Consider the following 140909-nt stretch of genomic DNA (forward strand, 5'->3'; position numbering starts at 1 on the left):
AAGGTTTGACTTCATCTAGAAGGGACTTTTTCACTTTCGAAAGAATGGTCAGTCTCAGTTTTGTTAGTTTGGGGCAATCCTCACATTCTGCTTTAAAATCAAAAAGTGGAAGTGATGTTAAGAGAGGAGAGATTTCAGCTAGCTCTGTGATGAAATCCTGTTCAGCACCTTCAGCTATGTCAGTGGTGTGCAAGGGAACACGTGACAGGCTGTTTGCCATGATATTCTGGCTTCCAGGATGATACTCCATGTTGTACTGGAAAAACATCAGTCTAGTTGACCAATGTGCAATCCTCCTGCCAGCTCTGTTCATCTCTTTAGTACTTAGCAGAGTGGTGAGAGCTTGATGATCTGTTCTTAGGGTAAATCGGTGTCCCCATATCTACGTCTTTCATCTTTTAACTGCCCATACTCAGGCGAGGGCCTCTTGTTCTATTGTTGAATATTTCCTCTCAGCTGGAGACAGGGTGCGGGAACCAAAAGCAATGATGCGCTCCATCACGTTGGCAGCTTTGGGTTGTAGATTGCAAGTGCTGGGCTTTTCAGGAGCATTTCTTTCAGCTTATTTAAGCTTTCATTTGCTGCATCGGTCCATTTTAGTTTAGCTACGTTATTTGTTCAAAGTAGCTGTTGCAGTGGCTCTACTACTGTTGCATAGTTTGGTAGAAATTTGCTGAACCATGAAGTTAAGCCTGCACCTTTGGTGCAGAAGCTTCAGAGATGCCAGTCAGCTGGTCTGGGTGAGGGCACAAGCCCTCCTTTGAAATGACATGTCCCAGGAACAGAATATGTTTCTGCCCGAATGAACTTTTACTGGAATTGATCTGCAGACCAACATTGGTTAGACGCTGGAGAACAGCCTGTAGATGTTCATCGTGTTCTTCCTTGGAATGCCCGTACACTATAATGTCATCCAAGTAGTTCTGCACTCCTGGTAGATGTTTCAGAGCTGTGTGCATCATCTTCTCGAAGGCAGAAGGTGCTGAAGCAAGTCACTGCGACTGTCAGGGTGAAGATGCAGTTGATGATAAGCTCAGGTTAAACATTCTGGCTATAGTGTGTAGCACCAGCCAGTTTTGTGGACAAATCCTCCATAAGAGGAAGTGAATGACTGCCCATTATTTCACTTTTATTAGGGTTCTCGCAGATCCATACCAGGTCCTCTTTTTTTTGTATGTAAATTTCCCATCTATATTGTTGATCTTAAGTGCTTTAATCAGGTCAAGCTCCAACAAAGGGGTGGCCTTCCAAAATCTGATTCACATCCAACTCCCTGCATTGATGACATAGTTGAGCACCTTGGGAAGGCAAGATATCTAACAATAATAGACCTCTGCAAGGGTTATTGGCAGGTACCATTGACTGGGCACTCAAAAGAGCTGATTGCTTTCTGGACCCCACAGGACTTGTTCCAGTTTACAGTCGTGCCTTTTGGACTGCATGGTGCCCCAGCAACGTTCCATACACTGATGGATCAGGTACTGTCTGACATATCTGATTTTGCTGCAGTTTACCTTGATGAAATAGTCATGCTATTCCTTTAAGTATTATCTTCTTGGATGGGAGTTCATATTGGAAACGGACCACAAGACTCGTCAATGGATAGAGAAGATGAAGGACACAACTGGAAGGATCACTAAGACGGAGGAGGAAGCAGTGTGTGTGTGTTTTTACTGGGGGTTACTGTAATATATGTTGTAATTGTAAACAACACAAAAATGCTATTTTCACTTCCTCGAACAAAGTTAACAGCGATTAACTACCTTTAAATAATTACCACATATTATCCCCCAATTAGTGGATAATATGTAAATTAAACCTCAACTTCACACATATGAGGAGGCAAGCAATACGTTAGCAAGAGGCGTTTTTCTGTTTGCATTTGTTCTAAAAGTTATTTTCAAACGCCCCTTCCCTGGTGAAAATATTGCTTTTTTGTCGCCTGCTGTAAGAGTGAAACTAAAATGCACACAGGCCAAAACTACAAGAACAGTTTGTAATCATCTACAGGCTGTCGAGAGCTTACTCCCATTTATAATAGTGGTGATCACATTCTTTGGTTTCTCAAGTACATTTAACACAATTCCCCAAGAACAGATGCAGGAAACCTTTGATACCACATGCTGTAACCCTCTATGATACAAAATATCTGCCAGTCCAAGAATCACATCAGTAACTAAACAGTAATTAGTTACTGATTACTTTTTTCAAGTAACTTTACCAACACTGGTTAGTACTAATGTAATTTCATATTTCTGTCAACTGCTGTAACAAAAGAAGTGCTAAATATGATATAAAGTATTTCCCATCTGTTTAATGTAATCAGGGATCTTTTAGAGTCTTTTATGAGATAATGAGTTCAAAACAGACACGGAGAGGTTAAATAAATAAAAACACCCACAAATGATATTATTCTGTTTTACAGTTTTAATAAATTTTGCTCATAGACTTGCTGACAAGAGCATTGGAAAGAAAAACAATATGTACATTTCAGCAGCTGGAATGTTACAAATCTTTACCTCTGGACACTTGTAGTGCTATTAATTACATAAAGTAATGTGCAGACTCTTAATAATCAGTCACACACTACAAATACAGTGCTTGATAATGCTTGTGGCTCAGAGTCCACGATGCCTTTTGGTGTGGGGATTTTGTGCTCTCGCGCGTCCCATGAGTGAATCAGAGTTTCCTTTTTGGGTCGACCAGTTCATTCAGAGCATCCAGGTTCTCCCCCTCTGGAGCTTCAGGCCATGCACTGTGGTCTGGAGACAAACACAAGAATTTAGCTCCTCATACTAAATCTAATATATACTGGGAAGACTACTGTGCAGTTGTGTTAGAGAGCTATACGTACTCGGTATCTCCCACATGGATGTATACAAACTTTGTCCCGCATCGACCTTCAACGTGGCTCCAGAAATGTAGGAAGCAGCAGAAGAGAGCAGGAAACACACTGCAGATGAGACCTGGGCAAAGACGGCAATTCAAAAATTGTTCAGTACAGTTGTGCTTTAGCCTTTCTCCTTCTATTGTATGGCTTCACAACTTCTTTATATCCTAATGCTGTTTATGGAGCACTGTGAGACCTTTGGGGTCTGGGTTCTTTTTTCGTTTTTCAGAATTAGAATTACTCCGACTTATATGTTAAAGTCATTCTGTCTGTAACACATTTTAAGGAGACTTTTTTCTCTAACAAACCTCTTCGGGCACTCCCAGCCTCTTCGAAGGAGTGAATGGAACGGACATCTTGAAAAGATCTGGTCTATTACCTTTATAGTTCTCCATCGCTGTTTTGGAAAAGATTTTACCCTGCAGCCAAACAGAGAGATGAAAATCATGCACATCTTGAAAAACTGAAACAAAACTGATTATGTGCTGAGCTGTACGCACAGGTGCAACAGCGTTGATTCGGACCCCCGAGGCTGCCCACTCGATGGCGAGACTCTTAGTTAAGTTATCCACCGCTGCCCTCGCTGCTCCCGTGTGGCTGTTGGGGAGGAGGAGACACACCACGCAGCAGGCAAATTAATTTTTTTTTTTTTAAACTGTGTGACTTTGCAGATTTGTGTGTGAATAATGAGGGAAACTGTTCTTACGCCGCGTCTGGGAAGCCGTTCCACATATTGGCGATGATGCTGACGATGGCGCCTCCGTGCTCCTTCATCCATGCTGTGTAGACTGGAGGGGAGAACAACAACGGTCACGCTGAGAGACCAAACCACAAACACCAAAGCCTGTGTTATCTGTGCCCGGCTCACCCTCCTTGCAGCAGTGGAAGGTTCCTGTCAGGTTGGTGTCTACCACAGCCTTCCAGCCCTTAGAGGACATGTCTTCTGCAGGGCTTCTGAACTGACCTCCTCCGTTGTTCACCAGAAAGTCTATACGGTCATATCGCTTCAGCACTGATGACACAAGAGCCTTCACCTTCAAATGACAGAAAGACAAAAAGAAAATCAGCCACTTACGCACTGAAACGAGCAGCAGATGCAGAGCTGCTCACCTCCTCCTCGCTGCGGATGTTACAGGGCACAGCAGTGACACTTGCAGGACTGGAGGGAGGGATTTTCTGTCTCATCTCCCGAGCTGCTGCCTCCAGCCTGTCTGCCTTTCTGCTGGAGATCACCACACTGCAGCCTGAAGACCAACAAGTGAGCCACGAAAAACAATTACAGCACTTTCCGAAATAAAGCTTCGAGTCAATTTACTGTGAAACAACACTGAAAGCCACCAGATGTTTGGTGTTTCCAGCTGTTAGCGAACACTCACAGCCACACTTTCAGTGTCCCTGCGCGCACTTGACCGAGGGACTGGTGCGACTCTTACAGACTTGTTTGTATCTGTGTCGAAGTTCACTTGCTGTCACTCAGCTGCTCCTCACTTCAGACTCTTTGCGCTACAACAACTATTAGAACTCACTCACCCAGCTCCAGCAGCTCCGCAGAGATAGCTTTACCGATCCCGGTGCCTCCACCCGTCACTATTGCAACTTTATGGTTGAACAAGCCCGGTCGGAAAACACTGGAAGCCCCCATCCTTGTTGCGTGGTACCGCTGAGGAAGGCCGAGGGAGTCAGAATTTGTGATGCGGCATAAAGGAGCAAAGCAACTCAAATCGGCTCTCCGTGAACTCTACTGGTTCCAGTCCTTCAGCCTGGATGTAATAGCACTGTTGACTACTGTGGTCCATGTTTTAGTAATGCTGACCGCAAAGTGTATGAAGCTGTGCTTCCGTAAAGTGAGACGAAAGTGGAAGCGTGAATAGGGACAGTTTTTTTACTGGAATTACTGTGATGTTGTAATTGTAACAAACACAAAAATGCTGACATTGACGATTTTCACTTCCTCGGACAAAGTTAACAGCGATTAACTACCTTTAAATAGTTAATTAACATTATCACTGCATTACCTGCCTGGTTAAAATCACCGACCAATTAGTGGATAATATGTCAATCAAACCTCAACTTCACACATACAAGGAGGCAAACATTACGTCAGCAAGAGGCGTTTTTCTGTTTGCATTTGCTCTAACATTTATTTTCAAACGCCCCTTCCCTGTCGCCTGCTGTAAGAGCGAAACTAAAACGCACACAGGTCAAAACTGCGAGAACAGTTTGTAATCATCTACATGCTGTCGAGAGCTTACTCCCATTTATAATAATGGGGATCACATTCTTTGGTTTCTCACGTGCAATTTACACAATTCACCAAGAACAGATGCAGGAAACCTTTGATACCACATGCTGTAACCTTCTATAATACAACATATCTGCCAGGCAGAGAATCCCTTTCCACATATTATCATTATTAGTACTAATGTCATTTCATATTCCTGTCAACTGCTGTAACAAAAGAAGTGCTAAATATGATATAAAGTATTTCCCATCTGTTTAATATATAGTTAGACATCTTTTTAAGACTCTTTTATGAGATAATGAGTTCAAAACAGACGCGAAGAGGTTAAATAAAACAAATAAAAAATACAAGTGATATTGTTCTGTTTTACAGTTTTATTAAATTTTGTTCAAAGACTTACTGACAAGAGCATTGGAAAGAAAAACGATATGTACATTTCAGCAGCTGGAATGTTACAAATCTTTACCTCTGGACACTTGTAGTGCTATTAATTACATACAATTATGTGCAGATTCTCAATAATCAGTCACACACTACAAATACAGACTTTCTAACCAGGCCAGCACGGTGTGCTTAACAGTGTTTGTGGCTCAGAGTCCACAATGCTTTTTGGCGTGGGGATTTTGTGCTCTCGCCCGTCCCATGAGTGAATCAGAGTTTGCTTTTTGGGTCGACCAGTTCATTCAGAGCATCCAGGTTCTCCCCCTCTGGAGCTTCAGGCCATGCACTGTGGTCTGGAGACAAACACGAGAATTTAGCTCCTCGTACTAAATCTACTGTGAAGACTACAGTGCAGTTGTGTTAGAGAGCTATGTCTGTGAAGGTTCTCAGTCATCCAGGTCATCGTAGTCAAAGGAGCTTGCAAAGAAAAGCGTCTGGACTTCTTTAAGTTACTTGAAGACGTTTCACCTCTCATCCGAGAAGCTTCTTCAGTTCTAAGGTCAAATGGTGGAGAGTCCCAGATATAAACCTAGTGGGAGTAACCCCCCACAGAGGGACAAAAGGACCCCCTGATGATCCTCTAATCGCCCGAGCCAAGGTGTGAAAATGGGTGTGGGTCCCAATCAGCCAGAATTTCGGGTGTGTTCATTGTCAACATTGTCATCCCCTATGTAGCCGGTGTATCAGAAAAACTCAGGAGAGTTTTCTCCAAGCATGACATCCCAGTGCATTTCAGACCCAGCAACACGCTCAGACAAAAACTGGTTCACCCGAAAGACAAAACTCCAAAACACAAACTTAACAATGTGGTGTATGCTGTACAGTGCAGCGAGGAATACCCAGACCTCTACATTGGAGAGACCAAACAGCCACTTCACAAGCGCATGGCACAACATAGAAGAGCCACCTCCACAGGACAAGACTCAGCAGTCCATCTGCATCTTAAGGATAAAGGACACTCTTTCGAGGATGCCAGTGTTCACATAGAGGACAGAGAGGACAGATGGTTTGAAAGAGGAGTGAAAGAAGCCATCTATGTCCACTGTGAGCGACCATCTTTGAACAGAGGCGGGGGTTTATGACACCAACTCTCTGCCATCTATAATCCAGTTTTGAGATCCCTTCCCAGACGCCTTAACACCCACTCACATCCTGGGCCATCTGGCCTCAGGAATTTGCATGATAAGGTGGGGCCAGGTTTCACAATGAACACACCCGAAACTCTGGCTGATTGGGACCCACGCCCAGTTTCACACCTTGGCTCAGGCGATTAGAGGATCATCAGGGGGTCCTGTGTGGCTGTCGGGGAGGAGGAGACACACCATGCAGCAGGCAAATTAATTTATTTTTTTTTAAACTGTGTGACTTTGCAGATTTGTGTGTGAATAATGAGGGAAACTGTTCTTACGCCGCGTCTGGGAAGCCGTTCCACCTGTTGGCGATGATGCTGACGATGGCGCCTCCGTGCTCCTTCATCCATGCTTTGTAGACTGGAGGGGAGAACAATGACAGTCACGCTGAGAGACCAAACCACAAACACCAAAGCCTGTGTTGTTTCTGGGCCCCGCTGAGGAAAACCGAGGGAGCGTAGCACCAACAGCGCCCTCTTCTGGATCTCTTCCGGTAGCTTTTTGCTTTATCTCTGTAACCTTTGAAAATACTGCAGACCAAATACCACTTTCCTTCACTTCCATTGCGGAAGCTGCCCCATCCACATCCCACCTCACTACTGTGCATTGTTATTATCCTTTTTTTTATTTTTTTGCTCTCTTCTACAGTGTGTATTTTGTCTCTGTCCCCCTCCCCTCACCCCCACAATCAGTCTCAGCAGATGGCTGCGCCTCCCTGAGCCTGGTTCTGCCAGAGGTTGCTTCCTGTTAAAAGGGAGTTCTTCCTTCCCACTGTTGTCACGTGCTTGCTCAGAGGGGGTCATCGGATTGCTGAGGATTTCTCTGTTATTCTCTCTGAAGTCCAGGGTCTTCATCCGACCCTGGACTTCAACAAGGGCCCCAGTCTATGAACTAGCCCCACAGCCCACAACATGTTGAAGTCTTCACCAAATTTGACAGTGGGTAGCAGGTGTTTTTCTTGGAATGTGGCGTTTCCTCTGCCATGTAAAGTGCTTTTTGTTATGACCAAAACACTCTATTATTTCATCAGTCCAAAGCTCTTTCTTCCTAAATGAATCTATCTTTTATTTTGACAGCAAATGCGCACCTCAGGACCATTTATGTACAGCCCTGGTTATAATTTCCTGTGCATTTCAAACCTTGTTCTTTCTGATTTATTTATTTTTAAATATTTAAAGTAACATGGCTGCTATGAGGCCAGCTAGGATCCCTGTGGACCTGGACCTACAAATGATCCAGGACGGATGGGATGAAGAGCCCATCAGCACTGACTCAGAATCTGACATCTAAGATATAGAGGACCCAGACTATTGCCCCCCCCCCCCCCACTGAACAAGGCCAGTCTTCTGATGAGTCTTCTGAGGAGGAAATGGATATTGAGTCTAACAGAATGAGCCCCTCTTACTGCTCTAGCCACAATATTCTGAATTAGTCGGCCAGGGCTTGCACCTGGGTTTAGTACTTTCTCCCCAGTAAATGCATGGAAGATGTTCATGTCTGATAATTTAATAGAAGAGGTGCTGACATGCACAAACATAGAGGCACAAAGAGTAGCCACAGACAGGGGAAAAGAGTGGAAAGATGTAATCAAACATCCTGGCGTTCATTTGATTGACCATTCTTGCAGGAAGTGAGAAGAACTGGGATGTACCAGTCGGTGTGTTTTTTGGGAGTCCTCTGCATAACCCATTTACAAGGCCACTATGTCAATTCAAAGATTTAAAGATATTTGCCCTCTCTTGCACATTGATGACAAGAGGACCAGAGCCTACCAACTGAAAACAAACCACATGGCAGCTTTCTGCTACATATGGGGCGTGTTCCTGGTTAACTGCAGGCAGAATTTCATCCTCAGTGATTGTGTTACAGTGGATGAACAACTTGTGCCTTTCAGAGGGAAGACCCAGCTTCTGCAGTATATGCAGAGCAAGCATACAAAAGTGATACAAAAACTGCAATTTCTTAAAATTAATGAAAAAATAAATAAAAATGTCACAAACATGTTTTATGAGGAATACCTGGAATATGAAAATATTACAACTCTTCGTTTTAAAGATTTTGAAGAATAACAGAGTTTATAGCAAAATGCATTGTTTCTATTTGGGGTCATTTTTGACCCCACTCGTGGAAGAGTGTAGGTATTGGTAGGTTGTGCATCCAAAGGTTAAATACCTTTTCTTATGATTGGACACATCTGTATTTAAAGTTCAAGACTTAACAAGCTAATTTTGTTGTGTACCCAATTCTTTGCACAGCAGGTTTTTACATTAAATTTCATACAAGTAAATACTGCTTCACTAAAAATCTTTTTCTGGAAAACACAGCAGTACTCAGATATTCCTAGAAAATAAAAGACATACCAATGTCATCTTTTTTGGTGAAAACAGAGTGAATTATTATGATGCTGAGAGGGGTTACCAAATGTTTTCGTGTGAGTGTAAATGCTATTTAATTCATTTAAATAAATGTTTCTGAGCTCCATGGAACAGGTTGGATCAGTGTTAGATTTTAGTTTTTTCCCCTTCCAGCCCAAAAAGGTTAGATTATTTTGGTTTATATTTACTGTTCATCATCTTATCAACAAATTTGTGTATATTTTCAACCTAACCATTTGATTCATTAAAACTATTTTTTCCATTTTTCTCACCAAAGTGGTCCTAATGCATGTCCCACAGCGATGGAGCAGTCAGCAATGTTGACTTGTTGCAATAAAGCTTAAACCAGTTTGGCTGGGCTCTTTCTGCGTGGAGTTCACAGGTTGCATGTTTTCTCTCACAGCACCAAGACATACAAGGTTAACTGATATCATTCTAAAGCAATTGTACAAGGATGGATAAATTGACATCCTGCCTAGTAATCAAAGGTGTACGGGTGTAACACATGTATTTGCAGCTGTTACAGATAGATTAGTTATAATTTCACATCAATGTTTCCTTTAACTTTGCAGAGACATTCCCACGTGATGCTTCACTGAAACCAAAATGTTACCCATAGATCTCAAAGACCCCCTGTGGTTTCTCATTTTACCCCCCACCCAAAAAGACCTGCTGTTTCAGAGGGTTTAGAGATAACCTGAACTCCACCGAAGTATCCTCAATGAAGGGCTACTGAAGAGTCTTCTTGCAGGTTACAACCCTCGCACTTTCTATTTTACAGCTGCACAGTAAACAAACGTACAAAGACACAAACTCCGCTCCAGACTGTTTTATTTTTGGATGTTGAGGACATGTCCAGCTCGGTTAAATGATAGAAAACAAAGTCCCAAATCCACCAGCTATCATGGTCGCTGGTTTACTGGTCCTTCAACTCCTTCAGCCTCCTGATAGCGGACTTGACTGTGACAGCAGATGTTGTGCTGCAAGAGAAGTTGGGGGGGTGCAAAGACAATTATTAGCTTCTACAAACACAACATTCTCAATGTTTTTGAAGGACGGACACGTTGCTCTGTAGTGAGAACCACTTTGGTTTTTGTGAACTCGCCAAGACCAAGAACATTCACTTTTCTTTGAAGCCTTTTAGCATCAACGGAGAAACAAGCATTTCCACTTAAGTTATTGGTTTGTTACTTATTAGACTGAATGCAGTGTTGCTGTAATTCATTTTTATTTTTTAAACTTGCTGCTATCTATCCAGCCTCTGCCTTTCCTACCTGCTGGTTTCTCTCCAGGTTACTACTGTGCCAGTTCTTGATATTAGTAAGCTCCTTCTCTAGAGAAAACCTTGGCCAACAGCCTGATGCACTCAAGCACAAAATTCTTGGACTCAAGTTGTTAACAAGTCTTCCTCCTGCTATCTGGAATCTAAGGAAACCATGTGGAGAACTGGTTCATGTGCCACAGTCGAGCAAAACACCTACCATCACCAGCAGCAGGCCAAGATACGTAGAGCTGGAGTATCAGAAGCTCACCGGAGAGGGAGCTGGTTATATAGCTACATCACATTTGTCATGCACCATATAAATGCAAACTGCATGTAAGAAAGTGTGTGCACAGCACAAAGCTGGACACATACCCTTTAAATGATCACTCAGGCTGAGTAGATTGAATTTCAAAGTTTAATTAGGTCTCTAAGATGACTGGATACTTTTTTCAAAGTAATGTAGTGAGTGATATGAATGTTCACTGAGTCAACTCTGGCTTATTTATTTTAGATGGACACAATTATTTACACCTGATGACCATTAAAGGCTTTAACACATCACACAGGTGTTCTGAGTGTGGAGGGGCACAATCAATGCAGGTGGAGGGTGAGCAGAAAACAAACAAAGAATCCTGCTTTCGCCGTGGGCACACTGTCACCCAAGTTAGAAAAACTTAATGATGAGAAGAAAAAAAAAAAAAGACAAACAGCTGAGGGAATTTTTGAACCCCTTTTCTAATCATAACTTCAGCTTCTGCAGCAGTCGAATGACAGAATTAGACCAAAGAGGGAAAGTAACCTACTTGTAAGTCCAGGCACCTCCAGCCACTGTCTTTCTACAGGACCCACAGTGCCAGATTCCAACAGCCCTCCTCTTCATCTTGGTCTGTAAATACAAATTTGCATAGTGAGAACACAAAAGTGGAAACTCAACTTATCTGGACACATCCTTGAGCACTACAATTATGTAATGTAAGCAGCGTAGTCTGCAGAAAGCATTTCTAACACTGACCAGGTCTTTGCTACTGTACATTATGTGGGTGGTCTCCACTGTTGTCCTTACCTTTCCGCAGAAAGAGCAGGTGTACTTAGCATGCTGGGAGATTTCAATTTTCTTCACCATCTTCCTCAGCGACGCGCCATAACGCGTGCCATATTTACCAACGATCCCCACCTTCTTGGTGCGCTTGGCCTGTGGATAACATGAACACACAGTGAGAAAATACAGTAACCATGGGATTTTGTGGTTTAAAACTACAAGCAAATGGCTTCAGCATTCTGCCGTTACTACTACAGGAAGAAGTGTCGGGAGAAGCGCCCAGGGTGGCCCCAGAAAGCGGAAAAAAAAAACTACTTCTGACTATAATCCTGCAAAATCTGAGCAACAAGGGTGAAGAAGCTGCTGTGACCATTAGCCAGCCAACATAAGCTTCCTTTCAGCAGGTTAGCCAAAATGCTAACTAAAGTCAACTGAGCAGTTCTCGTTTAACTGTATCAAACGACCACTTTTTGGTGGGGCATTACACATTTCAGTTCGGACTTATTTAATTGTGGACGCTCAAAAGACCGGGACTTAAGGAGCTAGTGTCACTAGCCTGCCCGGTACTTGGAGCTCACACAGTTTAGCAATGGTGGCCGCCATTTCTGTCTCAATGGAGAATGAAAACATCGTTTTTACTGCTGATCCAATCCCAAAACGGACATAAATGAAGGCTAGGTATGGCAAAAAAGGTCAACACGAAACCTCCTAATAAGCGATTATATCATTTATAGCAGTGAAACTGTAAGATTGACAAGGATTAGGGTCGGAACAAGCTCTGCTCACCATCGTTTCAGTGGGAGACGTAGGTCCAAAGAGGGATTGCTTAACGCGCAGGCGCGATTTACTCAGTCCGTTCACGCTGCATTCTGGGACTTTGAGTTTTCGTAAAACGCAGACATTGTACAAAAACGTAAAAGTTCGCTTACGATAATATATATAAATATATTTTTTAGCTCTGGTATTATAGCTAAATTAGAATTTTTGATAAAACAGCGTAATCTACGGAAAACTATAAATAAAAGATATTAACCCGTTACCATGGACGCTTAAGCTGATATGCGCATGCGTATTAATGTGGCGTACGACAACATCCCTGCGGCTGCGAGTTGAAGTCTTTGGTCAATTAGCTTGTCACGATGTGGCTTTTGTTGTTTGTGAATATTTAGCCCATTGAAAATATTATTAATTTAAAAGGAAGTTAAATGTTTTGCTATGAAGCTAACACGGAAACTGGTTCTTGCTAAGGCGAAGGCCTCCGACTTGGAGAGCGTGAAAAAACTGAACTGCTGGTAAGTGCATCCATTTTGGCATACCAGTAATTTTGTTGCCCTTTTAGTGATCATTGACGTGAACAGGTACCATTTGTGTTGTGTCTCCTATCTGTGGTAACGTTAGGTTACATCTTATTTTTGCAGGGGATGCAACTTGACTGATGTGAGTAGCAAACTTGGATGTCATGTTTACTCTGACAATTAATTTAGTGTTCATACTTAATGAAAGTTGCATGGATTCATGTGTCTTCTAAGATTTCTATCTTCGCTCAGATGCCAAACATTGAAGTGTTGACACTGAGGTAGGTCCCTTTGCCACACACATAAAATCATTTCACAGTCACAAATGCACAGACTCATTTGGGACGACCCAGTAACACCAGGCTATGATTCTCTTTCATCTGTCTGCAGTGTCAACAGCATCTTGTCTCTCTCTCCTCTGGCTGGCTGTCTGTCTCTGAGTGAACTCTACCTGAGAAGGAACATGATCCCCTCGCTCTCTGAGCTCTCTCACCTGAGACCGTTAACTCGTCTCAGAGTGCTCTGGCTAGCTGAGAACCCCTGCTGTGGAACCGATGCCACCCAGTATCGCCTCACAGTGCTTCGCTGCCTCCCTCGTCTCCAGAAACTCGATAACCAAGGTGACTGTGTGATGTTTTGGGGCCACACTACCGTCTGCTTACCTCGACTGTTTAAGCACTTTATTAGCAGCCACTCATCTTCCTCATGAAAAAGTTGAGGTTGAAAATCAGTGTCAGATCTAGGAAGTTGAATTGAAGTCTGACTCTTACTGTAGCTATTCTTCAATGTTTCCTGTGTACAGTAGTGACAGATGATGAAATTTCACTGGCTCTCATGGAAGGTGAAGAGGTCACAACACCCCCAGGTAGTATCCAGAACCAGCATACAACCAACGGACTTCAGGATGCAGAGACAGAGAACGACCCTCTAAACTACAACATGGAGGAGACAAAGTAGGTCTTGTGGCCTGAAACAACTTATAGTTTGCAGAAAATGCGAAAACTGAAGTAAAATTAACAGAAGAAAATATTTCTGTTAACTTTTGTTTCTAGCAAAATCAGAGAAGAGCTGGGAATGAAGCCACTTTCCAGAGACAAGTTCTCTTCCCTTTCCTCTCCATCAACCAGAGAAAGCAAAACAATCAAAAAGGTAGCTCCTCTCATCACCGTGTCCCTTAAAATTTTTGTGGGCCTGGACTCTACTAAAGTAGCTTTGTATGACTCACAGTTCAAACAAACGCTCCTCTGTCTTGGGCTGTAGCTTGGTGCCGCCTTTCAGTTCACAGAATGTCTGAAACGAGCTGCCTTGCCAGCTTTCTTTTGATTGGCCACCCCTCATGATCAAACGTTCAAGCATAGAAAGTATATAAAAGATGTGTGTAACCGCCTCAGTTGTTTTCGGGACTCTGTATTTTGGAGCCTCCACTTTAGCTCTATGGCGATCTAGACTTTTCCACCATTTGGTTGGCATTATCAGCTGATGCTAGCAGCAGCATTTATAAGCTGTACATGTGTATCTCACAAAAACACATAACAAAAAATGAGCATTCAGTAACAGACTAAGGAAACTGTGCAATTTACTGTGCTAGCTATATCTTCACAGCAGACCATATCATTTTTTCAGACAGTTTATTCAATTATGGCAACAACTGACCAATACAATAGAAATGTAGAGTTTAGTGTCCCAAACTAGCAAAGTTGAAGTCTAACCAACCGAGTCCACGTCACTAACTTAAGGCCAAATGCAAATGGGTGAGTTACTGTTGGGTACTAGATTAGTCAATACTGCCATAACAGTACTACTGTGCCTTTTTTTTTTTTTTTTTTTTTTTTGGCCTTTGGAGCATATTACCCTCCTAAGACCTGAACTCTTCCACGGCATGCATTTTTAACTTCTCTTTGATATTTGGGCTGATTGGGACACGATGAATATAAAAACAAAAAATTACCAGATTTTTTTTTTTTACCTAATTTTTGTTTCTAAGTGAAATGAGAGCCACATATGAGGATATTTAAAAATATACGTTTAAAATTGATAGAACAGTAGCAGTATAATGTCCTCGTAAGTGGATATCAGGCCCTTGTAGAGCAAAATTGAGTAGTTTGGTCTAAATAACCCAAAATGTGACGCCAGGTCCGAGGAGGTTAATGGTATTATCTAAGAAATAATGACCTGGTGCATAGTTGCATAGCACTAATTAGCAGTTATGTGTTTCTTTGTGGTGCACTCATACTGTTTATGGATCCAGTTTGCTAACCAAGCTTGGTAGCATTAGATGATAACTTGGCACTCCATCCTGTTAGTGGAATACTATCACTTAGAGTAGTATGAAGATGAGCTTTAAGGTTATAGGACTGCATGCCCTATGCAGATGATTACTTGAAACTGACCTTGCCTAATATTAGCATCCAGCACTGCAGGTGTGTATATAGGACAGATGATGTGGAAAAGCATAATAGAGCCAATAGATCTATTTATATTGTGAAATTCATTCAAACCTGGAATGTTTGGTTTGTAATCTGCCAGCTAACAATAAAACTTGTGTTTTCAGTCGCACGCTCTTGATGCAGTTTTGCTGCTGCTGAAAGATTTGGATGAAGAGGAGCTTCATGTTGTACACACCGCCACACAGAACAGACTTCAGATGTACACACTGGACTCAGAAAGGCTTACAAAGACACAGCAAACACAGAAAACAGCTGAAATCCAACATTGATACGTTTCACAGCATGCGCTCAGGGCTAACCCCATCCTTCCACATTTAACACTAAGCTCAGGTTCATAAAAGGTGCCCACTTTGTCCCATTAACATCTGCCTGCAATATGCATGGCATGACACTACTTCAGTTCCAGCTTTCACATGTGGACTCATCAGTTCCCCTGCTGTCTTTTTATAGCTGCATGCCTTATTGCTTTGTAAGAACAAAAGATTGTATGTTTTGCTAAATGTAAATCTATTTCTGTAAAGAAAATAAACAGCAATGCATTAACTTTAAATGTTTTTATTTACATAGATGTTGGCTGTATACGTGAATGTCAGAGGTGCAAAAAATACATTTAATCTATAATTTAAACTGTTCAGAACCCTGGGGCTCACATCTTATTCCAATGTAACTGTGCTGCTGCACATCTGCGGGAAGAGATGATTCATAAGTCTGAAGTCTCGTCCACTCAGTCACCCTCTTCGTTCTCCAGGAAATCCATCAGTGTGCTTGCATCCACAGCAACAATCAGGTACTCTACTCCATCTGCTCCCTGAAGCAAAGCAAATAAATGTGATAAGCCCCAGGTACTGCAGACACTTAATGAATGAGAGTTGGGGAATTCTAAAGTGGAAGTCCACCTTGCGTGTCCGTATCAGTTTGTGGTCTCTGAACTCTGTCAGCTGAGTCCTCAGCGTGAGGTCAGAGTTCACCAAGAATGCCTCTCGACATCGCTGGTAGAAATCCTGGAATGACAATCCTGCACAGAGGACAAACTGTGATTACAAACTGCGCTAGAAAACGGGGACATAAAAGCCGAATGTGAATGCGCACCTGCGTATGAAGGATTATCTTTGTTTTCCAGCTGGAACTTGACCAGCAGTTTAAAGATTCCTCTGCAAAAAGAAAAACAAGCAGTTGAGTTTTCCCCCCCCAACAGCTCTGTACATAATGAGAGAGGTCAGACTCAAACAGAATTTAGAACAGAAATGAGTGAATAAAGTCACAGCAAAGACAATGGTTGTCCAAAAGAAACAATATCATTCTCAACAACAAACAACCATATTCCCTATGAGTATATACTTACTATTTTTCTTGGCTTCAGTGTCCTGGTAGAAAAACACTTGCTGTGTTGTCACTCTTGAAATAAAAGTTTCATAAACTCTTTGAAAAGCTACAAGTTTTGAAGCACTTCTCACAATAAGATTTGACTGTCGAGTCTGTACATGCAGTTTTTTGAAACTGGTCTGGGCCCATCTAAGACCACAGGTGAAAACACCTGTTGACCTTCTGCAGTTTGCACACAGACCAAATCTGGGAGTGGATGAATGATTGCAATCATCTATATTTACTCGCAACTAGATAATAACAGCTGCGTGGTGAAGATAACCTTTTTTTGATTTCTCAAGTGCCTTTAATATGTTTCAGCCACTGCTACTCAGAGACAAGCTACAGGAAATGTCAGGAAACACGTTCATCTCATCCCAGCCTGTGACTGCTGACCGAGGCTTTGGTTCAATCATCTTTGCAGAATTGCTGTAATTCAGTCAGGTAATTTCACAGCATCTGTATCGGATTCATGTCAGTCTTCATTTTGTTTTTCTGAAGCCATTCAGATGTGGACTTGCTGGTGTGTTTTGGATCATTATCCTGCTGCAGATCCCAAGTGCTCTTCAGCTTGAGGTCATGAAAAGATGGCCGGACATTCTCCTTCAGTATGTTTTGGTACACAGCAGAATTTATGGTTCCATTTACCACAGCAAGTCTTTCAGGTCCTGAGGCAGCAAAACAGCCCCAGAGGATCACACTTCCACCACCATATTTTACTGTTGGTATGATTTTCCTTTTCTGATATGTTGTGTTACTTTTACACCAGATGTAATGGAACACACACCTTCCAGAAAAGTTAAACTTTTGTCTTTTCAGTCCACAGAGTATTTTTCCAAAAGTCTTGGGGATCATCTGGGAAAACTGAAACAAGCCTTTACGTTCCTTTTATTCAGCAGAGGTTTTCGTCTTGGAGCTCTGCCATGCAGCCCATTTTTGCCCAGTCTCTTCCTTATGGTGGAGTCATGAACACTGACCTAACCTGAGGCAAGTGAGGCCTGCAGTTCTTTGGATGTTGTTCTGGGATCTTTTGTGACCTCTTGGATGCGGTGCTCTTGGGGTAATTTTGGTAGGCCGGCCACTCCTGGGAGGGTTCACCACTGTTCCATGTTTTTTTGCCATTTGTGGATAACAGCTCTCACTGTGGTTCGCTGGAGTCCCACAGGTCCCACCTCTTCCAGACAGAGATCTGAATTATTTCATTTCTCATTTGTTCCTGAATTTCCTTGGATTGTGGCGTGATGACTGGCTTTTGAGGATCTTCTAGTCTGCTCCACATTGTCAGGAAGGTCCTATTTAAGTGGGTTTGGATTTTTCCCCTTAATAAAGAAAACCTTTATTTTGAAAGTGCATTTTGTATTTACCTGTTTTATCTTTGTCTAATATTTAAATTTGTTTTATGATCTGAAAACTTTAAGTGGGACAAACATATAAATAGGAAACTAGGAAGAGGGCAAACACTTTTTACACCACTGTATTAGTGATGGGCAGGAGTGCAAAACACTATTGGATGACTTTGTGGAGTGGACTAGGAGGAATCACAAGGAAGCTAATATGCGAGCTAACATTTCTCATCTGATGTCATATTTAGATCCTAGTATTTCAATAACTCATTAAGCTCCTCCCATGGCTCTCTCCTTGTTCATTTAGACAGAAGATTAAAAACAACTACCCAGTAGGTCTTTGGAGTTACCTTGCATTGGGTGTTAAGCTGCGAAGCACATGTGTGAGGGAGGACAGAGCCAGAGCGCCAGTCTGCTGCACCAGGAGGGAGTTTTCATACGATGTCTCCTCCGAGTAGTGCTGGAACGTCACACATTCCCACCACAGCCAGTTAAACTGGCTCTGCTTCAACTGGTCCCACACTGAAAACAAGCAGGATGTATTCAGGATAGATTTCGACAGAATTACCACCTCAGTGCAGACTATTATGAACACCCACCCAGTGGAGCATTGATGTGGTCTAAAGAAGCCACCATGTGCAAGTTTGGCAGGGATGCCAGCTGCCCCAGTGCACTCTGGGTCTTCTCTCCTCGCAGCGTGGGTCCGTCTATATTATGGATGAGCAGGTACACGTGCAGATCTGGGCCTGTGAGGACATCGGTGTAAAACATGCGGTACAACCACACATGCTTGGGATGCACAGGAGTTTGATGGGCTTACTGTCTTTTAAGGTCTGGGAGATAAACTGGATCTGGTCCGAGGGGGTTCGGAAAGTTCCCTGGTGATCCAGAACCTCACACGTCAGCGCGTTTAATATCTGTGAGAATTTAATTTTCATGATCAGGGATATTTATTTTATTATGCAATTTATGCAAAATATTTTCGTGTGTGTGTGTGTGTATACTGACTGATTTAAGAGTAATGGAAGGGAAAAATCCATTAACCACAAGGTGAATTTCTTGCGACAGATGAGACTCCCTGAAGTCTTCCAGCAGAGCTTTTTTGCTTCCCAGACCATAGACCAGCACGCTGAATCCCAGCCTACACACAGACCGGCACAGACACTTTGTACTGCTCTTAAAACACCAGAAAATGCACACAACTACGTTGCAACCTCACTTACTGTAACTGTAACATCCATTTGCTAAAGTGGATTCTGTGTTTGTCGTGCAGCTGCTGGATCTCTTTTGAGTAGCAGGATTGTTTTCCCTCCAGAAGTCGGACCAACGTTTCCTACAAAAACAAAAATAAAGATAAATTCACACTAAATCTATTAGGAAAGCAGCTCATTTACAATGTTTCAAAATGCAGTTAAAAACAAACCCTGTCAAGTTTAGGGGTGTTTAAACGCTCCAGAGTTCGGTCTGACGTCAACACTTTCGAGCTGCCGTGAGCTTCGAAGTACTCCTCAACCATACTGGGCTGGTTCTGAGGTTCAGGCGTGCTCTTGCTCTTCTTGGCAGGAGTCTTGTAGAGAGCTGCTGATAAACCTTTACTGGGTGTTCTCGGGGTGGTCACGTTCTCTTTATCCTCTTTCTTTCCTTTCTGCTCTTCCTCCAGCCCATCTTCATCCTCCTCCTCACCCGAGTCAGAGGGTGAAAGCTCGCTGTCGCTGTCTGACCGCAAGCTTGGAGCTAAAAAAACAAACAAACAAACAAAACATTTAGATTAGAGGAAAGGTGAAATTTCACTTAGAATGAATTGAATTATTCCCAGTCAGACTCACTTGCTATTCTCTTCCTGAGCCTGTGTGGTGTTGTAGAGACAAACTGGACCTTTTTGCTCTGCCATTAAGTAAAAATAAAATAAAATTCTTAAGTTGGCACCAGAGGTTGCTGGCTTTGGACTTTAAGAAGTTTAAAGGTTTCTATGGTCTCACCTTCTGTGGTGTTCTGCTTTCGCCTCTAAGGTCTGAAATAGAAGAAAAGAAAATACTTAACTGTGAGAAAATGAGCAGAAAGATGAATATACGGAAAAGATGATGAACGTTTATTGTACTCACTCCGCCCCGTTCGACTGGGGGTTGAGGGTTCAAAGTTTGGGGTCGCGCTGAAGCTCACGCTTTTTCCAGGAGTCCGAGCCAGCTCACTTGCTGTTTATGAAAAATGTGCAACACAAAATGAGCATATACGATGTCTAAAGAAAGAACTGGAAGGAGATGTATAATATGCAAATGTTTTCCGATCTATGTGAGAAGACAATGGAGGCTCTCACCGGTTTGGGCCATGCTGTGGCTGCGTTTGACTTTCTGAAAGGTAAAGATGGAGGATCCAGCCACTCTTGACAAGCCATCTTCATCTTCTGTAAATCCAAGAGAAAACTGGTCATTTTAAAATGAATTTAAACAAGAAAGAAAGAAAAAGCCTCAGATATTTTCATGCATTTATACGAAGCTAAAAATTTCACAGTATTATGAATGTTCAAATTTCCCACCAAAAATTATATGCCTATATGCCAGTATTGATAAGCATATAATATGTCAATATCAGCAATATAGTCCATCTTACAAACACACTTAATGTGTGCAATGGAGTGAAACTGAGGTGTACAGAAAGTCTCCTGCCATAATCATAAGTACCTCTGTGACAGGAATATTTTTTACAAGGCTTTTGTAGGGATTTGAGCTAACTATATGCAGTCTCTGTCACTAAGTTGAATTTCAGCTGGTGAACCAGCACTTGCTAAATTCCACATTTGTACTTTGCCTGACTGTGTAGATGTAGAAAATCGGGCAACGTCTGTCTGCATTTTTCCAAACGTATTTGGGTAAATCTACAAAGAGCAGTAAAGAGCTGAGTCAGCAGCATCGTCAGCTGATCACGGTCTGTCTGCAAAGAAAACAAACCTCCCGGTGAAGAAAGTCATTACCCCTGCTCAGCACTCACCTTCTGCGTTATCTGTTCCTAAAGCTTGGACATAATCCTGCTCATCGTGGACTCCATTTTCATCTCCATCATGTTCCGCATCCTCTCTGCATCCCCGTCGTCCAGCCGGGCTCTTAAACTTTACCATCTTCTGAACGGACCCGGCGATGCTCTGCGCACCTTATGGAGGTACGCACAGTACAGAAAGCAGAGTCAGAGAGACACAGAAGTGCTCGTAAACTAACATTTCTACAGTAGCAGAGCATCTATACCCTCCTGCTTGTCCACGATGTGCTCCAGGACATCGCCATCCCCGATGAACTTCACCTCCAGCACACTCATGACTAAAGATAACAACGACAACCAGCACGACTTTAGTTAGTTGCTCGTAACACTACAACATATAATTTGCTTTTCAGAGGTGTAGATGCTAACGCAGGTTTTCAGTCAGTGCGTTTCTATTCACGAACAGTGAAGGGCGGCCATTCTTCTCAAACAGCGAGAAGCAGCCCTGCTTCAACCAGCGGCCACACGCCGAAAGTCCAAATAAAAACAGAAACGCGTCTAAAGCGACACAACTTACTGTACAGCGTCAGTACCGCCACATGAAAATGTAAACACAACTTTCACACAGTGACAGCAAGGCAGTGTGCTGCTGGGACAAGTTTCCGCGCCATCCCGCTGAAGTTTTTAAACCACGTGACAAGTGAAAGGTCATTCAGTGGCCAACTGGAACGCTGCTTCCAGCTAAAACCACATTTCCCAAAATGCACTTCGAACATCAGCTCAGTCTGTGCGGCTAAAACCCTACAGGGGAAGGGTTTTTACCGACTGATTAATTATTATATTTTCAATAAGTAATGTAGGTTACTATTAATGCGAATGATGTATTTTCTGTAATATTTAAAAAAAACATTTATCACCAAGATATTTTTTGCGTGTCCGTTCAAACGCTGGCACTTATTTATTCATAGATTACAGAAAAATAGAAGATTAAAGGGGACCAAGAAAATCTTTATTTTGATAGAAAAAATAAATCACAAAAGTTTGCAGTTGTATATAAAGGGTCATTCATAAACATTTATTAGCATTGGTATTAACAGCTGATAGCACAAGTGATATGACTTTCTATTAAGTCATCACTAGCTAGGTCTCCTTGCAGACAGTGAAAAACAGGTGCAGAACACAAAAATTAATTTTAAAGACATAACATTAGTGCAACATGGTTTCTGTTACAGTATGAAACTTCTGAAGCCCACAGTGAGAATATTTTCATTAATTATATGTTTTACCATCAAGATGGCACATCTCACTAACAAAGAAGGAATCGCTGTATGTGTTTCTAATGTGTAAATTATTTGGAATGAGTCTCTATATATCTCACTTGTCCCAAAGAGACAAGAAGGGGGAGACATCGTCCAGCTCTTCACCACCCGCGAGTGGGCGTCCACTTCCCTACCAGACGACCCTTGGAGTGTACATGGTACACAGGATGCATCACTGCTGTTGCACATGACTGCAGAAAAAAAGACATTGTCTGACAACAGGAAAATGTACAATAAAACTGATGTGTCAATAAGATGTACTATAAATCATTCAGTACTAACATGGTAGGGAATCAGTGTGAGCAGAGAGCCCAGGGGGTATTTGCTGTAGTCCAGTTGTCCTGAGATGGGCTCCACTCGTCCATGCTCCTGGGTCATAGACAACAACCTGGAGGGACACGGCAGTCACATTTAACATTGGTACTGAGAGTAAAAGAGAAAAAAGATACTAAAATAGACTGAGATTTTTTTCCCCAGAGCATTACTTGAGGTTTGGATGCCCCTCGATCACAGCGTATCCAGTGGGAAGTTTTCCAGCTCCGTCCAAACTGAGAGAGACAAGCAAGAGTAGGTGAAAGGTTAAGTTACATGGTTGTTCCAAAACAGAGCTTACACTGATGATAGCAGGGATGAGTAAAACAAAAAACAGAACTTAGGGGATAGGTATTAGCTCCCATTGAATGAAGTTGAACCCACCTGATTCCAGCCCATCCACAGTCAATCAGGAGCTGGTTCCTGTGTGGACAGTGACCAATGACTCTTGTGAGAACCCTCACAGCCACGTCCTCCATACAGCATGAGCCAATCATAGACTGCTGCACATCTGCATGCCACAAACATGCATTTAAAAGAAATTGTAATTTAAAGGCCCTTTTGAAAAATATATTTTAAGAGTGACATGTCTCCCGACTATTCCTCAGCTCAAAATACCAATAAGGTCATTTATCCTGCCATACCTATAGACTGTTTAATAAACCTCTGCTCCAAACAGGCCGTTTCAGCGCCTGTAGCTTTAAACATTGTCGGGTCCCGAAGTCAACTAGAAACATGTCGGGCAAGTAGACAAAACTACGAGGCAGCTATGTGTCATGACCTTAAGAGGACAGTACTGTCGGGGACTGTTTTTATAGGGCAAAGGGCTCTTTTGATTCTACGCTTCCCATCTGATGTGAAGTCAAAGGGCGTGGTCTTTGTCATGTTTACTGAGTCACGCTGGGAATATTGAATATACACAACAAATAACGAAAAAGTGGATTTTACACGTCACCTTTAAACTAGGAAACAGTGGGTCTATGTGTACACACCATAGAAGACGTAGTTTCCTGGGTGGACCTCGCTCAGCTGCGCCATGTCTTTGACTGGATGGCTACAGGAAGGGGTGGAGCCAATGCTGGACTTACAGATGATGCCAACAGCCCTCAGTCTGACACAAAAAAAATCCCAAAACACACAAACAAAAAACCAGTTGAAAGTTAATGCAGAATTATTCTCCCAGATGGCTCCAAAAGAGAGTCAGTCACACCCATGTGAAAATGCTTAAATTTAGAGCAGAAACATGTTTACAGTCTGGTGCAAAACATGGGATACATCATTTTTAGATATGATGTATGATTTTTTTGTTGCTTCTGGAAACAAAGCTGCATGACTCAATACAAGAAACCTGTGGGCTGTGAAACCAAAACAAAGATGTTAAAACAGCTTATAAAAACTAATTTTCAAGAGTATGAGCAACAGCTGTTATGTCGTGTGCGTTCTTAAATAGCCAGTGAGATAAAATTATTGATTAGAGCAGCTTTAATGAGTCAGTGTATTTTTTTTAAGCTTTCAGCTTACTTTTCCATGAACTGCAGAGTCAGTTTGGTGGTTTCCTGGGCAACAGCCTGTATTTGCTCAACTCCTGTGCAGTAATAGGTATTCCCACAGTGGGCGTACACTCCTGTAAGTTCCACGCCCTCCGTCTTAGCGATGGCTTCAGCCAGTTTGAGCGCTCCTGGCTCCGAGTGCAGGACGCCAGCTATGACAAAGAGCCGACACATGATCAATCCTCGTGTTAACAGAGAAGTGAAGTGTAGCTCAGGCACTTATGATTAAATCTATCGTGGTTTCCCTGCACGTTTACCTCTCCCATTGCCACAGTCGAGTTTGAGCCAGGCGTGCCACTGCCGGCCATCTTTCAGGGGTCTTTTTCGGAGCTGCTCCAAAGCATCAGGATGGTCCAATAAAATCTGGAAGAGATCCAGTCTCTCTGACAGGGCTGCACAACGCTCTACCTAAAGACACACAGAGACATACATTAAAAATGGCACAGAGAGCACAGCTGGGACATTAACAACTAACAAATATAAAAGTGATGAGAAATTATGTCAAAGTAATGGCATAGAACTGGAGCTATTTTACATGCAAGTGCTATGGCGATATACATGTATCATATATTTACATATATGTATTGTTTCTAGTGATAATATTACTAAATATGATTCATACATTTTCAGCAGGCTCAGTTATTAATAATCTATTTTTTCCATTTCTAATGTTTTACAGCTTTTATGATTTCACAGAATATAAAACAAGGACACATTTAAAGTGTGAGCTGAGAGAACCTTATCAAAGGGAATAGAGTAGGCATAGAGGATGTCATCAAATCCATGGTCAGCATAGAAACAGGCCTCTGCCAGGGTGGAAACCACTATGCACCTCTGTGATCCACCCGTCATAATGTCAGCACACTCACTAGACACACACAGAGACCTCATCAGAATCCTGTATACGCAGCAAGTCTGTAAGCATGTGCTGTGTGCGTGTCTATGCATGAGCGTATGAATCCATACAGGGTTTTGTGGGTCTTCATGTGTGGACGAAGCTGGACTCCCAGTTTCTGGCAGCGCTCGATCATCCTCTGGGCATTCCTCTTCGCTTTGTCCACGTCCACCACAAAAGCAGGAGTACACAGGGCTGAGAGAGGATCTCCCTCCATACTGGCAGCACTGGAGTGCACACACACACACACACACACACACACACACACACACACACACACACACACACACACACACACACACACACACACAAAGCACTTCAGATATTTCCCATGCAATTAAATTCTATTGCATGATTGGCTCAACCAGCATATTTCAATAGTTATATTTATAAGTATCTGCTATACATGCACGAATCAGCAAGTAAACTTCATCACACTTGGGTGTAGTTTTGCAACGTCTCTGATTATGTAACGCAGCGCACTTTGAACTTTGACAACACTAACTTAAACTTAAACACTAACTTTACAAATGCACTGCAACTCATCAAATCGTATGTGATCCAATTCACTCTTTAAGCAGTTTTTTATTCCTCCTCTTTTTGGTACTATAAAGACCTTCCGATAATATTATCGTGCATCATAACGATAGATAAATTAAAATCATACTGCTTTCGAATCTGCATAATAGCGTTTGTGAAACAGTGAGGGAACCACCAGCACATTAACAAGCATCGGAAACAACAACAATAACAACAAAAAATGCAGAAAAATGCAGCACAAACCACAGCTTACCTTTTCAAAACAGCGAATTTGTTTTTTCTATGGAAGTTCCGATCACATTACTACGGTGTCCTCGAGGAGTCAAAAATAATGAAAAAAGTACAATCAGGGAGAACCTTTTGCAAATCATAAAATAAATCATAGAAAAAAAAACTAATATAGAAGCATAGTAGCATATAATACAGTAGCAGGAACAGAGCAGGAGGGAAATAGAGAGATAGCGAGCCAGGGACAACAACAAGAGACAACATCGTCACGTTAGAAAGGTATAGTCATCATCCACAACTATTTTCAGTTGCGGATGAAAAAGGATTCAGAAAGTTTATCCATGCAGTGAATCCCATGTTTGCGATTCCAAGCAGGAAAACACTCTCCCAGAAATCATCCCAGACCTATATGACAGAGAATGTGTATCTTCTTCTTGTTTTGCATATTTTAATTTATGTTTTATTGTGCTGTGGTTTGCAGTGTTTTGTGTTGTTTCACTTGAAAATTTATTTAAAAGGAAAAAGCAGAACATTTAAAAGGTTAAAAGTTGAAATGTAATTTTTTTTTTTTGTATTTTATAATTTATTTATTAGATTTTATGTGGAGTGAATAAATAAAAGTATACTTACGGTGGCCCCTAGAGACAAAGCACTTACAAACTCCAAAACACAATGGAAATGCTCCAGGATCATAGTGGCTACACAAGACAGGAAGTACTAACGACCAGATTTGGTGTGGTAGTAACAGGTAAATGGACTTTTTTTTAAAATCATTTGAATATATATGAGTGTTTGTGTATAAATACACAAACAATACACATATGTTTCAATTGTGTAATTTAAGGTAGCTCTGTTTTGAAAGTTCAGTTAATGCAAGCAATGTGTTTTGGAGTCTAAGGTCTGTTAATGGCTGCATCAAAGCATTTTTTTGTTTTTGATGCAAGCTACCCAGAGTCATGCGCCCAGCTTGGGAATTCCTTCACACTGTCATCTATCCCAGGAACAGATGAATCCCAGGAAATGAACCAAATATGATCAAATGAATGAGGGCTCATTTAGCTGTGATGGAAGTGTAAAATGTTGCTCATAAAGGTGCATGAAATGATCTTAGAGGGAGATTCCCTCTTGCCACTTTTCCAAAGTGTTGATGTATGAGATAATCATCAATTCATCAGTTTTTTAAAGTTAAGATTTTTTTAAATGTGATTTAAACCCACACCAAATAGCTTTAAAATCCTTTGTTTAAAGTTAGAATGTGAAGCGACCCCCCCACCCCCCACCACTGCGTTGTTATCGGATTTCCATGATGGCTGGTGAGCTATGCTAATTTAAATGGCACACGGCTATCAGAATGGTCACGTGTCTGTCTTATTAACGAACATTACAGGTGATCACGCGCGGTGAGTTACAGCCAGCAAGGAGTCAGGCAGTTTTTGTGTGCATGTCTGTGCACGTGGACATTTTTATAGCTTTGTTTTGTCTTCACAGAGTCGTTTTCTCATTCATCCAGCGCACCACTCACCCTTTTTATTTATTTATTTATTTATTTATTTATTTATTTATTTATTTATTTATTTATTCTTTAGCTTTTTTAAATGCTGATGGAAATAAAGCATTTGCCAGTTTCCCACAACTGCTTTTACTTTGAAAGCTGGGCCCAGAAGTATTATTTTATCCTGCAGTAATCCACAGGTCACATCGCTGCTTGGTGCCAGAATAATTATGCCGATGCACTAACCAAAAATGAAACTCAATGCTTTACAATCCCGTTGCCTCCAGATATGAAAACAGCCCTTTAGGGTTAAATATTCAAATCTCAGACACGGATTCCCTGTCAGAATAAATATTTCAAGCTTTCTGTTAACCTGTCACCAAATTTACATTTTGAACATTTGATTTTCAGTATGATTGTTCAAATCTATAGATTTTGCATCTCTATCATAGATAGCTTGGCCAATAAAGGCCTGAAACTGTTCCCCAAGTGACTCCCCCCCCCCCCCCCCCAAAAAAAAAAAAACAACAACAACAACAACAAAAAAGCAGCACAGAGAAACCTGCAGCACTTTTGGCAGTAATAACTTGAAGCAATGATGTTCTGTATGATTTTATTGCTGTTTCACATCACTGTGGAGGAATTTTGGTCCACTCTTCTTTACAATGTTGCTTCAGTTTATTGAAGTTTGGGGGTATTTGTTTATGCACATCTCTCTTAAGGTCGCACCAACGGATTTCCATCAGGTTAAGGTCTGAACTTTGTCATTGCATTGAGCTTCTGGAATACTCTTCCCCTGTCAGTGAGGGAAAGTGCAAGTCTCCCTATCTTTAAGAGTCACTTAAAAGGGTGGCTGAGGCACACGCAAACATGTGATCATGTTTAATCATGCTTTATGTTGGACGTGAAAAAGAGTTAGTGTATTACAAAAAGGGAAACAACTATTAGTGTAATGGGTCAGTGCAATATCAGGACAGTCAGGGCATGTGTGGGGTTTGTGCAATATAACTGATGTGTTTCCGTTATTGTTATCTGTATTGTCCTCTGTTTTCCACTCTTCTTGTCATTGTTTGTTCTAATTTAATGTGATCACTGTTTTTGTCCTGTTATTGTTGTCTCTGTATGTTTTTACTAATTTGTGTGTAACACCAACCTGCCAGAGGGTCTGCAGATGGAAATTAGCCCAAGGCTATAATCTGTATTAAACTGATGAGAAGCTGTGTTCACCCCAGAAAGCTCCCAGAAATTTGGGCAAATGTCTGCTGTGAAATTTTTAGCCAAACCAAATTGCAGGTCAGTTTCAAGCTGAAAATTATGCAAGTAGTCCAAACCGTTCCTGAGATGCAGAAATGTTTTCACATACACAAAATTCAACGATTGTGCCTCCAAACAAATTACACTTACAAATGCTTGTACCACAAACGATGAAAACAGGAACTGCAAAGTTGAGACTGAAAAGTGTTACACTTAAAGTGATAATGTGACAGCTAGCCATTCAGCTGACTCATTGGTGACTGTAATAAATGCAGGTTTCATTATAGAAGAATATCGAGGAGAAGACAGATGGCAGGGAGTCAGAAACGGGGGATGAAAGTGCAAGATGTTGAGGACAACTTATGAGCCCAGGCGTCAGGTGTGAACAACAACAATAACTGGGCTGTATTTAGGTGTAGAGATCACATGACCATCAAAGAGCAGTGTAAGAATGGGAGAAGATTAACAGGGGAGCAGAAAAAGAGGTTTATGGACACAAACTGGGAGAGGTGGCACGCTCAGCACATTAGACATTTCTCAGGAGGGTTGAGGACCCTTTTGTGTGAGCGAGGCTTGGGTCCCAGGCGGGGCTCCTGGTTCTTCAGGGATGTGTCATCAGGAAATGAGGAAGGCGTGGGCTCAGGCTCTGAGGGTGCCGAGACAGCAGCGGCAGTGGCAGCGGTTGGCTCTTCCTTGGCTGGTGCATCGGCTAGGGGTGCTGTTTGTCTTTTGCCACAGGCTGGCTGGCTTTGGCTTCGTGAACTTGAGGAACTGAAACAAACACGCTGACACGTGATGTCAAATTGGACACAGCCATCGTGACCTCATCCCCTGGTTATTGCACTCTGTGTTGTGTGTAGTGTGACGGACACCACCATGTTGATTTTTTGGACCCAGAGGTGATCATAATTAGGTGGACCAACCAGCAACATATTTGGGCCTGCAGGCACTGCACCTGCCCAAAGTCAAGTCCAAGCCTACAAAAGATACAAAGTCCAAGCCTAAATGGAGAGACGCAGTTACTGTCCCTCCATTTAGGAGGGACAATCAGCCAAGTACTGATTGTAATGTGTGCTCATTGAGGATAATTCTATTGTCTTCTATTGGAATTACACCACTGCACCAAGGGTCATAGATGGGCTGCTAAAAAGTAGTCCTTTATGGGAGGGTTGCAACAGGATCGGCTTCTGATGTAAAAACTTTGAAAGCCCTTTGTAACTATAAGAAACAGCCCAAACTACATTATTGGTAAAAAGGCATTACACTGTTATTGTGACAGCCATTCTACTGTTACAGTTGCTAACCAACTGCAAATATGAAAAACAAAAGAAATGGAAGAAATAATTAAGCTACTCCTAAAAACTCTTATCATACATGGTCAGTCTATTTGCATCAAGTCAAGGCTCGGGAAAGCGAAACCATTCAATACCTTTCAAAAAGATCTGACTACCTCTACTAAAATGTAAACATTGTCCCAAAAGAATAAAAAATCTGATAATGTCCATACTTCTGCTAACCCTTCTTATACACCCCTCTCTTTGGTGTCTATAGGATATGGATGTAAATGTTGCTGGTGTGGTCTATACATTTAATTTTTTAAATCCACATGGTTGCTAGAGAAGCTGACCCTGTCTTTTAATGTCACCTGCTCTGGGTGAATGGGGGAAAAAATACAACCCGCTGTTAGTTACGGAGAGTTATGAGCATGAAAGCTTCCTGTTCTGCAGAGTGTCAGTCTGGCTAAGCAGTTTGTTTGTGAGTCAAAGCTGTCCTTCTTTTATACAGGCCTTTATAATTAAAATACATAAAGAAAAATACACAGCAAATGAGCAAAATATATTTTCCTTTACAATATAAAGAACTAGTTTATTGCTTTGAATCATTATCCAGCAGTTCCAGCAGGAGGCAAGCTGACTAACAGTTACTGCGTAAAACCGAGGAAAGTCACTGGTGTCAAAGAAATTACAAACAGGCTGGCAGACACAACAGACAGTGCTGGGATCATAATATCAGGCTTTATTTGGACGTCAGGTTTACAGATTTGGTTCATTTAGGCTTGCGTGTTAATCAGTGTGCAATTATCTACTGAATATGCGTTTGTGTGTGTAATTTGTGTTTGAAACATGTCTACATGTTTTTATGCCCTGATCAATCTACATTTACAGCATAACATGAAGTAAAAAACACATTCAATACCAAATAAAATGGCTTTGTCCTTGTTTTTCTACTTTAGCACCTTTTAAGTAAATACTGACTTCCTGGAAAAAAGGACTGTGTGTGTGCACACGTCTGTGAGAGAGGGAGGAAAAATGTGTTTCGGCAAACCAAAAATTAATACAAAATAAAGCCTACTGATAAAGTGGTACACATTCAGAAATCACGTACCTCTCCTTTGGGAGGTCTTTGGCTGAAAATATAGATTTGAGATTAAAAGAACAACTGATACAAATGATACTGCATGTCTTTGTGTGTGTGTGTGTGTGTGTGTGTGTGTGTGTGTGTGTGTGTGTGTGTGTGTGTGTGTGTGTGTGTTGGTCCTGCATAGACTGCTTTTGCTTTTGGTAAATTAATTTTCTCCCATAATGACAGGATATGTAGCCCCCTCAGTGCCTTCCATCCAGTAATGATAGTGACCACAGAGGTGTGGTCTGTGAGGGTGTGTTTACATGTACGCTGAAGGAGCTGGTCCTTCTTTCCTCCCATGAATTCTCGTTCTAGCTTTACAGTTCCTTTCTAGCATATCCAGCGGATGAAGCGCTCAAAGAAGGCCGGCTTGTTCAGCATGGCGTAATCGTCTCCCCTAAAGATGGCTGACGTGTCTCCGAGCGCCACCTTCTTTAGCACCTCCTCATCAGTGTCGCTTCCCATGGCGATCACCGTGGGAACGCCTTCCGCTCTCTTCATGGCGCTCACACCTTCATCCAGCTGCTCTCTGGCTGTGATGCCATCAGTGATGAACACGAAGGCCACCTCAGCGTTGCGGCGTGACAAGCGACTGTTGCCCTACAAACACAACATAAAACAAATAATAAAGTCGCGTATCATTTGAGCATTTTTTGCTCCATACTTGCGACATTAGTGATGCCAGAAGATTGTCAGTCAATCAGTGAAAACTCCAGGGAGTCAAAAAGACAACCACTAGGACTGCAAAAAAAAACAACACACCAAAATGCCAAAAACTGCAGTACCTCGTCTGGCCACATGAGGCAGGCTCTAAAAGTGAGTCAATCCCCACAGACTCCCTTGTTAAAATGCTGAGCTTTACAACAGAGTTAACAATGCTACAACTGAGTAAAAAACAGTTTTGATCTCTCAAGCTGACTTCACTGACTTCATCCTTCAAAGTCTCTGTGTTTAGGTTAATTTTTAAGTAACACAACAATTTAGACATTAAGCACCTTCAGCCATTTACAGTTAGAAGTGGGTGTTGGCTAGAACACAAGCTGCGTGTCACCTCAAACAGCTGGAGGGAGTGGTCTGGACTTCTCAAATTAAAAAAAAATAAGATGTGTATATTTGTTATACCTTAAACACCAGATTGTTGACAGCAGAGATGATAGCGCTGCCCAAAGCAGAGGAAGAATCCATGTAGGTGATGCCTGCTAGTGAATCGGAGATCACTGTGAGGTTATGCGTCAGTGCGAACTCCACCCTCTGCTCCGAGGGGCTGCCGTACTGTAACAAAGCCAGGCGGGAATTCCTATCGTCATTTTCGCCGGTAGCCAGGACGAGACGGCGAGCCACATTCTCAATGAACTCTTTGGCCCTGCGGTGGTTCTCCAGCCCCATCCTCTCAGAACCATCCAGGAGGAACACCATATCCACTGGCCGCTGAACACAAGCAGCCACAGCAGGCTCTGGAACAGACACACATACATACATAGCAGGGTGTTCGGTGAGCTACAGCTGGAAAACAGATGCTCAAGAGTCAAAGCCCGCAACAACAACAAAAATATATATACACATATTAACAACAACATGCTGTAATTCCATGCATGCCAGCTGCAGTCCGGCTCTTTCAGTATTTCTTTGAGTAGCCTTCCCAGATTCTGACCGGCCTTGTCAATAAAGCACTGTTTTAGTTTGCTCGTTGAGTTTATTCTCTTTAGACATTAAAATAAAAATAATATATGAATGTATCCCATTTTACAGGAAACAAAATGAACAACGTGAACAATGTTCACATCAGCAAGTTGCAGTCACAGAGCTAAAACAATAACATGACATTGGATTGAAGCCACTCTGTGGTCCTTTTCTTCAAGTCATCCTACTTTGCAAGCCAAGCCACATGCAAAAAAAATCCCCCCGAAAAACATGCACCAGTCAAGGGCACATCATACAATAGTTCCCTCACAGTCGGTGCCAATTCATTTAACCAAACATTAACATACACCATCCTCTGACTCACATACAGTATGCTGTGAATTGTGTAAAACCAGATATTTTCCACATGCAACAGCCTTTCACCGACGTGATTCATTCACAGGGGAAAAAAACATAAAGGCTGTAACCATGGATACGTGCAAAACAGCAAAAAAAAACCTGTCATCGGAGTGATTCACAGTGAAAATGAGGCTCCATCAACTGTAACCGAATAACAAGAACGGCCCTGTAGACAAATCTGCCTCCAACAAATGCATGACATTCATTTTCCATTTCAATTGAAAATGTTTTGAAATACGTGATCTGTACATATTACTAACAGACATACTCAGGATTACTGTGCTATATCCATAAATGTTTATGTTTATATTTATATTCTGAGGCCAGAAGGGATCATGAATCCACATTTTGACTGAAGTCAATTCACACAAAGGGTTCTCTGAAAGCTTAGTAAAAGACCAGCTTCATATCATGCAGTTCAGCCCAGGTGTATATTTCACCTGCATAGTTTAAACAATAAAACAATGCCCACAGTTTGAATAAATTCTATTCTTTGTCCAGCAGTAAGCTTATTAGTCAATGGCATCCATAATGGCGAGGTAGCATGGTTAGCATATTAGCATTAGCAAAGTCCTATGGCTTTCGTTGGGTCCCCCATAATGTCCCCATAGACATATTTGAAGGAGTTGATAAACAGCTGGGTCCACTGCTGCCTGTCCGCTCCTTGGGCGAGTTTGGCTCTCTGGGCTGTGTACGCCATGGTCGCCACACCAATCCCATACTGTTGCTCGCTCAGGCCGTTCAGCAGGCTGGTCACACCCTCCAAAGAGGTGGGGACCAATGAGGGGCTGCCTTCCTCGGCTAGTGGCTTCCAAGGGGGTGGGGCTTGCCCCACAGAGATGCCCCCTCCTGCAACGAGTGGGCGGAATAACATTGTGGGCGTGGTCCCACAAACACGAGGCACCAACAGAGCCAACTGAGATGTCGGAGGTACACTGAGTTGCTTGAAAATTCTTAGATTGAGCCAAAAAATGTAATCGCACCAATACAAAGGAGGTGTAATGATCTCTACTGACCTACTGCTCGCACGGTTTAACAAATTGCAACCAAATCCTAATGCAGTCTAACGGGGCAGTATGCTTCAAAAAGAAGGCAAATCTATTGGTATTTAAGTTGTAAATGGCCACCACTGAAGTGAAATGCAGGGCGATTTGTATAAATAGGTAAAAGTACCTCGATGGAAGAACTTTCAATAAGGCAAAACAAAAAGTAACTTAATTTGAAGCATAGTATAAATGTTATAGGAATAAATGAAGCTATAACAGGACACTTAGACTTATACAAAAAATCCTACCTGATTTACAAGGCAGATCAGGGCACACGATGAAAGGATCTAAAACAAAGATAGCGAATATGTCAAACCATGAAGAACAAAACAAGATGGTTAGTCCACTACATGCTGCACATAATGAATATTTCTGTGTATTTACCTGGGCAGAGCACGGTCTCGATCTTGTCAATGAACTCCTCTGCCACTAGGTCTGCAAAGCGTCTCATTCCCATTACTTTACCATCCCTCTGGCAGGCGATGCTCTTCAGACTCTCATTCTCCTCGATCTGCTCAAACATGTCTCCGATACCAATGGCGCTCACGTCAACGTTGGGATCTCTACTCACATGCATTGGTTCACACAAACACAATCGATGAGATAAAAATGATCCTTTTCACAAAAAATGAATCTCAAACCACAGCCCCAGTAGCACCTGCAGAGGTAGGTGAGCAAATTGTCGTCATCTCTGGGGTCAAAGCGTCCGTCGGTGATGACGACGACAGTGACGTTGGCTTTCGCTCTGCGGCTGTCCCTGATCAGGTTGTCGTAGGCGTACTTCAGAGCAGACGGCGTGAACGTACCTCCTGCGATCCACTCCAAACGCTTTACTGCATCCTGAGCGATGGAGACGACAGTATGAGAGTTTGCCGCGTATTATGTCACATCACCACCATTATTTTTACAAAGGCGCTTCATGTCTGACTACGGCCTTGTTCTATAAAAACAATTATGGTAATATGTGCTGAGGTGAAATTATAGGCTGTAATGACACCCAATGGTTTGTTGAATCCCTTTTTTTTGTCATTTACTGCCTTGGTTTTTTTGAAATGAAACAAGCAAAAGGATGGATGTCGGTAAGAAACTAAGCATTTTACCTTAATTATAGTTATAGAGGTTACAGTAGCTTGCAGATCAGAAAGGCACTATCCCTAAATTATACCCTGTTTTATTATCTTTTTCATTCTTAGTGGAACCATAAATTACAAAATGAACACTCTGTATTATTAAATAGGACTTAAAACTAGCACATGGGACCATGAATTTGACAGTGAAGTGATTTTCAAGGCTATGAGTCAATAGATAAGTGGATACATTTTCCCATAAACTTTCATAGAGACAGATTTGTTTTTGCAACCAGATGAGTCGCCCCCGTCTGGCCATTAGAAAGAATGCAGGTTTAAGGTACTGCTGTGTTGACATCACTGTTCAGATTCAGAAGTTATTTCCATTTTTTTCAGACACACCCTAATGTAATAAAATAGGATAAAGTTTGCACTGACCACATTCAAGTTCAAATTTAAACTTGTTTACCAAATGTAATCAGCAATTGTAACAAACAATATTTTGAGAGAAGCTGGATTACACTTCTTACATTCTTTCTAATGCCAAGCAGGGGGCAGATCGTCTAAGCCTCAATTGTGAAGAGGTCTGGGAAAATCACTCTGCTTTTTTAAAATTTGATTCATGATGTCTGGAAAACACTTTCTTAACTAGTTTAAAATCTCAGTGCTAAGTTTCAAATCTTCCATCCAACGTGTTGTTGGGTTTGTTGATTAAAGCTCTAATGAAAATGAAATAAATGAGGCATATCTCTGGGCGTGGTAGCCTTCTAACTTGCAAATTGCTTCAGTATTAACTTGAAATCCAAGATCTGAGTATGATCCATCCCTGGCCTGGGACATGTGCTTTTAAAAAACTGAAATAGCACTGGCTAAAATGTAAAACTGAAAGCTTTAAAATGAGAGCCCCCAAGTCAATGGGTGACATCACAGTGGCTGATCAACCTGTTATATGCAGTGTATCATCGTTTTTATTCTTTTCTGATTTGTTTATAATAAGAAAAACATCATATGTGGCCAGACACTTGCTTTATGATGGTGAATTCCATCTTCTGCAGCTCAGACACTACTAAGCAACGTACTGAGAGGAACATGTGCAGACTGATCAGCCTAGTTCATTAAAAAAAAACATCTGGTGTAAAGAACAATCTCCTCTCTACTCTAAAAATAAACTGACACATGTGTTTGTGTCCGTCTGTGTGAGACCTTGAAAGCAGCCAATGAATCAATCTTGGGGTCGTTGAGCCGGATGGCCTGGAAGGTTCCACTGTGACTGTACTGAACCACTCCCACCCTAGTGCCTGGAAACAAGCGTGGCTATCTTATTAACAGGTGTAATTGGGAGTTATCTTGTAAAAATGTGAACTTAAAGCCTGACAGCTGTATCTACCTGTGTCTGACAGAGGGTCTTTGGCAAATGATCCCAGTCTGCTGATGGTGTTGATGACAAAGTTCTTCTCCAGGGTGAAGTTGGTGAGACCCACGGACTCTGAGCTGTCGATAACAAACACGATGTCCAGCGGTCCGCAACGTTTCTCACAGTCTAGAGATGAAAACGCAGCACGCTGTGAAGGTCTGACAATCTGACAGAGCACTTTGATGTCATGAATGTTTAGAGAGAGGCAAACAAACTCACCACAGCAGCCACACGTCTCTCTGATGTAGTTCATGACGTCACATTCCTGCAGGAAAAGACAGGAAACATCATTAAATCATCATCATGTGTTTGTGCTGACATAATAAAAGTGTAGTTGGTTGCAATATTCTCACAGTGAGGCCGGGATCCCCCTCAGGGCCAGGATCTCCCTGCAAAAAGACAATGCGAAATATCACACTGCGAATGCAACTACATTATGGATCTGTCTGTTTGTTTTTTGTGTACTCACATCACGCCCAGCTTCTCCTTTTGGGCCTCTTGATCCAGGTTCACCCTGGGACCCTGGCTCGCCCTGTTGGAAGGAAATAAATCACACAGCTTTCCTTTGAGCGAAAGAGAAACTTCAAACTTCATCCGAGGTGCTACTTACTGGTTGTCCTGGAGTTCCTTTAAGTCCAGGTTCACCCTTTTGACCACAGTCACCTCTGGTGCCACGAGGTCCACGCTTACCCTTGTCTCCTCTGTCACCCTGCGTATTATCGGGGAAAATTTCATCACCTGGCCATGTCAGGCAGAAACTATAAGCAGTGTTAACGCATTGATTCTAAGTTACCGGTTCTCCTCTTGATCCCGTATAGCTAAAGCCAGCTCTTCCATTGTCTCCCTGAGTAGCGATAAAACAAAGAGTTAAAACAAGGAACTGCAGCTATGAAGACAGCTACCACAGAAACAAACGTGGAGAGTCTAACCTTTGGTCCGAGGTTTCCAGGCTCTCCTCTAGGTCCAGCATCACCAGGGTCACCTCTGCTGCCCTAAAATACAAGCAGAGTAAATGGAGAGTGGATTAACATATATGTCTTTAAGGGACTTTTAAATATAGTTCTCAAATGTGACTTTTAACCCACGGTTCTTCCTTTCTCTCCTGGTGGGCCTGCTGGTCCCCTAGGTCCTGGCAAGCCAACATCACCCTGTTCAGAACAAAGAAAAGTGCACATGTAACAAACTCAAGTAGATTAAAGAGCTCAAGACTGTATAGTGTTCAATGACAATGAATCAATGAATGTGACACCGCAGTTCATATTACCTTTGCCCCATCGCTTCCTGTTTCACCGGGAAGGCCCCTCTGGCCCTCAGGCCCACTTTCACCCTGAAACACAGTAAAAAACGCCCTTCAGCCTCCCAGTGGTGGAATAATAAAACCGATTTAAGAGACAAATCATTTGAGGATATGCGAATAATTCATCACGTAGGTGATGTAAAAGTTACAAAAGGTCCCAAAAGTTAGTGGGACCTCAGACGATAAGACCAACCACAGCGCTGTCCTGGATGATTTAGTAGATGTCAGTGTGACATGTAAAAAATATTTACAAAAAAGTCTTGTAAAAATCTTGGAGCCTTTACTGACTGATTGGACTGTCATTTCTGAGGAAACTCTTTTTTCTTAGTCTATCCTTTTCCTTGTTGGCGCAGGTCAGATGCTTATTTGTAAGCAAAAAAACCTCTCAGTTAAGTTGTTGACTGGTCTAAAAGGCTGATTGGTGAGCCACAGCTGAGGCCAGACAGTTCCAGCGGTCGGCTGCTTCGATCTTACTTTGACCACTCGCATCCTTTGCATACTGACTTTGAGTTTCTTCCTTCTTGATGAAGGCTGGCAGTGTTCAAAGTACAAAACAGCATTCATTTCTTTTGCTTATCTGTTGTTTTGTGTTTTGCATGTGTATGTTGATGAGTTGCTCACCTACTGTAGACCAAACCACCTGAACCTGACATTTACGATTTGTGTCAGTGTGTACATAAAGACATACCTTCTCTCCCTTAGTGCCTGGAGGCCCTTGTGAACCCTTTGGACCATAGTCTCCTCTTCTACCCTACAAACAAAAAAAGGCATGGCAGCTGTGATGCCACATAAAGACAAAGCTCGCAGGAGAACGACTGTTGGCAAATGAAATAGGTGTTCTCACCTTCTCGCCTTGAACACCCGGGACTCCAGAGGTTCCCTAAAAACACACAACACAGCAATCAGCGCCTTGAAGCAGGTGAATGAGTGTGACTTTGTTATTTATGTGGGGATGCATCTTACAGTGTTTCCTTTCGCTCCAGGAATACCAGGTGATCCAGGACTTCCCCTCTCTCCCTGCAGATGAAACACCAGAGTTTAGTCTATCACCTCCAACACTGATCATACTAATGTGACTTCCATGCTGCTATTCTGTCTGTTTGCTGGTACAGAATTTACCTTTGGTCCACCATCTCCGTCTGGGCCAGGCGGACCAGATCTTCCAGGGCGCCCAGGATCTCCCTAAAGACAATTAAGCAGACTTTCATCACCTCTTGAACAAATTATAGATTTTTTAATTTTATTATTTTTACAGCAGGAGCGACCATCTACCTTGTCTCCATCAGATCCGGGAGGACCACGTTCACCGACATCTCCAGGGTGACCGTCAGGACCCTGCAAACCATCAAAAAACAGACCATAAATAGATAGCATGTAATAATAGTTTTGAATAGTAATCAGTGACGTGACATACCCTGTCGCCTGAGTCTCCTTTGCAGCCTGGAGCGCCGATTCGCCCAATTTTACCCTAAAGACAACGACAAATACATCAGAAAAGCATCCCATGATCAAAAACTGGGAGCGTCATTTCAAAATAAGAGCATTTAAGGAAAGACTGCTTGAGTCCTACCTTCTGCCCATCTGTCCCGTTGCGTCCTGGGATGCCAGCCACACCCTAATGAGAACAAAGAGGAAACAGTTAGATGAGAAAAGCAAATCACCTTCCAGCATTAATGATTATTTAGAGATGACGTTAGATTAGACATACCTTTTTCCCCTGAGTTCCAATCTCTCCCTGTAGTCAGACAAAAGTCAGTAGTCATTTTATGTATAAGAAACACAGACGTTACTTTCATTCATTTTCAAACATCTCCATAGCCCATTCATAATTGAAAAAATCCAAAAGCCACACCTTCTCGCCTTTTAGACCTGGTTCTCCCTACAAAGAAAACCATGTGTCATTATAAAGCCTAAATCAATGTTAAGAGTTGCACTGATGAAGATGATGGGTAGGCGAAAGTGTGGCTTCTTACTTTGATACCGGGCTGACCGATTGGACCTTCGATACCGGGGTCTCCTGGGCGACCTCTTTCTCCTTTTATTCCTGGCTCGCCATTGTCTCCTTTAGCTCCCTGCAGTCATCGAGTTCAGACGAGAAAACATTTGTGAGGATCAAAGTCACATAGGTGAAAGTGCTCTAAGCATGAGTGTTTGTGTGTGTGTTAAACTCACTTTTTGTCCCCTGTGGCCTTTTGGACCAGGAGGCCCTTTTGTCTCCAGACAGGACACATTGTAACACTGCGGTTCACAAGACACAAGGAGAGACAGTCAGTGAAGATAAAGGAAGGCAGCTCATAAACTGATCCTCTTCTGATTCTCAGGTGTGTCTTACCTCTACATATGCCAGATGTTTCTGTGAAGACAAAGGACACAAAACGTTAGCAGTAGCTGTCAGTAGCTGTGACTGTTTATGCGTGTGTGTTTGGAAGTTACCATTGTCTTGATGATTCGATCAATAGTTGGGGTATCTATCGTGACTCTGTTCTGGCTGAAGTTCACAGCTGCATATTCATTCCTGTAGAGGGACACTGGAGAGCTGGCGATGTCCCTCAGCCCAGTCTCCTCTATGTTATTCGATGCTGCCACAGCAAAGATATGGATGCCCTTGTCACGAGCCTCCTCTGCTGCCACCTTAATACCCCCACACGGGTTTCCAGTCACATGACCATCAGTGATGACAACAGCAAATCGGAGGGCCCTGGGGTATGAGGGTGAGCTCTGTATCTCCTTTGCCATTTCTCTGAGGGCACAATCGATGTAGGTCCCTTTACCCAAATACCTGATTCCCCTCACACCCTGGAAACATAGAAAATCAGAGGCGTTATCATGAAGGATGAGTTACAAAATTTGTGTTATTTTATGTTATTTACAGCAGAAACATTAAAGGAGAAGCCTGATAGGATGAGGCTTAAAACCTTCCTGTTTTAAATGTTTACAGTTAACGCTGGATCAGGTGACCGTGAATCCTTGCTTAGTTATGCTGCATTCGTCCGAGGCTGCTGGGGGCTTCCCATGATGCACTGAATGCTTCTTCTTCATTCACTTATTTTCCCTCACTATGTGTTTATACACCACTCTGCATTTAATCATTAGTTATTATTATTAGTCGACTCTCTTCTTCCACAATGTGGTTTTTGTCTTGCCTACCTCCCCTCAGCCCCAGACAAGGAGGGCAGACGGCTGTGCTCCCCTGAGCCTGGTACTGCTGGAGATTTCTTCCTGTTAAAAGGGAGTTTTTCCTTCCCAGATGCTTTAGAATAATACAGATTCTCTGTATTATTGTAGGGTCTTTACCTTACAATATAAAGCCCAATGAGGTAACAGTTGTTTTGATTTGGTGCTAATACATAAAATGAACTTGAGCTGAATTGATCCGTCTCTGTGCCAATTAGGCCAGCTGGCTATTGGACAAAAAGTGAACAGGTGTATTTGAAAGACTAAAGGTTTTTGAGATGTGCGTCACTCACTGTGATGAAATCATTCTTGGATGCAAACCGACTGAAAACACTTTGTGTCTGGGAGAAGTGCAGTCCACCGATTTTCCAGGTGATCCGCACGACACCCCTGAGCTCTTCATCATCCAAACGCTGTGCGAACTGCTCCGTGAATATCTACAGCATCAACAACATTACACAACACGGCTGTTACTTTTACTAAATCCAACAATAGGGATCGTTTTAAGCCACAGAGTTGTAAATAAATGAGCAACCTTGATACTCTCCACAAGTGCTCCAGGAGGCGGCTCCTGCAGGGCAATAGTCTCCGACGTGTCTATGGTGAAATACACGTCTATGGGACATTCGTTTTTTTCTAGAAGGGAAAAGATGAGAACACAAAAACACAAACTTAAACCTTCCTTCCTGTTACATCACAGAGTACTTGAATCAGACAAATGTTCCATGTTGTGTTAGTGAAACTGTGGCTGTTCAGTTTTGTCGTGCTCACTGCTGCAATCGGTTTTCTCGGCACGAGTCAGGGCTCCAAAGAGAAGAGCGAACAGGACGAACTCTAACCCCACCATCTTCTTCTTCTCCTGTCACGGCACATTGAAACACACTTTTCAGTTATTGCAGTTGGGAAATGAATTCGGCAACTGCAGGATAAAACAGCAAAGAAAGGCAAAGACATGCATGATGAGATTATTAAGATGAAAAAAAGAAATGATGAGAGAATAGCCTTTAATATATAAAACATTATAAAAAACCCTGAAAATGCACGCTTCACTATATGAATTTTTTGTATCTAGAGTGCTTTTTTCCTGCTTAAAACTGAACTTATTTTTTTTTTCATTTTCTTCATCTGACATCAGTGTCAAACAAACACATGCAGGGACTGTTGTACAGTGAACAAAATGGCTGCCGTGCAGTTATGTAAGAGGTTTGAAAGCATCACATGAGTCAAACTTGTTTTGTGTGTGTCCAAAGACAGAAAAGAAAAGAAAAGCTAAAAAATGTAATAACTGTATGACTGTATGACTGTGTCGCTGTAGAAACTTAACCCGCTGCTAAACTACAACCAGATTCCATCAAAGTTCAATGAGAACAACAAAACTTGTGCAGGAGTGAAGTAGTTCAGTTCAAGCTCAAAGCTACGAGGTATTGACCTGATTATATTCTCAAAACAAAAAGCATGAAACCTCAGCCGTGTTCCTGAACATCAGGGTCAGCCTATGGCTGCATCTGGAGACCAGAAAACAGGTTGTTGATTGGATAAAAAGAAAGGCACACATTTTTATCACAAACCAAATTCTTTCAAAGGTCTCACTCTACTGCCATCAACAGGATTTCTCCACTCTCACATAAAGCCAAAGCTGTCACAGCAAGGTTAACTCATTGAGGGCAGGCTCGGTGACCTTATTTGCATCACACACTTTACAGCTTTGACGGGACATGTCTCTGCCATTCAAAACAAATGTACAGAAACCAGTTGCACATTGGGCCTTGTGGGAGCTCTTATGATCTGGGCAGAAGCAAAATGAAAGAAGCTAAGAACTCTATTGCCCATCACTCCATTTAAACTAGGAACTCCAGCTAAAATAATGTCTACAAGAGCACAGTATGAAAAAACGCACACTAACGGCGCAAAACAGGAGAAAACAGCTTCCGTCTGAGAACAAAGAACTTTCAACACAATTTCCAATACTACATGTGTCATTCATATATGTCACTCTACACAGCTCAGCTGTTCTGCCGGTGGAGCTCGTATCTGTGAAACAAAATGATTTTTCCCCCACCAGCGCTGCTGAGTGAGTTTTCATACCGGCCTACATTTTATTTTAATGCTGGAATATCAGCCAGAACCTCGTCAGCGACGCGCTTTTCTGCGGGTCCCTCTAGCGGACAAAAGGCTGTGAGCTGCGCAGGAGTCCTGCAGCTTCTGCAGATGTTCCTACTCCTCTTCCACTGCCCGGGCCACGAGCGAGTGGGAGCTCTCACAGCTTTAGAGCTCAGAGCGGGTGAATATCGTGCAAAAAACCCAAAGAAATATACAATCCACTCTCTGATATTTTTATTTGTTTGTTTAACGTTTGTGAGTTCTCAGAGAAGGTTGACGCTCTGAGAACTCACAAACTTCTCGCCTGAGAGCTAGAGTTCACACAACAGTTTTCGTCGGCTGAGAAAACACCGTCATTTCAGCTCATAGGACTAAATTACAAGACACAGAAGGAGAGAAGAGGGAGACAGGCAGGTTCACGAGAGAGACACGGGGGGAGAGAGCGAGAGCGAAACAGAGAAGCAAAAAGAGTCTGTGCGTAAAAGTGCAGCTTACCCAAACTCTATACAACTTCAGAACTTCGTCAGCAGCTTATCTTTTGATTATCTCCTCATCTCCACAGGGGGGGGGGGAGCCGAGAGAACGAGTGATACAGGAAGAGAGAGTGGGAAATGACACCCTGGATGCGCGTTTGCTTCCCGCAGAAGAACCGTCCGTTCGTCCGCCTGTCCCGGTCCAACCCCAGCTACGAGCTCTTGAGCCCTCCTCCTCCTCCCAGCTCAGCTCAGTGCGCAACGCCGTCCGCTTGGAGGCGCCGTGGCTTCGCTGGAACCCGTGTGTGTGCGCGTGCGTGTACCAAGTGCCTGCCGTGCCAACAGGTGGTCGTTTGCCAGAAAGTGATCGCCAGCGTTTATATGTGCTCTTTAGTTCTAATGTATTTACTTATCCTGATATAAAGTCTGCAGTCAACGTGTATTTATGAAGAACTCATATAAAATAAAGAAATGACCTGATATGGAAATATTCTTATGATTCTGCATTATCATACAAGCTCCGTGTTCTACATCTTTGGCCACTTAAACTAATTAAATTCTCTTTATAGAAGTGTGATGTTATATTTGGGCTGATCAATCTTCTGTCTTGTCATATGAATATTCTTCTGGCTCAAAATGACTTGATATCATTGATGAGAGATATATTTCTGATATGCTGTAAATGACTTGTTGGCCTATAATCTTATAGGCCAACAAGTCATTTACAGCATTCAATTTTTCCCCCCAAGCACCACTAATTTGGGATGCCAAGACTTGTTTCTGTCTTAAACGCCACAGTTTTTTTTTTTATCATTGCCATTCCACAGAACACATGGTGAAAACCTTAGGACACGCTGAGCTTTCAGGTCCTCGAGCTAAAGCATTTAGGAGGTATTCACAGTTGATCTCAGACATGTGGCAGGTCAGAATGAAATAAAACAGGATAAAGAGCAGACTCCCCCCCCTCCATACTCCTAACCCACCGTCTTGCCTGTTCCTGGTGATATGCTTGCAATTAGTAGGCCAAGCTCTGTAGTTTATACCTGGTGTAAACACAGGCAGCCTGTGCATGACTCTGCGCACATGTTTACATATTTTGAGGGACTTAAAGCGAACTATTTACCTACTTGTATGTGTTAACGTAGTGGGAGTTCTCCCCTTTTTTAGGGGATTTACCCTGTCTGTGCACATCTGCACAAACAGTTAGATTTATAGTGTGAATGGAAAGCATGTCTTAATTTATGTTATCATTGCAGATTATGCTGCTGGAGCTGCCTTTGCAGTGAAGACTAACACTGCCACTAATGTGTAATCCAGCGCAGAACACAGGAGGCGCACATGTTTACATATTTTGAGGGACTTAAAGCAAACTATTTACCTACTTGTATGTGTTAACGTAGTGGGAGTTCTCCCCTTTTTTAGGGGATTTACCCTGTTTGTGCACATCTGCACAAACAGTTAGATTTATAGTGTGAATGGAAAGCATGTGTAACCGAGGACAAGGGATGAGTAAACGGGGCAAAGAAATAATTGATCATTTATTTATTACATGAGTTAAACATACAAATTCCCAGTCGTTTCCAGACAGGACTTACAACACATCCTGCTGATATCCCAGCTGCACATGAGACTTACCACACAAACTGTGCGAAATAACACTACAACCCGTCACACCCCGCTTAGTGACACTGCAATCGTGGCACACACTGCAAACAATTCGGGTCTCAGCGCAGCTGGGAATCAGTGCTATGTATGGCCTGTGATCTGAGAGATAAAGGGAAGTGGCACAAACAATTAAAATAAAAAAAAAACAAGAGAGGTTAGTCCGCCCTTACAAAACTTACTCTCAATCAATAACCGCCTCTACGGCTGGACGGACTAACCAAAACAAAATTACAAATCAATCAAAAGAACAAAAAAAAAGGACAGCAGAGACAGCACAGCTGAAAAACAAACAACATTATCAATTAAAATATTACCCAATAAAATAGCAATTTTATAAAACCATTCAAAATCATGAAACTAAAACAAACACTCAATATACCTACAATATTGATCAGTTTCCCTGCACGCAGTCGATCTAGGGCTTGATCAATTCTTCTATTAAAATTCGTGGTCACACTAAAAAAGTCCAATGACACATTAAAAATAGGCACATGCAATAGCAAAAGATCCAAACAAAAATGGCAAAAGTCTCTTACCGACAGTATACCCACTCGCACCTGAGTGAATTAATTGCCTCTGGTTTTTTCCACAGAAGAGCGCTGACTTCACCCCACACACCCACTACCTTTTCACAGCTCTTCAGCCAATCACCTGGCAGAGAGCAACAAACTGCCAGGTGACACTTGTTACACATGTCTTAATTTATGTTATCATTGCAGATTATGCTGCTGGAGCTGCCTTTGCAGTGAAGACTAACACTGCCACTAATGTGTAATCCAGCGCAGAACACAGGAGGCAAATCAGGAACAGAGTTGTACATCCTTTACATGGCAGAGCCAACAATGTGGAAATGAAGCGGTCATGTGGATTAACTCACTGTGGAAGGAAGATGCTGTAAAAAATAAAAATGAAAATCTGGAGTTTTATTTTGAAGCTGTACCAAGGATCAACATAAAATACCTTGTCAAGCTTTAGACGAAGCGACACGAATGAACACGTAACGAATCTGTGAAAGGACATTTTTGAAGACGTTGCTCTTAACTTTACCTCGCTTACAGAGGTGTCTGGAGGTGAGGCAGGAATCAGCATTCTGCCGTGTGGGAAGATGAGAAGAAGTGCTGAGACAGAAAAGAGAATGACGAGGAAGAGAAGGCCAGCTGCTGACCAGAGTTATTACTATGTGAAGCTCTTCTCTCTGGATGGGGAAGGGTTTTTCCTTAAAAAGAGAAGAGTGGAGCAATGTGTGTGTGTGTGTGTGATGGAGAGATGGGGGTGTTCTGGTCTCTCTTAAAACTGGGTGACTCATAGGATAGGAATGACCTTCCTCCCGAATAAGAGTAAACCAGTCTCTGCTTCTCTGTGTCTCTCTGACACACACACACACACATTAATTTTTGTCACATGGACTGAAAGAGAGTTCTGTAGAGGGATTACTGTAGAAGAAAAGTGTCTAGAAAACTATCATACTCAGACACTGCTGCAGCTTATTTTCTCACAGTTCCATGGAAAAGGTCACAAGGAACAATTTATTTGTGCCTGTTGCAAACAACTGCAAATGCACATGAAGGGCAACATGGGCAGGGGGGGAAATAAAAATGTTAAGAGCTGTGCAGTGAAAAAGCAGACAAACATTTTTGCTGTCTGTAATGAGCGCAGAACAAACTGAGTGCAGATATGGGTTATTTGATGTGCTTTAATCTCTGTGATGGTCACTGGGTGTGTGAATGTGAGCCATTCTTTCAAGAGGTTTTCCAGAGCAGTTCTTGATCTGTATATGTATATGTGAACAAATGCCAGGATATTACATATAAACATTACACAAGTTAACATTAACCCCCATTTTTTGCTTCTTTTGGCAGTCTCTCTCTTCATCCAGATGTGCTTTGTCTTTAGACAAAACAGCTGGTAGTTGTTACCTCTTTGCATCTCTCTCTCTCTCTCTCTCTCACACACACACACACACACACACACACACACACACACACATGCTCACACACACGCACACACACACACACACACACACACACACACACACACACACACACACACTTAAATTTCTTCTTCTCTGTTTTTTTCTTTTTTTCATTTCTTTCACCCTCTGAGGAGGTTTAATGCATAACCATTTCCAGAGTTCTAGAGAACTATAATAGACAAACACTTTTTTGCCGCTTTTTTGGACACATCTTGCAAAAACATTTTCTACACTTTCAGCGAATTTCCTTGGAAAAAGTCTGTACTGAGGTCTGAGGGCAGGACAGCACAGAAAGGTCCAGTCCCCTCAGAAAACAGAAGGAGCACGGGAAATTGCAGAAAAGCTGCAGAACAGCCAACACAAGTTATGTGCTTGGCACCACTGTGCAAGTGCATAGCTGCATGCATGCAACAGATTTAAAAGGTGCATGCAAATGTAAATCATGCATGGCAACATGCAACTGGACACACCCATGCATATGCGCATAAAAGAACATGCACACTGGGGAAAGATCTGTGGAACAATCTGATAAGCGCCGTTCGGGCTCAGGTCATTTTGAAATTACTTGGACACAGGAAGTTATGTACCAAACAGTACAGAGATACACACACCCCGAACAGAAGTGAATGTCTGGTGCACACATAAATGCTGCACAGTCAAGATCTGAATAAAAAAATCAGGATCACTGGAGGGGAAAACAGCAGATTTAGTGAGGCAGTCTCAACGAATTTCTCCTGAATTCTGACTAAGGAGATTTAATTTAAAACATGTGTTTCGCATTGAGCAATAGAGAAGAAAATCAAACATTTGTGTCTGTGGATACAGAGTGATGAAGAGGCAAATATTTTAAATAAATCATGGACAGTTTTTGCTAAACGAATTCCTTCTCTTGTCCTTTTCTGCAAAGAGGTCAGCAGTCCTGTATCTTGTCTTGCTAGGGGCATTTCAACAGGCTGATACTTGCCGTCACAATGGGTAGCACTTTGGAAGCTGTACAAGACTACTGGCCTGTTACACTGAGAGATGGAACATTAAGCTGTCTTCAAATAGGAAATGGTGACGTTAGCACTTGGACATTTAGCAGTGTAAAACAGGCTGAAAAATTCTCCTCACTCTTTCCTGATTATCTATCAAAATTATTGTTTTATTTAAAAGAATATTAAATATTGTTGCAAAGAACAGGTAAAAAAAACCCAAACATGTCTACAGCACAGCTAGCAACTCTTGGAGAATTTCCAGAGTTAATGGCAATGCTGCATGCTAATTTGCTAATCTCACAACCACACTTTTATCTAAGTAAAGTTTCACAATATATTTTTTTAGTTTTGTATGAAATGAAGATTAAACTCTTATGCATGAAATTTTTCATGTTCCACCAGGAAGAGGCCTTAGGACACACCGAGGAGATTACATCTCTCAGTTGGCCAGGGAATTCCTCAGTGTTCCCTCAGATAAGCTTGAGAAGGTGAATGGGGAAGGTCTGTACTTGTCTGCTTAGGCTTCTGCCCGGATAAGTGGATGAAAATAGATGGATAGGTAGATGGGTTTGTGTGGATGAAAATCCTTTGCACTCAGTAGTTACTGATACATAACCCATAGATATCACCAAATGCTGGTTCCTCCTTTGAGATGCTCTTCAAGGCCTTTACCATAGTCACCTTCAGTTGTTGTTTGTTTGTGAGTTTCTCTGCATTTGATAAGTGTATTTGGTAATACTGAAGCTTAAAGGAATTTGTTCAATTCTAAACTACCATTCGCTTTAATTTTCTGCCAAAATCTCTGGCGTCTGACGTCAGTTACATGAGTCGCTTACCTTGTCCGTCACTTCCGTCACTTACCTGCTGACATACCCTGACACTTTGACACTCTTGTTTTTGTCTTTCTTTATTCTTTTCCCTTTTTCTCAGTACTCTCCAGACTCTTTTACATGTTTTCTGGCAAAATCGAATCTGGCCTACCTGTTTTCGAGTGAAGCCAGTAGTTTGCGTCTTGTTGCAAACCCTCTGTATTTCCATTCTTATTTTGTCTCATTTTCATTATTGATTGTATAAGATCTCTATCTCCTTGACAGCGTTGTACACTTGGTAGGATGTTATGAAGACATTTTTCTTAACCGTAGAAATAATTCTCTCAGTTGTCTGCAGTTTAGTTGTTTTCTGTCTTCCAGATGTTTTGGTGTTGCTGAGCTGACCAGTACGTTGCCTGTTGATTTTACCACTCCCAAATATTTTTGCTATCTCCCTGATACGTTTATGATGTTTTTTAAGCCCGATGATGGATTTGCCCACTGATATCTCTTTGGCCATCATTGTTACTGAGAATGACATTAATCAGCTATCTGCTTAATTGCTTAATTTACAGTTTTTGCTCGTTGCTTGAACACTATAAACCCATGCTTAGACTAAAGTAACACAACTTGAAGCTTTTGTTACCATACCCCAAACACATGTACCCATACCTTAAACAAAAGTGCTGCTTTGCACTCTGGTTGCAATTATGCAACACACTTACTCCTTTATGCAACACACATGGTCCTGCATGCTACACTCTATTTCATACATAAGACACTTCGTTCAAAAATGAAATTTCAGGGTGCCATTTGGAAAACACATGTATCCAAAATACAAAACACATCGGGTAATTGCAACCACTCAAATATACACCTGAAGGCACTTACTTGCAAAACTGAACACCAATTAGCCAGCCACAAAAAGCCCTCAGTTTAGCCAATTCAAGAACTTTGCAAGCATGGATGGAGGGAGAGCAAGAGGAAGAGGAGGAGGAGGTCAAAGAGGCCATGCACGGACCCATATTTCTGATGATATAAGAGCAACTTTGGTGGACCATGTCATCAACCACGGCCTGACTATGAGGGAAGCTGGGCAGAGAGTCCACCCACATCTAAGCCGCTTCACAGTGGCATCTGTAATAAGAAAATTCCGACTAGAAAACAGGTCTGTCTTCATCTCACTGCCTTCTACTCTACTCAGATGGTTTTCATAGTACTGTTCTACAGTTACCATATCAAGTGTACAGGGTATTTCAGGGTGCTAATGCTCCTTTTGCAGCCAAACAACAGCTGCCCGGACAATGCTATCGAGTTAGCAGGACGCCACACACACCGAGCCGACAGGCTAGCAGATGACTCCGGCAAGACCAGAGGTGGAGGTTTGTGCATTTATATTAACAATGCTTGGTGCATGAACTCCACTACTACTGAGAGTCACTGCTCACCTAATGCGGAGTTTTTAATGGTCAAATGCAGACCTTATTATCTCCCCAGAGAATTCACTTCGATCATACTCACTGCCGTGTATATACCCCCCGACGCTAATGCTAGGTTGGCCATGAAAGAACTTTCTGCAGCCATTAACAAACACCAGAATAAACACCCCGAGGCTGCTTTTATTGTTGCTGGCGACTTCAACCACACCAACTTAAAGACAGTCCTCCCCAGATTCCACCAACATGTCTCCTGCCACACCAGAGGAGACAAGACTTTAGACCATGTGTATTCCAACCTGGCTGGAGCCTACAAAGCCACACCCCTCCCCCACATTGGACAATCGGACCATCTCTCCCTGTTCCTCACACCTCGGTATTCACCACTCATCCAACGTGTGAAACCTGCTGTGAGGACAATTAAAGTGTGGCCAGAGGGGACAGACGCAGTGCTCCAGGACAGATTTAAAAACACAGACTGGAATATGTTCACCCACACAGACCTGGACCAGTACGCCTCATCTGTACTGGATTACATCTCCAAAACCACAGACAGTGTCACCACCCAGAAACGGATCACCATGTACCCCAACCAGAAGCCTTGGATGAACCGGGATGTTCGTCTCCTCCTGAAGGCCCGCAACACTGCCTTTAGGTCAGGAGATGCACACGCCTACAGTACAGCCAGGGCTAATCTAAAGAAGGGCATCAAAAAAGCCAAACACCATTACAAAAAGAAGGTAGAAGAACACTTCTCCAACTCCAACCCCCGACGCATGTGGCAAGGACTCCAGACCATCACAGACTACAGGACCACCAAACCCTCTCCCGCATCCTCTGATGTCTCCTTCCTCAACGAGCTCAACAACTTTTATGCTCGTTTTGAGCGAGGGAACCCCACAACCACAACCAAAGCAGACATGACGCCAGACCACCAACCTATGACTCTCTCCCCCACCGATGTAGGAGCGGTGCTGAGCAGGATCAATGTCCACAAGGCTGCAGGCCCTGATGGCATCCCCGGGCGTGTTCTCAGAGCGTGTTCTGGGGAGCTTGCAGGAGTGCTCACAGACATATTCAATCTGTCCTTGGCCCACGCTGTGGTACCGGCCTGCTTCAAATCCACCTCCATCGTCCCGATACCCAAAAACTCCAACCCATCTTGCCTCAATGATTACCGCCCAGTAGCACTCACCCCCATCATCACTAAGTGCTTAGAGCGACTGGTCCTAGCACACTTCAAATCCTGTCTCCCCCCCACCCTGGACCCCCACCAATTCGCATACCGCCGGAACAGGAGCACAGAGGATGCAGTCTCCATCGCAATGCACTCTGTCCTCTCACACCTGGACAACAACAACACCTACGCCAGAATGCTGTTTATAGACTTCAGTTCAGCATTCAATACAATCCACCCCTCACAACTCATCAGGAAACTGACAGACCTGGGCATCAGTTCCCTCATCTGCAAATGGTTACTGGACTTCCTGACCAACCGCCCCCAACATGTCCGGCTGGATAACCGCTGCTCATCTACCATCACAATGAACACCGGTGTACCACAAGGCTGTGTGATGAGCCCTTTCCTCTACTCCCTCTTCACCCACGACTGCAGACCTGCTGATGGTTCCAACACCATCATTAAGTTTGCAGATGACACCACGGTGATTGGCCTCATCAGTGACAACGATGAGGCCGCCTACAGGGAGGAGGTGGATCGTCTGGCTGAGTGGTGCGACAGAAACAACCTGCTGCTTAACACCGAGAAGACCAAGGAGCTCATCGTGGACTACAGGAGGAATGCTGACCCACATCCACCCATCCACATTAAGGGGACGGCTGTGGAGCGTGTGAGCAGCTTCAAGTTCCTGGGAGTCCACATCTCCGAGGATCTCACCTGGACGACCAACTGCTCCAAGCTGGTCAAGAAGGCTCACCAGCGCCTCTTCTTCTTGAGGACTCTGAGGAAGAACCACCTGTCCTCAGACATCCTGGTGAACTTCTATTGCTGCACCATCGAGAGCATCCTGACCAACTGTATAACAGTCTGGTACGGGAACTGCTCTGCCTCGGACCGGAAGGCGTTGCAGAGGGTCGTGAAAACTGCCCAGCGCATCGCCGGAGCACCACTTCCTGCCATAAAAGACATCTACAGGAAGCGGTGTCTGAAAAGGGCTGGGAAAATCATCAAAGACCCCAGTCACCCATCACATGGACTCTTCACCCTCCTGCCCTCTAGGAGGCGCCACAGGAGCCTCCGGACTAAGACCACCAGGTACCGGAACAGCTTCTTCCCCACAGCTGTCAGACTCCTGAACTCTGCCTCCTGACATCTGACCCACGTTAAACTCATGGACTGAACATACACACACCCACAATGGACAACTGTACCCTCAAACACAATAATAACATGGACTGAACCACCACTCACAACCACTAGCACTTTATATAGCCTCTGTAGAAACTATCTACACCCTCACTTATCTTAACTGCACTAATGTATAGCTCTGTGTAAATAATCATTCTGTACATTCGATAATCTTTAATCCTACAACTGTTTACAACTTGCATAGTTCCCATTTCTGTATAGCTGTATATCCCAGATTCTGTAAAGTTATTTATTTCATATTCTGTATAGTTTTTCATATTTATATCCTGTTCATATCCTGTACATAGCTTGTACTCACTACAGCCTGTACATACTTATAGTTATAGAATATTCACAACATACTTCATACCGTGTACATTATAACATACCATAATAGACCCATTTCTGTAATATACTCACATATCTATATTATTGCTAATATATATTGTAATATATCTATATCACTAAGCACTTCTGGATGGATGCAAACTGCATTTCGTTGCCCTGTACCTGTGCATGTGCAATGACAATAAAGTTGAATTCTATTCTATTCTATTCTATTCTAAAGTGGTAGTTTCTGTGAAACATACCATGATTACTTATATTGAAGTACAGTGTTGTACAGTGGATGATACAGTATATACAGTGAAGTACTGTAAGAAAAATAAGCAAACCGATGACAATATGTGGTTGTATTTCTCTAGAATGACTCGAAGACCTTCTGGGGGAGGACGCCAACGCCTGTTCACACAACGGCAGGAACTTGCTGTTGTGGACCTAGTGAGGGCAGACAATGCCATCCGTCTCCACCAGCTACGACGGAAAATACTTGCAGACAGGCGAGTGTTCAGCAACATAGACCATGTGAGCATCACCACCATCAGACGCATCTTGGGTAAACACAGCATCACCATGAAGCAGCTCTACAGAGTCCCATTCGAGAGGAACAGTGACAGGGTCAAAGGACTTCGAGCTGAATATGTACGGGTACGTGTAACTGTCCCTTACATTTACAATAGAGTATTGGTGAAGTCCAGTAGCAGCTGAATATGTACCATATCAGTACCACATGGATCCATTCTGAGAGCTACACAGGTACCTGTGTGATGGGGTGAGGGTGCTGTATGTGTAGCACTGTAGTACAGTGATATGTTCCCCTTTTTTTCAGAGAATCTTGGCCATGGATGGAGCTGCACAGCCTCATGAATACATTTTCATTGATGAAGCTGGATTCGACCTGAGCAAAACAAGACGACGGGGTCGTAATGTAATTGGCCAAAGGGCAATTGTGCACGTCCCAGGGCAGCGCGGGGGAAACATCACATTATGTGCCGCCATATGCCTTCGAGGGCTTCTGCACCATCATGCAATACTAGGTCCATACAATAGCCAACACATACTCACATTTCTAGATGCTCTCCATGATATAGTTGTACAGAACAGACCAGATCAGCCCAGGTTTGTGGTGATATGGGATCATGTCAGTTTCCATCGGGCTGCTCTGGTCCAGGCCTGGTTCTCCAACCAAAGTCAACTTGAAGTGGTATGCTTGCCCCCTTACTCACCATTTTTAAACCCTATAGAGGAATTTTTTTCGGCTTGGAGATGGCGTGTATATGACCGCCAACTACATGCCTGCATGCCTCTTCTGCAGGCAATGGAACAGGCCTGCGGCGACATTCAGGTGACAGCAATCCATGGATGGTTTTGACATGGAAGAGGATATTTTCCCCGGTGCCCAGCGGGAGAAGACATTGCTTGCGATGTTGATGAGGTCCTGTGGCCAGACCCCAACAGACGGCGGGATCCATGAGCCCACGTATGCACAATTGTCATGATTTTTTGTTTACAGTATAGTGTTTTTTCTATTACTGTATTATGGGGTTTTTTTTGTTTTGGTTTTTTTTGCTTTATCTGAATTCATGGTACTGCAATGTACAATATTGAGTAGGTCTATTTGCTTTTTTGGTTGTTTGCAAATGTGTCTCCTGAAAATATGCCTTCTGAATGAACAATGGAAATCAAAGACTGCAGTGCTTTATATAAAGTAGACTAGTGTGTTCCTCCTGCTCTGTAAGTGTTTGCATATGATGCAAGTATGTGTCATTTTGTCAACAGAGTTACATTTTGACAAAGGAATGTTAGGTTTTGACAGCAGAGTTTAGGTTTTGGGAGTAGAGTTCCAATTTGGTGCAGCTGTGAATGGTATATTTCCCAGTGTTGTGTCATGTTTACTTGTGTTTAGGGTTTTGGCACAATGAGCAAAGTTTTGCAAAATGTGTTCAGGCAACGGGCAAAAACTGTATTATAACCAGGAATAACAAGGAAACAGGCCTCACCTGTTAGTGGGAAAGGGGAAGATTAAAAAGAGAAAAGAGAAATAAGAGCTAAATACAAACTCTCAGAAAGAGAAGACCGCAATTAAAGAGTAAAAAGAGAGGTACGAAAAAGACGTCTAGCAATCTGAGCTTAAAGCAGCATAGCTAAGGGAGGGTTAAAGGTCACCTGATCCAACCCTAACTGTATGTTTTTATAAAAAAAAGAAAAGAAAGAAAGCTCTAAGCCTAATCTTAAAAGTAGTGAGAATTAGGGTTAGTCTTCTGGATCCAAATTGGGAATTGGTTCCACAGGCCTGAAAGCTGCAGGCTCTGCCTCTCATTCTACTTTTAAATATGGCCTGTAACTGGTAATGGTATAGCGCTTTACTAGTCCATAAGGACCCCAAAGCGCTTTACACAGTCAGTCATCCACCCATTCATGCACACATTCACACACTGGTGATGGCAAGCTACATTGTAGCCACAGCCACCCTGGGGCGCACTGACAGAGGCGAGGCTGCCGGACACTGGCGCCACCGGCCACGATCACCCTCCATAGTAAATACCATAGTAACCACAAGTAAGCCAGCAGTCTGACAACAAAGTACTCAGTTAGGATAATAAGGCACTATGGCATCTTTAAGTTATGATGGGGCCTGATTATTCAAGACTTTGTATATGAGAAGGATTTTAAATTTGATTCCCTGATTTAGCAGGGAGCAAATGGTGAGAAACTAATATGGGAGAAATATGCATTTTGGATCAACAGAAGACTTTCCAGGGAACTTTGAAAACAGCCTGACAGTAATGAATCACAGTATTCCTGCCTATGAGTAACAAATAATGTGTATGTGTTAGTCCCCATAGGGAAATTACTCCTCTGCATTTAACCAATTCACCCAGTGAAGCAGTGGGCAGCCACCAATGCAGCGCCCGGGGAGCAGTGTGTAGGGACGGTACCTTGCTCAGGGGTACCTCAGGGTAGCCGTTCAGTGGAGTCAAAACCCCGACCTTCTGATCATGGGGCAACCACTCTACCTACCTGCCCCAAATGGACTAGCTTTTCAAAAATGACTCCAAAATTCCTCACACTGTTAGCAGACATCAGGGTAATGCCATCCAGAGTAGAAACCTGGTTAGAAACCACACTTTCTAAGATTTTTAGGGCTCAGGTACAATAACCTCAATTTGTTGGAGTCTAGGTGAAGAGAAATTCAGTCAGGAAATTCGGTCATTTGTGTACTGAAGACTTGTCTGTAGTTTAACTAATTGCTGGCTTCACAGATAAATATGATTGAGTATCATCTGCATAGCAATGTAAATGTATGCATTGTTTTATAACACTACCTGAGAGATGTAAAAATTCTTTTTTTCTCCTCAGTGTTTTAATCTGAACCAAAGAATTGTCAGTAGAGGTACATGAACATGTGTGAATGGATCTTTGTAAACTACCTTTGCGAGTGTGTGTGTACAGGACAAAAACAATCACACTTAGGTGCAGCAACCTTTATTGAAGGAGCTCTTATGAAACTACTGCGGCTGTGCATCCCCACGGTAAAAATATCTTCTTTAACAAAAAGGGTAGAAGGCTAATACACTGAAACTAGTAGCACCACAGATAACAACAACAGCTCAGTGACTCTGAGCCAATGAAGATAACAACACCTTTGAACTTCCACTTAAGGTGATCTAAAAAGCTGTGTGTATTTTTCTGTGTGTGGGTAGGTGTGAGAAGTGCCATGTTTATTTTCAAGGTTTCCACCATGGCAGATTACAAGGTCACTGAACCAATGTATGCGTGTAAGCGTATGTGTGTGTGAAACTGAGGCTTTTCTGCTCCACAGACAATAAAGAACAGTTTTTTATCATTACTCTATTATTTGAACCAGCGACCATAGCACAGCTGTTTATGGACCAACGCCCCGAGGCTCTGTGTAAAACACACAGATGATGTAACACATGTAAATGATGTCCACACACTGAGAGGGTTCACACATACTCACAGACAGAACCACACAGGTAAGGTCGAGCTGTGGAGTTCTGGTGAAGCAGGCTTTCTACATAAGCCTATCTGATGTCACATCCTGTTTTGGTGATTTAATATAACTTTGACATAATGAACAGTGTGAGTTTTCTCCAATTGTGGACTAAGTTAACACTTAAAGATCATGGAGGTGGAGTTTAAAATAAATCAGTTCACAGCTGTGATTGGTCACTTCATTTTGCGTTACTGTCACACAACAGATCTGACACCACTTGAAAGAGTGGCTAGAGTTATAATGAAAATAAGAAAAAAGAATCCACATTAGACTCTAAACACAATCCTTGAAAGGGCAGGAGGTCCGGTCCTGGAGAGGCAAGTAAGTGCTGTTTCAAAGAGCCTTGTTTAAAGCTGAAGTCAGAGCTGACAGTGATACAGGGATACCTGAGTAGAAATCAGCCTAATGCAGATGAAAGCTAGAAATAGACACGTGCTAATACTGATGGCTCTCCAGGACCGGAGTTACCCATTTATTTGGCACTTTTTTACCCTGAACTTTACCTCCAAGGCAGAAATTTCTAAAAGTGTGAGGTTTAGGTCAAATACCTTCGTTTGGTTATGATCTCAGCGAAGGCACCGGGGTTTGTACACAGCCTAACATGGTCTGCCTTGGAGGATCAAGTTGGGGTAAAAAAAAAAAAAAAGGTTTCTGGGTAATTTTTGAAGAAATTTACATTTTTTCTGCCACACAATCATTAGTCGTTTTGCGACTTTCTTTTCTTTTTTAAACACAGTGTACTGTAAATGAGTGAGACTGAATATTCATTGGACTAAAAATGTAAAGCGTATTAGTCCTGTTGTATGGTGTATCCCCATTCAGGGCATGGACACCCTGCGGGAGACGGTTTGGTAAAAGACCCCACGGAGCAGAGATGGGTAGTCTGGGAGACGGAACAGATGGCGCTGAGCGTATGTGATGTCGGCCAGCCGTCCTCTGCTCACCAGAGTGCGCAGGTTAGCCTCGCTGACCTGGGTGCCAGCTGAGATGACATAGAGCTCAATACCAGCATCCGCCACCTCGCGAACACGCTTCTCCAGGACAGGCTGGGTGACGCCCTGAGACCTGCCGTCAGAGAAGAGCACCAGCTTCTTACTGCCTGCTGATCCATCCCCGCGGGAGGCTAAAGTCCTGATTGCAAACTCCAAGGCCTGGGTCACGCTGGTGCCATCGTTTTGGAAGGTAGCTGCTTTAATTTCCTCAGACAACACCGTCAGATTGTGATTCAGCGGCGCGTCCAAGCGAGCATTCCGACTATACTGGCCCACACCCACTCTAATCTGGGCACCAAGCGACCTGTTTGCGTTCAGGAAGCGATCAGCCAAGTGTTGGGCAAAGGTTTTGCTTATTTCAAAGTTCTTCTGGCCTACGCTGGCCGAGCTGTCCATCATCACCAAAATATCGGTACTTTGAGGAAACTCGACTGCAATATAAGCAGAAATAATACACACAACACATCTGGTCAGAGATTTCCAACACAGGAGAGAGAAACACAGCATTTATTTATGATGTCTTTAACATCCAGATTCTAATTTATTGTTGGTTTGGGGTTTTTTCGACTTTCGTTCACTGAATAACGTGACTGTGTTGAGATGTATTTTTTTCAAACAATCCTTAAAATAATATAGAAAAGGTGAGGCAGAGGCAGAAGTAACTAAAATTAAATTTTAGCCTAAAGCTTAGAGACAGAAACAGAAAAAGGGAATTCGTTCAGAGTTACCTCTAGCCACTAAGCACAAAACATAGAGGTAGGAGGGCTGACTCTGATCTGAACGTCAGAGCTCATGTGGGGTCTGTCACTGAGTCTCCTTCCTTCTGCTTTAAACTGTTCGACCTTTTCTAAGTCTGAGTAACACAAAGAAACTGATAACATGCTTTTATGCCAACAAAGCTGGATAATTGTAATGCCCTGCTAGCTGGTCGACTTAAAATGTGTTACATCAGCAGAAGTTAGATCATTTATTTGGAGATAAGAGAAAGATTATATTGATTCTGAAGTCTATACTGGCTGCCTGTCAGTAGTGAATTCAAAATCATTTTACTTGTTTTTAAACCACCTCGTGGCCTTATTCCAGTATCTATGTCTCACGTGCTGATGGCATATAAAGTATTTCAGGTCTTTTTCTTGTTCCAGTGTGGAGGAAGAAAATGTTTAGAGGCAGCCATGAGGTTTTACCCACATCGCTAAAACAGCAGCAGCACCCAAGAGCAACAGAAGGTTTTTGAAATCTCTAAAAAGAAATTTAAATCAAATCTTTTATGCTGAAAAGATTGGATTTGGGGTTTTCTTACATGTCCTACTGATGTCGCATATTTTTATTTGATTTTTTAAAATAACTTTCTATGTTTTTAACTATATCTTTAACTTTGTATTTTTGTTGCTATTTTATTTGTGATTATTTTTATTTTTACATTTTTAATGTAATATTTTAATATCTATTTTTAAATTGATTTAAGCTTTATTTGACTTACTCTTATCATACCTATAGGCCATTTCAAATTTAGATTTATTTCTTGTCTGCTGCATATTAATTTATTATATAATTTATTTGTTCCTCCTTATTGTCTTTTTGACAGTTGTGAAGCACTTTGACCTGCACTAACCTGCATGAAAGGTGCTATAGAAAAATAGCTTTGAACAACTGATTTCTGAATGAGGGATGTAAGACATTGTCAAACCCAGTAAAATAGTACAAACATAATACAACCCAGTGTAACTGTGTATTGGAAAATAATATCAGACTTACTGGGACATCTGTAGTCTGGGCATTTCTTCTCTGTAACAGAAAGCACAAGATAAGTCAGTTTATTTCCAAATTACTGTTTCCAGCTGGTTAAATAACTGCAAGATCAGATACTGGCGTGTTGTTTTGTTACTACAAAGAAGTCTTTAATGTTTCTCTGTTACCGCAACTGACACAGACGCCTGGATATCGCTGTATATCGTGAATATGGTGTTGCTAAAACAACACTAATAACTAGATAAGGAGTGCATTCATAGGTTATTTAAATATGTGGAGCTGTGCTGTACCTTTACAGATTCTGTCTGTAAGGTTCTGCAGGAAGTTGTCGTCGAGAAGTTCAGCAAAGTTATCCAGCACGAAGGAAAAGCCTGGTTTGGGGTCGCTCTTACACACCACGTCGTCGAGCTGCTCTTGGTTGGGCTCACGGCCTGAGTAGTCCTTTACTCCTAAACCACCAACCTAGAGATGAAGCAGGGACCTTTTAGGGTTGCCTGTACAGGGATGTGATTCAACCTTCTACAGTGTGTGTTTCAAAGTGTGTCACACTTGCCTGGAGGCCTTTACCACAGAGTATGTTGAGGGGGGTCTTGTCTCTGTCGATATCAGAGCGTCCATCAGTGAGAACGAGAACGACTTTGTTCTCTTTCCTCATGACACTGATTGTGTTGCTCAAAGCAAAATCAAGGGCCTCGCCTGTGTACGTGGCCTCAGCTAGCCACTTCATGTCTCTCACTGCCCTACACACACACACACACACACACACACACACACACACACACACACAAAGAAAACGTGCTTAGCATTGAAACATAAGGCAAAATATACAACATGCTGTATTCAAAGGTTCTTTCATTTTATACATTTAAACAGTCATTTCTGTTTCCAGATAAGTAATTACCACTTAGAGTGTATTTAACTTAATAGCGACAGATCTATTTCTGATCAGATCTATAGTGCTGTTTTTTTAGGGTAGAAAAGTCCCTCATTGTCCATTATTGCCATTGTTTGTATTGAGAGCATCATAAAGGCATACAGGGGACGTTACTTTGGACTTCTGACCTGCTCGTCAAACTTTCTAATATTATCTTTAAAAACGCTTTAAAAACGACTTAAATATCCACTGCTTTTGTTTATATTGGCAGAATTTAGGGAATAATCCTGGTATATGGGGATTTGAAATATACTATTATAGTTTGCATCTATTTCTTTCAAGTTGACCCCAAAATGTCTTATAACTTTAAAGAAAATATTATCAAGAGAAAGAGAATGAGCGGCCTTGTTAGTTAGAAATCTAAGTTATACAGGAAACTCTCCATGTTCATGTCCGGTTATTGAAAAATCAATACCTATTATCTATTACCTGCTCCTGCATAATGTTTGTGTTATCAGCGTAAACATCTGCAATGCTACCCTTCTCTCATTTTTTACTGCACTGCAAAATTCTTAAAGTACATTTATAAAGAACAAAGAAAGCCAGAGACTCCTGCCGCACACGTGTGTGAACTCACTGTTTGAATTCGGTGAGGCTTGAGGATAGTCTGACAGCTTCTTGGGCTCTTGATCCACTGTACTGGACAACACTCACTGTGGACTCGTCGACAGCAAACTGGAAAGAAAAAAACCCAAAGCACTGCATGGTGACTGTGTGTTTTGGTCTGTGTGTGTTTTCCTCTGTCAACATTTCTGTGTCCCACCCATCCTGACTAATTGCAACCAAACTGGGAGAGGAGAGTCACTGGAGAGACATAAAAGCATGTTCCAAACCCAAGAGAATATCTTTCATTCACACTTTTCTATTTTGAGGTTTGCTCTCGAGGCGAGCATTTTGTAACATCTCTGAAAAATAGCTTTAGCACCATTCTTGGAATGATTTTAAATAAACAACAAATCCCACAAAGATCAAGCATGTGGCTGACAGATGGTGGTAGAGATTAGGAAAAAGGTGAAGAATATGAAATGCAATGCTGTCAAAACAGAGGATAAATTAAAGGAGGATGTTACCTTTACTTGCTGGTCTTTTATCAGCCTGTCAATGACTGTGATGATAAAGTCTTTGGCAAGAGCAAAGTTTGTAGAACCGATACTCTCTGAGCTGTCCACGATGAACGCCAGGTCCACTGGTGCACACTTACACTCTGGAGACACACACATGAATAATTTCATAAAGGCTAATCGTCAAAGTAGCTACAGACAGTGGAGAACAATATAGGCAATGACTCCAAACTCACCACAACAAGCTGGGGGTGATTAGAAGAGCATGGGGGAAAAAAACCACAAATCAAAGTTAATGAAATGCAGAAATAAATGTATCATGATACAATCTGCTTCGGTTTTCATTAGGGTTAGCCTAGCACTGAGCTAAAGAAGGCCAACTGTTTAAAGTGGCCCTATTATATCAATTTCCTGCACCATATTTGTATTTTAAGACTGTGTAAGCTTTGCTTTGGTTCAGTTTTAGCTGTTCTTTTCTTAAACTAAAAACTTGAAGCTCTCAAAATGCAATAAATGCCATCTTCTATTAAAGCACTAGCTTAAAATACCTGAAATACTCTGTGAAAAAAAGTGAAACAATCCTCAATGTTTACTCCATATTATGACCTAATGAAAGCTGCTGTTACTTTTTCTCTGGGCTGATGATCTAAACTCAAACGCTATTATTACAAGTTTCTGTGCCACACTGCTCTGCATCTGGCTTTCATTTCCAGTTGAAAGGAAACAAAGGAAGCGATATTAGCCTTAACATCTTTCCTGTTGTGAAGAAACGAGAAATGAGCAGGAAAATGCTTGTGGCACCTTCCCAAAGGACTGTGGCTGTGTTTTGAGCACTTCTCTTATGATACTTTTGCTGCATTGATGGGATGAATATACCAAATGGCGCAGCTGGTTATGAACAATGAATAAATCAAAAGGAATCAATGGTTTTGGACTTCAAGTCAACAATGGTAAATATAAAATCCTCTCATGCTAGGCACAAAACCGTCCAATACATCCAACACTTACAACCTCCGAAAGCAAACGTTTGGTCATGACCCTGTTCAAATAGGAAGATGACAACCTGCCAGTTCAATCAGCTCAGCAGTCCATAAGTGACCAGCAACCTCCAACTAAGACCAGTATGTCAGATGTCTGTCCATCATCCAGGTCATGGCAGCCTTAAGAGCTTGTCTTAACTTCTTTAGCTTGTCAAAACGTTTCACCTCTCATCATTCAACAGCACAACCCTCAGGTGTACACTTGTACTTAAAGGACAATGACAATGTTCATATTTTGGACCGAGTAGACAGATGGTTTGTAAAACCAGTAAAGGAGGCCACCTATGTCCATTGCTACATTGTAGCCACTGTCTTGAGATCCCTTCACTGTTGCTTCAACCCCCCACCTCACCTCAAGTGACATCAATAGGTCACATGACAGAGGAGGGCAGGGTCTCACAGTAGTTTCAGTCTTAAACACCGCTGATGGTATTAACCAATAGTCAGTAGCAGGTCAAGTAGCAGAACAACAGCTCTCAGGATCATTTCCAAAGGAGACAACACTCAGTAGACATTAAATACCTGAGACTCTCCACCTTTCGTTTTTAGTGATGAAGAAGCGTCTCTAAGTTCAGTTGTGTTCTTTTTTTCAAGCTCTTAAGAATATTTCAGATGCAGACCTATGATGGCCAGCAGATGTGCATAAACAGATGTTTGTGAACCATGTATAACTGTTTAAACACAAAGTTTATTTGGATTTTTTAAAAAAAGGAATGATGGTAGAGGACTATATTACATCAGTAGATGCTTATTTTGTTAAACACTGTTAGTGGAGCAACATCCATTCATTCATTTTCCAACACTTTTCAGGGTCTGGGACACAGGATCAGCAGTCTAAGCAGAGATTTGGACTGCCTCATCTTTGCAGTAGCCTAAGCAATGATGCGGTGGCAGCACTCTGCACCACTCCTGATGCTACACCAATCCATCTGTCCATTTCCCTGAGATACCTGAGCAGCAACTCCTTTGTGACCTGGAATGAGCACTCTACTCTTTTCCAGCTGAGAACCATGGCCTCAGGCTTGGAAATGCTAATTCTCATTCCTGCTGTTTCACACTGGGCTATAAACTGCAAAAGCAGAGGAGATCCCGAGGCCACAAAACCAGAAACCCTTCTCTGCTTGACAATAACTAAAAATTGCCTATCCATAAAATTTATAACTAAAATCTGTGTGCAACCCTGCTGGTTCTTACCTTTGGCAATGCAAACCAAGCTGTTACTAAGGTTGTATAGGCACAGAATGGCCCATGACAGCAGGGCAGACACTTCATACTACTAAAGCAATCCCAGAGGACACACTGAGGGATATCTTATTATTTTATTGTCTATAAAATACATGCAATATCCTTGAGAAGAAAAGGAGTTGGTCATATGTTCAACAACCAGGATGAAAATCAAATTGTTCCTCGTGGATCTGAGGGTCGACCAATGGACAGACTCTCCCAAAAGCACCCTAACAAAGAACATCCCAGAGAGCTGAGGTTTGCTGATTCTGCTAAAGTTGGACCACAACCTTGTTTTCCCTTCTTAAAAAGAAGAAACATCACCCCAGTTTGATAAACCAGAGGCACTATTGTTGAGTTCCATGCAGCTTTGCGTTGGTGTATCAACCTAGACAGCCCTCCAGTCGAGAAAGTTGCCCAGTCTACATGACACTGAACCCCACTGAAGTCTAGGTTCCTCAATTTTCTTTTTCAGTTTTTCACAAACCTACTTTTTCACAGTAGGTTTCTAAATTCCCCTCTGTATACCATCACCTTATCATGGTGGAGGGGATTAGATCCTATACTGGGATGGGTCTCTCAAGGAAAATTAGTGCTGGATATGGATGTCCAGTTTGACTAATACCCAGTATGGTTTCCTCCTCAGTTACAGTACAATCAGGTTCAAATTGAAAAGGATAAACAGAATAATTCCCTGTTTATCTTAATGTAAAGTCCAAGACTGTTCCAACTGTTCAACATCACTACCCAGACTGCACTGAGACTTTTTAAAAATCAGATTTAAATGGATGACGTTCGTTTTTAATCGAAGAGGCTATACATGTGTTTTTAGTTAGACTTTAAGCCATCCTTTTTTCTGACTGGGTGATCCTGACAACCAGAAGCTTCAAACAGCAGGTCTTCTGTTCTCTTAGTCAGAGCTCTTTGCCTGAGATGACCACATTAGGGAGATCCCCTGTTTATGACATCATACAAACCAAGACTGAAACTGACAATCTGAGGTCTTAACTTTTGGCTCACAGGGATTACTTGTACATATGCTGACCTCATTATCTGAAACATCTGCAATGTTTAACATTCGCACTCACCACTGTAACTGTAATGTATATATATATACATACATATGAATGACAGAGAAAACTTTAACATAAAGAATTTAAATTCTGTGAGTGGGTGTTCAAGAAGGCAAACCGTTAAGTCTTGAACTTACAGCAGAGCTTCATAATGATATCCAGAATTTCACAATCCTGAAGAGAGAGGCAGAGGATACATTACAATATGGCCGCAGACCTACATCACATTACATAATATACAAACACGACACACAGCCAGCTCCCTGACTGCTTTTGAGCCGCTCCAAAGGAGAAGAAAATGAAAACATGACTACGTGATATTTTACTTAGAAGTCAGTGAGCGGCTATGGGGTTTTGTGTTCAGGAAATTGGTTGTGTGGCTTTGGACTGAACATACAGTATCAGTTGCAGATGCAAAACTTGCACAGCCTCAAGGGGGAATTAAGTGTGTTAGCACTCTGGTGCTACGGCTAAATTGAGGGCGAAGGCTCACATTAATTGGATTGCTTCAATTTTTATCTTGATACTCACATCGGCTCCTGGTGGTCCGGGAGGCCCTGGTGGTCCCTGAAAAGGAGATAGGGAGACTTGAGTGATTCATCCTCCTGAAAAATGTCTATGTTTTTTTTGTTTTGTTTTTTCTTTTAAAAATCTGTCCAAAGGTCTATCTGGTCTGGCTTCAAGATGACAGAGGAAAGTTTTTGTGTTTTAGTTGGAATTAAAAAATATGGGGGGCTTCTTTGAAAAAGACGTTACTCCTCTGACTGTACGCAAGGTTCTCACCATGACTGAACCCACAATCCGCGCCCACACATTTCATGCTCGCCACTGTCGTTCTGCAAACATCTGAAACGTCCAAAAGTTCACTGCCACAGAATTTTGGGAGTCGTTTTTTTTTCTTCTCTCGACTGTAGGAAAACCATCTGTTATGTTTTAGCCGACATTAAAGCTCTGTTTAAGGGCACTCGTTTCTGCGTAAAAGACACCAGACTAGCACACACACATTACAGAATGAGAAAGACAGGAAAAGAGAGCGAGGGAGAGAGACAGCCGTTAATTGTAGAGAAGAACAGCACTCGGAGCACATGACGCAAACTTTTCAGTGGTTCCTCTCAGAGAGCGTGCGATCATTTAGATTAATGTCATATTTAGATTAAGCTTTGTTTATATTTTCACATGAAGCAACACCACAAAGTTTAAGGTTTAAGGAAACATAGGAATGATTGTTTTTCCATCTCTTAGCATGTGGTTTGGTGTTGTGGTGTCTGTCTGAAACATGGAAATGGACAGAGTTGAAAGCTGGCTGTGCTCTTGTTAGCTCACTTTCTTAAAGGCCTGCTAAGTCTGTATTTCTTTCCTATTAAGAAGAATTAATGTTTTAATGAATTAACTAATCAAGTGCACAAATAACATTAACAGAAAAAATATGTCAGCATTGCCCATGAATCTATGTTTTACACATTCATACACCACAAACATACGTGCACACTCCATGTCATTCTTACCGGCCTGCCCTCGGGCCCTCTGTGACCTTTGGCCCCTTTTGGTCCTAGAAGCCCTGGTTCGTTATTCTGTCAAAAAAGAGAAAATGAATGGAGATTAAAAGAAAGGGTCACACCTTTGGTTTGTTTTTCTCTTTTGAAATAAATGATTGTAAATCTTTTCAAATTACAGGATGAAAAGCTATTTAAAGAAACTAAGTTGATTTACACACTAATCACAATGAACGTGCAATGCTGTGTGGCAAAGCACTGCTAAACAATAACCACAGCTCATAGTTTTGTCTAAACTGGAAACAGCTGCAGTGGCACACACTTTTTAGATCCAGAGTCCAACTAAAACCTTCATACTGACTTACTGTATAAGTGATTACCTGACTGCAAAACAACCTGATTAGTGTGTGTGTGTTCATTTGTTTACTTTTTTTATGACTCTGTGCTTGACTATGGAAATAAGTAATAAATGTAAAACTTCAGAAGAGTTTTGTCTCCGAGTGTGGTAGTTCATATCATAAAAGTGGAGGAGAAGGAGAAGTGGAGCACCGTCATTTATTTTTGTGTATACAAAGACAATGCATTCCTGCTTGCTCCACACACAGTTTCAGAAATTGTAAGCACGAGTTTGTTGCCTGATCTTGGAGAAATCCACTGAAGTGCTGTGCCATGTCTCATCATGGCCAGCTATCTAACTATGCAGCGGGCTAAAGGAGCCAAAGCCCCTGCAGCTGCTGCACCCTGACACACAGCTGATCGCTGTGAGAGCTACTGTAAACAAATTGATTTAGGACAATGATCACATCGTTGAATTTGAATGTTCCCACAGATACTTTTACACACTTAAAAATTTGAGAATGACGGCAGGCAGCTGAAATGAATTTCACAATAATCCAAAACTGAAAGCAGATACCAAAATAAAAGAAGATTTTAAAAAAAAATCTTTGAAACACACGAGAAGAGCAGAAACTGTTTTAAAGTGGGTGCTTGTGTACTTTAAACAGCTCATTTTGGATAAAAGTGTATTTACTCTCTTTTTTTAAAACGACTTCATAAACAATGTGAATGAAAATATTACAGATCATTAATGGACAAATGTCTGTCCTAGAAACCTTCTGATTGGGAGTGACATGTAAGGCAGGAAGCAGTGTAAGCAAAAGGGACTAGCTCACAGTGTAAAGTCACAACCAGCAGATCTGCACTCCTGCAACACAACCATCTACCTACAGTGGACAGATACAGCGGAGACATGAGGGCTGTTGGGGAGACGGTACTGCCAACCATCTGGCTTTTTCACACACATGCCAACAGACGTGAGCCTTTAATAGGAACACACACGTGTGCACACACACGCACACACACACACATATATCTCAACATACATGTGCACACAATGCATGTGACTCCAATTACTGCTCAACTTCAAATGCTAGGATGTAATGAACATGAACTACATCATCCATAGTTACACAAACAGCCAGACAAATCATAGGCTTGATTTTATGGCGTTATATTTAGCGATCACATCCAGATGCAACTGTTTGTCATACCTTTTGCAGGATATGATCTTAAAAGTATGTTAGCCACAACTTTAAATAGGTGGGAAAGCCACACGCCGTTCACAGCCTTCCACCATCCAACAAAAAGCTTTTTTGTGAACAGCTGAGAATGTGGAAACAAGAAAGTCACTGTCTAGGGAGAAAGACATAAGAAGAAAACAGAAATGCATGCATGCCTCTGAGAATGAGTGGAACATAATAACTTCTTTCTGTTCACTGAGATATACAAAAAATGGCATCTAATTATGTTAACTATGGTTTTTTAGTCTACGATTTTGTCATGGACCGATACAGGGTGCGGTGTGGAAATTAAACCATTGTTAAATGGTACGTCATTTTGGTAACTAACTGGACTTGTTTTCCAAACCTAGATAAGAGAACAGTCACCACTGGACCACTGTCCAAATACAAGGCTGCAGGCAACAACAGGTTAGCTTAGCACCCATTCTGCTAAACTAATTCCTGTGTGTTCAAAGTGGTTTACAATGACAGCATGCACCCACTAGCACTTCTAAAAGCTCATATATATATATATCTTTTGTGCAGAATGCTGATTTATGTACCAGGTCAGCCCTTTTGGCATACCTCAAACAAGTATCATTGGGTTGAGTTAAGCTATAGTCTTCATGCTTTATGCTAAGCTAACCAGATAATTTGGGTTGCCTCATGTATTCATTTAACAGAATATGCCCATTACTCTGCTGTCAGAGTGAATGTATCATGTACATTACTGAAACATTACTACAGTACCAAACAAATTTTAGTAAAATATTGGGTGACTGGGTGAATTGTACGGCATCTTATCCTGCTCTGGCTGCAGTAACATAAAGCTTTGATGAGTGGTAAACTGATCTGGCACTGTAAATCCACAGCTCACAGAGTGTGACTGTTCTGCAGAAAAAGGTCAGGGTGCACCGATGTATGGATAGAAACTTTTAAGCCATGAAACTCGAACCCTGGAAGTGAAATTATTTAAATGTAAACACGGCCAAGTTGAACCAGGGGTTACAGGGGACGGGAATAAGCTCTCTCTCGCTCTCTCTCACACACACACACACACACACACACACACACACACACACACACACACACACACACACTCACACTCTCCAGAAAAAAAGTAATGCAGTCCCCTCATCGTCTCTGCTCACTTCCTGGTAGCCTTGACAACAACATATACACAGCTGCATCAGCTCAAAGCCCTCATCCCCAATGTGTTCAAAAGTACTTAAAGCATTTCCAGCTGCTGAACAGGAGGAAAGTCTACTTCTAGACTACAGAAGAAAAAAAAAATAATGAAAAGCAGAAAAGACAAAAAGTCACTTTGTAGTATGAGACGTGTTAAAAGACGGCAAATGAATAAGGAGATATGAAAATATATCTAAAATAGTAGCCGTGTGACTCATATCCTGTCAGCTCTCTGCGCCAAGAAAGGAAAGGAGGAAAGATAAAATGAGATCAAGAGCGAGTAGCAACTCAAAAAGGGAAAAGAAGTCAGAGTTGGACTTACATCGGGGCCTGGATCTCCGGGCTCGCCATCATCTCCTTTGGGTCCAGGCGTCCCCCTGCCACCCTGATAAATGCACAGCAGATATAAACAGTTACAGGGGAGCACTGGCAAAGACAGATGATTAAATGATAATGATGATAAAAGGGCTAACAAAGCCCATTAATTTTAGCTCAGTTAATCGCTGCCTCTAACAAACGTGCATCCCAACATCTGATCTCAAATTAAAAAAAGAGTGCCCTGATTGCCTATGTAAAAAAAAAAAAGAAGAACCTACCGGCTCACCCGGGTCTCCACGGGGCCCAGGATAACCCTAAAAAATAAAACCACATAAGCATCAAAAATATACATAGTTACAGCGAGAAAGCTGCTCCACACTTGAGATGCCCTAACTACCTACCTGGAAACCATGACAACCTTCTGTGCCATTTCCTGGAGCACCATCCGCTCCCTGAAAATAAGAAAGAGAGACACTTACAGATCCATCTGCACACACACACGACCGGAGTTATGATCGATAGCACACATCTGTCTCCCCCCTTTCTCACTCACCCTCTCTCCCATAGGGCCTCTGTCTCCTGGAGCTCCTTTGATTCCTCTCGGCCCTCTGGGTCCCTGAGAGAAGAAAGGAATGATGAGATTAGAAACACATGAAATGCAACATGAAAACATTTGGATATTGCTGACAGATACTGAGTGTGTGTGTGTCTTTGAGTTAATGTGTGGACCAAGACTGTGAACCAGTTCTATTTCTTGAAATTTCCACCTGAAAAACACCTAAAAAAAACTCTCCCTGATCACATCAGTGGGATCAGACGGAAGTTCAAATTCTAAATCAGGAAGTAAATAGCAGCCTCTCTCGTGATGATTCAGTAAATAATCATGTGATTCAGTGAGCTCTAAAACCAAATTTGATTAATCAGAAAAGAAACACAAACAAAAGTGCAGCATCTGTTTTACTGACAGTAATACTGAGCACTGATCCGTTTTAATAACAGACACCTCAGTCCCATATAAAGGCTTAACAGTAACTATTAGTATCTGCAATCTGTCAGAGATTCTGGCAAGCTGACTGCCTAGATTGTGTGATAACCAGTGTTGGGACTAACGCGTTATTAAGTAACGCGTTACAGTAACTACGTTATTATTGTGGTAACGAGCACGGTAACTAGTTATTATGCCAAAATCAGGAACGCGTTACTCGTTACTGGGATTTAGATAGGGTCGTTACTCGTTACTTCGTGTGGTGGCATCGCGGAGTTTCCACAGATTCAGTAACATTAGCAAGTGGTGGAGGCCCGCAGGTGGATGAAGGAAAAGGGACGCAGAAGGAAAAGAGACCCGAGGCGGCCGCCGGTCCAAGTGTGAACTGAACTTCAGGTAAGAAGTTATGACCTGCAGTCTCTCTGGGTCAGATATAAACCAAGCTTAGGTGGAGTTTATTTTCGTTATTCTGACTTTTTCCGTACTGCGTGCTAGCTAGCATGACGGAGTTTCTACACAGCTGGGTGGTGCTATGAAGTTAATGATGTTGAACCTTATTTTGTTCATAAGTTATTAGAGTTGCCAACCGTCCCGTCTGGTATTCAGAGAAAATATTACGCGTTTCTTATTGAGGTGAAAAGGAACAGTTTGTCCCGTAATTCAGCTACAATGAAAAAGACACAAACCTGGAGTTATTCTGTCTTTGCTGCACAGCTGCCTCTTCTTCTCTCATTCTCCCCCCTCCCTCTCCCGTTTCTACTTCAATCATGAAACTGATCAGTGATCAGCTGATCGGCTTTTCTCTCTTGTTTGTTTATCGCCCACTTTGCGCCGAAAGAGGAAACCAGCGGATGTCGCGCTAAACAACAGCAGCACGTTTAAGCTTGATCAGCTGTTGTTAGAATTTATTTAATATTAATTTCTAGTATCAGCTGATGTTTGCTGGAGCCACAGCTGCAAAAAAAAAGCTGCTGGTCATGATATGTTTTGGTTATCTGGTGAGAGGGAAACATGAAGATGAAACCAGGAGATGTCCTTACTGGATCATCAGAGCTGAGCAGGTGATGGAGAAACAGGTTTACCTTTTAGGTGACATGAATGAGTTGAAGGGAAGTTATGAACTGTTTCTGAGAGACAAATAACCCCAGGATCCTTTTTTAGGTAGCTGACAGCTGGTAACTGTGCAGGTGCGGATCTAGCAAAGTGTGGCCAAGGGGGCATGTAGGGCATTAACAGGGAATGGGGGGCACAAAGAAATACTTTTCTTTCTTATTCTCATTTAAAATGTCTAGCTTTTAAAAAATAATTATCTGAATCTTACAACAAACGATTGATAGATTGATGCATATATACCATCAAAACAGTGTACATCACTGTCACAACAGTGTTTGTTTTCATTCAAAGGCTTTATGATTTTTCCTATAATGGTGGGCCAGTTTCTAGTCAAAATGCCCGGGCCAATTTTCTTTCCCAGTCCAGCCCTGTTTGCAGCTCATCTGCAGTCTGGTGTTACTTACATCTTCCTATTCAGAAGGCAGAATTTCTGAGTTCTGAGTACAATCGAAAGCACCACGACTGCAGTTTTTGTGTTGGATGTAAAAGGCGCACATGACTCTGTGACGTAGGCTAGAATCATGGCAGCAGTCAATGACGGTCCAGGCGTGGGATTTCTCTCGTGGAAATATGCACGTTATCATATCCTTTCTATTGGTAGGTGGCACAGTGCACTTGTGGCAAGTAAGCAAGCTAGAAGACTGGCAAAGTTATGGAAGAAACACATTAACAAGAGAATTCTGAGTAAAACCAAAGTTACTTTCCCTAGTAACTAGTTACTTTGAAAGTAACGAGTAACTTGAAGTAACTGAGTTACTTTTGAGAGAAGTAACTAGTAATGTAACTAAGTTACTATTTTAAAGTAACTTACCCAACACTGGTGATAACGAGCATCAAACCACCAACAGACATGACAAATGAAAACAAAGCTGACTCACAAAATTTTTATGGATTTAAAGCTACATCAGCGGGTTTGTAGCACTTTAGCCTTTGCTATCTGAAAACACAGAGTCAAATCTTTACTATTACTTTGTAAATGACATGAAAGTATGAGACAGTCTCTGTTTGCTTCTAACGTTCGTCAACTTTAAACAAAAAGGCAGACCAAAAAAGTCTCTCATGTAAAATTACAGTTTTAACTTTGGCAGATAAAGGGCAGTTCATTTAGGAGCCTCTCGCTCATGGAGGAACAACAAACTCCCAGAGTCTTCAAACACTCCTGCACTTTCATTATAACCTGTACATTTGTTTTGTTGGACTCACTTCTGATCCGGCTTGGCCTTCATCTCCTCTGTACCCGGGAGGCCCGGGCTTGCCAGCTTCACCCTGGAAAACAACAACATTAATGACAAACTGTTTAAACACTTTTACTGTACATAACAAAAAGGGGGATTTTAAAAAAAATAAAGTTTTAACAGCGTCACTATTTAACAACTACACTTCCCATGAGTCTTTGCCTGAGGAAAAGTTTCTCAATTTACTCAACTCTTCCCATCGCTGTGTCTATGTGAGCAGATAATCGCCCGGAGAGCAGTGAAAAAAGAAATTATGTTCTCTGCATTGTAACATTATTCAGTAGGATGTTGTGAAACAATTAAAAGTCACTGCTAAGATCTGGTAACATCTGGATCAATCTGAAATGCCGTATACGATATTTAGGTTTGGATTTAGGTTTTGGACTTTCAAGCAATAAGACAAACACACCACAGCACTTCTTTATATTCTAGTTAACACACAAAAAATACTGTTAAACACTCCTGTAGAGTAATGCTATGCCGTTATTCCGGTTGTCCGTTATTCCATGTTTTCCATACTAATCATTTCCTTAGTGTTCACTGACAAGGAAAGTAGCACAGTCAGAAGCACAAAAGAGCCATTGAGCGCTCTGACATCACGGAGGTTGCCGCAGCTGATGCTTGTAACGTATTATTATTATTACACTGCCTGGTGCCTTATTAAGAAAAACCATGGTGAGGCTTTGGCTTGAGAGGACGGAGAGAAGAACTGAGTCAGAGGGGAAAGAGTGACTGTTGATGTTCCCAGGAAGAGGAGTAAAATGGAGAATAAGAGGAGGGGAGTTGGGGTTAAAGCAGGGAGGAGTGGGCAGCACTGCGGGGACACAGCCAGGTCTTACTTCTGGAAAACCTGGCCAGTTTATCCCCACTTAACATGAAATATGCACAACTGCTCACATGTGCGCATGCAGCCACTAACATGTTCCTACGAAAGGAAAAAAAGGATAATTCCAGAGAAAGAGCGAGTGGTTTATAGTTGGGGCTGTGCCGTGCTACACCACGCAGCATTGTAAGCAGGGCCGCTAACTGCTCGTGCCTGCTCGAATGCCTGAATGGTTGCTCATATTTAAGTGTTTCTGTCTTACGGGGGCGCCGTTGGGGCCAGTTGTGCCCTCCCTCCCTTGTTCTCCGCGGGGTCCTGGATCCCCCTGGCAAGGAAAAGAACAAATGTATAAATTAGACTAAAGGCATTCAAGACAGTAACAAAAGACAAGGAACGCAGACAGAGCCAGGCTTTAAAAAACAGTCAGCTCAGTGGGAGTACATGAGGAATTACACAAAAACTGTTCTATTAAGGTCAGTGTGGTTACAGTGGACTCACTATACTGTACACGTGCCAAACTGAATTTCCCATGAATTTCTGAGGAGAAAATGCTGAACTGGTGAAGGCCCGTGAGGGACTGGGGTTAAACCTTTTATCAGCACTTACCGGTTCTCCTCTTGGGCCTCGGTTTCCACGGGAACCTTGCTCCCCCTTCTCTCCAGGTAGCCCCTACGAGAGATTTTTGAGACGGTAACGTGCATTTTGGTAGCTGTCACACACAAAAACACCATTTTAAAGTCAATATATTTACTTTCTCGCCCGCAGGTCCATCATTCCCTGGTAATCCCTGAAATGCAAACATAGCAGAAACTTATAGAAGCTACAGTGAAAGTCATGAACTTCATTTTTTTTTTGGTTTTATCCAGCTTTATCACTTACATCTTCGCCGCGCTCTCCTTTGTCCCCGTCAGGACCACGAGGGCCTGGATCACCCTGTCACGACAAACATGGTTAATTCTGTATCAAAGTTCCTGCTTTGTCATCTCTCGTCGTTTCTGTGTTTCTCTGTACGCTGACTCACCTTTGGGCCCAATGGTCCATAGTTTCCAGGTCGTCCTGGTTCGCCGTCCCTCCCGGGATCTCCCTGGAATGAGCACACAGCACCTTAATACAGGGCGTTAAAGGCCACACAAAATTCTAGCACCCAGAACTCCTTCTCTCTTACTTTTTCTCCTTTAATTCCATAAGAGCCAGGGTCTCCCTTTGGTCCATGCTCTCCCTGCGAGCCCTGGAAACACACAACACAGAGACAGTTTCAATGCATGATCAGAAGCAGCTGAGGTAACACTCCATCTTGGAGGCTGCCGTACTTGTAAGCTCATGTATATGTGTGTATGTTTACAGTACAGCTATATGGACTCATCCAAACAGTCTGACAGAAAAGAATGTAAACTAAGCCAAAGATTAAAGAGCACATGGTGTGGTCTGCTGGAGATACCAGGCAGAATTTGTGTTTGGACCAAATAAAAAGAAAGAGAGCGACATTCCTAGGCATGCACACAATAGCTAACGGCTAATCTATAAACAAAGACGCTGAAAACAGCATTGGCTTATCTGAGGGTGTGTTAAAGTGTTCAGGAGTGTAATTAAGACAAAACATAAACTCTGTTTGTCCCAATGTCGACACATCTGATTGCACATTTGCAACTTTTCTAATTAGTGTCATGGATCTCATGATTAGCTCCCATTTGCACTTGGCCATGAGTGTTAATGGTGCTCGATTAAAGGTCATAAAAGGTTCAATGTATATATTTAAACTCACGTCTTGTCCAGGAGAGCCTTTACAGCCAGCAAGTCCAGGGAAACCAGGTTCACCCTAAAGGGGAAAACACACAAAAACATCTAAAAAAACGGATACATCTGAGAGGAGAAAGATGGACGCATCAGATGGCCGGACTTTACTCACCTTGCGTCCGTCGATTCCATCCTTTCCCCTTTGACCTTTGTCTCCCTGAGAAGATGGAACAGATGGAAAGAATAGAAAGAATTAAAGCGAGAGGAAACCATAAGATTCCAGGGCAACCGCCGGTACAACGGCCTCTCTCTCTGAAGACAAGAAGTCAATATTAGCTCACCTTGTAGCCTTTGTGTCCTCTGTCACCCTGCAGAAAACACACAAACACAGAGTCAGTCACTCGAGAATATTAAAGCACAGAACTGAATCTTACTAAAATATATATTTTGGGGGTATCTGACAGTACCTTCCCTCCTCTTGGGCCACGGTCTCCCTAGAAACAGAAACACATACGTCATTATTATTACACAGCATGGGGGATGAGGTGAATGATAAGGTGGGAAAACTGACTGGAGGTCAGCGGTCATGACTAGACAAACATACACATACTCAGAGTTACCAGACTGCCTCCTCTTGAGAAGTCAAACTTAATTTACTTGGAGCAGGATTAATATCCTTCTAGTTTACTTAATAGTGCAGAAAATTTAAAAAACAAATAAATACTTTGCTTCAAAATATCATGAAGGCTCCCTTAGATCCCAGCTCCAATCTATCAGCATGTTTTATTAAGTGCACTGTACCTTCATTCCACTGTAACCGACAGGACCAGGGTCGCCAATCCTGCCCTGTAAGAAAGAAATGGGATAAACGGACAGTTTTTTCAGCAGGTGCACCAAGTGTTGGATGCCACATACTTTTTATGCTTATTATTGGAGGAAGCCACCTACCACATCACCAACATCTCCCTTCTCTCCTGGCATCCCTGGTCTACCTATTTCTCCCTGTAGAGAGAAGGGGAGGATGGAGGTTAGTCAACAAGGTTTAAATGGGACGGTTGGAGATCTGTACATAACTACATCTCTCAATTTTCCCAACAGCTATCCCACCTTAGAGCCAGATTCTCCATCTGGTCCTTTGTCCCCTCCAGGAGCCTGTAGGCAAACAAAAGTTAGCTCCAAAAATATAGTCCAAAGAGAAATCACGCTTGTGACTTATAAAATAAAAAAGGTAGTACTTACAACGCAGTCAAACGAGCAACACTGGAAAAAAAGAACAAAAGATTTTAAAAAATGAAAAGTGTGTCTGTGCGTCTATGGCTGTACAGAAGATTGGATACTTAGTTTTGCTCAAATCTAAGTAAGACATGCTGTTAGGCGGGTGCGATCACACTGGAAATACAAAAAAACCATGTTTTCTGGTGTCACCTGAACCTCTCACATACACAGCGGTAAAAACAAAACAAGCTATTATAGTTTTAATAGTAATCGCAGTAATCTCAATTAGCTTTTGGATGTGGTGGCTGTAGCATCTAGTGTGTGCCCTCAGTGACCTCTCCTAGTTTCCTGTTTAGTGAAGTTGTTTAGTGAAGTTTACATCTCAGTGAAGATTCACTGAGATGTTCACTTGCCTCAAGGACCTTGAGGCAACTGTTGTAAATTGGTGCTGTATAAATAAAACTGAATTGAATTGAAATATGCAGCACAAAAAAAAAAAAAAAAAAAGAGTACAGCAGAGAACCCTGGTTTTTAAATACTGCATTTTGACTCAAAATGAATCAGCAGAGCTCATCAGATACAAATAAGATGTTAGGCTGTTTCTTTAAAAGCACAGTGCTTAATATTTACTCAGCCAAAAATATGTTTGAACAAACAAGAGCTGAACATCGTCACATGTCTGAACGATTTCAGACCTGTGGCACTCACCCCCATTCCCGCCAAATGCCTGGAGAGACTGGTCATTAAACACATCAGAGCTGCTTTTCCACCATCCCTGGACTCGCACCAGTTTGCATACAGGGAGAACCGGTCAACCGAGGATGCGATCGCCACAGTGCTGCACACATTACTGAAGCACTTGGAACATAGGAACACCTATGCACGGCTCCTCTTTGTAGACTACAGCTCGGCTTTTAATACCATCCGGCCATACAAACTCCGTCCCAAACTCCACCAACTGGGACTTAACTCCTCTCTGTGCAACTGGATTGTGGACTTCCTCACTAACCGTAGACAGAGTGTCAGAGTGGGTAAGAACACCTCTTCCACCCTTGTGGTCAACACCGGTGCCCCTCAGGGGTGTGTTCTGAGCCCTCTGCTATACACTCTCTTCACCCATGACTGTATTTCCTCCTGCGCGTCCAATCTCATTGTTAAGTTTGCAGATGACACTACAGTGCTCGGACTTATATCCAACAACGATGAGACAAACTATAGGACAGAGGTGCAACAACTAGAGTCATGGTGCCACGACAATAACTTGGTCTTAAACACCAAAAAGACCAAGGAGATCATTGTAGATTTCCGGAAGAGGGGTCATAACAACCATCTGCCTCTCTTCATTGGCAGTGAGGCGGTGGAGAGGGTGAGCAGTTTTAAATTCTTGGGGGTAACTGTGACCGAGGACCTGTCCTGGGGCAACCATATCACCTCAGTTGTACGGAAGGCCCAACAGCGCCTCTACTACCTGAGGAGACTGCGGAGCGCACACATTCCCAGATCTCTGATGTTGAACTTCTACAACTGTGCCATCAGCAGCGTTCTGACGTATGGATTTCTAGTGTGGTTCCCCAGCTGCACCAAGGCCGATCAGCAAGCACTCCAGCGGGTGGTGAAAGAAGCTGGCAGAATTATTGGAACAAGTCTGCCAGAGATCAGCAATATCTTCCCCACTCGCTGTCTGAGGAGGGTGCACAGTATCCTGCGGGACCAACATCACCCTGCGCGCCACCTTTTCCATCTGCTGCCCTCAGGGAGAAGGTACAGGTCTATACAGGCCAGAACATCCAGACTGGCCAACAGCCTGTATCCACAGGCTGTGAGGCTCCTGAACTCTCTGGCCCCCTCTCACGGACAATAACCATATCCAACTTCTTAATAGCAATGAACTGGTCTGCATTGGTGCATCATATCTTTATTCTCTTCCCCCTCCTGCCCCCCCCCCCCCCCTCTTTCTTAAATAGATAACTATCATATCTGATATCATATCTCACAGTACAATAATATTGAATGGGTTGCATTGTTGTATTTTGTCATGTTTCTCAGGTCTTTGTCTGAATTTCTACGAACATTATTGCTAAGGATTGTCTTATTGCATTGGAGTCACACTGGGTTAAATATGTACACTTGGGTTTTAAGGGGTATTTATTATTTTCTTCTTTTTTTTGGGTTGTATGGAAGCCCCAAACGCAATTTCATTGTTCTTGACAATGACAATAAATAAATAAATACTAAATACATTATTGGTGACATTTTTTTTTCTAGCCAGCCTTCTCAGCCCCAAACATGAGAAAACCCAGGCCGGCTTCTGCAGCAAAGCATGCAACAAGCAGTGAAGTTAACTTTATCTAAATAAAAATAAATAAATAAATAATTGGACATACCACATCCTTTGTTTCATTTGTCTGGAAAGAAGAGATAAACCAGGAGTTAGTTTGAAATCCAAATGTTTCAATGTTCAGAGACGAGAGAGAGAAGAGAAGAGAAGAGAAGAGAAGAGAAGAGACGTACGATCATGTTAATGATGGTTTCAATGGTTGCCATCTTGCTGGTTCTGAGGTCATCTGCAGCAGTGAAGTTCTGTCTGTAGTTGCGGTCTGTGGCAATGAGAGACAGCCTGGCTTCCTGTAAATCAAACACAAACATCTTTATCTACGATCTGGCCACACTAGTATCCGAATGATTAAGATTAACATCTGCCAACATGTTCTTCCTGACATTAGCCGGTAGAGGAAAATTGTGAAATCCACCACGCAGAGATTCCTGGCATAACATGGTATTAAGATTAATGATACTTGTTTTTAACTGACTGAGCTTCTGTGCTTACAACCTGATATAGCCATATTAGAAGTTTCAGCTTTTACTGATATCCAGCAGAGCCTAGAGCTGCCTTAGCTAACACTCTGACCTCATTATCTGAACACTTGAGAAAAAGAGAAAAAGTGGACTACGCTCTTTAGCTTCATATGGCATCAGAAAGCTGAGTTGACCAGATCATCCAAAGAAAAACATCTTCTTAGTATGACATTTCTGTCTTAATGCATTTGCAAACAGGATTTGGTTTATAATCATAAGACTTATCCCTTATATTTCACAATTTAAAAAAACTAGAACAGATGTCTTCATCAGAGATCAAATAACCGTTATCATGTACACATGGCTATGTAAGTATAAACCTATGAAAATAAGACTGAAACTGATTTAAGTATCAAACTCTGAAAACAAAATTAACTTATAATAGCTAATTAGTGAAAATGACACGCCAAACCTTAACTCCCCCAAAATGTATTTGAGCAATGCACGGCTTCATTTGTGCAAAGTTTAATAAATGATCTGTATGTGTGTGTATGCGTTGTACCTCCTGGTCAGGTGAGATGGCGACAGCGAACACTTTGACCCCGTGTAGCTTGGCTTCGTTAGCAGCCTCCTGCACACCTCCACATGGCTCTTTGTAACCAGTAATAGGATGTCCATCAGTCACCACCACCAAATACTTGTTCTCATGGTAATGGGAACCCCTGCAAGCAGGTACACACGTATGCAAACACATTCAGAAATGTTGTCAGCGTCTTTATTATTTCAGGATGAAACTATGCGCGTGCTGTTATTACCCAATGAGCAGCTCAGCGAGGCCCCTCTTGATGGCACAGTCGGTGTACGTGCCCTTGCCGATGTACGCGATGTTGTCGATGGCTGTCTTCAGGGCATTGCGTTCGGTATTCAAGTCACTCAGCTCCTTCACCAGTTTGACTTCGTCACTGTAGTGCAGCGCTCCTGAGTTCCATGTCAGGATGCGGTCACACTGGTGGCGCCTGGATAAGCAATGGTATTAAAATCAAACATGGTACAGACAGGCAGGGGTGGACCAGAACTATGCAGATTCAATCACAGTCATAGTCAGAGGGCTTTCTTTAAGTTTTTCTTTTTCATTCTGCTTCACACTTTCATCCCATTATATTTCATATAAAAGTAATTGGCAGAGTTCTGTCATTTGATTAAAAAAATCTAAGCCCAGGTGTTTAAAAGTTACTCTATGTTACATTTCCCCAACTACAGCCACTGTAAGTAGTGGGTGTGGTGGGTAGGCCAAAAGGACTCTGCACCTGTAGCCACGCCCACAGTGTATCCGAGTATGCTGTACAGTGCTCCTTACTGGTACCTGAACACTTCCTCCAGAACTGAAGGTAATTTGTGTGTGTGTGTGTGTGTGTGTGTGTGTGTGTGTGTGTGTGTGTGTGTGTGTGTGTGTGTGTGTGTGTGTGTGTGTGTGTGTTTCTTACATGTCTTTGAGTTGATCTATGAAGTCCTTGGCGAAATTTTTGATCTGGTCAATATAATAGGAATCCGGTGTCCTTCTGAGGGCAACACTCTCAGATGTATCCAGGACGAAGAACAGGTCAACAGGACACTCTGTTCACAAAGCAGATAATCAGTGACTGTGATCAGCAAATATAATCCCACGATTTAAAAAAAAAAATGAAGAAGAACGAAAAAATGATCCAACTAATGTGATTTCTAGCTGCTTAGATTTCTCTAAACGTGTTAACAATCAGCTTCAACACTGGTGAAACCAGCAGAAGTCATTACTTCAGCACCAGAGGCCTACAGCTCATTATAATGAGCAACATTAGATCATCTCATTGGCTGATCATGTCATACAGGTAGGAAACCTCAGCAGACTATCTGCATCTATAACATGGCTGTTTGCACAAACACCTGTCCTATGACTCCTGTCACCTCGGTGGGGGAGCCGGCCTGAGGTTCTCGGCTACTCTGACATCACATATCAGTCTGCTTTACAGCCAACACCTCACATGACCATTAGGTAAAACGATAGCGGACTAGGATTCTATCATCTTGGTTGTTAGTGCATCAAAATACAGCAAACAAACGACTTCATTGCATTCGACACAATAAACACACTTCAAGTGCAAAAGAATCGCACTAGAACATCTGCTTGGAAAGCACCAGATGTTTTCAGCAAACCTACCAGCAACTCTGCGCCGTTGGTCCTGCTGTTGCGCTCCAGCCATGAAAACGCACAGCAGCGCGAGGAGACTTCTGAGAGTCTCCATGATTAAACTGTGAAAGAACAACTAAACCACGGCACCCAACCCCCGACAAAAAACAACTGCGGCCCCAAGCCCCACACCTCTAAACTGATTTCGTGAAGTTTTGGCGATCCAGAGGTCTGAGGTTTCTCCGAGGCGAAACCCAAGAGCGCGCAGAGGAGGACCAGAGCGCACGGTGAGGGGAGAGGAGGGGGGAGCAGGAGGAGGAGGAGGAGTTTGTAAAGCTTTCTCTAAGGAAGCTGATGAGAAGCAATGTACCAGAGCGCGCACGGACCAGCAGTTTACGCCAATTACCCAGATGTGCACGCTTCCTTAAAAGGGGCCAAACAATAAACTGGTGACTGTCAGCGAGACTTCAGCATTCACAGAGCTGATTCTTTTTATTTTGGCATAAAGAGAAAATGTGGAAACTGGACATTTAGTTTTTCAGTTTCACATCGTTTATAGAGAACGCCCCTTTAATGTTATTTGGTCACTACGCGGCTGCCCCTTCATCAAACTGCCTACATGTCACCCACAAAAATCAAGAAACGCAAACCAGAATAGATGAAGCTGAAATCACTTCATGTTGCTTAATGAAAACCATGTGGCGCACATCTTGGAAGCATTTTGAGCTCTATTCCTGCAGAAATCTGCGGAAGATGGGGTGGGGGTTGGTGGGTGGAGCTTTAACACATCTGGTTCATTTTAAAAGTCCAGACCAACCTGAACATAAAAGCAAGACGAGAAGGGCGTGGGAGCGCGCTGCGGTGGGATGGTGTCTCTTTGGAAGCAGCGCCATCTAGCGCTGGTTGAGGGCTGACCTTGGAAGCTACTTTGGAAAGAGGGGGCGTTCATTTGGCAGGGTGTTGATGGGGGGGGGGGTGGATGCTGCACAGTTGCTGCCGACATGTGTGTGTGTCTGTGTGTGAAGGCATCGAAGGTCTGGCCTGGACTCAGATTTTCCACTGAGATCACCGAGTTAGGGAGAGAAGGAGAGCAAAGAAGGGAGAGGAGGAGGGACTAGGAAGAGAGAGGGGGGGACACATCTGGTTATGATCTGTATTTATTAGCAGGCTCTCATTGTAAATCTGTAGGATTTTTGGCAGATGTGGTGCTCAGCATGAAGCGTGATGCATGCATTTCACAATACGTGCCTTCATCAGGAATACATTATTCCATAGTAAAACTCACAGGAATGCACAAACAGAGCTCTGCTTTAAGCTTTGTTTTTGTGAGTTACACAACCCCCTGGAATTTATGAATCTGACAAGTTGGACTGGAATCTGTTTCATTCACTAGAAGCAAAAGCTTAAGCTATACATGTGAAGAAACAGGAGACGAGAGGCTCGGGGTGCTTCCAGAGAAGACCAATGTTCAAATCAAATCAAATCAAATCACTTTTATTGTCACATCACATGTGCAGGCACACTGGCACAGCACATGCGAGTGAAATTCTTGTGTGCGAGCCCCACAAGCAACAGAGATGTGCAAACACAACAACACAAACGAGCAAAATACAAGAATGGCCAACCTGAAACTAATAAATATATGTACAAAGGGAAACAGTAGGATTTCTTAGTAAGCTAGAAGGAAGGCAGCCAACGCACCTCCAGCCAGAAGATGCTAACATCTTGCAACATTTAAATCATTACGACAGCCAACTTTGGTGGTTGCACCTCCCTGTGAATGGCAGAGAAATGGGTTTGTTTTGAGAGAGAGTAAAACTCAAAGGTTGCTATGGACGAGTGAGCATGGATGAGATGTAACTGGGATGGGGAGTAAGAAAAAAACCTGAAGTTGAAAAAAGACAAACAGAGCTTCTTTTTTTCCCCAAAGGAAAAAAAATCCCATAAAACTCAGCACAGATGGAAGAAATTAATGGTAATGCGTCTCTTACATAATGACACATCATGTTTGCCTGAATTTCAAGTTAAAACACAAAACTGGGAACAAAGTGGTCCGAATCCAGCTGTTTTTTAGCTGGACGCAAAGTAGAGAATTGAATTTAAAAGCTAGATAAAAATGTGGTGATGCTTTTTATGCCGCCTTTAAACACTTCAGAAATGGCGGGACCCCAGTGAGGAAATGAGAAGAAACTGTGCTTTAATCAAACTTCCAAGCTGTGCCAAAGAAAGCAGATAAAGGGGACATGGGCCACAGCTGCAAAGCTGTATTTGTTTTCCTGACAAATAAATAATTTGATGATAGACAGTCATTATATCAGCTCTGCTGGTTAACTAACACGCATCAGTGCATGGCAAACTGCTTAATAGTCACCTACTGCCATCTAGTGAAACTGAAGTCTAATACAGACACCTTTTGTTTTTCTGAGAAAGAAAAAAAACTTAACAGAGATAAGGAGTAACGAAGGGAATTTAATCTGAAATTCACAAACCTTTCAAACCACAGAGAGAATACAAAAGGTGAAAAAAACAAAACAACAAAAAGAAAATGGGCTTTTTAACTTTTACAAACTCACACTTATTTGTCATCCAGCATATTTACAGAGAACATTTTTTCCACCTCTGCAACTTTTACCTCCTTTTCCCAAACTATATCTTCATCCACTTCAGACATACAGCACATGCCCCCCCACCCCAATCATCTCAGTGACAAAATATTCTCTGAACTCCTTTTATCCGTCTCCCCTGATCCATGTGAAGCAGAGCTGGTGTTTGTGTAGACCAGATATAATGCTTAAATGCTCTGGCAGCACCTGAGGTGACACTTCACATGGCACATTCTTAGCTGACTCTTAACATTAGCCAAGAAAGCACTGACAATCCACACAGGACCCGACTCTGCTGCAGCTCTGTTCAGTATTTACTCTAGCTTTTACTGCAAACATTTACTAAACAAATGAGCCTTGCCTTCTGAAAATTACACCCCTCGCATGACAAACTGCAATCTCAAATAATCACATTTGCCCTTTCGGTCTCTGGCATTCCTTTTGACTGCTTCTTATTAGACAACCAATATATATATTAGACATTGTGGTTACTCATGACTTAGGAAAGAGAGGAGAAGCTTCTGTGTGATTACAATTGTAAAAAAAGGCCAATTTAAACCCAAACCGCGCTGCTTATTTTGAAACTGAACCAAGCCGTTTTGGGTCTGACACTAACCAAGGTTTTAAAAAAAATCATGAAACTAAGTTAACAAATACAAAGGGCCAACATGTGAGTCAAATTTCCTGGCTTAAAGTCTTGTGGCTCAGGCCCAGAAGAGGGATGTATGCCCCTGTGCTCTCAAATGTGCAACGTAGCAACAAATCTCTGCTGAACCCTTTATATCTATGCTTTGTCATCCAACTTAACTGTCAGCTTAGCTGCAGGGGGGATTGTGATGTTTAGGAGACAGCGTTGAATCTTATCATCATCAGAGCTGCAGTCTGCCCCGGTCAGTTAATCACGGTAACCTCATCATTTTCACAAGTGTGGTGATCGAGAGCTGGGTCTAACAACTGTCACAACCGACACTAAGAATCAGGATCAATAATCAGAAGTTCAGACAAATATTTATCTCTGTAACTATTAGGGAGGTCTGGAAAAAGTAAGTTCCAACTAACATCTCATTGCATTCACGCATGAGAAACTGATGCACAGAAGAAAAAACAAAACAAAACAAAACAACCAAAGCCAGATGGGAAAAGAGGGAAGAATTTGTTTGTGCTGGTTGGAACAATCTCGAACTAATGGATGAAGAACAGGAGCAGAATCTCCTCGCCTCACTTTCTACAACAGCCAATCGGCATCTTTCCCGTATTGCTTGGTTTAGTTGGTCCATTGAAAGTTTCTTAGATAATGTCAGTTTTCCTTCATGCCTGCTTCAGCTCATGTTTGAGTGGCTTTTCAGGTGCCTCCTCAGGTGGTTCAGACAGGTGTAAGTCTTGGGGCAGATCTGGCAGTGATACGGTCGCACCCCCGAGTGGTTCAGCATGTGCTGCTTCAACACGCTTCCGTCTGAGAAGGCCTTCCCACACTGGGAGCACACGTACGGCCGCTCCCCCGTGTGCACGCGCATGTGAACTGTGACTTTGTGCGCCATTGTGAAACCTTTGCCACAGACCGTGCACTTGAACGGCCTCTCTCCCGTGTGAGTGAGCCTGTGCGTGCGCATCGCCCCCATCTGGGAGAAAGCCTTCCCGCAGTCTGGGCAAACGTGCGGTTTCTCGCCCGTGTGAACCCTGGTGTGACTCCTCAGTCCTCCGGCCGTGGAGAAGCACTGCGAGCAGTGAGTGCACTGGTAGGGCCGCTCTCCCGTGTGAGTGCGCATGTGTTGCTTCAAATCATAGCGGTTTCTGAAGCCGCGGCCACACACCAGGCAGCTCTCCGGTCTGTCGTCGTTGTGGCGGAGCTCGTGATTGGCCAGGCATTTTTCGGAGAGGAAACATTTGCCGCATTCCTGACACTGATACGGTTTCTCGTGGTCGACCCTCTGATGGTACTTGAGCTCGCTGATCCCAGGAAAGGTCTCGTTACAGTATCTACACCTGAAGCGATGGTTGGGGCTGTAGGGGAGCTGATGTTCACTCATCTGATGGTTCCTCAACAGATGAGCCATCTTGAAGGTCTTCCCACAATGAGAGCATTCATATTTCGTCAGCAACTGGACACACTGGTGTCTGACGCGCTCGTGCATGGACCTGAACTGGCACCCACACTTGGTGCAAATGTGGGCGGCGTTTTTACACTTCCTCTTCCTGTGCCCTGACAGGTGAGCCTCGGTGCGGAAGGCTTTTCCACACTGAGAGCATTTGTAAGGCTTCACAGCTGTGTGGAATCTCTGGTGTTCAAGAAACTCAAAGCGATATTTGAAGCTCCTGCCACACAGCGGACAGTTATGGGTGACTCTTCCTCGCTGGTAGACTGCTTTGACGGACCTCTTCCTGGAGGAAAGAGACACTGATGTCCGATGACTCGAGCCACTTTTCCTGTGTTTATCTCCACTCATTAACTTGAGGGTGTCCATTTCACCAACCTCTTCATGCCTTTGTTGGTGTTTGTCCAGACTCTTTGAGGAGATGAAGCTCTTTCCACATTGCTTACACTGATAAGGCTTCTCATGATCAACTTGCTGATGGTACTTCAGGTCACCTATTCCTGAAAAACCAATCCCGCAGTGGCTACACTTGAAAAGGCGGCTTTGAACATGAGTTAGCAGATGTTCCTTCAGGCTGCTGGACTTTGGAAAACTCTTTCCACACTGCCCGCAGTCGTAGTTACGTCCTCGTTTCGGGCAGTGATGTCTGAATTTCTCCAGTGACGTTGGAAAACTGTTCCCGCATTTGATGCAAAGATATGCCGCATTTTTGCATTTCCGCAGCCTGTGTCCAGCAAGCAGAGTGGCTGTTCGGAAAGCCCTCCCGCACTCAGAGCAGTTGTAGGGCTGCAGCCCGCTGTGGACTCTCTGATGTTCAATGAGGACAGAGTGATGCTTGAAGCACTTGTCACACTCGGGGCATTTATGGATTCCTGACTGCTGTCTCCTGCGCGGAGACGAAGTAACATCGGCCCTTTTTGGAGATTCGGGAAAGTCAGCTGAGGTGGAAGGGTTTGTGGACAGCTCTTCGTCAAACATGACAATCTGAGGGACGTCATTATTTTCATCATCACAAGCACTCGGGTGGGAAGCGATGGCTACTTCCAGAGATGGAGGGAGAGACAGCGAGGGGATCAGAAGATCATCTGACTGAAATGGAGCTGCATGAAAAGAAACAGGAAACAAATATTAATATAGTCCCACATCTTGAACTAAAAGAAGATGCACTGACTAGTATATGCATACCAATGCTGCTCTTTGCTAATTTCCCGTGGCACTGTTTACTCTGGAGAAGAAATTTAAGGTCCTCTCCATTGGACACGCACTGCATATACTCCTCTAGGACTGAAGGGGCAGCACTAATCCAGGATGCAGTCTGTGAGACACAGGCACAAAAAAAGCACATTTAAAAGCGCTCCTTTATTTTATCATCTTAAAAAGATCCTCTCTGTACCTGTTTGAAATCTGGTATTGGCAGCAGCTCCTCGAGTCTTGTGAAAAACTCACAAACTAGGGTCTCGAGCGCCGTATCAAAGTCAGGGCCGTACTCCACAGGAAACACATTCTGCCACATGGGAAAAAAAGAAAAAAAAAAAAGATCTGTACTGTCAACATACAACCTCGTCCTTTTACACATGTTATTATAATCACATTTTTAAATGTGATTCAAACATTGTCAGTCCCAACTTTACCTTGAGAAAGTGTTCTCTGCCATCCGTGTCTTCAATGAGGCCTTGCACCAACTTCATAAAGTTTGCCTCTGGTGCTTCAATTACAGGATCATTGGTCTAGATAACCACAGGACAGGTCATAGGTCAACAGCTAATAATTATTTTCATTATTACTGTTGAATTACTTCTTTAAAAAAAATCTATTTGTTTGAACAATCCTGAAAACAGTTATGTTTTCATCATTTTTTGATTTTTACAAATTAGCCATTTATATATTCCAAATTAAAATACGCTAACAGGCTCACCCACCTCCTCGATGCAGGAAGATTGGATTCGGTTAAGGTGGCTCTGAACCGCCTTGAGATCTTCAGGGTGTTCAGAACGCAGCAGTTCAAGAGTTGTCTAGAAGAAGCGTAGTTTATAATATTAACACGTGCCTCGCGTCCTCGTCTCATTTGAATAGCTCCTTTTACACACGTCATGCGATCCAGACATTTCACTTACCCTTGCTCTCAGACCCAGTGAGAGCAGCCTCCCTTCCCTCTTACTCATCAGTTCAGGAACTGCATCTGTTACCATGGACACAAACTCCTCCAGTTTCCCATAGTGCTTTATGTTCCGCTGGCGCACCACTTCCCACATCACAGCAGACATAAGGCGGAGTGGTGGGACCAGGAGAGCCAGCGAGGACAGGGGAACACTGAATTCTTTGGAGAGAAAACAGACTGGGTCAAACAGGCTGTCAGTCAGGTTAATTAAGAACCTGGTACCCCTCTGTGGACCCGAGTTTACATGAGAATATTTAACTTTGAGGCAGAACAGAGATCCCCTTCGTTGTTTCAAAGGCTAGATTAAATGTTATTAATGTAAATAGTTGACCGTGCCTTAAATATGTCAATAGGAAGAAGGTAAATGAGTGGGAGATACTGTTTTTTGTACAATAAAACCACTTGTCAGCACCGTCTGTTCACCATCGCTACTGTCCATCCATGAGCTGCAGAAACACAAGACTACAGCCCGTCCTTAGCCTAAAGCACCAGGTTTGTGTGCATAAATAGGATAAAATTCAGTTGTTTTACACTAAATTAACCACAAAGACAAAGAGACGATGTGAGTTTATTACGGAGGCATGAGCAGGTTAGATGGGTAAACAGCTAGTGGTAGCTTAACGCTAGTTACTTTATTTAAAAGGAATCGCGTTATAAATGCCTGTTAATAGACCGATTTTTTAACCGCATTTGATACACTGAAGCAAGCCTTTTCATGCAAATAAAATGTTTGGAAACGCGGACAATCCCCACTGTTTCTTCCATATCTAGAGCATCAGCTAACTTGCTGGCTACAGGGCAAAACCCGGCTTAACGGGGAGCAAAACAATTCTTGTTCCAGAGATTAGTCGAGGCCTCCTCAGCTCCCAGTAATCCTTCTCTTTGGCTAGTCGGCTAACCACATAACAAGCGAAAATACAACATGTTGTTGCTCTCCACGAGGTAACACTTACCCATATCATTCATTGTGGAATTCATTAGCAACGATGGAAGGAAAACGCAACATGAACAGCTAATTCGTTCATAATATCGGCTAGTGTAGTAGCTAACCGAATATACGGCTTCAGGCGCCAACTTCTTCCTGAAGCACGCTGTTCATATCGCGAGGAGCGCTGGGCCAGTAGGTTCATCAGGGAGGTTCGTTTTGTTTTACGGGGCAGCCCGTACACAACGAGTCCCATTTACTTTTGTAAACGCACCACGCCTCCGAAAAATCTAAATAATAAAGGGTAGCGTAAAGACCTGGCTCAACTGTATTTTATTACACAGTTCGTACACTGTTGTTATGCTCATATTTTAAGTTCGGAACAGACGTTACAACGTAAAGTGTAAAAAAAAGAATCAACAACTAAAAAAATAAAAAAATACAGTAAACAAAGTAATAAAAAAACTACTGCCATTTCAGCTTTGGAATAAGAGTTAGAAACTTTTTACTTTCAACTAAACGTAATTTTTCATTTGTTTCGACGGTGTGACTTTATTATTTTAAACACAGAAACACATTAAACAAACCCACAGCAGGATGTTTAACCTCCTAAGACCCAAACTCTTTCATTACATGCATTTTTAATTTCTCTTTGCCATTTGGGCTGATGAATGTAAAAACAAAGAATTAGCAGTTTGTTTGTTTTACCTTATTTTTGTTTCAGAGGAAAATAAGATCCACATATGAAGATGTTCTTTTTAAATTTAACCCTTGTGTGGTGTTCATATTTTTGTTACTCAGCCAGTGTTCATGGGTCTGGTGGACCCGCTAGAGTTTTGGCTTTCCAAATTAACACTATCAAACAATTTTATGTTAAATTACTCAACAGATGTTTACTTCATCCCAATTACAAGCCATATGAACAGTAAACATGGTTAATTTTTTCCCTTTACCTTTGTTAGATCACATTTATGAATTAATATGCATCTCTTTTTTTTATTTTTTTTATAAAATGTTATAAAAAATAGATCAGTTATAATCAAGTGGAGTGAGTGGAAAGACAACACATTTACACGTGAAGCAATATGTTTCACAACTAAATGGGATCAGCTGTTCATCAATGGTGACATTAGGCCCAGGGTAAAAAACAGGGGGAGGTGGCGCACACACTTATCCCACACTGTCCTGATGGCAGCTAGCTTGTCTCTCTGCCGTCGAGCTGGTCTGTCATCTTGGTTATCAAAACGGATAATCCTGGAAATTTTGTGGAAGTTTTCCAGAGACATTGATGCACGGAAAGGTTCTTGCCGGTTTCTGCATCCCACAGGATTCTGTGGATTCCCCTTTGGACCTCAAAACTCCTGCAAGGATAAGAACCCCAAAGTAGGCCTGCAGATCAATTTGGTCCATCTCCTTCCACCTCTCTCCAAAAACACACGTCCTTCTAGATTACTGCAATCCAGAATAATTTTCTGGATGGAATCTGGGATGAAAAGCTCAAATGAAGACTTGATGTCCTGCACATGAGTAACTGTCAGCCGTGTTGGCCCTGGCTTATCACAGTAACAGCTCTGTAGGGTGGCTCATTTCTTGGGCAAGAAGACCATTCAATTTCACCAGTTATTGACATCCATATTTCTTCACTTGCTGTCTGGTGGGCTTGTTCTGGTCCTGGAGCTGGCAGCAGATGGGGTACTCGTCTTTGTTTGGTTACTAAATGGTGCTCAACCTCAAACTCTGAATTTTCAGAAATGTGAAATATTCTGAACCCTCTTTGTCAACATCATCCTCCGAAGCCCCTCTCTCTTCCAAAATCAATTGGATGGCCCTCGCAGCAGATAATCTTTTGCCATCTTGATCGGTTGTGATAAAGAACCACACTGGCAAATTCTTATTTATAGTATTATGCCCCTAATTTGCAGGAGGGACAGGGTATGAGAAAATAAAATTTGGATCCCTCAAGAAAGAGGGTAAAATGTGCAGGAATGTAAGAGCAGATGGTGTTGATAGTTGAATTTTCAACAATGTTGCAACTTTGTGCGGGAGCAGGAGGGGAAGAAAACACTATCAGCAGCACCAGAGAGGAGGAAGACAGAGTGTGGGAACACAGGACCTGCACTTTCAACACTTTTATTAGGCCTGGGTCCAGTGGACCCAAACACCTTGTATGTAATGTAAATGCGTGGGGGGAGGTACAGTATGAGGTCATTGAAAATTAGTTCGGATTTATGTTCTTCACAGAAAATAAGCCAAAGCCAATGAATTTCAGGTTGAAAAAATAATTGTTTAATTTTTCTTTTGAGAAAAACTGAAAACGGGTCTCACAGACCCGAACACCATACAAGGGTTAAATAGAACAGTGACAGTATAAGGTCCTCATAAGTGGATATCAGGCTGTTGTAGAGCAACAAATAGGACAAATAGGTGGCAATTATCTAGTTTATTCTGTGTTTACAATATTGAACAGTGTCACTGGTAAATAATACTACTCCAGTCAGTGTTACCTCATAGAAGGAAAAATAATAATAATAATACAGGCACTAATAAACGCAGAAGGACACCGTTTTCTTGGATGACTTCAAAATCACATTTTAGGATATCAGAAAACAAATAAAACAAAAACAACACAACAAACAAAACATCTGTATGTCAGGACCAGAAGCTGCACTTGAGAGTGACATTTTAAATGGAGGATAAGGAAGGAGTCTCTAAAAGAAAAGAAGAAAACAAAGTCCAAATCCTATGATGCAGTGCATGAAGTCAGCAACAGTGTGTACAGTGTCACTGCACAAAGACCTCATCAATGGCAAAAGACCATTTGATAGTCAGTAGAATCAGAGGGTCTGAGACTGGACTACACTGTGAGATTTTAAGTGTCTTTTCAGGTGACTGAGGCACGTGTACGTTTTTGCACACAGCTGACAGGCGTAGGGCCGGACTCCTGCATGGTTCATTGTGTGTTTTTTCAGTTCGCTGCCACGTGAAAAGCCTTTCCCGCATTCAGAGCACTCGTAGGGGCGTTCCCCAGTGTGAACACGCATGTGGAGCGTCACTTTGCTCGCCCTGGTGAATCCTCTCCCGCACACCGAGCACTTGTATGGCTTTTCCCCCGTGTGGGTGCGCCTGTGTATCTGCAGCTCTCCGGCAGAAATGAAAGCCTTGCCACAGTCGGAGCACAGGTACGGTTTCTCTCCTGTGTGAATCCTTACGTGTACGTTCAAGTTTCCTGACACGGAGAAACGCTTCTCGCAGTAGGTGCACTGAAAGGGCCTCTCGCCTGTATGACTGCGCATGTGAAGGTTCAGATCATGCTTGCTCTTGAAGGCTTTGCCGCAGCGTGTGCAAATCTGTGTCCTCTGCTGTGTGTGGCGCAGCTGGTGAGCAGTCAAACACGCAGCCGAGCTGAAAAACTTCCCGCACTGCTGGCACTGATTGGACAGCTGAGGAGGATGGATCTTTTGATGTGATCTTAGCTCGCTTATACCCGGGTATACCTCCCCGCACTGTCTGCATGTGAAAATGCGGTTCTGGTTGTGAGTCAGCTTGTGCTTAGCCAGCAGGTACATTTTCTTAAAACTTTTCCCACAGTAAGGACAGTCAAACTTGTGGATGCTATGAACACACTGGTGTCTACATTTTTCCTGCATAGACTGAAAGCTTTTCCCGCATTTGATGCAAATGTACGCTGCTTTTCTGCACTGTGTCCGCCTGTGACTTGATAGATCAGAGCTCCGCCGAAAAGCTTTCCCACACTGAGAGCACTTGTAAGGGTTTTCTCCGGTGTGCAGCCGCTGATGCTCCAGGAGTTCATACTTGTAAATGAAGCACTTCCCACACTGAGTGCATTTCTGTGCAACTCTCTGTCTGAGAGGGCCGATCACAGAGCTGGATACCACATGACTCTCAGCAGATGAAGAGGGAGCTTGGCGAGTTGTTGTAGCTTGGTCACCACACTCCTCCACAACATGTGTGTCAGGAATGCTGTCGGTGTCTTTTCCTCCCGCCTCTTGTTCTGCGCTGTGAGACTCTTCCTCATGTGGCCATCTTGTATCCCACATGTCACCATCTCTGGGCTCTTGAAAGGCAGCTGCTTCAGACACTCTTTGGTTTTCGAAAGTTGGTGCATTTGATTCCACATCTTTGGCGCTGTTGTCTATCAGGGAGACGGGGAGCGACAACGAGGAAAAAAGCCGCTGCTCTGAGGGAGATGGCACTGTTTGAAAGAGGAATTAAGAATTCAAAAAGAAAAGGGTCAATAAAAATAACTGCATCCAATACCAATGCATTTTTATCTTTTTCAATTAACTGAAGGTATTTGGCTATAGAAATCCAAAACACAGCTCCCAATGTCAATCACAGGACCTACAATAGAAATACTGCATCTGACAAATACATAACTCTGATTAAGTGCACATATACACTTAAATTTTATTTATAGAGCCTCAGTTCAGCAACAGCAGTCATTTCAAGGCATCTTATACTGTATGTAGCACACATTATGAACCCATTACAGACTGTCAGGTAAAGAGCCTACAGAGTGAAGAGAATCCTAATGATCAGATCACTCTCTGTGTGCAAGCACTTGGAGATGCTGAGGAGGAAGAACCCTTTTAAACAGGAAAGACCCCCGGCTTAAGCATCATTAGTTTGACTATGGTTGCGGGGGGATGTGAATGAGAAAAGAAAGGCAGACAGACTCACCACTTGAATCTATCTTGGCCATTTCACTATTGCGAGGCCTGGTTCTGAGCAATACTTTGATGTCATCAGCTTCAGTTACACAGTGCATGTACTCCTCTACCTCAGCTGGTGTATCACTGATCCACAAAGCAGCCTTTATCAGATAAATAATATGATTTTAATGCACAGGCCTTAGACTGCTAATCTGTGAAAACGCCCTAAAAATAGTCATTTCTTACAGGTAAAGACTGTGGACCTCTACCTGTTTAAAGTCTGGTACTGGCAGCAGCTCTTCCAGTTTGGAGAAGAAGTCACAGAGAAGCTTTTCCAGTGCTGTGTCAAAGTCGGGCCCATACGCCACAGGAAACACATTCTATCAGGCGAAAAGTTATTATTAAACACCCTCACCTATTTATATTTAGACTAACTGTAAGACAAAAGCAGAGACACACTTTGAGGAAGTGTTCTCTCCCTTCTGAGTCGTCCAGGAGTCTCTGAACAAATGTGACAATGTTGGCTTCAAGAGGGTTACCTTCTGGATAGACCTGCAGAGTTAAATAAACAGTTAAAGTCAAGCAGAGCTTCTGAATCAGCCAATAACCAACATCCAGGAACGTTAAGCACTACACACCTGTCGTGAGCGAGTTTGCAGCAGGCAACCCAAGTGTGTTTTAATGCCTCCGAGATCCTCAGAGTTTAACATTTGCAATATCATCTGGAAGAGACGTTAAGGACAGACAAACAGTGAAAGATCAAATGTAAACAGTGAAATCTACCTGCTGCCTCTTTCTGTTCTACTTACAGAAAGACTTGCCTTTAACTACCTCTTGTTACGAACTTGCATGTTCATGTGTTTGTTTTGTGCAGGTGATGTATCTTTTTATGTTAATTCAGCTGTGCCAGAGCCCTGCTCCGATTGGTGTGTGGATACACTGCCCCGACGTGACTGGTTCCAGCTGGAGGACCCGCCCATTAAAAGAAGGCTGGAGTGTTATGGCGGGAGAGGTCCTCGCGTTTCATGACCCAGCAGTGTACCTGTGGCAGCTGCTGGCTGCAGTGCGGCTTAAAAGTTGTGGAAGTGGAGTGGGTAGGGGTGAGCTGCCGTTTCTTTTGATCACCCGTTTTCTCCTGTTTTGAATTAGTTAAGGAGCTCAGACTCTGTCTTTATTTTTGGACTTTGTTTTAGGAAGGTCAGGGGTGTGGGATTTGTGTAGATTTGTTTTTGTTTATTATTTTGGCCTTGGCTCACCCTGAAGTGTTGACACTCCCGTTTTGTTGTTCCTTTTTTTCCACTTTGTAAATAAATCACATTATAACGAACGGATTTGTTTCCTCTGGCTGCTTGGGTCTTGGTCTTGAGCAAGTGCCTCACTCATGTTACTGCCTGGCCCTAGACGGGTCGTAACACCTCTGTATCTACAAATGTGACACTAAAGATTTAAGAAAAAGTATTATGTATATTTGTTACTCATATCATCTTCAAGACAAAGTAAAGTTTTGGAGTTTGTGATCATCCATCCAACCATTCGCTTCCGCTTATCCTTTTCAGGGTCGCGGGGGGCGCTGGAGCCTATCCCAGCTGTCATAGGGCGAAAGGAGGGGTACACCCTGGACAGGTCGCCAGTCTGTCGCGGGGCTAACACATAGGGACAGACAAACATTCACCTAGTGGCAATTTGGATTAGCCAATTAACCTATCCCCACAAGCTGCATGTCTTTGGACGGTGGGAGGAAGCCGGAGTACCCGGAGGGAACCCACGCAAACACGGGGAGAACATGCAAACTCCACACAGAAAGACCCCGGCCTGATGGTGGAATTGAACTCAGGACCTTCTTGCTGTGAGGCAACAGTGCTAACCACTGTGCCACCAGTTTGTGATCAATGCAATGCTTTTATTTTGTTGTTAGATTAACAACTGCACGAGCCAACATAATCCTTACAAGTTTGTAAAATGAGAAATTCCACAGTCAGACAAATATGCAAATACCTAAGAAATTTTAACATGATAGAAATGTGACTAATACATGTGGAGACTGAATCCGCAGTATGTTTCCTTACCTTTGCCCTCAACCCCACAGTGAGCAGTGTCACCTGATGGCTTGTTAAGATGTCGGGAATGGCTTCAGATACCAAGGACACAAATTCCTCCACTTTCCCATATTGCTTGACGATTTTCAGATGAACCACCTTCCACATCACAGCCGACATCACCCGCAGTGGTGGAACCAAGAGCCTCAGCGATGATGGAGGCAAGGGCCCCTCTGTACGTGCTAGAACAGTACATTGATCCTTTCAATGAATCTGTAGAGACTCCTACAGCATCAATATTCTTCACACTTTGAACAGTTGGAATGAGAAAACTATTCATAAAAACACAGGTGTCGGTACATAAAAACTCAGTTTTCTTTAGGTTGTTTGTTCTTCTTAAAAGAAGAAAATATGGTGTCAGGTAGAAGTCAATGAAGCCACACGTGACAAAGATTTTAATAGGCTTCCATTAGTTGTGGGGAGAAAAAAAATGAAAACACCAAAGTATCACAATATTTTTGCGTGCCAGTACATACGCTGAGAGTACTATGAACATGTGAGCTAATCTTATGCACCACTATCCTGAGATATTAGCTGAGCAAACTTACATGAAATCGGCTCAACCATTAAAAAAAACATCCAATATTGGACACGTCTAGCTTAAGAAAGCTACCTCCTAATTTAGAGCAAGCTCAGTCCCAAATGTGCAAATAGGATACCATCCTCCATCTCTGCCTGCCTGCTGATTATACTGAATTTTTTCACATTCTGTGAATAATTGCAACTCATGGTGACTAAATGCTTGTTCAGAGCTTTAAAGGTGTGGCACACTCATGACAGCATTTGATCGCAAGGCGATTGCACAGTTCTGATAGGACGCAACCTATCTGCAAACAGTTGCAGTCTGATTTGGACTGACAGCAATCACTCAGAGAGATTATTGGTTTCTAAATAATAAGTGTCAGATTGCCAACATGCTGCTATTAGTCTGAACTAGAGCTGGGCGATATATCGAGTTTTTAAAACATATCGATATATTTTTATACGAGATATAAGATGTGACAATATCCTTTATATCGATTTAGTCTATGTTACGTTATAATTATAGTTGTGGAGCCGCAAGTTTGCCTCTCTTTCGTCCACTTTTGTCTCTACGCAACGTTACTCGGCCTCGCCTCTCTCCTTCACTGAAGACAACTCCCCCTCCTCCCCCATCGCTTCATGTGCAGGCAGCGACAAGATGTTAACGGAGATTTGCCGTGTCCGAGTTACTGCGCATCGCCCCATGCGTGGGGCTGGACGGCGTCAACGTGTTAACGAGCTAACCATGCTAACGAGCTAACCGCGCTAACCCTAAAATCCCTTCATTCTCTCAAAAGTTGACAGCGCGCCTTATGTATGAATTCTGGTTGTGCTTGATGGCCGCGAACCGATTTTATGTGGTACACGGCGCTCAGCAATCTGTCACAAATGTTTGAGTACGACTTTGGTCAGCTACGGAGCTGCACCGCTTGATAGATTGTCGGCACATTACGGCTACTGAGGAGCTTCGCGGAGTGATACGTACTGTGCTTCAACGTAATATTACCCTACTGTGTATAAGGACCATAAATGGCACCTGTAAGAGACGTGGTTATGAAGCGGATTTCAAACTCCAGGCTGTCAGTCACACAGTAAAACTTGGGAACAGAGCAGCTGTGAAATCTGTCTGTCTTTGTTATTACGCTCAGCGTCTTTTAGTTTACATTTTGACTGCACAATTGTGAGCTCTTTGTTTAGCACAAAAACAACCTTGTTTTCTTTTATTTATGGAGCATTATTATTTAATGAATGCTCATAATTTAATTTTGAGTAATTTTTCATGTACATCTGTGCTGTATGTTAATAAAAGTGCCTGTGTGACATCTGGGACACAGCTTTGACTAAGAACTCTCTTTTTGTTCTTACTTTATGGCTTAAAAAAAAATATTGAGATATATATCTTATATCGCCATCCAGCTAAAAAATATCGAGATATGAATTTTGGGTCATATCGCCCAGCCCTAGTCTGAACGAGCCTTTGTCAGTGAGCACAACTCAAGGGGACCCGAGTCCACTGGCTGTCCGCTGATTGTATTCTGGTTATATTCCTACAGAGCAGGACGGTTGCTGATCGCAAAGGAAACACTTAAATGTAAATTTCCGTCTATACAGTAAGCAACAGCTGTGATTTCCCCACAATTTATCACAGTTAATAGCTGTATTATCAGAAACTTAATTGCATGGAATTGTTTCAGGTTTTAGTGACAGTATTGGTACACTTGACAATCTTATTGTCATAAAAAAAAATGAAGTGAAATAAATTTTTCTCATTGGACAAAACAAATAATGACAAAGTTTAACTTTAAGAACATAATTGGCCGTTGAAAAAAAGATGATAAGTGACAATATATGTCATTGCAATACCCAGCATATTGCAAAAATGTCAAAAATCACAATATTGTTTTGTAAATTAAGTATCGGTAATACTGTATTGTGGGGTGTCCGGTAAGTCCCACCTCGAGCTTCTAGCTTGTGTTATCTTATTGATGTGTGATATGAATGTGTGCTTAGGATTGGTCCACCCTTTAATTTCTTATCTGTGTATGACACTACTACCTTTCTGTGTAATTAGGATCTCTCTTATGTGTTATCTTTCATGTGAACAAAATAAGACTGAAGGGGCACTGCCGAGCAAAAACAAACCAAAAAACTTTCATCGTCTGTGATTTATCGGCAGGAAATTTACTGAATATTTTTCAAAGTGCAGTATAATTTCTTCGACTTTTTTTTTTTCACAAGCTGTCGAAAATGAGTCAAAGAGAGGAAGTTAACGTTAGCGGAAAAGCTAACAACATCAAGACAAACAAAGACAACCGATAAAGAAAATTAACCTTTACCCATGTTGTTATCCTGAAGAGCTACAGCTGTTCAGCGGACACTGAGGAAGGCTCCCTCATAAAATAATCTTCCCGCTGGGGTAACGCTGACAACAAGCACTCGCTTCAACACACCTCACCGTTTCCAGTAGGCGGACAAACACAGCAGAGTAACTTCCGGACTCTTCTTCGTGGTGCATATGTTGGGTTGACAGCTCTACCGCCCTCTACTGTCTGCTGCAAACAGCTCAATAACGGCAATTACACGCAGTCAGAGACGTCTCTGCCAGTTTATTCAAGCTGTAAATGTAAATGAAAAAAACCCTCTCTGTTATACGTCTTTAGTGGTAGTTTATAGCCTAAATGACAGTAGTATGAAAATGATTAATATCATAACATTTGGATGAACAAAAAAAAATTATAAAGAGGAGGACGAGAAGATAAGCAGAAGCGATCAGAAGGCCATAGTAAATCACCAAACCTTTATCACATGTTCTCTAGTTTTTCATTAATACTGCATGTTGATGGGCCTTGTCTCCTTTCCAAACTAAATCTGCTCATCCTTCAGACTCATGTGTAGTTGCATGAACCCCCTGGTGGTGGCAGTGAAGGATATGAAACAGTCATGGCTCAGTAAGTATTTATCAGAGGCAGAGGATCCATGGGAGAAGTAATTAGATAGTGCCTCATCAGGCCATCTGGGCAGTATAAACCAACATGACTAAGTAAATACCCTGCAGCACATGTGGTCATCAGACTGCTGAACACGTCATAGACACCTCAGCTTCACTACTGGAACTTCAACATTATGCACTCCACACTGTATATAAATGCCACTTGTTTTGCACATATTCAACTCTGTATATTTTATATATTTTATTATTATTATTATTATTTTATTTTATTTTTTTACTATTTAATTTGTAAAAATGTGTATACACACACACACACACACACACACACACACACACACACACACACACACACGTAGGAAAATATTTAGTATACACATCCAGAAATGCATACACTATTATATATTGTACATATATTTATTAGTTTCAGGTTGGCCATTCTTGTATTTTGCTCGTTTGTGTTGTTGTGTTTGCACATCTCTGTTGCTTGTGGGGCTCGCACACAAGAATTTCACTCGCATGTGCTGTGCCAGTGTGCCTGCACATGTGATGTGACAATAAAAAGTGATTTGATTTGATTTGATTTGGTGACTGACAGACGCAGTACCTAAAAAGGCTATTTCCGCTCTTTTCTGTTTTTGTTTTCTTTTGTTTGTTTGTGTTCTTTATGTGTCTCTCAGTCCTTTCAGTAAAGCCAGCCTTGGTTTTTACTTTGCTGTCACCCACAGCCACTCGGTCCAGGACTAAAAAGTTACAACAACATGCAAGCTAGCTATAACTTTGTATTCCAATATCAATAAAACTGGGTGATAAACTACTAAAATACATGTGTTGCAGTGTGGACATCAAGTAAGAAAATCTAACTCACTGTGAACAGATTTCAGGTAAGAGGATCTTTATCAAAAAACCTGACTGATTGAGTCCATAAAGTTTATTTTGTTTAGTTTTTTAAGGTACCCAAAGTCTGTAGGATCATTAAAGAAAGCTTTAAAATCAACTTCACATATAGAACAATTAGATCTATTTTCTTTTAGAAAGAAAGTAATTTAAAAAGAAAATTACCCATATTTAAAGTATTTGAGGCTTAACATGAAAATACCAAAAGCAGTATATAAACAATTTTAATTCCAGAGAAGTTGGAACAGAGATTTAAACTGTTTCATGAAAAATATTAGCTCAATTTCAATTTGAAGGCAGCAACAAGTTTTAAAAACGATGGGATGGGGGCAACAAAAAGGCTGGGAAAATAATTAGTATTACAAATACATCTGCAGTTGGCAGCATGTCAGTAACATGATTGGGTATAAAAAGAGCATCTCACATATAAAGATGGGCAGAGGTTCACCGGTCTGTAAAACACTGTGTTTACAAATGACACATGATACAAATTTGATTGTGTGTCATTTAAAATGAAATTTGCCAAAGTGGTCAGAAAAATCAGAGATTTTAATTCTTTTTGGTCCTTCAGACTAAAGAGGAGAGGGGCCATCCAGCTTATACTCAGTTCAAACGCCTCCATCTCTGATGGTGTAGATGTGATTAGGCAGCTTGCGCATCTGGAAATGCACCGTCAATGCTGAAAGGTGTATACGGGTTTTAGAGCAACCACGCAGACCACATCTTCTTCATTGAAGGCCTTGCATATTTCAGCAAGATGATGCTAAACTGGATACTGCATCTATTATAACAGCATAGCTTTGTAGTAGAAGAGTCCGGTTCTTTACACAAATGAACAACATTTGGAGCATCATGAAACAAATGCTATGACAAAACTGAGGACAAGAGTGGGAAACGTTTCTCTCCCACAAGCCCAGCAGTTGCTCTCTTCAGGTCTCAGATCTTTACAGACTGTTGTTAAAAGAGTGGATGTTACACAGTACTAAACATGGTCCTGTCAAGACTTTTGTTGAGCCTTTCACTTCCAAATAACCTTTTTTTTTTTCTTAAAATGGTGTATTTTCTTATGTAAACATTCATATTTTCTGTGCTCTACTGTGAATAAAATATGGGCTTATAAGATTTGGAAATCAATGTATTCTGTTTTACTTACATTTTACTGCACTGTCCCATTTTGGAGGGGGGGGGGATTTGGATTGGATGTAGTTAACCACTGCAAAACTTTAGAAACTTCAGACTTTAGAAGGTCCATGCCAGGACAAAAGTGTCGACCACCTATTTAAGATCTTTTGAAGTGACATAACTTTTCACATAACTGTAAAAAGCTTTAAGCTCATATTCTTCTCAATTTTTTGCTCACAGTGTATCAATTTTTCCAACATAACGTTTTATTTTTAATGTTTTTCTTTCAATTTTTATCGCTTTTTTCATTTTTCTTTTCTTTTCTTTTTTTTTGGCAGAGACAAATTTTAAAATTTATTGTTATATATATGTATGTATGAATATACTGGTGCCATATTCATCATATGTCCCTTGTATTAGGTGTTCACATCATATGCAGTCAGTGTTTCTAAAGCATTACGTTGTCGTCGCTTCTTTTTTATTTATTTATTCTTACTGTGGCTGTGCATTTTGTAATTACACATAGTGCCTTTTTAATCTTTTAAAAAATATTTTAGTTTCTCTCCGTGATGAAGCTTTAATCTCCGCCACATGTCCCAACGCTTAAAAAAAATCAGATCAATTACCAAGTCACATCCAGTCATGCCACATTTTTTTCCGGCCCTTCACGCATAAAAACCCAAATTCAATTTAAAGCGAGCATCTGTCTGTTACCACGGTCGAAGAGTATAGCGTGTGTATGGCGGACAGGTTAATGCATGTGTGCACGCAAGTGTGTAAGAGTGCGAAAGACAGGAAGAGAGAGAGGAAGACTGTGTGTGTGTTTGTGTGTCTGCGAGTGTGTAATTAAAACAAGTGAACCACCCCCCACCTTTTTTTCTTTTTTTTACACAGATTATCCCTCCATCCCAGCTGGTCAGAGTTGGATTTGACCACCCGACAACGAGAGAGAGGAAATCTCTTTGGAGCTAAATCCAAATTGGCACCCTTGATTTTTTTTTTTTTTAGCAAACTGAAAATGTTGGTGTGTTTAAACAATGAATTTGACACTAATATCTAAAACATATTAAGTAGAAAAACACACTGACGTCTCGAGGTATGAACACTGTAAAACTGGTTTTGTAGTTAGTTTTTGTGGCTCTTCAAAGTATTGCTAAATTTTTCGCATGTGTTATAAATCTCCCATCACTGTGTGATCACATCACATCACTGACACATGAGTCTGTGTCAGAATGAAAAAACTAAAATAAACTAAAAAAATAACAACAAGTGGAAATGATTAAGATCACTCAGGCTGGTTGTTGAGGGGTTTTTGTGGTCATGTCGCTTTTGTGCTGGCATTATGAACAAATTTAAGCTGCAAAGGGCAATACGAGCACACTCACAAGGACAGCACAGTGATGCAAAGGTTTCTGCACATCTGTTTGGCTTTTTTTTTAAACACATGGACTCTGAGAGAGATTGAGCGAGAGAGAGATTTAATATCGCCCTGACTTGTAATGAGGTCAAATCAGTTAACTGGTTCCTCATGTGAAAATGAAGATGCTGGGATGCTGCTCGGTTCTGAGCGCAGCTTTAACTGTCCACTGTGTGGTCAGTGAAAATCCACAGGTCTGTAAAAGAGCTTTATTATCATTCAGTAAAACAGTCGATAAAATGTTTAACCTAAGTGCATTACAGACAACCAGGTCCTCAAGGAAAGTCTTTTATATAAAAATGAAGATATTATATTTTTATAGTTTTAACATATCGTATAATGGCCACTATGAGAGTCACTGAAACGGTCTTTAAATATAAATATATCACAAAAAATATGTAAAAATTAGCTTTACACTCATCATACAGCCTAGAAGCTGTTTACGCGCTTAATTACAAAATGAGCTTTCAGTGCATGCATGCTCTTCAAACCCACATCAGTCAGATCAAATTAAACGGTCTAAAGAGATTCAGAGTGTGCGGACAATAATCAATATCAGGCACATGATTCAGGGATCATCAGTACACACAGCCCTTCTTAGTAACTGACACACAAGTTAAATGTGCAATGCAGTATACATGACAAAATAGCTGTAAAAGGTTTCATTGTAGTATATTTTTTTATAATGAATATGAAATACTGCTTGTTTTCTGTCATCTGAAAATGCATATATCACCTTCATTTAATCAATAATGATATTTTGTTGACAAAAAGTAGTAAAATGAATGTCATTTTATGGGTTTGGCTTGGCTATGTTTTTTCCTGCATTCTGGATGAGCAATTGCTAAAGTTGTAAGCTTTGGTTAAAACTGTAATACGGTAGTATGCATTAACATATTAAAACCTGAATTAGCACTTTAAAAGTGCCACAGTCAATTAAAACTAGAAACTTCAGCCTGCAGGCGAGACTGACTGCCATCAAAACATTTGGACATTTCTATCAAATTTGTATTTGTAGAAAATAACTTATTCAACAAATATATATTTTTAACTTCATGAAACTTTTAGCCAAATCTGTTTTTGATTGTATCGTCAGTTTGTTACTTAGGCGCATTCTTTAATACCTTTCTTTAATAATTTTTAATTTGCTGCATATATCTTGTATTTCTCAGTTTGAGAAACCAATTTCTTTTTTTGTCTGCTGTTCTCTCGGGGGTTTTGCTTGTCCATTTATCATGTAATCAGAGAGAAGCTTTTCACTGCAGGTGACAGTTCTTGGCCTTGAGGAGGGATGTGTTGCTTCAGACACAAATTTTACTTCACGAGGACTCCTGGTTTTAGCAATAAAAATTTATTAGTGTAAACTACTGTTGTAAATTCCTTGAAGTCATGATGTTGTTTCATTGGCATCTGTCATTGGATAGTTTTATTAATCTGCAAGTAAACACTCTCTAATCTAACTCTCTAATTCTGTAATGGCTCAGTCACACTAAAGTAAAAGTAGGATGGCAACCTCCTTGTGATTAGGAAAAATCAGTGATTGCATTTCATTTTTTTTGCTGTTGAAGACAGGTTGTAAGGAGTTGTGGTGGCCAGTTGCTTGCCCAGAGGGTGAAAGATTGTGACTGCACAGTTTGCCTTGTGGGCAGCAACCTGTCTCCAAAAAATTGTGGTTTAATTCAGACGGACTGCAGTCACTTTCAGACAGATTGTCGAAGGTTTGCAAATAAATGATTTATAAAGGCAGACAGACTGCAGCAATGTCGGCATCAGTCACACCCGACTTTTGTGTGAGCGCAACTCATCTGTGAGCAATCTCTTTGCTATGGGGACTTGACTCAAATGTTTGCCAACTGGTTGCAGCAAGTGCAGTGTTTAGTTGTCTTATAAAGTGGTGGATAAACAAATCCATTCAACGGAAGACCTTATTCTAAATCTGATTAATCTGCTTCTAACAACTTGGTGCCAGATATCACAAATGACCTTTGCAAGTCTTCTGGTTTCCTTACTTCAATGACTCAGAGTTGTATTTGCTGCACAGTGAGGACCAATACGATACAAGGGAGCTGGTTTTAATGTTGTGGCTTTGTCTTGATAGGTCTAGGTCGATATTAAAAAAGAGTGCGTGATTATGTCTGATGCCATATTGTGATATTTTTAAGATGACGTTTAACTTCAGAGCTGTCCATGGTACTCTTTTGAACGTTGTGGCATAACTGACATCTTCCATTAAGAAAATAGAGGCCGAGTTACCTAAAAACACTGCATATTCCCTCCATATCTGTTAAAATATAAAAGCTTTTTTTTTCTCTTAGACCGTGAGTAATTTCAATGCATATTCTCTGCTGTAAACAAAACAGACAAAAACAATACAATCACCCTCCGTTCAACTGACTCTCAAAGAAAAGTTTCCTCATAGTTTTCCCCAGGCTCCCTGAGTTCAGAGTCTCTGGATACTGATCGGGTCACCTCAGAGAGGCTCAGAGAGGCTGCCCTGGTCACACTATCATAAGATGGTGGGGAGGATGTTACAGTGTCGTCTGCTGTCTCTGCAGCCCCCACAGGCCCATAATGCTGGATCATGGTGGCTATCAGACCCTCCGTTTCTGGAGCATTCTCCACATCCACAACTGTCTCGTAGTTTATCTGTCTGTAGAGGTAGGACGCCTGCTTCATCTGCCGGCGCACAAGATGCCTCCTGTAACACCTCTGGATGACGATCGCAGACACCTCCTCGAGTTTGCGCCGCAGTGTGGAGGTGATGGGCTCGTGGGAAACTTTGGACGGGTTGGTCATCATGAACTTCTCCTCCATTTGCTGTTTCAGGGCATCCATTTCCCCCGACTCTCCCAGTACGCGCTTTGTGAAGGCAAACAAAATATCCAGGCAGTGGATTCTGTCCCCACTGACCATAGGGAGGTCCATGGAGATCAGGTGGATTTTGTTGGGCTTTGGGATACGCAACGGTTCCGACAGAGTGTCAGCAAAGTTCGACAGCATGGAGAACTCAATGAACTGCGTGGCCTCTGAGTCAAACTTCTCCCAAACCTCGTAAAACATTTCAAAGTCATCCTCGCTCAGGGGCTCTGTGCTCTCCTCTGTGGCAACACTGAAGTTCTCCAGAATGATAGCTATATACATATTTACCACAATGAGGAAAGAAATGATAATGTAACTGACAAAGAAAGCTATGCCCACCGAGGGGTTGCCGCAGTTTCCTCGGGTGTTGGTGCCTGTGTTGATGAAGTTGAGGTCACACTCATCTGGGGGGCTGGACATTATAGGGCTGAGCAGGTTGTCCCAGCCTGCCGAGGTGCTGATCTGGAAAAGGCAGATCATACTATTCCCAAAGGTCTCGAAGTTAAACATATCATCGATTCCATCTTGTTTCTTCACATAGGCAAAGTTTGCCATGCCAAAGATTGCATAGATGAACATGACAAGGAAAAGTAGGAGACCAATGTTGAACAGTGCTGGCATGGACATCATTAAGGCAAACAGTAAAGTCCTTATTCCTTTGGCTGCACGTATAAGTCGGAGTACACGTCCTATCCTTGCCAGTCTGATGACTCGAAACAGGGTCGGCGATACAAAGTATTTCTCAATAATGTCAGCAAGAACAATCCCTGAAATGAGAGCAGACAGGAAGTGATTTGTCTCATTGCACAATGACACACTCAAATTAACCTGCAGCACTGTAATTCATATACTGTTCAAAAAGCCCTTTTTAATCAGAGTATAACATCAAGTAAATTAAACTTGTGGGATATTGATGTGGTCAGCTGTAATTGCAGCAAAAGGTGGTTCTACAAAGTATTTACTCAGGGGACTGAATAATTACGCACACCCCACTTTGCAGTTATTTATTTGTAAAAAATGTTTGGAATCATGTATGATTTTCGTTCCACTTCTCACGTGTTCACCACTTTGTGTTGGTCTTTCATGTGGAATTTCAATAAAATTAATTCATGTTTGTGGCTGTAATGTGACAAAATGTGGAAAAGTTCAAGGGGGCCAAATACTTTTGCAAGCCACTGTATTATGCTAACCATAGCTCTGTGCCTAGCCACCGCGCAGCACATCATTATATACCAGCTAGTCCAACTTCAGTAACCCTACAAACGTCACTGCTGTTTAGTTTTCCATCTTCATTTATTTTGGAAGTGATAGCAGAGCTGTACATTTTAATTTTTTCAGAAATCCCTCAGTCACAACATGCTATATCATGTTTAGGTAGAAACTAGCAAGCTAACTCCCTGCTAACTTCTAACTCATTTCATAAATTCTGTTTTCATGGATGCCTGGATGTTAAACTCAATTGTTACTCCTGGTAGAACAGCCACACAGATCATTTTATTAAAGATGAAAGAATTTAGACAGTGTTTAACTTTCAGCGATGTTAAAGTGACTGTGGGACCTGAAGCAAAGTTTGGACCCGGAAATGACTAATGAGGTCAGACTTAAAGACTGGGTTGCTTAGATGTTGAAATAACAACAGGACAACAATGAGACAACCCCCAAAACAGGTATGTTTTTACAGGTGGACACTCACAATTTTCCCTCCTCATCTTTTCTGACTGGTTTTTTCACTAGCTTGGCATTTACAAAAATTGTAAACAAAAAGATTTTTTTTTACTTCTTACCGACAATAGAGAGAATTATCACCACGAAATCAAAAATGTTCCATGCAACGGTGAAGAAATAACAACGGAGGGCAAAGATCTTGATCAGGCATTCGGTGGTGAAGATCACAATAAAAACCAGGTTGATCTTGTTGAGGATGGACTCCATTCGCTCTGACTGCTCATCGGTTTCCACCATCATGGTCACCATGTTGACAATGATGAGCATCATGATTATAATGTCGAAGGCTTGCTTAGACACCAGATCAAAGAAGAAGGCTTGGATAATGTTCTAGGATCGGGAAAGAACAAGCAAGAATACAATTTAATTTATATAATCCTTAACAAGGTTTGCAAGGTTAATGATATCACTTCAAAAAAATACAAAATATTTTAAACAATATATTAACAATATATAAATATATAAAGTGTACAGGTAAAAATCTGTATCTTAAAAATGTGCTACATTTGCAATTTATATAGCTTTACCGTGGGTCTGGGTATTGGCTTTTGAGGTTTTTTAGTTCCTAACTTCTTCATAGCATTGTAGTACTTCTTCTGCTCTTCAGTCATGAAGATATCTTGTCCTCCTAAGTGGAAAAGAAAAATATCTCACGTTACTTTCTTTCCTAAAACAATGACAGGAGTTGTTTTCTTTTAAATGTTCAATCTGGGGGAATTAAAACCAAAAATCCTGCCACCTTATTCTTACTATAGAAAATTTTCCTTTGTACTTTTATTGGACTATTCATGCATTTATTTCTGCAGCTTCAAATAATAAGAACTGCACGCAAATATCAAGTGATCCCAGCCTGAAATCAGCGTTTTTAATACTCATCTTTCTTTTCTGCTGATTGAAATTGTCAATGATGACACCGATGAAGAGATTGAGGGTGAAGAAGGAGCCAAATATGATGAAGACTACAAAGTAGAGGTACATGTAGAGGTTGATTTCTTTTATCGGTTGTTCCTCCACCTAAAAACAAATGGGTTCATTAGTCAGTTAGTTAGTTAGAATTTTCATGGTATAGGTGTGGAAGAAAATAATATACTTACTCCTCTTGAATCAACAGCTGCATACATTATTTCCATCCATCCTTTAAATGTAGCCTGTAAATAAGAGAATATAGTACGATGTCATAGTCCAGGCGCTGCATTGTAATGTTATAGTAACAGCTGATTTCATTTTTAGAAAGAAAACAACAGTGAAATGTCTTTTATGATCTGCTGTAAATATTGCAACATGAGAGAGACTGATTTAAGTGTCTGGACAGAACAGGAGAGGAACAAAACAACAACATGAGTAGTGAACAAGTTCTCAAGGTGTTTATTAGCAAAAACAGGCTGGCATCATGTTTGACAGGTTAAAAATAAAATCAACTTACCACTTGCAAAAGAGAAAGGTAGCCAAGCCCCACATTGTCAAAGTTGACCTTGACTTTTGTCCAGTAGAACTGGGTGTCATTCATGGTGAGGCAGTCTGACTTGTTGTTGACCAAAGAGACACTGTGGATGAACCCCGTTCTGTTCACGCACTTTCCAAATTTGCCGGCGAACAGATTGACTCCCATGATGCTGAAGATCAGCCAGAAGATGAGACACACGAGCAACACATTCATAATGGAGGGAATAGCTCCTATGAGGGCGTTCACCACGACCTGATGAGCAAACAAGAAATCAGGTCAGTCCCAGAGAAATAAAGTATATTCTATTGTTGTAAACAGCTTATCTTTGTGATCTCTGTAGTGCACACTAGTCTGGTAATCTTGTTTTCTACATATGCTATGATGTGACAGTTGAAGTTTAGTTTCCCAATTCTAACTTGAAGCCAACAGGACAATTTTTCACAGTGATTTACGTTATGACAATCCTTTGTATGATAATACATGTGCTGTATGTGCTGTGTGTTGATAATCAATTTCACTCTAAATCACATGTATGATTTTTGAAAGTACAGGAAAAGTCAGTGGGATACATAACAATGTGGCGATACTGTCATACAAATTCAGGGTATATGGACAGACACACACATTTATACACATGGCCACTTTATGAGCTACACCTTGCTAGTATTAGTGTGAGACCCCCTTTGTTTTCAGAGCCCAAATCAAAATCACTCAAATCATCTCCCCCCACATTCTGGTGCTTGCTTTGAACCTAAGCTGGCCCTTTTACCATGTCTCCATACCTAAATGAATTGGGTTGCTTCCATGTGATTAGGTGTTAGTAAGCAGGTAAAAAGATGTACCTAATAAAGTGGCAGTTAAATAAACGGAGTGGCTGTAGCTCAGTAGAGCAGGTCATCTACTGATCGGAAGGTTGGTGGTTCGATTCCTGGCTTCCCCTAGTCTGCATGCCAAATATCCTTGAGCAAGATACTAACCCCAAACCATTGGAGTATGAGTGTGTGTGAATGTTACTTAGAAAGCACCTAGAAAAATGTGCTTGTGCGAATGGGTGTGAATGGGTGAATGCACAAGTTGTGTAAAGCGCTTTGAGTGCTCAGAAGAGTAGAAAAGTGCTATATAAGAACCAGACCATTTACCATTTAAACTGTTTGCGAAAACTGCATTAAATCACAATCACTAAAATAAAAGTATAACAGCTAACAGCTACTGTTATAAAAGTATAACAGTACTGTAAAGTTTACATTTAGTATGGCTCGGTTCAGCATGTACCCTATAAAACACATATACTGCTGGAAAATCTAGTTGTCAGAACTTTAGAGTAATTTACATTTTTTACAACAAGATTGGGAACTATACATGTTTGCACAAAGTTTAGGGCTAATCTAGCAAGAAGCTAAAGAACTGCTGTCTTTCGTTGGATAACTAAAGACTTTACATGTAACAAATCCCTGAAATACTACAACACATCCACAGTGACATCAGTTCCAAAGTTTTATCCACTCAGCAGCTGTTGAGACATTTCTACCTTGTAGAAAACTACTAATCAATTAAGCTGTTGTGGTAGTCCCAATGCTAAAGTTGCTTTATAACTAAGAGTTTATCCATAAGTGAAAGAATATTAATGAGATTAATCAGGATGTTAGTAGCCAACAGTGACAGCAAAGGACAGAAAACATATTTCTCACCCTCATGCCCTCAAATCTGGACAGAGCTCTGAGAGGTCTCAAAGCACGGAGGGTCCTCAGGGACTTGATGGCAGTAAAGTCAGAATATCCCAGTGAATTTGCTACCAGGCTTATCAAGGACACCTATGTGGAGTACAGAAAGGTGTATGAACTCTGAGAATCATAAAACAGACATCTGTGCTTAAACCTTTGAGAGGAAACAGCGAAAAGTACTGAAAAAAACAATATCAACTGGTCTTATCAGCACATTTGCCAAGAAAGTGAGTATATTTTTAGCGACTCTTATAAAGAATCAAAAAAACGGAGGAGAGTCGTAAGAGACACGTCAGAAACATTTAAAGAGCCATAGTCACATTTTTTGTGTGTATTTTGGGACATTCCACAGTTAGGAACACAAATATTGTATTTTTGAGGTTTAGATTTGATTTGGTTTTTGAATCATCGTTTCAGCAAATTTAGACTTCCACTCTATTCTACATCCAAAAGAGACAAAACAAAATGGTATTCCGCTGTTGAATGACCCTTGGATGACAGCTATGGATGAAAATGGCATGAAAGATATGTGAGAAAGTCGAGTCATGAAGGATGATGAAAACACACAGACAAGTACGCACATATGGTAAAAACAGTATCCATGCATGCATACTCAGCTATATATGCATATAAATATGTATATATATCAAATAGAGTGAGTTTTATAAAGAAGTTTAATCTGTCTTTGCCAAATTTGTTTCCCATTTTGTTCCAAATTGATCCAATAAGTTCATTCAAAACAATTTAGGGCTAATAAGGTCCCAATGATCTGTATTTCTTTATAAAAGTCCTTTTAAAGATGCGTTTGGCCAATATATCTAAAGAAGATACTCAAAATCAATTTCAGGACTACAGAAGTCTTTGGCTCCACCACAATACAGACAAAAAAAAATACAAAAATAAAGCAAAAGTAGGAAAGAAAAGTTTGCTAGGACTTCCTTTAAACATAAAAAACAGAGAACGCTCGGTACCTGAGTTACACCAAACAGGTCACACATGAATTCAGCTGGTGCAGTTCAAAAAGAAGACTTTACGTTCCACAGTAAACCAGATCTTCTGTAGATAAGCCTCAGATCACATGAAACTGCGTTTGGTTTTGATATAAAAGCCAAGGTCCTGTACCCAAGCGGTTCAAACGATGATTGCTGAGAGCGGTTTTTTAAATTATTCTTATTTTAAATCTCATTTTATATGAAAAGCATTTGTTTAGAAACAAGACGGTGGCTTTTGATATCGCAACAAAAAGCGCTTACGAGTGAAGAAACACAGAAGCATTTGTGATGCGGATGCAAGTTTCCAGTCCCAGACTCCATACTCCATACTCACCTGGGACCTGCTAACTACAACTTACCCTAACAATAGAGCGGTCTGTGGCAATCTGTGTAACAGCAGGTGAAATCAGAGGAAGTCAAGGGCTGCATGCCTCGGGCACTTTGAGTGACTAAACACTTACAGAACCGCATCCAGTTCCCCACAAATGTGTGGCAAAATCCTACTGGGGAACGGCCAAATCCTGACATGAGAGCAGCTGCAAAAATCTACAACGTATCTACTGTTTCAGTGTGAATTAGCACTTAGTTCTGCAGCGAACAGGTTCAGGTATTGAAAATGTTGTCTAGAGCTAATTCACGTGCTCTCCTGTGAAAAATCTGGCATCATTAGAGCTATCAATCCCACAAGTACGGCATACATTCAGCTACATCCTTTCACGTCATATGATTTGAAAACCAAAGCAGCAAAGCGTTAACTTACATCCACAATCAGAAAGTCGAGCCAGCACCAGTAGTTTGTAAAATACGTCTTGAAGCCGTATGCAATCCACTTGAGGAACATCTCCAGGACGAAGATGTAGGAGAAGACTTTGTCAGCGTACTCCAGCATCACCTTTATGACTTTTCTCTTTTCAATGTAAATGTCTTCAAATGCCTGCAGTATAAGAAAACGCAGCATTACATTTCCATTGCTCAGCATAAGAAAACCATCTGTGAGAAGTTTTTTTCTTTAAAACTACACAAAAGGCGCAATTTGGACATCAGCCAGCTCAACGTCTCATCAAATCTACTGCTGATACTGTTGGTCAATCCAGAGATTAATAATTAATATTGGTATTGGATCAATACTAATCTTTCTAATTAGATCTAGGACCCTTACCAGAGCCCCACTGCTGAGCAGGATCATGAAGATGATGAATGTCTCAAACCAGCTGTGCTCCACAATCTGGTAGCAGGTCTTCCTCAGCCTCCACCAGGCCTGTCCTAGTCCATGGCTGGTGTTGATGTTACAGCACTGGCAGTGTCTCATGCAGACTGATGACCGTGTCAAAAAACAAACCGGCATTTATCACAGCATGAAGGAAAAAAATAAACATTTTAAATGAATGCACGTTAGCAGATTTAGTGAGGTTGCTACTTTCGCTCACATTCAGGAAAGCATTCATCAGGCTCCATACTGTCTTCATCCAGCACTGACAAGTTATCCTCTTCCTCTCCGGGCTTCCTTAGATCCACTGTGCTGCCCTCTGACAGGCTGATCTTCTCCTACAAAATAAAGTCTGAGTGTTTACAATCACGTGCCCTCGTATGGAAACAGCCCTCAGCTCTTTGACATCTGCATGTGTAAATACAGAATATGAATCTATATTAAACTAGCAAACAGTGATTTGTTCTGGTTGTGTTCCCCAGCCTGTTGTGATACTGCTGATGCTATTGTCATACATTCATGTCACACATTAAGAGTTTTTTTTTAAAGAAAAAGAAGTTGCAGCACATTTTCCTGCTCCACATGAGCCTGCGTGCATTCATCCCATCAGAGCCGGCGCACCTTGATGGACTTTCAATGTGAGGCTTACTGCAATTTTGATGAGATTTTCACGTGTTGTAACAACAACATATTTCATATGATTTACAGGACAGAGGTGCAGCTTCAATCTTGTAAAATGATACGAAATTTAATCCAGCATTAAAGGGCGTGCACGGGATCTGGAAACCAAATTACCAGCATTGCTCATCTTAGAGTTTAAAGACAGTGAGAAACATAATGGACTGATGGCACATCAGAAAGTAGTAATTGATCCCATTTAAGCAAAGGAGATTTATTTACACTCTAGAGAAGACTCAAATACTTAACTATAGGATTTCTTTTTAACAATATTCTTACATATAATATGTTTATCACTTTTGTGTGTGTTTAAAGCTCTGCATATGCAGAGCAGCTGCAGATGCCCAGTTAAGCTGATGGACGATTGGAGGTCCCCCCCGCCCCCATTTTTCATGATGCCTAGTTCTAGTGTGGTGTGCAGCAGCGCATGGGAGGGAAAGAGGAAGAGAGAGCACCAGACTGCAGGCTGCCCAGCTCAGCTGTGTCAGTTTAATCTGCTCTACAGCGCCTGGCTCCACATCTGGCCTGCTCCTGTTTTTCTGCCAGACAGGACAGGAACGACACATCCTCCGCCTCAACAAACGCCCGATCTGCAGGACAGTCTGACTCTAAAGCTTTCGAATGAACACAGTCAAATCCAAATCTATACAAAAACTGAGGAGTGCTATTGCACTCTCACTGTTGCGTTTTCATGCAAATTAAAGCAACTATACACACGGTGTTAGTTACTGTTGCTGAGTGCACGGTAAACTCATTTAATATGTACAGAAATGCAAACAAGAAACAAACTGTATCTCAGTCATTACAGCTTCGTCCAGTGTTGGTGTGTAAGTTAGCTGTCTAATGCCGGGCAAATAATACTAATGCACCTACGGATCAGGGGTGAGCTTTTCAAGCTGCGATGCCTGACCCGTCGAATGCTCGGTGTGCTTCCCTAAGATTCCCTAAGAGGCTTTCAGAAGTGTGCTAAAGACATATCTGTTTAGGCAGGCATTTCAGCGATGCACCGTCTGCTGTATACGTCCTGCGTTTCTAACACTGAAGTCTTGAACTGCTTTAATCCCAGATTCTTTTGTTCAGTTGTTCATGTTTTTATCATTTTGATTTCTATAAACGTGTTCTGCTTTCAATTGCAATTTTCTTTACTTTATATTTCAATGATTTCAATGATGTGTTCTTCCAATGTTTGTACTCTTAATAATCATATAATCTTACAGTACTCGCTAATGGGTGTAAAGAGTGCTGTGGACAAAAGTACAGGGAGACCTAAACATCAAACCTACAGGAGTTGCTCAGCCATCCAAACACATGAAGCTGCACACAGTTTTTGTGCTGATGGTAATGCCAGAAGAGGTTTTGAGTCAGAAGAGCATTGGTGACTTTTACTCACTATGCACCTTACCACTTGGCAACCTGATACTGTAACTTTAAGTGGGCTGTAACTCCATGGGTCATTGCTGTGGCTCCTAAAAGCTTTCCCTTTGTAATAATAGCACTTACAGTGGATCGTGGAATATCTAGAAGGGAAGAGATATCGAATGCTGACTTCTTGCTACAGTGACATCCTGTGACAGCGCCACCTTCAAATTCTGTGAGCACTTTGGAACGAGCCATTCTTTCACAAATGTTTGTAAAGGCTGACTGTGTGGCTAGGACGCTGATTTTCTACACGTGTCTCAATGGGACTGAAAATCTAAATTCAAAGGATAAGATGTGTGGCTTAAATAGTAATGGCCTCATTTTCCTGTTAGTTAGGGATAATCAACCCCTTTAACATGTGTGTACTAAATATAGCTTTAAGCATAGCTCGGCACACATTCAACCACATCTCATTAACATGTGTGTGGGTGTGCGGGACTCTATGACAGACTGATTCCATAGCATCATCATCATCATCAGAATTAGAAAACACAGATGTTACTAATAATATTTAGGCTACCAGCACAAAACATATATGCTTAAACATACACACATATGTTAAACAGTATAAGCTCTGTTTTAGCCACAGCTAGTTTGGAAAGTGTGCAGCCCTTCTGTGTCCAGTCATTAAACATGATAAACTAATCCCACCATTTTGATATCATGTTCATTCTCATACAGACCCTTTGTAAAAATTAAAAGCTTCTGAAAAATCTTTGAAAAAACTTCAATTATTCCAGCACATCTCAATTTAATAGGTAGATCAGACAATAATTTCAAAATCATAATTTGTTGTCAACGTGGACTTCTTGAGTTTATCTCAGCATATACAAACAGCAAAAAACCAAGTAATTACTCATTTATATAATAAGAAACACAAGCCAAACAAACAAGTTGAGTGTTTCAAATGACAAGATGAGATTTCATTCTTAGCGAAAAGTATGCCGATAAAATCACATTCTCTAAAGTATGTAAGTTCAGAGAGCATTAAAGCCTGAAGTTAAGCCCCAAACATGATTCTGGGCACGACATACTTACCAGTTTGTTTTCTTCATCCTCTGATGACTCTGAGATCTCCTCCTCCTCCAAAAACTCCACATCTGACTCCCCAGGCGCGATAGGAACAATGACAGTCAGGTTTGGGTTGGTCATGTAGCTGTCCTCCTCTGGTACGATGTACTTCTCTCCATAACGTCCAAAAATCCCCCCATTGCTCTCCATGTGATTTCCGACCGGCTTGAGGGCCTGACTGGTTTCCTTGGCTTTGTGTTTTCGACGCTTCAAGCTCCTGTTGCAGAGGTTGATGACGCTTGTGACAATCCAGGAAAAGCCGGAATGGATGCGAGCGATGGCAATCTGAATGTTATTCAAGTCCCCGTCTTCGTCTGGAGCAGAGAGATTGTCTGAGCTGAAGGAGCTCAGCAGCAGGGCCAGAAAGAGATTCAGCACCTGTTGTTGACATACCAAAAAATGTATGTTTACTTACATCTGAATGGATGAAACTATTAGACTTGTTTATAGCTATTTAGCCGTAACCACTTAAACCCTTAGCCCCTTTCTCTCTTTCTTTTTTGCATCTACAAATAAGAAACACATTTCAACCAAATTTGCTTATGCACAGAAATGCTACATCCCATTTCCACACAGCCTCTTTATTCAATATGCCACACTCCACAATAATAGGTGGTGGTGGGTAGTGTGTTAATATGGCCTGCAGCAGAGATCCTTGGTGTGAAAAGGGTTAACAAAGCAGGACATTGTATAGCCATATTATGCTTGTATCACCATCTGATGCGCAAAGCTCTGAATTGTTTAGTATGTATGTATGCTTTATCATTTGACATAATGCCGGACATGATGTCCCATATATTTTGTCAACATTGGCAAATCCCGCAAAGTTCTGCAACAATGATACGCTCAGGTACATATGGCTGATGTTTCAGGCCTCCTGAAGTCAAGGTTCAAAGCATCCAACTCCTAAGTAATCTGTCTGCTAGCTTAGAGAGCAGCAGCACGGGGCATAACACTGCACATATGTGTGTGTGTCTGTGTGTGCATTCCCTTCATGGGTGATGTGCACAGTTGGCAAGGATCATCTTTAGCCACTGAGCTACTCAGAGATGGGGAGCATGAGCAGATGATTAGTGATGAATGCCCTCCGACCTTCTCACCCCTAAGCATCCTGGATAATCCCACAGATAAACTGCTTTCCCACGATTCATGTGCACAGAGAGGTTCCTGTCCATTAAATTCCATAGGGAGCGCTGTTGTGATCTGATCTTTAGGCTAACAAGGCAATACAGTCAATGAAAGTGTCTCTATCCACTAATAGCATCTATGTGATACTTGAGAAACTGCTATGTACACCTAGAAATATCTAGTACCATTCTTTTGACTGGGTTTGAATTATGCAAATCTCTTGCTAATTTTTTGTCAAAAGAATTTAAACATATCCTAACTACAAAAGTCGAGGGGAGCAAGTGAACAAGTAAATAAAACTAGATTTTTACTGGGTTAAAATAGTGCTATACTAAAATACAACTATTTCTGCATGTATTTCTATTACCAGGATCACCACTGGAACGACACCACATTCAAAGCAAAACAACGTTGACTATAAACAAATCCTGCAAATTCAGTGCGCTTTTGTATTCTTTAATATCAGCTCACAGGAAACGGCTGGCCATATGGGAGGAGCAGTGAATGTGGGTGGGCGTATACAATTAAAACTGAATTAACTGCTGTTTTTTTTAACAGCTGCATGTGTTGGCTTGCAAAATGAGTAAAAATCAAAACTTGGTGTTAAACGGGGTGAACGCTCTGCGGTGTTTGTGCAACACTTGGGTCCCCATTTCACCCGTAAGGCTTAGCTCATTAGTGGTGGATAAAAGGGCAGTAAAGCTGCTCCAGCACTGAGTTTGTCTCTTGTCGCTTCAGTTTGCACGGCAACATGTGTAGATAATACACATATGATGCAGCACAAATAACAGAGGGTTTTTAAGTTGAGGTGATGTGTAAAAATGCAAGTGAAAATAGAACGAAATGATCTGCACATCTCATAAATCTATAATCTATTAAATTTGGTAGAAACTCTGCTAAATCTAATCTGAAGCAAGACCATGACACTTTCATTTAATACAGCATGCTGAAGAGTTGCTCATTTACAGATATACAAACTAATACAGCTTGCAAATTTTAACATAATTAACTTGAAGGATGGTCCATTCACATAATACACAATCAGCAGTCCTCTCTTGTGCCACGTAATCCCAGATTACTTGTGACATCACCAAGTGGATTTGGTAGCATTGAAACGCTACTGCATCGCTCTTAGTCATCAAATACTGTTTAAAGGATAACTTTGCCTGTCACAACTTTGCCTGAACATCAAAAGCACTTCTTCTGTTAAAGACAAATGATACACTCATACCCTCCACATATCCTCCATTTTTTTAAATCTTTATTAAGGAGCAATGGATTCAATCATTTTGTAATGCTTACAAAAATCCATACTTCTATATGTTTAAATAGGCTGAGTAATTCCACGTACTGCCTGGACACCTTTTTTTAACAAGTCCGTTTTCAGAGTAGTTCAGCCACTGACCTAAACATTTAAGGTATGTTCAAAAATAACAAACTTTAATTTTCTCAGTCTCCCCTTCCAGGTAATTTCCCGGGGAAGTGCTGCTCCAGTTCCTGCACAGTTGGTAATTTAACTGCACAGTTGGAAGCAAATCTCAGGGTGGTGGGGAATGACTTGCTACCACATGGTGATGTGACAGTAATTTCCACACTGAAAGTTTGACTTTGGGGTCATTTCTGGTGAACAACCATGTTGCCTGTGCTCCTGACATGACGTGAGGATGCTCTCTGAGTCGGGTGGCTATGACTTTGAGATCACTGCTATGAGCAATGTGACGGTTGCGGCATGAAAGTTGGTCAGTTTGTGACAGAAGTTGATGTTTGCTCTCTATGCAAGCGCAGCTGATCAGAACAGGACTTCCAGTGAGAGCTTTCCAATGAAAGAACGTGAAGGAGGGATCAGATAGTTTAAATTAGGACTAGATTCATTTTCCAGCTTTTTGACTGCACCTCGTGCCTGATCCTGTAGTTGGCATTTGCAGCAGCAATGTGGTGCATGTAGGACTGAGGTAAATGTCACTCAGTGCAACACTGTGGTTGACTCATTTCTACTGTCTGAACTTTACAGCACAGAGGAACAGGGGAAAGGCCACACAGACACTTCTCAAAAGAAACTCTTGTTGAGTTTAATCTTTTTGTGAGCTTTGCCGGTACAAAAAATATAGACTATCACTCAACATAACCTTAAACAGGTTAGAGTTTAAATGCCAAGTCATAATAACTTACCACCAAGTTCCCTATGACCATGACCAACATGAAGACCAGGATGCAGAGGGGCTGGCCAGCCACTTCCATACAGTCCCACATGGTCTCGATCCACTCGCCGCACAAGACCCTGAACACAATCAGGAAGGAGTGGAAGAAGTCCTTCATGTGCCAGCGAGGCATCTGACAGTCAAAGGAGATCTTACAGACACAGTCCTGATAGTTCTTGCCGAATAGCTGCATTCCCACCACAGCGAAGATGAAAACAATGATGGCCAGCACCAGCGTCAGGTTTCCCAGGGCGCCCACCGAGTTGCCGATGATCTTGATGAGAGTGTTGAGAGTGGGCCAGGATTTTGCCAGCTTGAAGACTCGCAACTTATGATAAGAGAAATGTGAAGACAAATGATGCTGCATCTTCAGAATAGACTGACTATTACACTGTACAAGTTGCACAAGTTAACTAGACTTCAGAGTTAAAACCTTAAGAGACTTTTATGTTTTTAGATGTAGTCTGATTATTAGATATAATGTGCAACTCTGACAACTCTGTTCCTAGGTATCATCATTTTTTTAATGGACATATTATGCTTTGTCCATATTTTTATCTTAGACTTCACCCATCCGAGAACCCTTAGTTCATCAGCTGTCTGTTTCCCATTGCAAATAGTTGAATCTGCTCCCGTGTCTAGGTTTTGTCTTCTGTTCATCAGGAGCTGATCAATCGGAAATAATTAATCAATTTTCTTCAAAGTAACACAGAGAATGAACAAGATTTCCCTCACCAATCTGAAAGATCGCAGGACGGACAGTCCCTCCACATTGGAGAGGCCCAGCTCCATTAAACTGAGGCAAACAATGACGCCGTCAAAGATGTTCCAGCCCTGTTGGAAGTAGTAATAGGGGTCCATGGCAATCAGCTTCAGTACCATCTCAGCTGTAAATATACCAGTGAACACCTAGAAAAAAAACACAGAGTGACAAAAGGACATTTAGAGGTGAAAAATCCAGCAAAACACTAGGAATATTATATAGCTACAGCTTAATTAGTAGAGCATTCACTGTCTTTTAGATGAGTTGTTTCTCTTTTGTTGACCACAAATAAACAATTTTACACAACCGCCTTCAAAAGATGTGTAATTTGAATTTTATTAATGAGTGAACTAAAAACATTTCAGTGAAGGTTTCTGCACACAAACCTTAGTTCAACAGAAAATATAACAATGTATTTCAATGTGTTATTTCATTTTTGTTGTTGTTTTTAATTTATTCATATAAAGGTACATATAAAGTTATATAATTTTAAAATTACTTAATGTATTAATGTATTTATTTATTTACCAAATCTCTGTCAGAGTCTAAAATTCACCGGTAGGAAGAGATTTCAAAACAGAACAACAGGAAATCAATTCCACCTCTTGCTAAAAATACTCCATGTTATTAAAGATAATCGCAAATAGTCTAAAGCAGAATCTTTGACAGCGGATCAGCATCACTGTATTTGACCTCCTGTCCTGCACCTGCTTTAAAAATCAACCTGTCTGCAAACAGAGACGGATTATCTGAATGCCGGCCAGTTCAGTTTCCTCTCTGTTCCACTCTCCTCTCCTTATCTAGCACCCGACAGCACTTATAGAAAGTGTGTTAAAAGCTGGAAACATCCCTCTGGTATCTTTAAAACCCTCTTACCAGATTGCCCACTGAGAGCATGGTGTTGAACTCATCAGTCATGGGGTAGTGTTCAAGTGCCATGAAGAGGGTGTTCAGCACAATGCATATGGTGATACCAAGATCCAGGAAAGGATCCATCACCATTAGCTTCACATACTCCTTCAGCTTCAGCCACCAGGGGCAGCAGTCCCATATCAGATACTTCTTGGCATACGTGTACCAGCAGGGATGGCACTTTTGCCTCGACTCCTCCAGCTCTGCAGAGACACCACACGGAAATGATTTATATCTGCAGATAACTTGATCATTTTTGAACAGCTAAAACCTGAAACCAGCGGCGATTCTAGGGTCCTTCTGCTAGCAAAGTTAACTAAAGTTAAATGTTATTTGGGCAGGTGGAGGGTTGGTTGAGAAAACCAGTTCTAATTTCTTCTACTATGCCTTCATTATAACAGCTGAGCATAAATACAGAAATCAGGGGGAAAGCTGGTTTGGCTTTGTTTGGGAAGTAGCAAAATCCACCTACTGGGACCTTAAATATGTTAGGTATCATCTGCTTAATGACACAAAACAGTACTAAAGAAATAATGGGAGATATATGCATTTGTTACACTATTTTCTGATGTAATAACTTCCTGGATATGTTATTTAGCAACATGTAGAGGATCTAGTAACCTTCAGACAAGACCAGGCTAGCTGTTTCCAACCCTTTTGCTAAGCTAGCTTCATATATCCCCAAAAAGGGATGTAATTTCTGAACATTTCCTTAAACAGTGAAATGGACGCACCGTCCATGGCATCACTATAAAAGCTGACAGAGCTCAGGCCCCTTTTCCTGCGCACGGGGGATGGATCTGTCACTGTGGGGGAAGGTTGCAGGAGAGGCCTTGGAACTGTCTCCTCTGTGCTGGAGGGCTTCTGGCAAACAGAAAATATCTAAAAAACAAACAAACAAGGCTGTATTGTCATGTTCTTATAAACTCATATTTAAACTTTTCAGAACAGTCTCATAACAAAGGCTCCGTCACTCACTGTGTCTTCCCTGACTCTCTCCATGCTGTGAGCTGGCATGGACGTAGGGGTGAGCAGACCCATAGTCATGACTCCATTGTGGTCGAGGGAGATGTTCAGTCGACCGTTGACATTGAGGCTGGGGGTGAAGATTTGGGAGCAGTGGCTTCTCACGCTGCCCGTTCTCCTCTTCCATGGCGTCGCTGTCGAACTGGTGCGACTCCTGAAGACGTCTCCGTGAACGCTGTACTCGTCGTCCGCGAAGTCGGCCTCTGAGTTGTTGCGAACGCGGAAGGAGCTGAAGATGCTGTTCTGGCTTCCTCGTCTGGTGCTGAGCGGGTGAGAGGATAGCGTGGCCAGCAGAGGGTGGGCCGGCAGGGGGGACAGGGGAGGCTACAGAAATATGGAAGAACGCATTAGCTTCTGTGGTTTCAACCATTAACAACTCGACAGCGCGCTCCTTAAGGTTACATACCATTACTTCTTCCAGGGGCTCCATCTTCTGTTCTGCAGCTTCTTCTGCCGTTTCTTCGGACAGCGTTCTGTGAGATCTTCTTCTTCTGCTGCTGCTTCTTCGTATACTTCCTGTGTACTTCACACAGAATGGAGACAGCTCCGGGGACAACACTGAGTCTGTCTCCTGTGCTTGTCTTTTTGCTGCCAGCTTCACATGGGATGAAATTGTTTGAAAGAGTTACAGTTGTGTCTGTCTTCAGCTGAAGGCGCACATGAAAATATGACAATGCACCGCACTTACTCTTTGCTCTCTTCTCAGGTGTTCCATGGCCATCTGAAACTCTCTCTCCTTCTGCCAGGCCTCAGCGATGGTTGCCTGATTCTGCTCCTCGTAGGCCATGGCCACCACAGCCAGGATAAGGTTGACCAGGTAGAAAGAGCCCATGAAGATCACTAGAACAAAGAAGATCATGTAGGTCTTCCCAGCTGAGCGCAGAGTCTGTGGGAATCAAAGAAAGTAAAGGCAATAAAAGCAAATTCACCAGAGTCACTGGTTCAGCACTGTGTATAGTCATAAGGCAGATCATATGCTAAAGCTAAACAACACAGGTCAGTACAAAAAGGTTTCTGGCCACTTTGTGAAGTGACGTCTTATTCAATATCCGTTTAAGTATGTTAGTTGTGTTTCTCCACTATGTCACCCAGTTACTGATTCTTTGTGAAAGTGAAAACTACTTTGGCCCCAGAGAAGACCAGCAAATAGAAAAACGCTCCGAAAGCTCACAAAAAGACAACAGAAGTTGAATAAAGAACAAAGGACATGGGAAAAAAACTAAACAGAAGGAAAACAAAAGGAAGTAGAAAAGAACAAATCTGGGAGACAAAGTGATGAAACATCTGCTTAAGTAACAGAAACCAGAACATGTGAAAGACTGAAGTGAGGCAGAAGATGCAGGTAATCTGTGTTTTAATAGCAAGACACTGTAAATACATGTTTGCTCGTACATTTCAGCGTTAGCTCGTCACTTCCACAGCTGTTCTGTCCCCAAAAATGCTTCTGTTGTGTTTTCTAAGGGTCTTTTCTTTGTGAGCGTTTGAGTTGTTTTTCTGTTTCTATTGTGTTTTATTCAACTTCTATTGTTTTTTTTGTGAGCTTTGGTGACGTTTTTCTGTTTGTTGGTGTTTCCTTAAGTTGCAATGCGTTTGACCTCTTAGAGCCACTGCTGAAAACACTGAACCTATAAGAGGAAAATTGAACTTTTAAGTTGAAGGTTGTAACTACAGGATGCTGATAGATGAAAAAACCAAAAGTAGAAAATTGCACCTGGTGAAACAGTTTTTCCCAGTAGTCCTGCGTCATGAGACGGAAAAGTGCCAGGAAAGCCCAGCCGAAAGTGTCAAAGCTGGTGTAGCCATAGTTTGGATTCCTCCCTACTTTTAGGCAGTCAAATCCTTCTGGACACTTCCTGTAATGTGCAAATGATTGAGAGGTAGAAGATAAATGATTAGAGGCCAGGACTGATAAACAAAGGCCGAACACAGGAAATTAAAAGCAGCTGCGGAGAGATATAGCCGTGCCGGTGTGCGTGCTGCTTTCCCAGAGTTAAAAACATTCTACATGTGGCTCTGCGGCCTTTGACTTCACAGAGAAAACTGGGAGATTAGTCAGTAAGTACGTACTATCATCACCGTTATTTCAAAGAAGACGGCACTTGAAACCTGTTTCAGACAGGAGCACTAAAATGCACTGGAGCAAAAAGAGATTAGCCAGATGGATATCAAATTGCAGCAGGAAAAAAAAATCAGCTCGATTCCAGCGTCTCTGATCTTCATTGTCAACATAGTGGCATTACAGCAAATATTTAAGTCCAGCAGCTGAGAACAAGCTGGACTGCCATGTCAATCTCAGTGTGGAATAATTTCATAATGGCAGGCAAACAGCTGGGCGGAAGAGCGCTGCTGTGAGAACAGCTGTGGATCTCACCAACACGCCAGCTAAGCAGGAATGCTCACTAATATCCAGCAGCGAGGGCAGAGGATGCTGTGTGAGGCCAGCGACATCTTCCTGTCAGGCTGGCCCTCTGCTACATCACTCACACCAATCTGTTCACCTCTGTTAATCAATGCACATTTAGTTTATTTCATATCAACATTGTTGAGCAAAATTAGCAAAAATCTTTCTGTCAACTCGGCATCTAAACAAATGTTGTGATTTAAAAATTCGACTTTTGTCAAAAGGAAAACTTTATTTAAAAAAAAATGCACACTAACTGAAAACAGTATCATGCCTGTAAAAAATAACTGTCCTTTGTTTTAGTCTTTGTCAAGTTTGTCAGCTTAAAGAGGCTTTCAGAGCACGTGCTAATGGAGACTGTGATTTCTACAAGACTCCGAGTGTACTCCCAACTGTAAAGTTTATCCCGGAAATTTCCACCTTGTGTTTGCTTGAAGATGCCACATGCCATTGATTTTCTATTGTCTCTGGTCACAACTGCAAATCACTTCCTATGTGCACTATGTGGAGCTTCCTATACACTGCAGCTTAATGCGTCTTCAAGCAAACATGCCAAGTATACTGCTGAGTTCCTGTCAACTAAAGCTGCTTCCTGACAGGAAGTGATATACGGCAATGTCCAATGAAAGACCATGTTGGGTCTAAACTCAGAACAATTCACTTTAACAGACCATACAACCTCAATGACATTGAGCGACTAGCTGGTGATGCGACGAGGGCAGATCCGAGATAAACCACCAAGGAGAGTATAGGTTACTGATGATTGACATCCATGTAAAGCGGCCCTGGTGTGCTGGTGATTAATTCTTACGTCTGAGATCATTTTCAGCACAGTACTTATAACTTGACTTTGGAACATTTTATATACTTTACACATGAAATGACTAGTCTGGAAAATAAACTGCAGCTTAATTAAAAATGAAAATAATAATACAATGGTAAACAATGCATGGAAGGTGTCATATCACTAAGTTTAACTAACAATATTTCCTGTAATCATCACTATTCCATGTTTTCATCGTGTCATTCTGCAATCAAGTCTGAGCAACTTTCTGTAGGTGCTCAGACTAGGTGCCTCTGTATGCAGTTTATAAATGAATAAACTGCACTCAATGATATGCTTGTTAATCCACTGTTGTCCATTAAACAGCTACAAAAATGTGAGAGTCCTTTCGTAGTTTTGTAATTGTGAACAAGGTGCCTGCAGAGTTCATGTCCCATTAGTCTCTATAGCAACTGCCCAATGGAGCAGCTGCTGATACACACAGATATAACTCAGCTGTGCATCACATCTAAGTATTCTGCAAGTTTGTTTTTTCATGCATTTTTACCACTTGCTATTACTACTATTACTATATATATCTGTTCTCAGGCTCTAGGAAGTTATTTTTATATGAATTCTCTACCATAGTACACTGAGCAAAAATTCCCTTTTATTTTTTTACTTTACTGTTTGGGGGCTTTTGCATTGATTAGAAAGGAAAGCAGGGAATGAGTGAGTTGGGGAAGACAAAGGTAAAAGCACCTTGGGTCAGAGTTGAACCCGGGCAGCTGAATTTAGCCTTGGGGTATATGGTCAGCTGCTCAAACTATGAGGTAAAGCAGTACCCCCATTTCATTCTTTTAACCACACATCATTAAGAACAAACCCATGGCGACAGTGGCGGTCTACCCCAACTTCCTCAAAGCCTCTTGAGGAAGTTGGGGTAAGAGCTAAAAAGGACAACACTTATTGATTTTTTAAGTTAATCCAAAGAGGAGCTGAAAATGAAGCCACTGCTGAGTGATGCAATCTGCAGTTCCTCCAGTTGAAAAGGCCTTATGATTTTATTAACCTGTTGCTTACTGGAATTATAGGAAGCATGCAGCCAAAAATCTAAAAAGCGACATGTGAAAAGAAAGGCAAAATATGAATAATAATTGATTTTACAAGTCATCTTGTGCAATCATTGGAGCACAGCTAACACAGGGTCGGGTGTGTTAGACCTCTATTAAAGCCCTTTGCTCCATGTTTACAATGTTTGGTTTTTTTTAATATTATATATGTGAGGACAACATCAATTTCCTGCTGTTTGTATAACAGCAGGAAATAACATCTGTCGGTGGCAACAGTTTTTTTTCCTGGGTGGGGCTAAGGCGGTGAGTTTCCTGCCCGCATCGCTCCAGCTCAGGGCAAAAGTGGAAACTTTCAATACAATCAGTCATAATCCTTAATGCATAGTGGTTTTAAGATGTAAGGGGATAAGCACTTGCCTCGACTCTACAGTAGGCGTGATGGGGGCTATGCGCATGTGTGTGACTGTGTGTGTGTCATCATAACGTATCCAAAGCTTTAATTTGGAAATCTACTCAGGGATTACTTGTTGGAATACACTCAAAAGATTAAGCATCCTCTATGTTTTACGTCCTCCATCCTGACCTGCTTAATATCTTGCTCTCCTCCACAGCCAGCCTCAGAAAGTTCCATCTAAAAATGTTGCACAAGTTAAGAGGCCATCTCAGTTATCTGCCAGTAAAACCATAAGCTACCTTATGGTATCTTTAACCTGTCAAGCATGTCACGAATCTGTGCCACTCTTGCTTTAGCTGCAGTTTAGCTGGAGAGAAAGTTTTTTAAAAATGCAGTAAGTGCAACAAAATGCATTTTCTTGATGATGATGTAGCAATGTTAAAATAAAAGGGGACAAAGACGCCATTAAAAACAACAAAAAGGTTCAAACTCTGCTGTATCGATTGCAGCGCTCTGTTAGAGCTCCACAAATGGCAAAAACACAAAAAGCGGGCAACAAAAGAAAGTTCACATGTAGTGACACATGTGGGACAGCTGGGTAGGTCTCGCCTGATCTTACTGACCCACTATTTAAGTGAGTTTAGTGACATCATTTCCCCGTCCAAATCTTTTGCTCTGACTTCAACACAAATTACTGAATCAGACGGTACTTCTTGGGAGATTAAGGTCCTGTGCTTTTGGAGGAGAGGGATTAAAAACTAAAGGGTGGCTGGATTCTGTTGCCTCTAAAAATATGTGACTACACTCATAATAACTATAACTGGGAATGGGAAGGATTATAAGTTGCAAATTAAATATAAATATGTATTTTTTAATTGTTCTTTGAATTCTATATAAAAACTGGAGTTGTGGCAGTCAGATAGTGTTAGCTTATTCATACTGGCAGTTTTTGTCTTGACTTGATTGATTGATTTGATTTGATTTGATTTTATTGATTAGCATTCAAATATCTCAGTGAAGACAGAACAAAGATCTACCACAAAGCAAGAAAGCATGAGACAAGGCTAATCAAAAGGTATTGGCTGAAGCATTTGCTTATTACGCCTTTTTGCATGCAGCTCCTGTACACAGGGCTCAAAGCAAATAATAAAACAAAGCAAAAACAAAACAAACAAACAAACCAAGAAGAAGAAGAAGAAAAAAACTTTCCACCTTAGAGAAGTAACTACATCAAAGCAAAAGAATCAAGAGGTTTTTTTTTCTTCTTGATTATTCTAACAAAATATCTGCATGAATTAAATATATGCTAAAATGCTAGTTTTAGCCACGGGCGACCGTGGCTCAGGGGGTTGGGAATCGCATCTGTAACCGGAAGGTTGCCGGTTCGATCCCTGGGCTCTCTGTCCTGGTCGTTGTGTCCCTGGGCAAGACACTTTACCCTACTTGCCTACTGGTGTTGGCCAGAGGGGCCAATGGTGCGATATGGCAGCCTTGCTTCTGTCAGTCTGCCCCAGGGCAGCTGTGGCTACAACTGTAGCTGCCTCCACCAGTGTGTGAATGAATAGTGGTATTGTAAAGCGCTTTGGGTGCCTTGAAAAGCGCTATATAAATCCAATCCATTATTATTATTATTAGTTATTAATGTCGGCTAAACATTAGGTCCTTATTCAAACATTAGCTGATCATTTATAGAAAACGTCAAACTCCTCAAACATTTTAACTCTAAATATTCTCTGCTTTTATTAAAATATATATTTTTTGTTTTTTAGTTCACTAGCCTGGTTAGCTGTAACAAACATTGTGCAAAGGGTTAGCTTTGAAGCAAGAGGAGCTATTTTTGGTGCGCCCTTTTTTCAAGAATAAAAAGTTGATTTACTTTATTCTTAATGACAGTGTTTGAACAATTTGAACTGGTATCAACAAAAAATTGATAACAGCCATTGTAACAAAATTTCTGGTTCTTTGAGGAAAAAAACTTCTGTCCACGCAAATGTCAAAAACAGCTATTTTTTGACACAGTGATTGTCTCCGGCCAAAAAGTAGCTTTTGGCCGGAGCTTACATAATCCAACAGTACTATGCTGTAGAAGTGAAGTGACCACCAGTGACAACCAGAAGATTGCTTCGAGTATGTGACTAGCTGAGGGTCACAAAAGACCATTTAGATAAACTGTGGACAAATCTTTTTTTTTATTTTAGAATCAAAGTAACTAAAACTTGGCTATAATCTTCTGATCATTAATCACTTTGGAAAACATGATCTGATAGGGTTAAGGCTGGAATGGACCGCTGGAGCCCCTGCTCAAAGCGTGTGTTATCTCCACTAGCAGCATTCTGTTGGATTCAATTGAGAATCCAGAGCATCTCATAAGGAGGCGGAAGGGTACCTTTCGCCATACTATTAGACGCCTCGGGCCGGGACAAATCGTCGGTATGTTGGAAATGAGAATGCTCTGAATCTAAAACCTAAAGGGTCAGGAGAGAAAAGCATATAAGACATGATTTAAATAGGGAAATAGCATGAGGGCAAAGACCACTACATTGTGTAACATCACTCTCAGTGAGATGCACGTGGCTAAAGCTGCTTAAAAGAATACAACATATGAAACTATAACCCACAACAACATCCAAGGTTGACCAGCGATGTTTAAGCAGACAAATCAAGTTCAGGTTGGCCAAGTTTTTTCCCTTCATTGTATTACTCTGATTCCTCTTGATATAAAAGGAATCTGGCGTGCCTTCTACCGTAACATAAAGCTTCTGGTATGTTTAATTACAGAATCATATTCAACAATTTCTTCACCATAAAAGAGAAACATTGCAAATATGCTACATCATCTCCTGCTGTCTCTAGGTGCTTATCCCTGCTTCTCCAAAAAACATGACAAGCTAATGGTACATGAAGTAAATGCATGACATAAACCTATAAGGTTTCATATAGAACCACCTTTGTTTAACGTGCAAATAAATTGAAAACATCTGCATCAAACTTCCCTGCAGAGGCTTTAACATCATCACCATGTTTTATTTGCTATCATTCATTATCTTGTATTATTAACAAGAGCACCTAATGGAAGCCATTTGTTGGAGCTACAGGATTTCAGATTCACACAGATGGGTATTTAGTTCACTATAACCCCTGAACTGGGCCTGGCATTGGGCAGAGTCATCCTGTTGTGCTTGTTTCAAAAGCATTTGGATTTACAGGATTATTCAGTGCGTAGGCTGAGTAGCAATATTTGGATGGTTTCAGACTGTGCCTTTGACTGGGAACAAAGTCCATCACCCATTTCACCTATGCATTTACATCTATATTTACTTACATCTAAGGACCTTATATTTAGCATTGTTTTGACTTATTTTAGCTCAGCAAGCAGGTTCGTCAGAAGCACTAGTTAAAAGCTTCAGTACAGTCGAAATAAAAATATGATAACAAAATATCAATCCCAAAGTGTTCTAGTCTGCTCCAGTTACCCTAATCACAGCACAGAGCTTTTGAGATGATGAAATCTCCAAAGACCTCCCGCTCTCCAGCTGGCAATGCCATGTCTCTCTGTGAAGAGCTCCAGTGGAGCCGTGGTGATTATCCACGCCACATGTTGTCTTGTGCTCAGCTTCTCTCAGGCGAAACCTCTCCCTCCAATGGGATCAGTTACCTATATATTATACCTAAGTCACAGACTGAGAATCCTAAATGACAGGACATCATCTATCATTGAATCCTCCTTTTCTTGTGAGCCTTGAGCTACATGTAACTACACATATATATATATATATGATATTACATAAGAGCCAAACAGGTGAACAGATTAAGAAGCAGTAAGAAAAGTGAATGTTTACTTACCCCGCATCACTTCCATATCCACATATTAAGGCATCCTTTGCTCCTTCAACTTTGTAAAAATTATCTGAGGAAAAGCCAGTTAAACATACAAAAAGTTGTAATATGTAAAGTATTAAATATTACATTGTTAAGAGCACTGTACATCTGATGATCAATAGCAGGCTCTTCTATTTTTGGCTGACCTTCACTGCTGAGGAAGTCCTCCGTGGAGCTCCAGGTTCTGTTGTTGCAGATGAAGGATGTGTTGGGGCTAAACGAGGAGTTGACGCAGTGCGAGAGACTGCGGACGCACTTTTGTCGCAGTAACCCCATAAAAAGCTGCAGGCCGATGAGGGCAAACACGCTGAGACAGAACACGGTCAAGATCATCACGTCTGCCAGCTTCTTCACAGACTGGATCAGGGCACCAACGATGGTCTTTAGACCTTGTGTGTGTGTGTGGGGAGGAAACAATATGTATTGGTTGTATGACACCATTACAGAAACCTTTGTGAATAACATTTAGACATTTTAGAGAGAACTAAAAGGAATCAAAGAAACCTGATTGTTCTCTTACCTGGGATAACTGAGATGGTTTTCAGTGCTCGCAGTACTCGGAAGGTTCTCAAGGCAGAGACATTTCCAAGGTCTACAAATTCAGTCAAATATCTGGAAATTCATACAACAAGTGAAGAGAAATCACATCTTTGTCTGGAATGTAGTGTTACAAGTTTATATTACAGCTTTTCAGCTGGTCAATGTTAATCTGACATTTTGTCGTCTTTTAGCTCATATTTTGGTCTCCACCAACCTCAAACTATTTTGTGTTGAGCTGCTTAACGTTCCACTAAGTTCAATAGCTAGTCACTAACTTAGTCTGCATGGAGTTAGGTGCTGGGGATGCACAGTGAGTACAGGCTACAACAAAACATTTTTGTTTAAAGTCTCCTGTTTTTGCCCTTTGCTCTCAAAAACAATGCTGCAAGGGCTCACATCCATTCATATGCATGTCATGTGCAGCTTCAAGGATGAGATCCAGTAGAAGTGTTTGTTTTTTTGTAACAAAGCAAATGTTGTGTTTCAAATCACCACGGAGAATTATTGCTTCACTAAGTGAGGGAGAGGATTTTTGTTTTTATCAGATGATTGCATTACATTTTTCTTAAAAACTGTTCCTCACAAGAGAATACAAACACAGATTCAGAGAATCAGAAGACAGTGATGATGTGTGCAATGGTGAAATGATATCTGTACTCACGCCATCATAATCACCGTGAAGTCCAGCCAGTTCCACGGATCTCTCAAAAATGTGAATGGCACTGTACAGAAACCTCTCGCTAATATCTTTATTGCTGACTCGAATGTGTAAATACCAGTGAAGGTATACCTGGAAAAGATCCATGGTAGGAGAACACAATGTAGCATTAGCACCAAGGACAACGTTACACTGAAACAAACTGGAGCTTTAAATACATCTCAACACTAAAACTATTTATAGTAAGATAACAATGAAGAGTTGTGTTTGAGATATGACGCAGCCTGCTGAAAGAGCTTGAAAAAGAAAAAAAATACTACTTGTTTAATATTTGTCACCATTTTTAAAAAATCTACCAAGATTTGAAATCTAACTATAACTAAAATCATGATAAAGTCCAAATCTTAAAACATATATAGACTGACAGATATAAAAAAAAAAGAAACTACATGTAGTGTGATGACAGCGTCACACAACTCATTTTCTCAGTTTGTGGTTTTTCAGAGTTTCGTGCTGTTTTACTGTATAAGTGGCACGGGCAGTTTATCTGCTGATGGTGCAATTGTACAATTGATTATCCTGTTTGGTGATCTGTTTTTGTAACTACATGGTCTTTATAGAGCATATATACACTCACTGACCACTTTACAAGATACCCTTTAACTTCAGAGCTGCCTTAATTCCTCATGATTCCTCAAATTCAACCAGCTGCTGGAAACATTCGTCAGAGATCCCGTTCCATCACATCCATAATTTGCTCTATTGGACTGAGGTCTGGTAATTGTGGAGCCCATTTGCACACAGTGAACTCACTTCCATGTTCAAGATTTCAGTTTGAGATGATCTGAACTTTGTGACATGTGGCTAGGAAGAGCCATCAGAAGATGGGTACAGTGTCTAAAAACTGAAAGCAGGCAAGATGAATCCATGCTTTCATGTTTTTTTACACCAGATTCTGACCCTACCATCCAAATTAAATGGAGACTCATCAGACCAGGTGACATTTTTCCATCCATCCATTCCACTTATGGATGGCGAGAGGCGGGATATACGGTCACTGTCACATGGAGCAACATTTTTCCAATCTTCCTTTTTGCAATTTTGTGAATTTAGTTTCATTCTCTTAGGTGAGAAGGTGTCGCCCCTGTGGTCTTCTGCTGGTGTAGGCTTCAAGGATTGTAATGCTGGGTGTTCAGACATGCTCTTCTGCCTTCTTCTAGTTGTAACAAGTGATTATTTGAGTTATTAGAGGTTCTCCTCTTACCTGGCGTTAACAAGGCATTTTCAAACATTGTGAACTGTCATTCACTGGATACTTTCTTTCTCAAACTGTTGTCTGTAAACCCCGGCAATGGTTGCGCAGAAAAATTTTGTGAAAATCCCGGTAGCTTCTGAAATACTCAGACCAGCCCATCTGACAACAACAATCACGCCACATTCAAAGTCTTTTAATTCACCTATTCTGATACTCGGTCCGAAATTCAACAGGGCAAACTGAACATGTCTACATAGCAGAATGCTCTGGGTTGCTGTCATGTGATTGGCTGATTAGACATTTGTATTAAAGAGCAGTTCACTAGCTGGACCCACGTCCTCATTTTAGGTTTGACAGCGTTTTGGGGAAAGCCTCAAAGGCAGATCCCCATGTACTAAATACAAGTGAAGAAGTTAAAGAATTGAAAACAAGGAGGGAGGGAGGGTGGGGCACGTAAACAAGAATGAACAGCTTGCAGAACTGGAGGAACCTATATAGTTGACAACCGGAAGGAGCGTGTTTGGAGGCGTGGTCCCGCTCCTGAAATTCCGATACATAATCTCCAATTAAACAGGTATACCTAATGAAGTGATCAGTCAGTGTATGTAAGACCAACAATGCGGGAGACTGATTAAGACAAATGGAAAAACTATTGCAAAAAACAAAACTGCTTTTCTTCCCACATTAACTAAAAATGAATTCCTGATGTTGCAAAAAGTAAAAAAGTCTCTGTGAATGTGGACAGCCTGTTGCATGCTTCACCACCTCTTTACAGCATGCACAACACATTATATTGCAAGATTCTTCTCTTGGTTCAACTTAACATGCAAATGTGGTGTTTTCAAGCATGGCGAATATATCACATGCATCATATACTTACATATGTCAATTGATTCTGCCAGTTGCCACTGACAAAGCAACAAACCCCAGCAAACTACACATTAGAACGTATGCAGACAATTTTGAATCAAGAAAACAACTTCAAGCTGCATTAACTTACTCCAGGTACTTGGTCCATGTTGGTGGATCAGACATGGCCATGAAGAAACAGTTGGTCAGGATAGTGAACATTATGAACAAGCTAAACAATGTGAAAAGAGAGTTAAGGAATGTGTACTGTAAGGTGACGATTTACAGTTACCCAATCAAATACGTTTTTCTGATAAGCAGACGATGTATTCAAATAAAACAACAAAGGTTTATTGTAATCCTGTGGAGTATATACACGAGGATGAACGGTCACTGTTTGTACCTACAGACTACAGTAAATGCAGATTATAAAAAACAATGTAAACAAATTCTATTTAATATCGACTCGGTAGAAAAACATAATCTCCCATATGGAGACATGGACTGAAATCCTAAAGGATCTACTGAATCTTTACAAATGATTGCAAAGATTAAAGTGCTTTAGCATAAAATGATAAGAAATTCACTGAAATGAACATTAAAGTTTTTCGCTATAGTTTAAATTATCTGATTGATTATATTACATTATAAAATAAACCGATAGTTTGGGTATTGAGGGCTTTTAGCCTGCACTTCAGAACCGACTGCGGTAATCTGCATGTTTCAGAGAATCAGTAACAGAAGTGAAATCTATAACAGGGGAGAGTTGGAGGAAAATTTGGGAAAATTACAAATCATCTGTCTGACAACTAATAGTCAGCCATCACATGATGTGAAATCTCCTTGCTCTTATTTCATTTCAGAGATTAAAAGAGGGATATGAGGGGATTTAGTGTGCGATGCCAGAGAGAACCATCACAAAGATGTTTCAAAAATAGGACTGGAAAAATCCAATAGAAACCTACAGGGGGGAAATCAGTAAATATCACAAATTGGCTTATCTGTCAGCAGGAAGTGAAATCTGGACTTTTCATTGTAAAATATATAAATTACAGTAGGAATGGTTCAAACTAGTTTGTTCACGGCAGGACATCTGAGTCACAGTCTAATCCCCATGTTATCACATGTCAGGAAAATGACATTCATGTTTTTAGTTTAAAGAGAACACCCTTTTTTTTAGTGGTTTAAAAAGTCCCTTTTCAAGTGTAGCAGGGGAAGAGGAACACATGAGCCTTCAACAGATAAATAAAAGCAGGAAGAGGCACATGCAGAGAACCCAAAAAGGATATGAATGAACTAAAATCTTTATGGCAATCGCTCTGATGAGGTGAAATGGAGTAAATATGTAAAGTGCAGATGTGGCGCTGAATCTGAAGATGGCCTTCCCTTTGTTAAGTACTATAAAGGTCTGCAAGGGGGGAGAAAAAAAAGAAAAATATAACATTATTGACAGAAATCACATTTTTGAAAAGACATCACACCAAAAAAAGCATTTCTTAAAATGATTTTCACTTTGTGCACAACAACAACAGTGAATCGCAGCAGCAGCAGGTCTGAGCAGCAGTTCAGCTGCTGTCTTTACCAAGCAGGGATAACAATATAGCTACCATCTGTGTTAATATTCACCGTGAGCACTTATGGCTCCAAGAGGTGAGCGAGCAATGAGTGCCCGTCCACACTGTTAGTGAGGCCGGCTGAGATAATGGAGACAACTCCAATGGGAGCTGACCCTTTCCCCAACAGATGTGGCATTTATTTAAATATTTTTCCATCTTTGGATAATCCTCCCATCCAGCAGTGCACCACATGCCAAAACAAAGAGACCCTGAGAATGACTGCCACATCCTTTTTTTTTTTTCATCTCTCCATAAACGGCCCATTAACGGGCAGCAGCAAATCAAAACTTACTAATCCTATTTCTGCATCCGCAAGAGATCTAAAGCGAAGCAGTCACAGAGGCCACGTCTCAGCTCGCTGCTCCAAATAGCCACTTGCTAAGTTCTGTGAAAATGCCAGTTTATTTGGAGGCTCGCTATCATATCGTGTTCAAATTCAGATGAACATTCATCAGCGAACATGGCAGAAAATATAGCAGCAAAATTCTGCATTAGTAACCACAAACACTTTCATTTTCAAGCCGATTATTAATAAACGTGGTTAAATAACTTTAACATTGCCAGGGATTCGCCATGGTTACAATCTCTTTAACGGTTGCCAAGAAATTGCCTCTATGAAGGAAACCCCAGAAAATGGTCATTTTGTGTCAAGTATTTCTTTAACCAGTAAAAATTATATTGATTCAGTCTGTTAAAACAGGCTGAATTTTGTCTCCCACTACTCCCACTGTAAAAGTGTTGATGTGCTCATTTTAATTTAAATGGTACATAATCTTTGGCAGATTTATCAATACTGATCATTTTATTGCAAACATGAATAAGTTTCTGCCCATAATGTCTGTGATTGCTGGAACCAATATATCTGTGACATGTTTCTTTAAGCAAAAGACAGTTAGCTTTGTTAATACAAAAGAATTTAAAAGAACTGCTATCATCATCATACATTAGTTTGGGCATACAAACCACTCAAATAAGGGCACCTTTGCAATGATTCTCTTTCTGGAACTCTAGTAGAGATATGGAAAACCATTCATCCAAAAGACATTTCATTATTTGGTGTTTTGATGATGGCAGTGAAGAGAGCTAACACTGTAGTCTTAAAACTTCCACAGGTTTTTACGTAATCTGAGTTGAGATCAAGCTGTCAAGTCATAAAAATCATATAACTACAAAAAAACCCAAACAACTCCTATTGGGAGTAGTATCCTATTCATCCGAGCACAACGGTCATCACTCAGAACAAACTTGTGCTGATTCACAGTAACCCTTTCTTCCACAAGGGGACAAGCAAACCCAAACTCTTACCCTCTGGTTCTTGTAGTAAAATGGATCGATGTCTTCCAGCGGCACCCCAATAAGTTCTTGAGGGATTTCACCGAAGATGCGTGGCAGTTGCTTCCCTGCCTCCAGGTCGACCCTGGGTTTCGGTGGCTCTGTCTTCTTCTGAGCCCCCTTGGCATTCTTGGCCTGCTCCTCCGCAATCCGCTGCTCCAAGGCAGCCAAGGATTCGCGAGTGAACCGCCGCAAGCCATCAGGACCCGTTGGTAACAGCATGGTTGCCATCTTTTCATCCTGATTCTCCTGTACTAGAATTTACTTACAGCTACAGGGAGGGAAGTATAGATTGAACACAGAAAAACAGATTGAAGAAGGTGAGGATAAATACATTATATACTGCATGAATCAGATCATCTGCCTGTAGCTATCTGTACCAGTAGTTTGGTAAAACAAATTAAAAAATGTCTGAAAGCTGGATTGGAACTCATACTCAAACACTAAATGTAAATGTAAACAGTAAATGAACTGAATTGGTGTCAGAGAAGACTGTTTCTCTGTCACCTGATTATTATATTATACTGATTAGATTATAATACTATTCAAAATTCTGCATCTATCCATCTATCTTTCTTGTAGAACTGTGCTGTCCTTCGGGTGGCGCTGTCACTTGGTGTTCGCTCTCTCTGCGGTAAAGTATCACTTCCTCTTCCTGTTCCAACACACAGGGGTGTTTTTGAGTAGTTTATCTGCATAGCAATTTAATTAAAAACTTTTAGATAACTTCTGTTTTCACAGTATAATCTTCACGTGCTTCATCCAAAGAACACTCTGCTCACACTACTGTTTGAAAAACTAGTTCATGCATTCTAGACTTCTAGGCTGGACTACTGTAACTAATTATTATCAGGACGTCCTAAAAACTCCCTGAAAAGCCTTCAGCTAATCCAAAATGCTGCAGTAAGGGTACTGACAGGGACTAGAAAGAGAGAGTATATTTCTCCTGTTTTGGCTTCCCTTTATTGGCTTCCTGTTAAATCCAGAATTGAATTCAAAATCCTGCTCCTCACATACAAGGTCTTAAATAATCAGGCCCCATCTTATCTTAATGACCTTGTAGTACCGTATCACCCCATTTGAGCACTTTGCTCTCACACTGCAGGCCTACTTGTTGTTCCTAGAGTATTTAAAAAGTAGAATGGGAGGCAGAGCCTTCTGTTTTCAGGCCCCTCTTCTGTGGAATCAGCTTCCAGTTTGGATTCGGGAGACAGACACTATCTCTACTTTCAAGATTAGGCTTAAAACTTTCCTTTTTGCTAAAGCATATAGTTAGGGCTGGACCAGGTGTCCCTGAATCCTCCCTTAGTTATGCTGTATTGGTCATAAGCTGCTGGGGGACTCCCATGATGCATTGAGTTTTTCCTTTTCAGTCACCCTTTTCACTCAGTATGTGTAAATAAACATCTCTGCATTGAACCGTGTTTGTTATTAATCTCCAGCTGTCTTCCACAGCATGTCTTTATCCTGTCTTCCTCCTCTCACCCCACCGGTCCCAGCAGACGACCCCGTCCTTCCCTCAGCCTGGTACTGCCGGAGGTTTCTTCCTGTTAAAAGGGATTTTTTCCTTCCCACTGTCACCAAAGTGCTTGCTCATAGGGGTTCATTTGATTGTGGGGTTTTTCTCTGAATCTATTATTGTAGGATCTACTGTACAATATAAAGCGCCTTGAGGTAACTGTTGTTGTGATTTGGCGATATATAAATAAAATTGAATTGAATATAGAAATAATTAAAGATATATTTTTTTTAATCACAAAACCCATTTTATTTGTATCTAGAAAGACATATACAGCTATAACTTAAAAAACAAAACATTGCCTATTTTTAACTCTAAAAAAGGCTAACAGCATTGTTGTACAATTTTGGCAGAAGAAAGCAAAAACTAGACTTTGCAGATAGATATTAAAGCACTGAGTGGCTATTGTGTCAGATCTCTTCTACAGCTTGGTGTGCTCTCTCCCATAATGCCCAGAAATCTGTTACTGACTGAATTTGAACATGTTTGACTCTCTGTGCCAGCATTCAAAATCTGAATCCAGTCTGAGGCACATTTGCTGTATGATTAAGTTTAACAGCCAGTCCAAAAACTCTGTCCTATATTTTTGAACTAATTACCAATTGTCTGTGCAATGCACTTATAACATAGCTATATGTAAAAGATGGACACAGGCAACATGAAGTTACATATTAATTTTTTAAGCCCTGTTTTCCCATTTTGAAGAGTCAAGATTAGCATTTATCTGTGCGCCATGTTAGCTGGAGCTAGAAGTGAGCATATCTGGACAAAAGTGTGTAGCTGTAAGTTATTAGCTAAGCCTGGGTAGCGAGGATGAATCCATCAAGTGCATGGGCCCACTGCACAGATCAGGCAGATATCTTTAAATTAGAACTATATAACTAGATAATAAAATACTAGAATTTCACTCACCACAACTTTAGCACAGGCCTCTGGATGGACTGTTAGTACAATTAACCACACAACAGGCTGCATATTTTGTTGGATAAAACTACAACTACTGATTATTCTAGTTAGCAGATGTGAATCCTAGCAAAGAGCTATTAGCAAAACCTGCATGTGCACTCACTTCTCTGTCAAAACTGCCGGACTACTAAATTAAGCTAAATGAAGTTTAAAAAGGCAAGTCATTAAAAAGTTCTATCACTGTAAGGTTGTCATGAAAGGGAAAGGGACCAAAAACATTACCATGGGAGGTTTTCAACACTTCTGACTTGGCTTCCAGTCATGGAGGCTGTTCCTTGACTAATACAGCTGCTAAGCAACCTGCTAACACATGGTTAACACAGCAAAGTGTTACTTAAAAACATCTTCGAGAACACTAAAATACTCAAACTGAGGCTTCAAAACAAATCATGTCATGGTGCCTGTGTCCAGCTTTCCTAGACAATTTATCATTTGTTTTTGTGTGGCATCCTGTTCGTCTTTCACTGCAATTCGACTGCACAACTTAACCGATAATGCTTGAACAACCACTACATCCCATTCCCCATTAGATCATTTAATTACCAGTATTGTACTACTGGTCGAACTACAATACACACTCAGTTACTCCTAGTTTTGTTTAGGCTAGCAGCCCTGCTTTGGGGTCTAAAGAAGAAGAAGAAAAAACCCCAAAAATCACAATGAAATATTTTGGGCACCCATCTTGATATGAGGTTTGTAGCATTTATGAAGGAGACAGATATGCCACTGAAGCCCTCACACGGTTCATTTCAAACATTGCATAACAGGATGAAGACTTCAGTCAAACATGGGATTAGCTCTTATTGTTTTGATGGTAAGACTGTGCTAAAGGAGGTTAAGAGACATGATCTAAATTGTCGACTGTTACCACAAACCACCAGCTTTCTGTTTCTCAGTCAGACTAAGGCAGACATAGTTCTAAATCAGAGGGATTAGGAATCAGGATTAGGATGGCGATCATTTGCTGACTGCAACAGGTGACAGCAAGAAGAGAAAATGCAAAGCTATCAGTACATTTACACATATTTAGCACACTTTGTTGTCACTACAGCATCACAAATGCCAAAATGAGCTCCTGAGGCTTAATTTAAACTGTATGCTTCTAAGTTTTCAAAATATTTAAAGCTCAGGGCAGAAATTATATAGGGTACAAGAGAAACAGCCTGCAATAATAAAATCCTAAGCGTAAGTTGTCATTCTGTTGCCACTAAAACTGAAAACAAGAACTAGCTTCATAATTGCTATCACCAAATGTGACATCAAACTCCTTGTTTGGACTCCAGGTCTCAACCAACTCTAAAGATATATCTGGTATTTTCACCACATTCTCATGCATCAATAGTTAATGACTACCAAGAAAATATGAATATTTTTTCTCTTTCAGTC

General features: G+C 41.6%; 10 protein-coding genes across 12 annotated transcripts; 1 reads left to right on the top strand and 9 right to left on the bottom strand.

The window, feature by feature from the left end:
- Window positions 1–2679: 2679 nt before the first annotated feature.
- On the bottom strand, window positions 2680–4574 carry LOC146613892 (peroxisomal trans-2-enoyl-CoA reductase-like). The gene is made up of 8 exons (XM_085377945.1): window positions 4421–4574; window positions 4001–4134; window positions 3759–3924; window positions 3597–3678; window positions 3391–3487; window positions 3199–3309; window positions 2855–2966; window positions 2680–2762 (listed from the first exon to the last, which is right to left on the bottom strand). Exons 1-8 carry the CDS (start codon window positions 4530–4532, stop codon window positions 2680–2682), a joined length of 897 nt encoding a protein of 298 aa, XP_085234071.1. The 5' UTR covers window positions 4533–4574.
- A 5318-nt stretch (window positions 4575–9892) lies between these two features.
- On the bottom strand, window positions 9893–12195 carry rpl37a (ribosomal protein L37a). The gene is made up of 4 exons (XM_085377634.1): window positions 12168–12195; window positions 11406–11534; window positions 11146–11228; window positions 9893–10058 (listed from the first exon to the last, which is right to left on the bottom strand). Exons 1-4 carry the CDS (start codon window positions 12168–12170, stop codon window positions 9995–9997), a joined length of 279 nt encoding a protein of 92 aa, XP_085233760.1. The 5' UTR covers window positions 12171–12195; the 3' UTR covers window positions 9893–9994.
- Window positions 12196–12495: 300 nt separating this feature from the next.
- Window positions 12496–15577, top strand: cfap410 (cilia and flagella associated protein 410). 2 transcript variants are annotated; one of them, XM_085378427.1, is made up of 7 exons: window positions 12496–12673; window positions 12800–12818; window positions 12911–12957; window positions 13067–13296; window positions 13479–13629; window positions 13729–13825; window positions 15228–15577. In XM_085378427.1, exons 1-7 carry the CDS (start codon window positions 12597–12599, stop codon window positions 15390–15392), a joined length of 786 nt encoding a protein of 261 aa, XP_085234553.1. In that variant the 5' UTR covers window positions 12496–12596; the 3' UTR covers window positions 15393–15577. The 2 variants fall into 2 exon arrangements, with proteins under 2 accessions (XP_085234553.1, XP_085234554.1); XM_085378428.1 differs by having other exon boundaries at window positions 12929–12957.
- Window positions 15578–15847: 270 nt separating this feature from the next.
- On the bottom strand, window positions 15848–21439 carry orc2 (origin recognition complex, subunit 2). Its single transcript, XM_085378133.1, has 16 exons — window positions 21376–21439; window positions 21065–21136; window positions 20814–20972; window positions 20143–20229; window positions 19931–20020; window positions 19808–19839; window positions 19655–19712; window positions 19252–19562; window positions 19052–19161; window positions 18837–18969; window positions 18649–18745; window positions 18428–18574; window positions 18179–18350; window positions 16213–16274; window positions 16020–16138; window positions 15848–15931 (listed from the first exon to the last, which is right to left on the bottom strand). Exons 2-16 carry the CDS (start codon window positions 21132–21134, stop codon window positions 15848–15850), a joined length of 1731 nt encoding a protein of 576 aa, XP_085234259.1. The 5' UTR covers window positions 21135–21136; window positions 21376–21439.
- A 358-nt stretch (window positions 21440–21797) lies between these two features.
- Window positions 21798–25728, bottom strand: LOC146613896 (D-serine dehydratase). The gene is made up of 10 exons (XM_085378149.1): window positions 25668–25728; window positions 24946–25101; window positions 24718–24847; window positions 24237–24387; window positions 23951–24131; window positions 23422–23540; window positions 22814–22940; window positions 22603–22665; window positions 22400–22505; window positions 21798–22308 (listed from the first exon to the last, which is right to left on the bottom strand). The coding sequence occupies exons 2-10, from the start codon at window positions 25089–25091 to the stop codon at window positions 22219–22221; spliced, it is 1113 nt and encodes a 370-aa protein (XP_085234275.1). The 5' UTR covers window positions 25092–25101; window positions 25668–25728; the 3' UTR covers window positions 21798–22218.
- A 4516-nt stretch (window positions 25729–30244) lies between these two features.
- col6a2 (collagen, type VI, alpha 2) lies at window positions 30245–43597 on the bottom strand. Of its 2 annotated transcripts, XM_085377834.1 has the most exons (33): window positions 43425–43597; window positions 42259–42334; window positions 41601–41688; window positions 41365–41465; window positions 41123–41266; window positions 40089–40451; window positions 39988–40008; window positions 39828–39893; window positions 39629–39727; window positions 39508–39534; window positions 39364–39390; window positions 39226–39270; window positions 39070–39123; window positions 38928–38990; window positions 38775–38837; window positions 38619–38672; window positions 38500–38535; window positions 38344–38406; window positions 37623–37685; window positions 37444–37506; window positions 37288–37350; window positions 37152–37202; window positions 36969–37067; window positions 36828–36890; window positions 36712–36747; window positions 36578–36623; window positions 36332–36484; window positions 36148–36242; window positions 34536–34717; window positions 34262–34440; window positions 34126–34164; window positions 31914–32245; window positions 30245–31391 (listed from the first exon to the last, which is right to left on the bottom strand). In XM_085377834.1, the coding sequence occupies exons 3-33, from the start codon at window positions 41674–41676 to the stop codon at window positions 31122–31124; spliced, it is 3036 nt and encodes a 1011-aa protein (XP_085233960.1). In that variant the 5' UTR covers window positions 41677–41688; window positions 42259–42334; window positions 43425–43597; the 3' UTR covers window positions 30245–31121. The 2 variants fall into 2 exon arrangements, with proteins under 2 accessions (XP_085233960.1, XP_085233959.1); XM_085377833.1 differs by lacking the exon at window positions 42259–42334.
- A 12849-nt stretch (window positions 43598–56446) lies between these two features.
- Window positions 56447–81949, bottom strand: col6a1 (collagen, type VI, alpha 1). Its single transcript, XM_085377835.1, has 35 exons — window positions 81713–81949; window positions 81003–81132; window positions 80334–80534; window positions 80081–80240; window positions 79234–79347; window positions 79107–79127; window positions 76747–76767; window positions 76615–76659; window positions 76456–76509; window positions 76309–76353; window positions 75975–76001; window positions 75849–75875; window positions 75680–75724; window positions 75536–75589; window positions 74939–75001; window positions 74795–74857; window positions 74653–74706; window positions 74525–74560; window positions 74380–74442; window positions 74036–74098; window positions 72919–72981; window positions 70171–70233; window positions 70019–70069; window positions 69896–69931; window positions 69622–69684; window positions 66565–66630; window positions 65591–65626; window positions 65197–65233; window positions 61959–61967; window positions 61732–61865; window positions 61239–61336; window positions 60281–60467; window positions 60018–60189; window positions 59734–59763; window positions 56447–58409 (listed from the first exon to the last, which is right to left on the bottom strand). Exons 1-35 carry the CDS (start codon window positions 81795–81797, stop codon window positions 57805–57807), a joined length of 3021 nt encoding a protein of 1006 aa, XP_085233961.1. The 5' UTR covers window positions 81798–81949; the 3' UTR covers window positions 56447–57804.
- A 3559-nt stretch (window positions 81950–85508) lies between these two features.
- LOC146613899 (uncharacterized) lies at window positions 85509–89609 on the bottom strand. Its single transcript, XM_085378051.1, has 7 exons — window positions 89490–89609; window positions 88493–88695; window positions 88298–88390; window positions 88010–88105; window positions 87772–87882; window positions 87564–87693; window positions 85509–87478 (listed from the first exon to the last, which is right to left on the bottom strand). The coding sequence occupies exons 1-7, from the start codon at window positions 89512–89514 to the stop codon at window positions 85605–85607; spliced, it is 2532 nt and encodes an 843-aa protein (XP_085234177.1). The 5' UTR covers window positions 89515–89609; the 3' UTR covers window positions 85509–85604.
- Window positions 89610–92295: 2686 nt separating this feature from the next.
- On the bottom strand, window positions 92296–99138 carry LOC146613900 (uncharacterized). The gene is made up of 7 exons (XM_085377716.1): window positions 99089–99138; window positions 96201–96412; window positions 94773–94856; window positions 94594–94686; window positions 94404–94514; window positions 94163–94295; window positions 92296–93674 (listed from the first exon to the last, which is right to left on the bottom strand). The coding sequence occupies exons 1-7, from the start codon at window positions 99090–99092 to the stop codon at window positions 92296–92298; spliced, it is 2016 nt and encodes a 671-aa protein (XP_085233842.1). The 5' UTR covers window positions 99093–99138.
- Window positions 99139–105532: 6394 nt separating this feature from the next.
- LOC146613901 (sodium channel protein type 2 subunit alpha-like) lies at window positions 105533–137275 on the bottom strand. The gene is made up of 27 exons (XM_085377715.1): window positions 137012–137275; window positions 135380–135498; window positions 134242–134331; window positions 131990–132118; window positions 131309–131400; window positions 130935–131177; window positions 130753–130816; window positions 123990–124131; window positions 122967–123164; window positions 122685–122873; window positions 122231–122602; window positions 121987–122134; window positions 121217–121455; window positions 120313–120486; window positions 119549–119905; window positions 116219–116629; window positions 113304–113421; window positions 113036–113190; window positions 112637–112810; window positions 112236–112262; window positions 110852–110974; window positions 109143–109415; window positions 108814–108867; window positions 108596–108733; window positions 108247–108351; window positions 107779–108049; window positions 105533–106761 (listed from the first exon to the last, which is right to left on the bottom strand). The coding sequence occupies exons 1-27, from the start codon at window positions 137267–137269 to the stop codon at window positions 105533–105535; spliced, it is 5892 nt and encodes a 1963-aa protein (XP_085233841.1). The 5' UTR covers window positions 137270–137275.
- Window positions 137276–140909: the final 3634 nt, after the last annotated feature.

This window comes from Diplotaxodon limnothrissa, linkage group LG18, assembly GCF_057381915.1.
Source record: "Diplotaxodon limnothrissa isolate DT_005_m linkage group LG18, D_limnothrissa_male_GT1.1, whole genome shotgun sequence".
NCBI lineage: Eukaryota > Metazoa > Chordata > Actinopteri > Cichliformes > Cichlidae > Diplotaxodon > Diplotaxodon limnothrissa.

What these genes read in the sequence shown, in the direction of transcription:
- LOC146613892 (XM_085377945.1), bottom strand. Translation starts at nt 4,532, where the DNA reads ATGGGGGCTTCCAGTGTTTTCCGACCGGGCTTGTTCAACCATAAAGTT. An exon ending in TGCGGAGCTGCTGGAGCTGG is followed by an intron (nt 4,135 to 4,420) that starts GTGAGTGAGTTC and finishes GTTGGTCTTCAG; the next exon opens with GCTGCAGTGTGGTGATCTCC. An exon ending in ACATCCGCAGCGAGGAGGAG is followed by an intron (nt 3,925 to 4,000) that starts GTGAGCAGCTCT and finishes TGTCATTTGAAG; the next exon opens with GTGAAGGCTCTTGTGTCATC.
- rpl37a (XM_085377634.1), bottom strand. An exon ending in CCTGCTCTTTCTGCGGAAAG is followed by an intron (nt 11,229 to 11,405) that starts GTAAGGACAACA and finishes TTGTATTTACAG; the next exon opens with ACCAAGATGAAGAGGAGGGC. An exon ending in GGAGGTGCCTGGACTTACAA is followed by an intron (nt 10,059 to 11,145) that starts GTAGGTTACTTT and finishes CTTCTCTTGCAG; the next exon opens with CACAACATCTGCTGTCACAG.
- cfap410 (XM_085378427.1), top strand. Translation starts at nt 12,597, where the DNA reads ATGAAGCTAACACGGAAACTGGTTCTTGCTAAGGCGAAGGCCTCCGAC. An exon ending in TACAACATGGAGGAGACAAA is followed by an intron (nt 13,630 to 13,728) that starts GTAGGTCTTGTG and finishes TTTTGTTTCTAG; the next exon opens with CAAAATCAGAGAAGAGCTGG. An exon ending in AAAGCAAAACAATCAAAAAG is followed by an intron (nt 13,826 to 15,227) that starts GTAGCTCCTCTC and finishes TTGTGTTTTCAG; the next exon opens with TCGCACGCTCTTGATGCAGT.
- orc2 (XM_085378133.1), bottom strand. Translation starts at nt 21,134, where the DNA reads ATGAGTGTGCTGGAGGTGAAGTTCATCGGGGATGGCGATGTCCTGGAG. An exon ending in CATCGTGGACAAGCAGGAGG is followed by an intron (nt 20,973 to 21,064) that starts GTATAGATGCTC and finishes TACCTCCATAAG; the next exon opens with GTGCGCAGAGCATCGCCGGG. An exon ending in CTCCCAGACCTTAAAAGACA is followed by an intron (nt 18,575 to 18,648) that starts GTAAGCCCATCA and finishes ATGTCCTCACAG; the next exon opens with GCCCAGATCTGCACGTGTAC.
- LOC146613896 (XM_085378149.1), bottom strand. Translation starts at nt 25,091, where the DNA reads ATGGAGGGAGATCCTCTCTCAGCCCTGTGTACTCCTGCTTTTGTGGTG. An exon ending in ACTCTATTCCCTTTGATAAG is followed by an intron (nt 24,388 to 24,717) that starts GTTCTCTCAGCT and finishes GTGTGTCTTTAG; the next exon opens with GTAGAGCGTTGTGCAGCCCT. An exon ending in ACTCTGCAGTTCATGGAAAA is followed by an intron (nt 23,541 to 23,950) that starts GTAAGCTGAAAG and finishes TTTTTGTGTCAG; the next exon opens with ACTGAGGGCTGTTGGCATCA.
- col6a2 (XM_085377833.1), bottom strand. Translation starts at nt 41,676, where the DNA reads ATGGTGGGGTTAGAGTTCGTCCTGTTCGCTCTTCTCTTTGGAGCCCTG. An exon ending in CCAAGAATGATTTCATCACA is followed by an intron (nt 40,452 to 41,122) that starts GTGAGTGACGCA and finishes CTATGTTTCCAG; the next exon opens with GGTGTGAGGGGAATCAGGTA. An exon ending in AAGGAGACTCAGGCGACAGG is followed by an intron (nt 38,991 to 39,069) that starts GTATGTCACGTC and finishes GATGGTTTGCAG; the next exon opens with GGTCCTGACGGTCACCCTGG.
- col6a1 (XM_085377835.1), bottom strand. Translation starts at nt 81,797, where the DNA reads ATGGAGACTCTCAGAAGTCTCCTCGCGCTGCTGTGCGTTTTCATGGCT. An exon ending in CCAACGGCGCAGAGTTGCTG is followed by an intron (nt 81,133 to 81,712) that starts GTAGGTTTGCTG and finishes CTTTGTGAACAG; the next exon opens with AGTGTCCTGTTGACCTGTTC. An exon ending in AAGGCTCTCCTGGACAAGAC is followed by an intron (nt 75,002 to 75,535) that starts GTGAGTTTAAAT and finishes GTGTGTTTCCAG; the next exon opens with GGCTCGCAGGGAGAGCATGG.
- LOC146613899 (XM_085378051.1), bottom strand. Translation starts at nt 89,514, where the DNA reads ATGAATTCCACAATGAATGATATGG. An exon ending in GCAGAGAACACTTTCTCAAG is followed by an intron (nt 87,883 to 88,009) that starts GTAAAGTTGGGA and finishes CCCATGTGGCAG; the next exon opens with AATGTGTTTCCTGTGGAGTA. An exon ending in ATTAGCAAAGAGCAGCATTG is followed by an intron (nt 87,479 to 87,563) that starts GTATGCATATAC and finishes CTTTTCATGCAG; the next exon opens with CTCCATTTCAGTCAGATGAT.
- LOC146613900 (XM_085377716.1), bottom strand. An exon ending in CTGTGGGGTTGAGGGCAAAG is followed by an intron (nt 94,857 to 96,200) that starts GTAAGGAAACAT and finishes CGTCTCTTCCAG; the next exon opens with ATGATATTGCAAATGTTAAA. An exon ending in GGCCAAGATAGATTCAAGTG is followed by an intron (nt 93,675 to 94,162) that starts GTGAGTCTGTCT and finishes TCTTTCAAACAG; the next exon opens with TGCCATCTCCCTCAGAGCAG.
- LOC146613901 (XM_085377715.1), bottom strand. Translation starts at nt 137,269, where the DNA reads ATGGCAACCATGCTGTTACCAACGGGTCCTGATGGCTTGCGGCGGTTC. An exon ending in TTTACTACAAGAACCAGAGG is followed by an intron (nt 135,499 to 137,011) that starts GTAAGAGTTTGG and finishes CCCCCCTTGCAG; the next exon opens with ACCTTTATAGTACTTAACAA. An exon ending in ACATGGACCAAGTACCTGGA is followed by an intron (nt 132,119 to 134,241) that starts GTAAGTTAATGC and finishes GATCTTTTCCAG; the next exon opens with GTATACCTTCACTGGTATTT.